We start from the raw sequence: 113538 nt of genomic DNA, 5'->3' as shown, positions 1-113538 counted from the left end.
CTTTCAGAGGTTCTGGATTCCCATTCCCTGCCCAGAAACCCGACTTCTGCTCTTCTGGGTCCTGAGACCTCAGTACCAGCCTCTTAAAGCCAACTACCTAGTTCCTGGACGACTGTGGCGTTCCCAGGGAAGGGGACGTTGGGCGATCTAGTGGGAAGACCTTCCAGCCACGCCTCGAACCTGTGCGAGGACCTCCACGCGAGAGGCACAGAGGCCGGCTTCAGGCCCCGCCTCTGACAACATCTCCCTCACCCAAACACGTTCTATTCGCCTCTAGGTCGGCGGCCCTCCCCTGTTATGCCCAATCACCAGACCCCAAATGGAACGGAAGTGTTCTACGAGAGCCACTCCCAGCAGTCCCTGCCACGAGACGCCGCGCCCCTGTGCCGTCAGCGAACTCCAATTGGGCGCTGTTGTAGCCTCCGCCCTCTGCCCGGCCCCCATAAAACTGTCTCCCGCCTGGCGCTCACAGCCAACAGCTTGGGAAAGGACGCAATCCCAAGGCTCCGCCCTCAGAGCCGCCGCGTCCCTGGTCTCCCGGCAACGCGCGCGGCGCTGTCCAGCGTTCTGAAGCCGCGCTCCCAGCGCCTCTCGAATAGTGGTGGCCTTCTGGCGCCCCCAGGCCTCCCTGCTGAGCAGCGCTCAAACCCCTAAAGCAGATGTCAGTGAATCTCAGCTGCACCCCGCCTCCACACTCCAGTTTACCTCTTGGTGATAGAAAGAGCTTGCTTCACTTCACGCTCTGGTAAGGAACCCCACCCTCCCGTCTGGCTCAGAGGGAAGCCGAAGTCCTCTTTGAGAACCAGAGGCCCTGCAGAGCCTCACGCTCTGACCTTCTCACCCTCATCTTCCCTTCCTTCCCTCACTTCCTCCAGCCACACCGACCTCCCCGCTGCACTGCAAACAATCCAGACACATTCCCACCTCAGGACCTTTGCTCTCACTCTTCCCATTGCCTGAAATGCTCTCTCCGAGAGCTTTTCTTTTCTTTTCTTTTTTAAGATTTTGTTTTTAAGTAATTATACCCAACGTGGGGTTCGAACTCACAATCCAGAGATCAAGAGTCACACGCTCCACCAACTGAGCCAGCCAGGTGCCCCTCTCTCTCTCTCAGATCTTATCATGGCTCCTCCCAGATCTCCTTCAGGTCTTAACTCTCATGTCACCTTCTTGGTGATTCTGGTCCTGACCAGCCTACTTAAAATAGTCACCTCTCAGGGGCACCTGGGTGGTTCAGCTGGTAGAGCATATGACTTTTGATCTTGAAGTCGTGAGTTCGAGCCCACATTGGGTGTAGAGACAACTTAATAATAGTCACTTCCCAAATCTTTCTCTCCTCCCCTGCCCTCTTTATTCCCCAGCACTCATCACCACCTGAGATGTGGTCTGTTTTGGGCGCCTGAGTGGCTCCGTTGGTTAAGCATCTGCTTTCAGCTCGGGTCACGATCCCGGGATCCCAGGATTGAGTCCCACATTGGGCTCCCTGCTCAGCGGGGAGCCTGCTTCTCCCTCTACCCCTCCTGCTGCTCCTGCTGTCTCTCACTCTCTCTCTCTCACATGAATAAATAAAAACTTTTTTTAAAAAGAATGTATCATATATATATATATATATATATATATATGGCAACATATACATTCAAAACACTTAATTTTAAAAAGGAAATACTCAGCAGCTCACCCATGTTGAATGCTGCTACCAAATTAAGTCATCACTAAATGGCTCCAACATCTAAAGACATGTCCAACCTCAGTAAGAATCACAGAAATGCAAACTAAACCCCCATTGAGACACAGTTTCACACACACCTGATTGACAGAATTGAAGAGTTCTGAAAATGGAAGAGGTGGGTTTTTTTTTTAAGATTTTATTTATTTGGGACGCCTGGGTGGCTCAGTTGGTTAAGCAGCTGCCTTCGGCTCAGGTCATGATCCCAGCATCCTGGGATCGAGTCCCACATCGGGCTCCTTGCTCAGCAGGGAGCCTGCTTCTCCCTCTGCCTGCCACTCTGTCTGCTTGTGCTCACTCTCGCTCCTCTCTCTCTCTCTCTCTCTGACAAATAAATAAATAAATAAATCTTTAAAAATTTTTTTTTAAATTAAAAAAAAAAGATTTTATTTATTTATTCATGAGAGACGGGGAGAGAGAGAGAGAGGCAGAGGCAGAGGGAGAAGTAGGCTCCTTGCTGAGCAAGGACCCCGGTGGGGGACTTGATACTAGGACCCTGAGATCATGACTTGAGCAGAAGGCAGCTGCTTAACCAACTGAGCCACTCAGCCTCCCCTGGTAAATGGAAGAGTTGACAAACATTCCTTATTTGTTTGTTTGTTTATTTAAAGTAATCTCGGGGCACCTGGGCGGCTCAGTTGTTAAGCGTCTGTCTTCTGCTCAGGTCATGATCCCAGGGTCCTGGGATTGAGACCTGCTTCGAGCTCCCTGCTCAGCAGGGAGCCTACTTCTCCTCTGCTGCTCCCACTGCTTGTGCGCTCGCTCTCTCTCTGACAAAAAAAAATAGATGAAATATTAAAAAATAAAAATAAAAAATAATCTCTACACTAAGTAGGGCTCAGACTCAGGACCCTGAGATCAAGAGCTGCACGCCAGGGTTCCTGGGTGGCACAGTTAGTTAAGCGTCTGACACAGGAAGTTTTCTTACACCGCAATTGTAGGTGTCGATTGCTGTGATCACCTGGATAAAAGTTAGTACTGCCTAGTGAAGTTGAATATCCATTCAGTCTAGGGACTTGTAAGTCTATTCCTAGGATACTTTCACGGGTGTACAAGGAGATGCATACACAGATGTTCACAGCAGAATTATTTATAATAGCAAAAACAAACGAACAAATAAAAAACACTGAAAAGCTCACAAGTTCATTGACTAGAGAATGAATAAGTACAAGGTGGTATATTTATACTAATACCTGATGGTATGTTGATTTGCAGAAGAAAAGAATGGACCACAAATAAGACACAAATAAATCTTAGACACGTAATCCTAGGTAACATAAAGTAGATCAAGGGACTAGGTGTGGTATAATGATTTTTTTAAAAGATTTTACTTATTTATTTGACAGAGACCACAATCAGGGGGAGCAGCAGGCAGAAAGAGAGGGAGAAGCAGGCTTCCTGCTGTTCCTGCTTTGCTATCAAATTATCAAATAACTATTATGAAACTTACATTTGGAGTAAATCATATTGTTGGGAATGTTGTTGAGGCAATTCCAGGAGAGAATGATCTATGACGAGTGGAAAATGGCAGTTCAAAGACTTCATTTGTAAAAAGTATTGAAGTATTAAAGCTTTGTAGATGATGAAAAAAACCCCATAGTTTATCTAACTGAATCAATCAAAACAACAGCAACAGGAAGAAAAGACATATTTGCTAACATATGCTGAGGAATGTGAGTATAGACAAGAATGAACACTAACCATTATTTAATATTAAGGGGTGAGAACTGTTTTGACATGAATGGGAAAGATAATTCACAGCATATATTACAACCCCATTTTTTTAAAAAGTGGTTATATATCATCTATTTTATTTAAGATTCTTATTTATTTGACAGAGAGAGACACAGCGAGAGAGGGAACACAAGCAGGGGGAGTGGGAGAAGAAGAAGCGGGCTTTCTGCGGCGCAGGGAGCCCGACGTGGGGCTCGATCCCAGGACCCTTGGATCATGACCTGAGCTGAAGGCAGATGCTTAACCACTGGGCCACCCAGGCTCCCCTATTATCTATTTTATTTTAAGATTTTATTTATGTATTTGACAGACAAGTAGGCAGAGAGGCAGGCAGAGAGAGAGAGAGAGGAGGAAGCAGGATCCCCGCTGAGCAGAGAGCCCGATGCGGGGCTTGATCCCAGGACCCTGAGATCATGACCCGAGCTGAAGGCAGAGGCTTTAACCCACTGAGCCACCCAGGTGCCCCACTTATTATCTATTTTAGATATTAATTATTTTTTAAAGTAATTTCTGCACCCAGTGTGAGGCTTGAACCCATGACCCTGAGATGAAGAGTCGTATGCTCTTGCAACTGAGACAGCCAGGTGCCCCATATGTTATCTAGTTTAAAACCTTAAATAAGCTTATTTAATGAAAATTGAATCCTCAGTAAAGCTTATTACACTCCTCTGTTTTCAAATTTTTCATTGTATTTGTTGTATTTTTGTGTGTATGTATACCTACTTTCATTTCTTTAAATAAATTTGTACTGTGAAACAAACTTTACTGTGGAAAAATATATAAAATATAAAATTTATCATTTTACCCTTTTTCATATTTCCTAAGCGATCCCCCCCAGTTTTATTGAGATATAATTGACATATAACATTGTGTTGTTTTTATTTGCTTGGTTATTTGTTTATTTGTTTAAAGTAAAATCTATGTCAATGTGGGGCTCGAATTCACGACCCTGAGATCAAGAGTTGCACACCAGGGCTCCTGGAGAGCACAGTTGGTTTCGCCTCCGGTCCTGCTCAGGACCATGGACTCCTTGAAATTCTCATTCCCTCTCCCTCTGCCCCTCCCGCTCAGGCTCTGCGCCTCTCTTTTCTCTGAAATAAATTTTAAAATCTTAAAAAAAAAAAAAAAGCTTCGTGCCCTACCAACGGAGCCAGCCAAGCACCCCCGTATTAGTTTTAAGTGTACAACATAATGATTTGCTATATGTGTGTATTTCAAATGTATTTAAGAATTGCAATCTCTACACCCAACGAGGGACTTGAACTCACAACTCGGAGATCAAGAGTTGCATGCTCTACTGCCTGCGCCAGCCAGGCACCCCTCAAATGTATTTGATATTTGAATGGGAAACAGAAACATCAAAAAGTATTAAAAGGGAACCATTTCCCCGCATGCTAGCATGAGGATCTTCGCAGACCCCTTCCCCAGTGAAACTGGTGAAAAGTGTTAAAATAAGAACCATTGAACATTTCTGGAAGTGGTGCCAAGGGCATACAGTAAATGACGAAGGAACTATTCAAGAAAATCTATGAGACGGCTCAGTTAGAATAGTGAGTGTTTCTGGTATTTGATATTTTTACCTCCCTTTCTTCTACCAGTTCAGTGAGATGGAAACTCCAGGTCAGACTGGCGCACCCAGGCGAATAAGGTTGGCTCACCCTTAGCCCCCAGATGGGGGATTATCTTCTCAGGATGGGTAACACCTCAGCATTTCTTTTTTTTTTTTTTTTTTTTTTTTTTTTTAAAGATTTTATTTATTTATTTGACAGACAGAGATTACAAGTAGACAGAGAGGCAGGCAGAGAGAGACAGAGGGAAGCAGGCTCCCTGCTGAGCAGGGAGCCCGATATGGGACTCGATCCCAGGACTCTGAGATCATGACCCGAGCTGAAGGCAGCGGCTTAACCCACTGAGCCACCCAGGCGCCCCACCTCAGCATTTCTTGTCCTGCTCTCAACCCCATGTGTTGAGGCTCTTTGAGGCAAGGGCAGCTCTTTAAAGAACAACTGAGCATTTCCAAAATTATGGAAAGGCTCTGATCACCAGATCCAAGAATTTGAAGGAATCTCAAATAGGATAACTTAAATCCACCCCGAGACACATCATATAAAATTGCAAAATGACCCCAAAAAATGACTTAAAAAAAAAAAAAAGGAAAGAAACCGGGGCACCTGGGTGGCTCTGGGTTAAAGCCTCTGCCTTCTGCTCAGGTCATGATCCCGGGGTCCTGGGATCCAGCCCCGCATGGGGCTCTCTGCTCAGCAGGGAGCCTGCTTCCTCCTCTCTCTCTGCCTGCCTCTCTGCCTGCTTGTGATCTCTGTCTCTCTCTCTGTAAAATGAATGAATAAAATCTTAAAAAGAAAGAAAGAAAGAAACCAGAAAGAACAGATCACAAGAAATAGCATTTTGGTTGAGATCCTAGTTCTTGTATTCCCCCCAAGAATTTTATTTTATTTTACTTAAGATTCTATTTATTTATTTGTCAGACAGAGAGAGCGAGCGTGCACAAGCAGAGGGAACCGCAGGCAGAGGAAGGAGGAGGCTCCCCCCTGAGCAGTGACCTTGATGCGGGGCTCCAGACTCAATTCCCGGACTCCGGGATCATGACCCGAGCCGGAGGCATACCCTTAACCCACGGAGCCACCCAGTCGGCCCCTTCCCCAGAATTTTAAACATACCTGTTAATTTGTCGCCGGGGCTAAGAGGCAAGAAGGGGCCCTAAAGCACAGTCTGGGATTAGAGAAACAGAAGGAAGTGGGGTTAGGTCAAGCGGTTGGGTCAAGGAGGCAGCCACCTGTTAGGAAGGGTCAGCTTCTAAGTAGCCATCCAGTGTGACCTCCACCTGTCCCCCTTCATAGTCCAACACCTGGAACCTCCAACCGTCTGCCGCTCCCGGCATCATGACTGCGGATGGAATAGGCACAGGCTTCGCTTATTCGCTAAGCCCCGCCCAGTTCATACCGTTCACCCAGCGATGGCTGGGTCACTTCTGTCACCACCAGGTCTGCCGGGCAGGCGCAGCCAGGCCAGGTCCCGCGCGTGGATGAGCCTGTGTCACACTCATCCCTGCAACCTCTTTTTTTTTTTTTTTAAAGATTTTATTTATTTATTTGACAGACAGAGATCACAAGTAGGCAGAGAGGCTGGCAGAGAGAGAGAGAGAGGAAGAAGCAAGCTCCCCGCTGAGCAGAGAGCCCGACGCAGGGCTCGATGCCAGGACCCTGAGATCATGACCTGAGCCGAAGGCAGAGGCTTAACCCACTGAGCCACCCAGGCGCCCCACCCCTGCAACCTCTTCCCGAACTGCGCCCAGCTGGGAGGCCGAGGTGACTCTTGATCACTTTTGGGGTCCCGAGTTGGAGCCCCATGTTGGCTATAGAGTGTATCTTAAAAATTAAACAACAAAACAAAACAATCCCTTAAATCAGTAGCTACAGATATTTCTTCTGCGAAAACAACATAACTAGGTGGATATACAAGCATGGCCAATAAAATATTCCAGAAAGAGATGATTCCAATCTCGCAGAATTTCTTCCAGCACATAGGTATTTGAACACCAAACTCAGGCAAAGACAGTACAAGACAGGAAAAGTAGGGACCGATATAATTTATAACAGATGGGATGCAGATTTATGCTTTACATAAAATATTAATTAAAATTAATGTCCAAGGCCATAGTATATAGAAAGATATCATGACCAAGGTGGGCTTATACAGGAATGGAAATAAATGTGTTAGTAAATAAAATAAATTTATGTCATTGGGCATTTTAAATTAAATGAGCCAAATAACATGGCTATTTCAGATACTGAAAAAGCATACAATAAATATTTATTTACAACAAAAATCTGTTAATGAACTAGTAAAAAATTTATTTGACAGCAGGGGAGAGAGGGAGAGAGCACAAGCAGGGGGAGTGGCAGGCAGAGGGAGAGGGAGAAGCAGGCTTCCTGCTCAGCAGAGAACCTGATGTGGGGTTTGATCCCAGGACCCTGGAATCAGGGCCCTAGCCGAAAGCAGATGCTTAACCGTCTGAGCCACCCAGGCACCCTCAAGTGTCCTTTCTTTACTTGATATGGTGCATCTTCCAAAAACTTACAGTAGATATCACACATAATGGTGAAATGCTGAAAGCATGTCCTTTAAAATATCTTCAGGTATATTGTATAGGGAGTAAAGAACAGAAGCCACAAGACCAGTGAGCCATTTACTGTAATAATCCAGGTAAAAGATGCTGGTGGCTGGGTCAGAATGAGAACTCAAGGACCACCCATAAATTTCTGGTCTGAGTTCCTGGAAGCATTGAGGTGCTGTTACTGAGAAGAGGAAGATGGAAGAACATAGGCTAGCTTGGGGGGACAATCAGGAGCTTTGTTTTAGACATCTGGAGTTTGAGTGCAGACACACACCCAGTGGAGATGTCAAGGAGGCATCTGTAAAGAGGAGATGGGAGTTCAATGAGACAGGACTACACTGAAAATACAAATTTGAGCACTATCGGTGTATAGAGGTTTTACAAGCACAATAGGAGTTACAAGCAACATGATACAGAGCGATAGGGGTGGAGCGTTATTAAGATTGGGGAAGTCAGGAGCAACTGATAAAATACGAGCTAGCCATGGGAAAATCAGAGAGGAAGAGTATTGCAGGTAAAGGCAATAGCTAGTGCAAAGGCCCTGGGGTGGGCCGCATGGTTGGGCGTTTTCCGGCCTTGGCCTCAGCGAAGACTATCCACCACTCAGAAAAGCTGGCATCATTAGCCCAAGGCATTTTGAAGGTCAGAGTCTTGCTCAGATAACGCGCAATTTAGGCCAGTGAGCCACCGAGCGGAAGGATTCTGGGGCAATGCTGCCCTCTGCTGGCCGGGACAGATATCAGCTCCATTTTCAACAATAATAATTAATATAGTACATAATATTTTGTTAGTATTAGTAGAACACAGTACTCAATAAATCCATGACCCAGCCTCTCTCATCCTTGTGCGGCATGAAGGCTGGCACTAGTAGGTATAATGAAGGTATAAATAAATGAACGTATAAATGTGGCTAGGTTCTGAGTCTCAAGTCTGTTCTATAAATCTGGGATTCTTGCTCTCATTGTATAAACCAACGTCTATGGAGCACGTACTGTGTGCTAGGAGCTGTTCTAAGTTCTTGGGACAAATCAATGGGCAAGACAGACAAAAGCTTGTGCAAGGCAGCTTATTACGATCTCTATACATCCATGCTTCTCAATCTTTACAAAGTTTATTTTTATCGATTTGCTAAAAGATTTTAAGTAATCTCTACACCCAGCGTGGGCCTTGAACCTGAATCCCCCAGGTCAAGAGTGGTATGCTCTACCGACTGAGCCAGCCAGGCGCCCCTTTCACAACGTCTTTAATACCAAAACACTATTATTCGCCCCGTTTTATAGAGGAGAAAATGAACGCTTGGAGAGAGGCTTTGATTGTAGAGCAGAGAAGTGACCAGGGTAGGATTCGAATCCATAGCAATATTTATTTGTCGGACCAGACACAGCCGGTGGGAACTAACTAGCGGCTCCGCGGGGACGAGCATGCTGGCGTCCGTTGCCATGGTTCCCTCACTTGCTTCCAGAGAGACCGCCCGCAGCCCGCCTCACGTGACTTTAATCAACATGGCGCCGCCCAGAGTGTTGCAGTGGCCACGTGGTTCCCTTAGCTAAAATGGCGGCAGCAGTCAGCCCGACGTCCCTGGAGTCGGCCCCGCGGATCATGCGGCTGGTGGCGGAATGCAGCCGATCCAGGGCCCGGGCAGGCGAGCTGCGGCTGCCGCACGGGCCGGTAGCCACTCCCGTGTTCATGCCAGTGGGCACGCAGGCCACTATGAAGGGCATCACGGCCGAGCAGCTGGACGCTCTGGGCTGCCGCATCTGCCTCGGCAACACCTATCATCTGGGTCTGAGACCGGTGGGTGGGTTCTGCCTTGATGGGGAGACGGCAGGTAGTGGGGAGTACGGGCACCTCCGAGGCACGGGCAGGAGGGAGCGGCGGGGACCGTAGGGGGCCAGGCCTGCCCTCCAACATGAGCCCTCAGAGTAGCGCTCCCCCCTAATCTGATCCTTTCTTCTCCTGACCCAGGGCCCCGAGCTGATCCAGAAAGCCCACGGTCTCCACGGCTTCATGAACTGGCCCCACAATCTACTGACGGTGAGGTGGAGTCGGGGCCGGGATCCCAGGGCGCCTGGGATCCCAGGGCGCCACCCCCCTGACAGCCCTGCGGTGGGATTTCCCTCAGGACAGCGGCGGCTTCCAGATGGTGTCTCTGGTGTCCCTTTCCGAGGTGACGGAGGAGGGCGTCCGCTTCCGTTCCCCTTACGATGGCGACGAGACCCTTCTGAGCCCGGAGAAGTCCGTGGAGATCCAGAACGCTTTAGGTGAGCGAATCCTGGGCCACCTGCCCTTGCCTTGCCTCTAGAGGGTGGAGGTGAGGCGGGCCGGGTCCTTAGGGGATGTTCGGTTTTGGGTAAGTCACTCCCCCTGCCTGAGCTTCAGAGGAGCCAACTCAAGTGAGGATAGTTCACAGAAATAATGACGTAATGTTTGTTCATCGCTTAACACAGTGCCTGGCATGTAGGAGCTTTTATCATATCTCTAAAGCTGTTCTTTTAAATGGCAAATTAGCGGGGCAACGATAAATTGAAATAATGAGAGCCGCAAGGGGGCGATGGGGGAAGCCTTCGGTCCTTCCTGTTTCCGTCAATATTCTTCATCCCTTGATAAAGACAATGAACATTTCTCTGTGATATATATTATATATAGTGCACATTATGTAGTTTCTAGCTGTACCTCCTTCCTGTCGTCTTCCTTTTTGAAAAGACCTTATTTATTTATTTATTTATTTATTTATTTGGGACAGAGGAGGGGAGGGCCAGGAGGAGAGGCAGAGCATCCCAAGTGGAGCCCTGCTGAGGGAGGAGGCAGAGGTGGGGTTGGAGGTGGGGCTCTGTCTCACCACTGGGCGCCTATTTATTCATTCATTCATTCATCCATCCATCCATCCATTCATTGTTCATTCATTCATTCATTCATCCATTCATCCATTCATCATTCATTCATTTGTTTGTCCATTTATTCATAAATTTGCTCCTTAAAGAGATGAGTTCCTTTCCCCCGTAGGGTGTCCCAGGGTCTGAATTTTGCTGATCACATCCCCACAGTGCATGTAACAGTCTTCTTCTGCGTTCTGGATTTACTGTAGTTGGTAGTCAGATCTCGAGGTTTGCACAAATCAGGTTCTGGTTTCCTGTAGCGAGAGGGCTTCGCAGTGTGTGTATTTCCATCAGTGAGCGCCTGACCTCTGCTGGGATCTCCCTGGGAGCCATCGTGCTCTTTGCCTGGGACTCTCATGCCATTAGGAGTTCCAAAGTGTTCATGTTCTTTCTTCATCTATCACCCAGGTTATTTCTTTTTTTTCTTTTTAAAAATTTTATTTATTTGACAGAGAGAGAGAGATCACAAGTAGGCAGAGAGGCAGGCAGAGGGGGAGGGGGCGGAAGCAGGCCCCCCACTGAGCAGAGAGCCGGATGCGGGGCTCGATCCCAGGACCCTGAGACCATGACCTGAGCCGAAGGCAGAGGCTTAACCCACCAAGCCACCCAGGCGCCCCAACCAGGTTATTTCTGTAAAGAGAAACGTCCCTCACCTACTCCTGGGAGATGAAGTAGTTCAATTTATATAGGAAAAGTGGGATTCATTCTTTTCCTTATTTACTAGTTCTCATGGATTGATTACTTAGCATCTTCTAGCAGGGATGAATGAATCTTTAGTGTTTTTAGGATCACCATGTAATTGTGGGTTGGTTGGTTTGTTTGCTTATTTGTTTATTTAATCATGGGTTTAGATGTATTTGATGTGTCTCAATGTCTTCAGTTGAATCGATCCATATTGATTCTCAAATTGCCCCATCCCTGGTTTATGTGGTACTCCGTGCTTTTTTCCTGGAATGATGCGTCTTGGCAGTGTCCCCCTGAGCTTTTCTAACATGTGTAAATCCACAGCCCCTCATCTGAAATTCTTTAGGTTAATTCAGAATTGTAGTATTTTAGAAGGATAATGCAACATACATAGTGTCCTGGTAGGTCTGGGCAGTACCCTGTTAAACTTCCCTCTTTCCATTAAAAAAAAGATGGTCAGGTGCCTGGGTGGCTCAGTTGGTTAAGCGTCTGCCTTCAGCTCAAGTCGTGATCCTAGGGTCCTGGATTGAGCCCCTTGTTGGGCTCCTAGCTCAGTGGGGAGCCTGCTTCTCCCTCTGCCTGCCGCTCCCCCTGTTTGTGTTCTCTTTCTCTGCGTTGCATAAATAAAATCTTAAAAAAATTTTTTTTAAATTAAAATACGGCAAAATACATGTAACATGAAATTTACCATTAAATTACCATTAAAAATAAAGCTACCAGGGCGCCTGGGTGGCTCAGTTGGTTAAGAGGCTGCCTTCAGCTCAGGTCAGGATCCCAGGGTCCTGGGATCAAGTCCCTCATTGGGCTCCCTGCTCCGAGGAGATCCTGCTTCTCCCTTTCCCTCTGCCTGCCGTTCTGCCTACTTGTGCTCTCTATCTCTCTGTCAAATAAATAAATAAAATCTTAAAAAAAAAAAAAAAGCTAGCACTATAACCCTTTTTTTTTAAAAGATTTTATTTATTTATTTGACAGACAGAGAGAGATCACAAGTAGGCAGAGAGGCAGGCAGAGAGAGAGGGGGAAGCAGGCTCTCTTCTGAGCAGAGAGCCTGATGTGGGACTCGATCCCAGGACCCTGAGGTCATGACCTGAGCTGAAGGCAGAGGCTTAACCCACTGAGCCACCCAGGTGCCCCACTATAACCTTTTTTAAAATTTATTTCGAAAAATTTACTTATTTTTTTCAGTAGGCTGTATGCCCCATGTGGGGTTTGAACTCATGACCGTGAGACCAAGAGTGGGGAGCTCTATTGACTGAGCCAGCCAGCTGTCCTGACTCTAACCGTGTTTAAGTGTCTGATTTAGTGGCACTAAGCACATTTACGCTGTTGTGCAACCGTTCACCACCATCCTTCTCCGGAACTCTTCATGCTGCGAAGCTGAAACCCCGTTCCCATTAAACACTAACTCTCCATCCCCCTCCTTCAGCCTCTGGCTGCCGCCATCTACTCTAGGGACCTCATATAAATGGAATCGTACAGTATTTGTCATTTTTTGTGTCTGGCTTAGTTCACTGAGCCTAATGGCCACGATGTTGTAGTATATGTCAGATTTTTTTTTCCCTTTTGAGACTGAATAAGTCACCCGCTAAATCGGATTTTATTAAAGATTATGACTGTCTTGGGTTTTGCTGCCAAATTAGACATGCCGTAGGCGTGAGATAAAGTCTTTGGTTTTGAGAAGTTTCTAGATTTTGGAATTGGGGGAAAGGAACATTGTGTTAAGGGTTGGACCCTGACTTACTGAGCCAGACACCTGGTGATGGGCACTTGGGCTCCCGTGGTCCCGTTGCCTGCCACACCGGGGTGGTTTGCTTTGTATGAGCAACATTTTGCTCTCGAAGGTTAATTCTGCTGGAGTGGGATTTCATTCCACGTGCCCGGGCAGGGTTTTGGCTGGCGTGAGGCAAGATCCGATGGGTATTTTCAAAACCTCCCTCTGGTTGTTGTATGAACAGACTGGGGGGCTGTGTGGAAGCCAGCAAGACCCAGGGAGGCACTTCGAAGGTCCAGCTTATCCCCAGCAGGAAGTGAAGGCTTTGCCAGTGATGGTGCTTCTGTCTCACCCCCCAGGCTCGGACATCATCATGCAACTAGATGATGTGGTCAGCAGCACTGTGACGGGGCCACGCGTGGAGGAGGCCATGTACAGGTGTGTGTGTGTCAAGGAGGGGATCCTAGTCCTGTAGCCTTGTCCGCTTCCCCTACGGCTCTTGACTTGGGCCCTCTCACAGGTCCATCCGCTGGCTGGACCGGTGCATTGCAGCCCATCAGCGACCAGACAAGCAAAACCTCTTTGCCATCATCCAGGGTGGGCTAGACGCGGATCTCCGGACCACCTGCCTTGAAGGTAGACCCATGCGCTGGTCCATCCAGCGCTTGTCCATCACTGAGGGCCCCCCATGGGCCTGGCATGTGATGGTGTGCACGGTGGTTATTGAGGGGTGGAAGGAACAGCTGAAGCAAAGGCCCGGGGGCAGAACGGACTAGAATGTTTGCCGAATGATAGTCATTCCAACAGCTCGCGGTTGGGAGGTGTTCACCGGATGCTACGCCATAGGCCGGTCACAGATTGATCCAGAGTTTTCATAACCATCCTATAAGGTGGGAACTCCCAGGTGCCCGAGGTTACACAAGAGGAACCTGAAGCACAGGGCTGTACAGTCACTTACCCCAAGCCACGCAGCTTGGACGTTGCAGAGCTGGGGTTTAGACCCAGTTCTCGGGCTGTAGAACTCACAGCATTAACCGATGCAGGTGCTGGTTCCTCCCCAGGGTCAGGAGTGAGGGGTGGGGCCCAGGGCATTGTGCTGATACGGGAGGCCCTGGGATACCACACTGAAGTACTGGGGAGCCATGGAGGGCTGTTGAGTGGGAGAGTAACAGCGACCAAGAGGCATCATGGAAAATATCCCTGTAGGATAGAAGCAGAAAGCCCATGAAGAGGCTGGAGTATTTGCCCAGGGGAAGAGTGACAGGCCGAGGCCATGGAGACGAAAGGGAGATAGAAATGGGGACTCAAAGGCAATGAAGCGTCATAGGCCAGACTCTGAGTCCTAGAGTTTGTCTGGTCGGATCCAGACCTCTGATCTCTTGCTTCATGGCTGTGCACCCTTGGGTTAGTGGCTTGGCCTCTCTGAGGCTCCCTTTTTCCCTCTGTAAAATGGGCACATGTTCCCAGTGTCATGGGTCGAAGTGAGAGGATAAACAGGAAAGTCTGTCCAAAGTCTTGGGCCTCCGCCTGGCGTCCGTGTGTACCGTTGTGCAGAATGTCCTGGCGGTAATTCCTTTTCTTCTCGAGCTGTGCCCAGCTCCCAGTCCAGTAAGTCTTTTTACCAGAGACCCCCCCAGGCAGAGACACATTTCCCGTCTCAGCTCAGTATGTGTGGACATAGATGAAAGCAGGAACCAAGACTTCAGGAAACATTAGCCTTAACATGTGGAACATTTCCTGGCATTCTCTGTTCGCTCATTTAAAAAAAAAAATACAACAAACCGCGCTGGTCTTGCCGTAGCAGATTCGGTTCGAGGCCACGCTGATGCTGCTTCTCAAAATGCTCCAAGCTCACCTGCACCAGTGCCGTCTGGCTTCTCCCCAGGACTGGATCAGGGTCCGCGGGGAGGGGGAGGGGCTGGGAGGCCACATTTGAACAACTTGCGCCCCCCCGCCATGGATTCGGCTGCTCGTTCCAGCTTCGAAAACTGACCCTTGGACCGGGTCCATTTTGTCGATGCTGTGGCCTCCCATGGTGGAACTAGGCAACTGGGGCCCCAGACACGGCTGGGCTCGGAGGCTGGACCCGGGTTCAAATCCAGCCTCTGGCATATGCGGCCTCGGGCCAGTGTGGAGACCCGAACACCCCAACAACGGTGCAGAGCTGCCTTTCTGGGGCCTAGTGGCCCATTTTTAAAATGCAGAATGCTCGGAAATTTGCACCTAACTCCTTTGGTGGCCAGCCTAGACCTGTGGGGTTATTTACCCTAGTTGGTGGGAGTCTCTACATGTTTTGCCGCCGAAACATTACAGAGTTTGAGGACAGACTATTATTCAGCACATGGGATGTTCTAGGTTCTAGAATCTGGGAAATGCTCAGTTTCCAAACATACCTGGTGTCGTCTTCGGTGTCGGTGAAGGGAGCAGGAGGGGAGGGGGCGTCACACGGGGCAGGCATCCAACAAATGGGAGCTGAGACCACCAGCAGCCTTTAGACGGACAGACAGACAGACAGACAGACACTCCCCCTCTTTGTTCCGGAGGGACTGCATGTCTGGGCAGGGTCTGCCCCGGGGCTGCCGAGGAGGAGGCGTATTTTCTTTTGCCTGGTGGCCCCTCACCTTGCCCTGTACCTCCAGAGATGACCAAGAGGGACGTGCCGGGCTTCGCCATCGGGGGCCTGAGCGGGGGCGAGAGCAAGGGCCAGTTCTGGAGGATGGTGGCACTGAGCACCTCAAGGCTGCCTAAGGACAAGCCGCGCTACCTGATGGGGGTCGGGTATGTGGAGGGAGGGGAAGCGGCCCTACCTGTGGGGAGCGAGCAGGTTCCTGGGCACTCCTGCCGGGGCTGGTGTTGGTGGAAGGACACGGCCCTGCCTGGGAGGGGACCGGAGGAGGACACGGCTTTCCTCTGGGGGCGGTTCGGGGGGAAGGTGGCCCAGTGTCCGGGGAGTCGGGGTGTCTGCAGGGTGGGGGGAGACCTGAGTGTGTGAGCAGGGCATGAGGTTCTCTGCTCCCTCCTGCCACGGCCGACCTCTCAGCTATGCCACCGATCTGGTGGTCTGCGTGGCTCTTGGATGTGACATGTTCGACTGCGTCTTCCCCACGCGGACGGCGGTGAGGCCCTGGGCAGGGGGCAGACGGGGGGTTGGGGGGGCAGGGTGGGGGGGGCCGGTGCGGATGAAGACCTGGTTGACACCCCCCCCCTTTGCCCTCGTCCACCCCTCCCCCAGCGCTTTGGCTCAGCTTTGGTGCCCACCGGGAACCTGCAGCTGAAGAAGAAGCAGTATGAGAAGGACTTCCGGCCCATAGACAACGACTGTGCCTGTCCCACCTGCCAGCAGTAGGGGAAGCTGGGCCCGGGGGGGCTGGGGAAGGGTGTGGACGGCAGCGGGACTCCGAGGGGCTGAGCCCCGGCCTCCTGTCCGCAGGCACAGCCGGGCCTTCCTGCACGCTCTGCTGCACAGCGACAACACGGCCGCCCTGCACCACCTCACCGTCCACAATATTGCCTACCAGGTGCCCGGGTGGGCCAGGCCCTGGGGGCGGGACTGGGGAGGGTCCTGGGGCCCCTTGGCTGATACCTTGGCTGACATGCCCCCCCACCCCCTGCAGCTGCAGCTGATGAGCGCCGTGAGGGCCAGCATCGTGGAGAAGCGCTTCCCTGACTTCGTCCGGGACTTCATGGGCACCATGTATGGGGACCCCACCCTCTGTCCCACCTGGGCCACTGAAGCCCTGGCCTCAGTGGGGATTACTCTGAGTTGATCTGGTTTGGGGGGCGGGAGGGAGGGGGGAGGGGAGGGACTGGGAGGTACAGAAGGATTTTCTTTTTTTAATTATTATTCTAATTTAGAGTGTTATCTGTGCCTTCTTGGGAAGGTGGCCTGTCTTGGTCCTCTTCTTCTGAGTGTCCCTGTGGCCAATGTGTCATTCCCGTGTTGTGTCCAGTTCCACGCCCCCCCCACCCCTGCTCCCCCCATTGATAATAATAATAAGTGACCTTGGCAGCAGCTGTTCTCTGGAAACCACCTGGCGCAGCTCGGCATGTAGGATGTACCCCAGCACGGGAGCTGCGTCCTTTTTCCCGTGGCTCAGACCCCGCCCCCCAGCCAGCCTAAGGGTGGGTACTTGTTCCCAAACTTTCCACAGGTGAGGAAACAGGCAGAGAGGGAAAGTAGCTTGCCCAAGGTCACCACTGAGACGAAGCCCCCTGGCTCCAGAGCTCCTGCTCTGAGCCTTGACTCTTGACGTGTGGCTTAATTTTGCTGTCAGTAAACACAGTGATGGTGATAGTAGGTCTGATCTAGCAGATGCTTACACTGTTCTTTTTTTTTTTTTTTAAAGATTTTATTTATTTATTTGACAGATCACATGTAGGCAGAGAGGCACACAGAGAGGGGGAAGCAGGCTCCCCGCTGAGCAGAGAGCCCAGTGCGGGGCTCGATCCCAGGACTCTTGAAACCATGACCTGAGTAGAAGGGAGAGGCTTAACCCACTGAGCCACCCAGGCACCCCCCTAGTACTGTTCTAAGTAGTTGTCATGTGTGTTTAATTCTTGCAACTTTGTGATGCATTTGTAGCTGCAGTCCCTGTGTTACAGATGAGGAGACAGGTTCAGAGGAATGAAGTGAGCAAAAAGATAGGCACATGATCTAACCTAGATGGGGCCAAATATAGAGCTGGTGCTCTTAGAAGAGAAGATATGGGTTTTTATTTGAAAAAGTAATCCTGTGGACAATGTGTAGGACCCACTATTCTAATAGCATAAAAATGAAACTATTTGATCGGTTTGTGTATTCTCCCAGAGATTTCCAATGTATATATATTTTTCATGAATGTGGATGCCCTTTGTGTGCAGTTCTGTACCTTTTTTTCCTCTGAGTATATTTCAAATTGTTTACACGTCAGAACATGAAGACTTCCTGTCTTACAGCTGTTGCACAGTATTTATTTAACGAGCTCAGCGAAGGGGATGTAGGGTGTTTCCAGGCTTCCGTCACTGCGGTCAAGGCTGCAATGCCAAGCCTTGTCGGTTTACTTTTTGCCCACCTCTTTGGGACCCGGGTTTTAGGTCTTGGAGCAGGCATATACCATTGGCCACTGCCATTCCCTTGTTACTGCCTCATCAGCCCCCTTCCCTATCTCCGTTATATCTGACTCCTTATTGGACTTCTCTCTGGCCAATCTATGCCCAGGGGAATCAGATCACTTTAGAAAATACTTCCACCTATCCCTGGCATTTTTCCCCACGAGGTCAAGATTCCTAGTTCCCAGAACCCCCAACACCGACTGCAAAATAATATCTTTACTTGGGGAGAGGGTCCGTTGAGTTTCATTGGGTACTCGAAAAGGTCACGAAACGCTCAATTTGAAGAGGCAGGGGAACAACGTTGCAGGCGGTAGCGGAATCAAGTCGGGGCGTGAGCGGAAGGTAATCCTAGGAAAGGGCACAGCATTTGCAAAAGCGTGGAGGTGGGACTTTACAGGAATGAAAATGAGAGTCCACGATGCAGCGCTAAACCGCCTCTCCCCAGGAACTACTAACGCCGGACTGCCCTTCAAAGTGCTTTGAAACCCCGCGCGAAGTGCTGGTTTGCAACCCCGGGCCGAGATGCATTCTTGGACTTGTAGTTTTCTCCAGAGGCCGGAAACTCAGAAGCGACTATCACTACCGGGTCCGACCACGAGATGTCGCCCTTCGGCGAGTATGGTGCGCCTTATTCTTTACTCCAGAAGACTCTAACAGACTTACAACAATCACAAGAACGGGAGATTCTTTGATTGACGGAGAAGTTCTCGATCAGAGTCAGGATTCGGAGGTCAAAGCCCGTCCTCTTTGGCTTTGTTGGCTGGAGGAATGGAGTGATATTTATATAAACCAATGGGGAATTCTTAGGGAACTAGGTAGTGTCAAGTGACAAACCAGAGTCGATGAATCGATCCCTAACGTCATTGGCCGGCACTGTTGACTGGCGGGTCTTCCTGCCAATAAGACTTGGGTGTTATTGCCATAGGGTGCCTCCCAAAATGGGCGGAGCCTATTTTCCTATATTTTCCGAAACACCGCCTCCTGGCCTTGACAACTCGCTGCCCTCACGCTATTGGCTCTTGCGCAAAAGCGACAGTTCTGGACTCCAATGGGCCCGCCGGGAGGTCTTTCGGGGGAAGGGTCACTCAACCACAGGCCTATACCTCTCTTTCATTGGCTCGCGTGTACGAGTGGCAGCGCGGCCGGCCAATCGGGAGCGGTGTGAGGGCTTTGGGCGCAGCCCCGGGGCCCGGGCGGGAGGTCGCTCGGGTCGGGTGTCGTCTGAGAACCGGATGAGGCGGCGACTGTGAGGCCGAGCCGGGAGCGGGCGTCGCGCCGAGGCCCGGGCGGGCGGGGAGCAACGGCCGCGGACGCCGCGGGGCCGCGTCGTTAAGGGCCGGGGCAGGCGGGGAGCGCGGGGCGCTCGGTCCGGGGCCACCGGCGCCATGGGCAACCGCGGGATGGAAGAGCTGATCCCCCTGGTCAACAAGCTGCAGGACGCGTTCAGCTCCATCGGCCAGAGCTGCCACTTGGACCTGCCGCAGATCGCCGTGGTGGGCGGCCAGAGCGCGGGCAAGAGCTCGGTGCTCGAGAACTTCGTCGGCCGGTGAGCGAGCGCGGCGGCGACGGCGGGCGGGCGGCGGCCTAGGGCGCGGAGGGCGGACCGGGAATGGCGCGCCCTGCGCAGCCGGCGTAACTGCGGCGCTTGCGTGCCCGCGACGGGGACGGGGACAGGGAGGCGGGCTCTGTGGGACGCCCAGGGCGGAGGGCTTCCTGTAGGGTCTGGGGATCCCGCTCAGGCCCTTGGGGCGTCTCACCGACTGGGGGGCGTCTCACCGACTGGGGGGCGTGGGCCAGGAAGTGCGGTGGACCGTCGCCGACTCTTCTGGTCCCCAGCTTTCGTGGATGAATTCTACCATCTGGTTGCCAGTGGGTCAGGGTTAGGTCCTTCTCTGTCTGTCCGAAACCTGCCAGCTGGATACCTATTGGTTCGACTCCTGTGGTCTGGCTGGCTGTTGATTTATCTGGAGCAGCCCCTGCCGTCTATTTGGCTGTCTCTCTGTCCTGGATAGAACTCCTTGCCACCACCATTTGGCTGTCCATCTGTCCAGTCCCTCAGGGCAGCCCCTGCTGCCTGGCTAGCTGTCTGGGGTGACCTGTGCTGTCTGGCCGCCGGTCCGTGCCCCTCGCAGACTTTAACACTTCGCCGTGTCTCTGTTGGGTTACTCTGGCTGGCCTCTGCAGCCTGACTTGGCTGGCTGGACCCTGGGGGACTCGGTTGTCTGGTTCTCCTAGGCTGACTCCAAAGCTTGGTCCCTGGCAAACGCTGGCTTCTCTCCCGAATGGATCCTTTTGTCTGTCTGTACAGGTGTCTGGCGTTATCTTAGTCTGCCCATCAGTGCCCTGGCAAGCCCTGGCTGTCTGGCCCCACCTCTGCAGCAGCGAGGGGTGGTGGGAGCATGCAGAGGACAAGGGAACTGAAGGATGAAACCTGAATTTCCCTGTCAGTTAGAAGTAGGACCCTGCGGGGCAACCTTTCTGCAGGATTCTTTGCCTGCCCTTGTCACAGTGCTCTGGGGCCCCAGAACACAGGCTAACTCTCAAGAGAAAGCCTGCAAACTGGGGGCCCTTGTTGGAGCCTGATCAGGCTTTTGGGCAGCCCTGGGAAGCCTCTTGACCCATGTGTCCAGTGGACAGACTCCGCTCTGTGGGCTGTTTCCAGGATTCAGGAAGCGGATGAATGAGAGCTGGACATGTGGCCTCCAGGGGTGTTCGGTTCTTTCCTCTCCCTTCCCCCGCTTCTTGCCCTTCTGCCTCCCAGATGGACTGTCACTTCTCCATTCTGGGAAGGACTCGATTTGTGCCTGTGGCTGCTGAATGATAACATCATAGTCATCGTTATTATTACTGTGGTTGTTTTCGGTGTTAAGGGGTGATGTTCCTGTGGCAGGCCCCAGGCTGAGTTCTTTTGTCGGCATCTTGAACCCCACAGTGCGCGAGCTGGAGGTTCTCTTATCCCCAGCTTAGGCACGAGCTGGGAGGCTCAGTAAAGACTCATCCTTGGCCCAAGGGCACCAGGCTAGGGCTCGTTGGAACCCAGCTGGGTGCCTAGCCCCACCCTGCCTTCCCGGAGGCCCGGAGTTTTGCTCTCAGCGGCATGAATTTCCTCCTTTGCTGCTCTGTCTCTGGCGCCTTGCCTGTTGTCCACTGTGGCGGAAAGGTGTGGACTTGGGGTCAGCTGGGCCTGGGCTGAGCCTTGGGCTGGGCTGTGGGCCCCTTTGCATGGTTATCTTCCTCCCTGCCCAGGCTTTCAGTGAGCACACAGCAAAGCTCTGTCCATGTCATTTGCCTTGTGACCTTGCACAGGGGGTTTGGCCTCTTTGAGCCTCAGTTTCCCCTCCTAAAAATGGGGAGATGAGTCCCTCGACAAGACTGTTGCCGTGATGCAGGGATATGGTGTGTTGAAAGTCCTTAACACCCTGTCCGGCGCACAGTAGGTCGACACGGACAGGCTGTTACTCCCCACGCTGGTTCCTCTTATATCAGCAACAAAAACTAATCAGAATGAAAGTGTTTCGAGTTACACACTAGACTGCTTTGAAGCCTGATGAGGCAGACACTGCTATGATCCCACTTTACAGATCAGACAACTGAGGCTCAGCAGAGCACTCGTGCTCAGGGCCATTCAGTGAGGAATTGGGGGCTCTGGGTTGGGGAACCGGGGTCTCTCTCCCCTGCCCACCTCCCCTCTGCCTCTCTGCCCCTCCCCTTTTTCTCTTACGCCCCCTCCCAGGCACCTACAACTGAGTGGGCTCCTGTGGCAACCTGCTCCCAGAAGCCTGCAATGTGACCTTGGTCGTTAAGAGCATTAGTTCAGGGCCTGAGAACCAGACTTGTAAAAAAGCTTCTCGGGTATGGGTTGCTCAAACAGAGCTAACTTCTTTTTATTTCTGGAGCGTGGGTAAGGTTTCTTAGCTACCAAGCCCTGCCTTAGGGGGACGGCGGGCGGGCCTCATTTTGAATGAGAACCTGTTTGCTTCTTTGGGCTGTGGACCCTTAACGGTGGACATCTTGGATGGTTTCGAGGAATAAGCGAGAGAGTATGTCAAGCGCCTGTGCCTGGGGGTCAGCACGGGCGGCTCTGTTTCATTGCACCTCCTGTTGGTTTTCTAAGAATGTGGTCCGAGGGAGAATGGCCCAGTTAGCTCAGCCTGTACCAGTGTTTGTAGAGCCGCAGCAGGGGGCCCAGGCCTGTGCGCTGGTCTTTTGTTTCACCTGCGCAGTGTCTAAAATCTTTTTTGTTTCTAATTAGCTGCCAGTATTTATATTTTGCATCAGAATTCAGATTTTTGCAGTGCTTAGCTGTACATCTTTCGAGTGTAGTGGTGGTGTGCACAGGCTCCGGGCCATAGACCTGACTTCCAGCGTGTTTGGGTGTGTGACTTTGGCCAAGTGGACTCAGGTTCCTTTTCTGCAAAATGGGGTGATAACTAGACCCTCCCCAGGGGGACCGCATGAGTTAATGGGTGTCGAGTGCATTGACCCTATGCCCATGTTGTTATGATCATCGTATTCTGGTCTCCTTAGGCCCAGGTCTTGCTTGGCATCAGGTGCCTGGGTCAGACTAGGAGCGGCGACGTGAGGTGCCACACTCCTCACTACTCCCTACTACTCGCCCAGCCTCATTTTACATTTGCCTGGCCCTGGAAACCTTTGAGGTTAAGACCCTTGGCTTGTCCGCCCTATACTAGCATGTGGCCCCAAGAAGGGGGAAGGATGTGGCTCTCCAGTGACCCTGGTCTTTTAGCCTCAGCAGCCAAATGGAGGGAGGAGCTTGGGAAATTTTTCCTTGGGAGAAGAGGAGGAAGCTGAGGTTGAGGTCCCCAGCTCAGAATTTCCCCAGGGCTGGGCTTGATCCCGTGAGCCTTTCCCCTCTGAACATCAGTATCCCCAGCTCGGGAATGGGGCTGTTAACAGTGTCCCCTCATGGGCCCCTTTCAGGTGACCAGATGGGTGTGTTTCACCTCTTAGGGAGGATAAAGTCATCTGGTGCCTGGCATTGAGGGTGGAGCGAGGACTGAATGCTCCAAAGAGTGTCTAGCACAGGAAAAGTGCTTAAAACACTGTGCAGTTTTCATTTGTTCACTGAAAAATGTTTCCTGAGCACGCGTACTCGTGTGTCCGGCCCTGTTCAGGGGCTGCAGACACAGCCCTGAGCAAGATACCAAAACCCCTGTGCTGGGGGGCAGATAAGAAAGGGGCCAGATAAGGAAGAAACAGGGTGGAAATGGATAACTGTTAAGGACTAGAAGAGTAGGCTCTTGGAGAGGGCAGGGGCAAGTTAGGGTTTTAAATAGGATGGGGTGGCGGGGGGGTCAGTCAGGGAAGGCCTCTTTGAGAAAGTGACATTTGAGCTAAGACTTAAGCAGGTGCGGGAAAAGCCACTGGTGGAGATTTGCTGGGGGAGCATCTCAGGCTGTGGGAACGGCCAGTGCAAAGGCCCTGAGGTGGGCCTGCCTGCAGGCCAGTATAGCAGGACAGTCAGGGCAGATGAGATTAGCAGGTGCTGGGGTGGGGTGGGGTGGGGGCCTGGGAAGGCTCTGAGCCGAGGGAAGGCTGTGGTGGCGCCATTCCAATCCTTCCGGACATGGTTCTGGGAAAGCTGAGGGCTCTTGCCTTTGGTTTTCAGCTTTACCTTGATTTTCTCAGTGAGCAGTACTTGCCAGCTCACAGAGGGGTCCAGTGCCATTTTTCTTTTGACAAGACTCAGCTTGCCCATGGGTCTCTACCATCTCCAGCCCCATTTCCATTTGGTCTTCAGTGATGTGTCCCTCTGGGAGACATGGCTGCACCAGGCTGGTTGGCACACAGTGGGTGCTGGACAGATACCTGTCAGATGACTGTTGGCTGCTCCCGCCCCTGCCAGACTGAGGGACCAGCACGTGCCTTCACGGTCCTAGGTGTTTGAAGCTGCTTGGAAATGACAGCCGTTTCCACTGTTTCTCCTTGCGGTGCAAAACTAAAGTTTCTTTGCCTGTGTGGTCAGTAGTACCGGGGCGAGCCTGAATGGGGAGTGTCCAAAGGCGCCCGTGGGAATGTGGCTGTCCCTGTCACAGGTCCACTGAATAACCTCGCTTCTCCGGGCCTCACTTCACACATCTGGAAAATGGGGTTCAGGATGTTCCCTCTCCCCTGGGAGCGGGCTGAGGCTCAGATGAGCTAATCCTTGTGAAATAGGAGAGCCCTGTGTTTTGCAAAAGCCCCAGATGAGGACTCACCATCAGTTAATTTCTTTTTCCGCAAAGAAAAGGAATTCGTAATTACTTTGTTTGTATAAAACCACCTTATTTTAGCGGAACCATAAATTGAGTACCTCTCATGTGGCGGGCCTCATTCTGGCTTTGGCCCGGCAGGGATCTAACAGGGACCCTCCACTGAGTCAGATCCAGAAATGCTAGCGGGGGCCTCTTACTGGTGCGTTGCTAAGTGGAAATGGTGGCTGGGGTTAGCTACTTGGTGTGAGAGTCATTTATGCTCCCTTAGCCTGTGGTGGTGGGAGATGGGGAGCAAAAATGCCCCACAGTAGCAAATTGGCTAGACAGGGTGTTGGACACCCAGCTATGAAATAGCTACCAGGGAGCGAGAAGATTTAAGGGTCCGGAAGGCTGTGTGAGACCTGTTCGTTTCCCAGACCCAGCGGAGGTGTGCTCTCGTCTCGTTCAAAGCAGTTTTATTTTCAGAGCAAAGAGCCTGGGAAGGTGTATGCCGCCAGAAAGCCACCCCCCCATGTGGGTGGTCTCCCTTTATGATTCTTGGTTTGGTTTTGCTTGTTCGGGTTATGTTTATGGCCGGGAAGACAGATTGCTCCAGAGCTGAGCTCCAGGCGGCCGAGGGCTTTCTCAGACTTACTTGTCCAGGGATACTGGCCCTCACTAGGTACGCGGATTGAAATCCCCTGGCAGTGAGCTGGTCGTTTCCGGCTGAGGGCAGAGGACGAGCCTGTGGACAGTTCTAGATTGAGGGTTTTCAGAGCTCGCGCCGACGGAAGGGAACCACGTGTCTTGCCAGGTGTTTGCATTTGGGTCAGAGCCACATCTGCCAAGCTCTTGCCGGATTCGAGTGGAAATGCCGAAATTACAGGGCCCTCAATTGCAAGAAAAAATGGGAACATCAGCGAACCCTTAATTTACTGGCGTTGCTAACCACATGCTGTAATTAAGCCCTTATTGTGTGAAAGCTTTGGGAAAATGCAAGCCAATAATGAGATATTTATAGGGCATTAGCTCCCATCTGAATAAAAGACAAATTGCCTCGCCTCTGAAGCAAGATGGCCCGGGAGAGAAAAGACTCCGCTTCTGGGTGCGTTTTGGGTTCCTGTTAATATTGGCAGTGAGGTCCCTGATGGGTGCTGGGGATTTTACCTCCCGGAGTCACCCTCAGCTTGAACAGGGAGCCGGGTGACTCCTGGCTTCACAGGCTGCTGGATATTTATGACCCACTAGGAGGTGATGTTTGTCGAGCATCGCTCTGTGTCCTCCCCTGGGGATTTCTGTCTAAAAATTGATAATGTGGTCCCGGCAGCCCTGGGCTGCTGCTCTTAGCATCCTTGCTTTGCAAAGGTGAGGAAACGGAGGCCAGAGAGGGGAACTGACTTGAAGTCACGCAGGGAGGAGTGCAGCAGCTGGACCTTGAACTGGGCCCATCTCCTCCAGAGCCGGGTGCTCAGGGACATTAGGGGTGGGAAGGCGTGGAGTGGACAGTGGACGCCATGGCCCTTCTGTCCGAGGAGGGGGCCGAGGGGACGGTGGAGCAACTTCTGGCTCCCAGCACCCTTTGAGGTTGTTAGCCGCGTGTCCAGCCGCACGCACCGGGTCCGGGAGCACCTCCCCTGCCGGGTGCTGGGAGTCCCACGGGGACCAGGATGGATAGAGATTGGGTGAACGGTTATACGAACAACTTTCTGAACATGAAGTGCGGCGACGATGGTCGGGGGACGGAGAGAGCGGCTGGGTGGGGGCTGCTTCGGACAGGGGCTCGGTGGGTGCAATGCAACGGCCGCTTGAAGGCCTGGGGGCAGAGTGTCCCCTGCAGGGGGAAGGGCGAGAGCCCCGCATCCCGGCCTGCCGGGTTGCTGCTGCGCTCTTGGAGAGGGGGCTGAGATGCAGGCCTGAACCAGCAGGCACAGGAGGGTCAGGAGCGTGCCCGTGGGAGGCCTACTTTCCCTAAACTTTAATTATGCAAGTAGGACACCGAAGGCCAAGTTCTCGTGAGAAGGGAAACTGATGAGGAAGAACACGCTTCAGCCCCGTCCCGTCCTCCCGGCTCCACAGGGAACCCCGTTGTCAGGTTGGGGTGGATCCTGCCAGACCCCTCTTGTGTGTTTTTGTCCAGAAATCCCTGCCGGGACCTGTGGAAAATCTGTAGCCCTGCCAACAGTTGGTTCTTCTTCAATGTGCCTGCTTTCTAGAACTGAGACCACCCCAGTCACATAGTGTGGCAACTTGCTTTCTGGCCACTTAACACGTCCCAGAGGTCTTTCTGCGTTGGAGCATCTGTCACTGCTGCTTGGAGTTTCCTGATGGCCCCAGAGGGCTAAGGAATGGAGGAAGGAGGCCAGCGGGAGTTGCCGTGGCTGTCCCCGTGAGAAGTGGCGGCACCCTTCGTGTGTGTCATCCACGCTGGGGCCTTGGCACCGGGCGCCTTTCTCACTTTGAGGCCGGTCGATGCTCCGTCGCTGTTAACTGGTGAGGAGACTGAGTCAGAGAGGCCTGCCCAGGGATGTTGCAGCTGTGGGTGGCCAGACTTGAACCCAGAGCCTTGACCTTCATGGGAGGCCTCCCCGGGGCCTGCTGGCCTGGACCTGGAGTGGCACCCTCAACCCGTGGCCCAACTTCTGAGGGTCGAGTTTTCACTCTTCCTGCCCTGTGTCCTGCACCGTGGCCTCAGAGATTTCTGGAACAAGGCCAGGTGTCGAATAAACCAACCCCCCCAGGTCCTCGCAGTGCCCACTGACGGGCCCAGTAGCGCACCAGTAGCACACCTCAGGTGCTTGATGGGCCTCCTTCAGTGGGCGTCGGGGGTGGCCCTGGGCTTCCTCCCACACCGAACAGACTTTCCACATCCTCGACGTGCTTGCCGTGTGCCAGGCGCAGAGCACACACACTGTCTGTGTGTCCTTTTGGGACGGCCCCATCTTACAGACGAGGCAGCTGGGGCGGGAGGCATGCCGGTGGGGGTGTCCAAGTCCCCGCACTTGCCCACGGATTCTCTCAGTCAGTATTTGGCCCCGGGGGAGAATGGCGCCCCCCTCGCAAGCGGCAGAGGCTGGGCTTGAGTGGGGGCGTTGCTGTGAGTGAGCCCCCAGAGCTGCTTGTCCTCTCGGGAGGCACAGTGACAAGGGGTGTGGAGGCACGTGGAAGACACAGGTTCTGGTAGGGAGTCTTGGTGGTCAGGGAAGTAGGGAGTGGTGGTCAGGGAATGCTTCCTGGAGGAGGCATAGGTCTTTCCGTTGAGGTGAGGAGAACGGGTGGGAGCTGGCATTCCTATGAATTCATACTGTGCCCATCCTGCCTGGCTGTGGGCCCCAGCTCGTTCATCGGTGCTGTCTTTTCTGTCCTTTTCTCTTTCTTCCTTTTTTTTTTTTTTTTTTGCTTTTTTAAGTTTTTAAATTTTAATTCCAGGTAGTTAACACACAGTGTAATATTGGTTTCAGGTGTTCAGTATCGCGTCCGTCCCAACGCTGGGCGCTCGTCACGACACGTACCCTCCTTCATCCCCCTTCTTCTTGGTCGTGGCCGTGTAGTGGGCAGGGTACCGAGGCACCTTGGATATTTGCCAGCCTGCTGGGGGTGGATGCTGAGGCTCTTCCTGGTCATCTAGTCCCAGGATTTGCACGTGGGCAGGGGCACCTGCGCAGCATGTGGGAGAGGAGCGCGGTGGCCAGCGCGGGGTGTGTGAGCCTCCCCTCCCCTCCCCCTGGCGTGGTGGTCCAGGCGCCATCACGGAGCCGCTTCCCTGGGCTTGGTTTGGGACTCGTCAGCAGGTCCTCCCCCGGCTTCACCCTGCTCTTCCCCTTTAGCTCGGTCTGACCGAGAATAGCCGCCTGCACCCTGGTTCCTTGGGTCCTGCCCTCAGCCCCCACCCCCTCTGGGTGCCTGTGGACCCCTGAGTCGGGGCACGTCCCTCCTCTGGCACAACCTGCCCTGGGTCCTGCCTCCCTCCCAACTTCTGTGCTCCCCCCCCCACCTCCTGCCCTCCCTTCTTCCCAGTCTCCCCCTCCTTCATCCCTCCAGCCACACAGCCTGCTCCTGGAATCCCCCAGGCTCACTCTCACCTGAGGCCTCGTTTGTCCCTCATTTGCATCTCCTCTTTGTCCAGAGTTCTGTGTGACCTGCTTGCCTCTCTCTTCTTGGGTCCCTGCGGAAAGCTCCCCTCTCTTCGAGGCCAGCCCTTACCTACCCTGGCTCACACCCGGCCTGCACTCTTTCAGACCCCCTTCCCTGACGTGTTTTATTCTGAGCTCTTATTAGCACCTGAAATTATTTTCATTGTTTTGTCTCTCTCTCTGTTCCCACCACCTGTGCCCCTCCCCCCTCTCCTGACCCCCAACAGAATGGCAGGTTCTCACGGGCAGGGAATTTTGTCTGTGTGTTCCTTGCTGTCATGCTACGTAGTAGGAACATGCGTATTTGTTGAATGAATGTCCCTAGAAACCAGAATTGGATCATTTTCACTGCACAGACTTTCATTGAGAAAAGGGGGCTGGAGGACGGGGCTGGGACTCCCTGCTGGGGCTCACAGTGGAGAGTGGGGCATGGGCTGCTCCAGGGGGGCCAGAAGCACGCGCATCTTCTTCATGGGCAGGGCTGTGATTTGTCCTGCGGACGCTGAGTAATAACAGTATTGCGCTGAGACCCCAGGGCCACCCAAGCTCGGATGTCTGTCTGGGCTGACTTCCCCAGCCATCAGAGGGGCCCCCACCCTAGGCTGGGGCAATGGAAGCCCCACAAACCTTCCAGTGAGCTGCCCCCTTAACTCTTGCTTTGTACCTGGCTGCCAGGCAGGAGTGGGCACCACTTTGCCTAGCACGTTCACCACGGGCGCCCCGAGCTCTGAAGGCAGGATGCCCGAGTCCCCACTTGGACCAGAGCAGAACTGTGGAAAGAGCCACTGGGGGTCGTCCTCCCATAGGAGCTAGGGGGAGAGGTTGTAAAATACCAGCATGCCTCCCTAGACCAACTTAAAACTCCCGGGGGATTCTAGTCACGAGCCATAGCATGGAATACCCATGCTCTGTAACGGGAGACTTCTTCTGGCTAAACTTGAACCCGCTCAGACCGCAGACCTGCAGGGTATGAACAGGTGTCCAGCAGAGCTGCCCAGCCCCTCCAGTGACACCCCCACGCCCAGATGGAGGAGGAGGAGGCGTCCTGGAGACTCTGCTGCATGATACATTTTCCCAGCGATAAGAGTCTAAACGGACGGGCAGGCTGGCTGACGAGCAGAGCAGGCAGGAACAGTCCCAGCTGGGGTGACAGCCGCCTGCTGGGTGATACACCCTGGCACGGCCAGGCCAACCCCGGAGGATGCCTCTGTGGTGGGCCTGGGACACAGCCCTGCCTGTCTCAGGCCATCGGGCCTCTGTGTTCTCTGCTGATGGGGAGGGTTCCTCCGGATGGCCACAGCCTCCTTGTCCAGGAGGCTCCCAGCTGGCCCGGTAGCCAGGGAGCCAGTGGTTTTGAGGATGATGCCTTCAGACATTGTTCTTTCGCTCCCCAGCGGGGCGACGGAGTGCCAGGATTCTCTAAATCAGGATTGGGGGACTGCGACCAGAGACGGGGAGCCACCCACTCAGCCTGAGGGAGCCTTCCTGTGGTTTGAGTCGGCTCGTCTTGTCTTGCAACACTGAGTTCCCCTCGTCTGGGGGGAAGCCGTTCTGACGGAAGTCCAGCCTCTGGCGTCTGTCCTGCCGACACCTGCCACCGGCGCTGCCCGGCCTCGCTCACCGGGAGGGGGGCCTCTGGGCGCACGGCTGGCCAAGAGGGGAGGCTCCCCCTGGAACACACTCCCAGCACCGGCAGAAAATGACACGTTGGCTTGAGTTTTCAGTTCTTTTCTTTTTTAAGTTTTTTAAGATTTATTTGTTCATTGTCAGGTAAGAGTCATTCCTTTAGGACGCACCGGAGTAAGGCAGAGGTTCCCCCGGCGCTCTGCAGGGAACCACTTCCATCAGCCCGAGGCTCTTGCCGGATCCTTTTTCTGCATCTCTGTGTGTGAACGTTCCCCATTCCCCCCAGTGCCCTTAGAAGCCCATGTTTGAGAGTCCCCGGTCCTGCCAGAATGGGTCTGCCTCCAGCCAAGGTCCCGCTCTTCACCATCTGGAGGAGTTTTTGCCTTTGTTTTGCTTGTAATACATTTTTTATATTGGAACAATTTTAGATTGACCAAATTAAAAAGAACACTTTTTTTTTTAATGATTTTATTTTCTTTTTTTGGGGGGGTAGAGAGAGAGAGAAAGAGAGAACGAGTAGGGAGAGGGGCAGAAGGAGAAGCAGACTGTGCTGAGTGGGGAGCTGACCTGGGGCTCGATCCCAGGACCTTGTGATCATGACCTGAGCCAAAGCTGGATGCTTAGCTGACTGAGCCAGCCAGGCGCCCCGAAAATAAACAAGTTTTTTTTTTTTTTTAAGATTTTATTTATTTATTTGACAGAGAAAGAAGGAACACAACCGGGAGAGTGGGAGAAGGAGAAGCAGGCTTCCCGCCGAGCAGGGAGCCCGATGTGGGGCTCAATCCCAGAACCCTGGGATCACGACCCGAGTCAAAGGCAGGCGCGCAATGACTGAGCCACCCAGGTGCCCCGAAAATAAACCAGTTTTAAGTTTAAAGGAGCAGGGGCGCCTGGGTGGCTCAGTAGGTTGAGCCTCTGCCTTCGGCTCAGGTCATGATCTCGGGGTCCTGAGATCGAGCCCTGCATCGGGCTCTCTGTTTGGCGGGGAGCCTGCTTCCCCCCCCGCCGCCCCCCGCCTGCCTCTCTGTCTACTTGTGATCTGTCTCTGTCAAATAAATAAACAAAATCTTTAAAAAAATAAATAAATAAATAAAAAAGTTTAAAGGAGCAAAGACAGTAGCAAGAGCGCCCACGTAGCCACTGCCCCATGGTACATGGGTGCCTCAAACTGAGAAATGAACCTTGGTAGGTTGTTATCATTAAGGAAAGCCAGACTTACTGCAGATTTCCCCAGCTTTCCCCGCTGTGTCCTTTTTCTGTCCCAGGACCCCATCTGGGATGCCATGCTGCAGGCCAGTCGTCCCTCCTCCGGAGTCTCTGCTTGTCTGTGACCGCACCACCCTCTTTGCTTGCTTTTCATGCCTTTGGCATTGATAGAATGTCCTTCAGTTTGGGTTTTTCTGGTATTTCCATGATGAGATGGGGGCTCCAGGTTTGGGGAGAAGAACACAGAGGTAAGGAGCCCTTCCCTCCACATCCTGTTGGGTCCGTCACCCCTGACAGGCCTTCCCGTGGGTGATGCTGACCTTGATCTCTTGGTCAAGGCGGTGTCTGTCAGCTTCCCCTGTGGTGGTTCACTCTTTCTCTCCTTTTCATACGCCATCCTTTGGAAGCCTCAGAGGTGGTTCTTGATTGCTTAAATCGGTAATATGTTCAGTATGGCACCAAGTTCCAAAGTTGCAGAATGGATGGAGAGGGAGGCCTTGCTCCCGTCCGCCCCTCACAGCTCACCGCCCTGCTCCCCGGGGGCGTGTGCCCGCCCGGGCTCCGGAGCGACAGAAGCAAACACGTGTGTGTTTGTTCTCCCTTCCCCCCTGCACAGCTTTACACCCTGGTCGGAGCGGTGAGCTTGTTACTGGACAGTGTTTCTTGGAGATCTCCCCGCATTGGCACAAAGAGCGCCTGCCGCCCCTCTGGCTTGTTTCCCACCCTCCAGGTATCATTTACATAGAGTCAACACGCCGGTTTTAGCATAAAGTTGTTCTGACAAACAAGCAGGCTTGTGTCGCCACCAGCACGATCAACAGACAGAACACCTGCAGTCCCCCCCAGGAGTCCCCCTGTGCCCTTTTGGGGTCCCCCCCCCACCCTGTGCACCTGGCGCCTGAGGATGGGCTCTCTACCCTATGGTCTTGCCTTTTCCAGAATCTTATGTAAATGAGCCCACGAGGCTTCTGAGTCGGCGGCGTCTCCCTCTGTAGCACACTGGAGAACCATCCGGGCTGAAGGCAATTGCCCTTCGGTCCTTTTTATTGCTGGGGGGTATTTCATGGTGTGACCGGGCCACGGTCTGCTGATCTGTTCACGCGCTGAAGGCCGGTGCATTGTCTCCGGTTCTTGGCGACGGTGAATAATGCTGCTGGAAACACGTGTGCTCCTGGCTCTGTGTGGCTCATGAGTCAGGTACATTTTGAATTAATTTATGTAGGACTTAAGAGATACAGATGGAGGTTAAGATTCTTTTGCATATGAGTGTCCAATTGTGTCAGTACTCACTTCCTTCCTTCCTTCCTTCCTCTTTCTCTCTCTCTCTTTTTCTCTCCCTCCCTCTCTTACTTGTTCTCTTCTGGCTCTGCTGGGCCCTTTACTGTTCCTCAAAGCTGTGAAACAGGGTCCCACCTCAGGGCCTTTGCATATATGCTCTTCCTTTGCCTGGAAAGCCCGTTCCTTGAGATAACCTGATGGATCACTTGTCGCCTCCGCCCGGCCTGTGGTCAGGTCTCCTCCTCCGCAGGCCCTGCCTGGCCCCCCTGCTAGAACGCCTCCGTCTTGTTACCCCATCCTCTTGCCCTGCTTGTTCTTTCTTGGAAGCCCTCGTCACTCCCTGTCATGGTTCTACCCATTTACTTGGTTTATTGTCCATCTCCACCCAGTAGAAGGTCGGTGCCCTGCTGCCGGGGCCTTGCGCGTGGGGGTGCCCCTGCCCTTTGTATGGTGCCCAGTGCATATTAGTTGTTCTAGAACGCCCTCTCCTCCTCGTAAACGAGCCATGCGTCTCAGTCGCTAACAGGTACTCCCTCAGCAAAGGCAGCCGGCCTGCTGCAGGCCCTGCTCCGACCCGGGCTGCCCCTCTGCTGTCGCTGCTTGAAGTCAGGCCGGGTGGGGGAGGCACCCACTGGGCAGGCATGCCACCAGGAGACGGAGGCTGTGACTAAGATCAGGGTCACGGAGGGGATAAGGCCGGAGGAGGGCAGGATGAGGCCAGGCCACAGTCAGAGGCCCGGGCCTTTCTGGGAGGGTTTGTGTGGGTTGGCAGTGGTTTTTATCTTTTTTTTTTTTTTTTCTCTAAGATTTATTTATTTATTTGAAAGAGAGCGAGCGAGCAGCAGGAGGGGCTGTTCCACCAGCTGAGCCGCCTAGGCCCCCGGCAGTGGTTTTCATAGATGATGGACTTGCTCCCTTCTTGGTACATGGGTTGCTCTCCTGCTTTTTGTTTTTTTTTTTTTTTTTAATTAATTATTTATTTATTTGACAGACAGAGATCATAAGTAGGCAGAGAGGCAGGCAGAGGAGGAAGCAGGCTCCCCGCTGAGCAGAGAGCCCGATGGCGGGGCTCGATCCCAGGCCCCTGGGATCGTGACCTGAGCCGAAGGCAGAAGCTTTAACCCACTGAGCTTCCCAGGCGCCCTGCCCCCTGCTTTTTGTCTTAAAATACCATCTCTACTGAACTGAACTATATTTCACATAAAACTCATCCTTTTAAAGTACTGTTGGAGGGGACACCTGGCTGGCTCAGTCTGTAGAGCATGTGACTCTTTTTTTTTTAAAGATTTTATTTATTAACTTGTGAGAGAGAAAGAGAGAGAGAGAGAGAGAGCATGAGAGGGAAGAATGTCAGAGGGAGAAGCAGGCTCCCCTAGGAGCAGAGAGCCCGATGTGGGACGCGATCTCGGGACTCTGGGATCATGACCTGAGCCCAAGGCAGTCGGTTAACCAACTGAGCCACCCAGGCGTCCTTTTTTTTGAAGATTTTGCTTATTTATTTCTCAGAGAGAGTGAGAGAGCGAGTGAGTACAAAGCGGGAGTGGCAGAGGCAGAGGGAGAAGCAGGCTCCCCGCTGAGCAGAGAGCCTGATATGGGGCTCGATCCCAGGACCCCAGGATCATGACCCGAACTGCAAGCAGGTGCTTCACCGACTGAGCCACCCAGGTGTCCTGAGCATGCAGCTCTTGATCTTAGGGTTGTGAGTTTGAGCCCCACGTTGGGTGTAGAGATGACTTAAAAAGTAAGTCTTAAAAAAAAATAATAAAGTGTACCATCAGGTGATTTTTAGCATCTTCATGGAGTTGTGTGGTGATCACCACTGTCTAATTTCAGAACCTTTTCATGTCCCCAAAAGAAACTCTGTCCTCACCAGCAGTCACTCCCCACCCCCCCCACCAACTCCCAACCACTAATTTGCTTTCTATGAATTTGCCTGCTCTGGACGTTTTGTATTGATGGAATCGTTTACAACGTGGTTTTTGTGTCTGGCTCCTTGCACTTTGTACTGTGTGTTCAAGGTTCATCTTTGCTATTGCACGAATCAAAACCCCAGTCCTTTTCATGGCTGAATAGTATTCCACGGTACAGATTATGCCCCCTTGTGTTTACCTGTTCCTCAGTTGACAAACATTTGGGTCATTTCTACTTTTTGGCCATCAAGAATAGCACTGCTGTGAACATTTGTGTATGGGTTTTCATGTGTATATGTGTTCATTTCTTTTGAGTCTCTTTGTAGGATGGAATTGCTGAACCATGTGGTAATCCTTTTTTTTTTTTTTTAAAGATTTTATTTATTTATGTGACAGAGATCACAAGTAGGCAGAGAAGCAGGCAGAGAGGGAAGGAAGCAGGCTCCCCGCTGAGCAGAGAGCCCGATGCGGGCCTCGATCCCAGGACCCCGGGATCATGACCCGAGCTGAAGGCAGAGGCCTTAACCCACTGAACCACCCAGGTGCCCCCCATGTGGTAATCCTTATGGTCAACTTAAACCTTGAGAAATTTCCAGTTTTCCCTGGTGGCTGCCCCATTTTACGGTGGACCAGCACTGTAGGAGGGTTCCAATTTCTCCACATCTTTGTCGACACTTGTTATTATCTGTCTTTTTGAATTTAGCTTTGTAGTGGGTATGAAGTGGTATTTCGCTCTTTTTTTAAATTTTCGTTTCCCAGCGACTGATGAATTTTCGTGTGCTTAATGACCATTTTTCTGTCTTCTTTGTAGACATGTCTATTCAAACCCTTTGTCCTTTTTTAAATGGGTTTTTTTGGCCTATTGTTGGTTTGTAAAAGTTCTTTATATCTTGTATCAAGACCAATCTCCTATGAGCTATGTGATTTGCAAATACCTTCTCCCATTGAGTTGTCTTTTTACTTTCTTTTTTTTTTTTTTAAAGATTTTATTTATTTGACAGAGAGAGAGAGATCACAAGCAGGCAGAGAGGCAGGCAGAGAGAGAGAGAGGAGGAAGCAGGCTCCCCACTGAACAGAAAGCCCGATGTGGGGCTCCATCCCAGGACCCTGAGATCATGACCTGAGCCTAAGGCAGAGGCTTTAACCCACTGAGCCACCCAGGCGCCCCTCTTTTTACTTTCTTGATAGTGTCCTTAGAAGAAGACAAATTTTGGGGCGCCTGGGTGGCTCAGTGGCCTCTGCCTTCAGCTCAGGTCATGATCTCAGGGTCCTGGGATCGAGCCCCACATCGGCTCTCTGCTCAGCAGGGAGCCTGCTTCCCCCTCTCTCTCTGCCCGCCTCTCAGCCTACTTGTGATCTCTCTCTCTAATAAATAAATAAAATCTAAAAAAAAAAAAAAGATGACAAATTTTATTTTGATGAAATCCCATCCCTGTATTGTTCTTTTTTTTTTTTTAAGATTTTATTTATTTATTTGACAGAGATCACAAGTAGACAGAGAAGCAGGCAGAGAGGGAAGGAAGCAGGCTCCCCGCTGAGCAGAGAGCCCGATGCGCGGCTCGATCCCAGGACCCTGGGATCATGACCTGAGCCGGAGGCAGAGGCTTCAACCCACTGAGCCACCCAGGCGCCCTGCCTGTATTGTTCTTTTGTCACTTACGGTTTTGGTGTCGGATCTGAGAAACTGTTGTTAAATCCATGAGGGTCATGATTTAGTCCTGTATTTTCTTTTATAAATTTTTTTCCCCGTATTTTTTGCCACCTGAGTCTAAGACTCCCATGCTTCCTAAACTGGTCATGGAGCAGGTTAGAGTGACACTAGAGCACCTGTCAACCTCAAGAAAAATTCCGTGCAGTGAGATACACTGTAAAACACAACATCCCAGCCCAGTGCCACACCCGATTCAGGTATTAATTTGGCTGTGAGAGACCCAAGGCTTATCTGAAGAAATGGTATCCTTAAGTTTCAGATAATTGAGCAGTCCACCTTTTGGGTACCACGGTGGTCACAGAATCTGTAGATCTTAAAAAAAAAGTCAAAATCCTACTAAAACAACCTAAAATTACATTGGTCCTTATGGGGAATGTTTCAGTTAGACAAAGTCATTTTAAGAAGTGCATTTGAAGGCAAGCGTTGCCAAATTGAATGAACAGAATTGGATGCCTATTTTTTTCTTCATCCCCTGTTCCTCCCCCCGCCCACCTCTGGCAACTACTGATCTGTTCTCTGTATCTGAGTTTGGTGGGTTTTTCTGTTTGTCTGTTTGTTTAAGATTTCACATATAAGACAGATCAGATGGCGATTTTCTTTCTCTGTCTTACTTCATTTAGCATAATGCCCTCAGGATCCATCCCTGTTGTCAAAAATAGCAAGATTTCATTCTTTTTTTAAATATCTTTTTTTTTCTTTGAATTTTTTTTTTAAGATTTTATTTATTTTTTTGACAGCGATCACAAGTAGGCAGAGAGGCAGGCAGAGACACAGGGAAGGGGAAGCAGGCTCCCTGCCGAGCAGGGAGCCCGATGCGGAACTCGATCCCAGGACCCTGGGATCATAACCTGAGCTGAGGCTTTAACCCACTGAGCCATCCAGGCACCCTCATTCTTTTTTTTTTTTTTTTTTTAATGACTGAATAATATTCCAGTGTGTGTACATATACCACAATTCACAATTTCTTTATCCATTCATCTGTTGATGGACACGTAGGTTATTTCCATATCTTAGTTATTGTCAATACTCGTTATATTTTCTTTTAACTGTGTTACAGTTTTCCGACTTATATTGAGGTCTCTGATCCATTCTGAGTCAATTTTTGTATATCTTGTGAGGTCGGAGTTCAACTTCATTCTTTTGCATGTGGCTGTCCGGTAGACCCAGTACTATTCATTGAAAAGATTTATTTATTCACTTATTTATTTTAAAAGATTTTATTTATTTATTTGAGAGGGAGAGAAAGGGAGAAGCAGGCTCCCAGGGAGCCTGATGCAGGGCTCGATCCCAGGACCATGAGATCATGACTTGAGCCATCCAGGTGCCCCTGTTGGAAAGATTTAGATCTATTTGGGGAGTACTGCCATCTTAACAATATTAAATTTTCCAGTCTGTAAACACCGGATGTTTTTTCACTTACTTAGGTTTTTGTGTTTTTTTTGTGGTGTTGTTTTTGGTGGATTCTGTAGCAGTTGCTATAGACACGATCATGTCATCTTTGAATAGTTTGCTTCTTCCTTGGGATGCACTTATTTTTTTTTCCTGTCTTATTGCCTTGGCTAGAACCTGCAGACAATACTGAATAGAAGTGAGAGTGGATATACTTGTCTTGTTCTTGATCTTAGAGGGAAAGCTTTAAGTGCTTTACCATTAGTAGGATGTAAGCAGCAGGTTTTGTGTAAATGCCCTCTATCAGGTTGAGATAAATTCCCTTCTGTTCCTAGTTTGTTGAGTGTTTTTATCGTGGAAGGGTGTTGGATTTTATCAAATGCCTTTTCTGCATCTGTTGAGATCATGATATAGTTTTGTCATTTACTCTTCATATGGTGTGTTGCATTGATTGATCTTTGCATTTTTGGACAGTTCCGGCATTCTTGTGATAAATCTCACTTGGCTCTGGTGCATAATCCTTTTTATATGTTGTTGGATTTGGCTTACCCGTATTTGTTCTGAGGATTTTTTTGGTCTGTATTCATAAGAAATATTAGTCTGTTTTCTTGTCATGTTTTTGTCTAGCTTTGGTCTCAGGATAATGCTGGCCTCACAGGACCAGTTAGGAAGTGTTCCTTCCTCTTTTATTTTTTGGCAGAGGTTGTGAAGGCTCTGTTAAAACTCCTTTTTTTTTTTTTTTTTAAGATTTTATTTATTTATTTATTTGACACAGAGAGGGAAATCACAAGTAGGCAGAGAGGCAGGCAGAGATGGTGGGGGGGAGGGGAAGCAGGCTCCCTGCGGAGCAGAGAGCCCAATGCGGGGCTCGATCCCAGGACCTTGGGATCATGACCTGAGCTCAAGGCAGAGGCTTTAACCCACTGAGCCACCCAGGCGCCCCTTAAATTTTTCTTTTTTTTTTTTTTAATTTTTCTTTTTTTTAAATTTCTAAATGTTAAAGCTTTATTGAGGTATAATTGGTATAGAACAACCTGTATAGTCTGTATGTCTGTCTTTTTTAATTTTTAATTTAATTTTAAGTAACTTATTTAAAAAATTTTAAAGGTTTTATTTATTTCAGAGGAAAAGAGAGAGTGAGAGAGAGCATAAGTGGGGGAGACAGGCTGAGGGAGAGGGAGAAGCAGGCTCCCCGCTGAGCAGGGAGCCCGATGTGGGACTCGAGCCCAGGACCCTGGGATCATGACCTGAGCCAAAGGCAGATGCTTAACCCACTGAGCCACCCAGGTGCCCTATTTTTTATTTTCTTTTTTAAGATTTTATTTTATTTACTTTTGAGATTTATTTACTTGAGAGAGAGTGAGTGAGAGAGGGAGAGAGAGAGAATGCATCGGAGCCAGGGGAGGGGCAGAGAAGCAGACTCCCCACTGAACAGGAAGCCCGATGTAGGACTTGATCCCACCTGGGATCATGACCTGAGCCCAAAGCAGACACTTAACTGCCTGAGCCACCCAGGCGCCCTGAAGATTTTATTTTTAAGTGATATCTACACCCAGTGTGGGGCTGGAGCTCACAACCCCGATTAAGAATCACGTGTTCTCTGATGGGCCTGCCGGGTGCCCATCTTTTTTTTTTTTTTTTTTAAGATTTATTTGTTAGCGAGTGTGGGGGAGAGGCAGAAGGAGAGAGAGGATCTCAAGCAGACTGCCCCACTGAGCAGGGAAACCCAGTGTGGGGCTCCATGTCACAACACATGAGATCATGACCTGAGCTAAAACCAGGAGTCAGACACACCCAACTGACTGAGCCACCCAGCATCCTCCTGTCCTTTTTTTTTTTTTTCCCCTTTTCTTTTTTTCCCTAAATATAGGTACCTTGGGATGCCTAGGTGGCTGACTCAGCAAAGTGTCTGCCTTTGGCCCAGGTCATGGTCCCCGGGTCTTGGGATCAAGTCCCCCATTGGCTCCTTGCTCAGCGGGAGCCAGCGTCTCCCTCTGACTGCCCTGCCTGCTGCTGCCCCTGCTTGTGCTCCCCCCCACTCTCTCTCTGACAAAGAAATAAATAAGATCTTAAGAAAACATACATAGGTGCCTACATCTATAAATTTTCCTGTGCATACTGCTTTTACTGAAGCCTGTAAGTTTTGGCCTATATGTTGTGCTTTCATTTTCATTCATCTCAAAGTATTTTTAATTTCCATTATGTTTCCGTCTTTGACTCACTGGTTGTTCAGGAGTGTGTTGTTATTAATTTCCACGTACTTGTGAATTTCCCCAAATTTCCTTCTGTTACTGATTTCTCATTCCATCCCACGGTGGCCAAAGAACATACTTTGTGTGATTTTTCAGTCCCTTGACATTTATGAGTCTTGTTTTATGGCCTAACCTTCATACCGCCTAGCGTGGAGAATGTTCCATGTGCCCTTGATAAGAATGTGTATTCTGCCGGTGTTGGGTGGAGGGTTCTCTGCAGGCCTGGTAGATCTCATTGGTTTATGCTGGCGTCGATGTGTTCTGTTTCCTCGTTGATCTTTTGCCCCGTGTTCTGTCCATGATTGAGGATGGGGTATTGACATCTCCCGGAGACTACTGTTGACTTGCCTCTGTTTCTCTGGTCTCGTGCTCTCTTTACTTCTGCTTGCTGGTCCTCAGTCCAGCCCAGCCCGACTCAGTCCACTTGTTCTCCCGTGTGAGCTTTTAGTTTCCCCCTCCAGACCGGGCCTTGGGGTGAGGCGACAGGCCTGTGTGTCTGCTGTGCCCAGGGCTGATCCCTGGAAGGGGGTTGCTGTGTCGGAGTGGGAGCTGACTTAGAATCATCGTGCCAGGCCTGCCAGGGAAGACTGTGCCAGGGTCCTTCTTGAGGTGCCAAGGCAGGTCTCCCTAACTGCCATCTCCCTCATCAACCAGTCTGGTGCGATAGGGCCTTAGATGTGCCAGGCACCAGGTTTCATGTGACTTGTCCTTCTAATCCTGCTGACAGCCTGACGGGGAGGGCGGGGCGCCATCCCCATCTTCCAGATGGAGAAACCGAGAACCGGGCAAGGGAAGGCGCTTGTTCAGGTCTCACGGCGAGGCTGTGGCTGAGCTGTCCAGCTGCAGCCTCTGTGCTCTCCACGGTCATGATCTCCCGGCCACTTTGTACCTGCAGGGAGCTGTGACTGGCCGTCCCGTCTTCAGCGTTCAGCTTTGTTTCCGGTGTGGTGACCAGGGTGGTGCCGGCAGGTGGGGACAGGAATGAAGCCAGTTGGGTTGGTGCCTCACTGGTTGGTGTTGGTGGGGAGGGATTGCTGTTAGCTTAGGTGGCTTTGACCTAGGTGACCAAAGCTCTCTAGGTTCAGTTTCTCCATCTGAGAAGTGGGGTTGGTGAGCGCCCCTGTGAAGGCAGAACAGAGACTCTTGTGCACAGAGCTTAGCTCTGTGCTGTGTTGTGTGCAGCCTGGAGATGCTAGCCCCTCTCACATGTGCTTCTGAGCACCTGTCGTGTGCCAGGCGCGGTGCTGGGTGCAGGGGAGCAGGCCGTGAACAAAGCAGACGGTTTAGAATGGGGACCAGTACACAGGAAGGAAGCATGGAGAGCGGACAGAGCCCAGCCTGGCGACGCGCTCAGGGGACCTCTCCCTGCGGGTGCCATCCAGCCACTGTCCGAAGAAAGAGTGGAGGGCTCTGTGGGGGCATCTGGAGGCAAAGGAGCCCAGAAGGAGACTGAAGTCAGATGTCCGCGGGGCCCGGAGGCGGGAGCTGGGGGAGCCAGCAGAGAATGGCAGGGAGGTGATGGGGCACTAGCGTTGGGCCTTGTGGCCTGCGGGAAGGACATTGGTTTTGTTCCAGGTTTGCTGGAAGCCACTGGTGGGTTTTAAGCATGTGGGCAGTGTGATCTGACTTGTGGTTTGCAAAGCTCTCCCTGGCTGCCGGACTGGGAACACACGGGGCAGGGCAAGAGTGGGGCCTGGAGGGTTGGGGAGCCGTCACCCAGGGGACTCAGCCTAAAGGGTTTGGGACCGAGCAGGGGACGGGGATATCTTCGGGGGCGTTGAAGGCAAGGTTTGCTGACAGATCGGCTGTTGGGGGTGAGAAAGGCATGGCCAGAGAAAGGGTGGTAAGGCCATCCTGTCTTGTGTGACACCCTCTGTCAGGAAGACATCTGGGAGAGGCTCTGGGGAGGGGACTGGGGAGGACGCACACCCATTCTCCTACTTGAAGAAGGAGCCTGCAAGGAGGATGGTTCTAGGATGCTGGGAGTGTGGTGGGGCACTGCCTGGCTTTCTTTTCTCTTTACCAGCAGCCTCCCTCTGGCTCAGTTGGGCCCCCCATGTGGTGACATGTGCAGAACTAGGGATCCATGTGTGGCCAGCCAGGCCCTAGAGATGCAGTGGGGACTCACTGACGCCCCAGCACCTGCACTGTCTTCTGTCCCCGCCACACCCCATTTTATAGGCGAGGAGGCTGGGCCCAGGATATGAGTAACCTTGTTACCAAGGTCACACAACTGGCATGCAGCTGGGATGGCTGTGTCACCCAGGCTTTCTGCTGCAGGACAGAGCAGTGAGGATGCTCAGGTGACCCCCAGGAGTGCAGACTCAAGATCTTGGGTCCCCAGCTGCCAGTGTTTTTTCTTTCAACTGTGAAAATGCTTCTTGGCTGATGGGTTGCTTTAGAGCTTCTCAGTACAAATGAAAAGTTAAAAATTAATATATACATATTTTTAAAGATTTTATTTATGAGAGAGAGAGAGAGAGTGCACAAGCAGGGGAAGCAGCAGAGGGAGAAGGAGAAGCAGGCTCCCCACTGAGCAAGGAGCCCGATGTGGGGCTTGATCCTAGAATCCCGGGACCATGACCTGAGCCAAAGGCAGACAAGTACTTACCGGGCCACCCAGGTGCCCCCAGAATTAATGTTTACCTGTTACAAAAGTTGTAAAAAAAAGTTATGGAAGACCGAAATTCAAGTCATGTTGGAAACTTAAAACAAAGTTTTTCCACTTGCCTTCCATACATGACTTCCATCAAGGGCTCAGATGTCCCCTCCAAGTTTGTGGTCCCCACACAGGCAGGAATGTGCACAGGCATTAAAAAAGAAGTTCGGAGGACACAGTCAGTTCTGTGCATCACACTTTGCTTTCGGCACTGTGGCCTGGATTGCGTCTTGGGCCAGCTCCAAGATTGATTTAGCCAGGGCCATGCCGATGGACATCTAGGTGGTTAACAGATTTCACTCTGGAAAGCACTGCCACAGGGAGAGGCCATCCTTTTTTCTTTTAAGATTTTATTTATTTATTTGACAGAGATCACAAGTAGGCAGAGAGGCAGGCGAGGGGTGGGGGAAGGAGGCTCCCCATTGAGCAGAGAGCCCGATGCAGGGCTCAATCCCAGGACCCTGAGACCATGACCTGAACCGAAGGCAGAGGCTTAACCCACTGAGCCACCCAGGCGCCCCGGGAGAGGCCATCCTTGCAGACCCATGGAAGAGATTGAAAACAGGGTGATGTGGGGTGGGGCTGTCAGCAAGGGACAGTTAAGCCTCTCAAAAGAGTTGACATCTGAATTGAGTTCTGAGTGACCAGAGGAAGCCAAGATTGTGGAAAGGCTCAGAGGAGATGGTCATTCCAGGCAGATGATGAGTACGTGCAAAGGTCCTGCAGCAAAAGTAGATTTGGCCTGTCTGCTGTACCTTGACCAGCAGTGTGGTTGAGGGAGTGAGTGAGGGTGGCAGTAAGGGTAGGGAGGTGATAGGGCAATTGCTTGGGGCCTTGGAGGCCATCAGGAGCCCTTTGGAGCCGAGGAGGGTCATGATCAGATTCATATCGTGCCCAGTTTTCCCTTGATTGTATAGGGCAAATGGTTTCTTTTGGGTAACATGGTAAGAACTTTGCAAACCCCTCCAACTACCATCTGAGGCAGGTGACATTATCCCCACTTTACAAATGAGGAAACTGAGGCACAGAAAGGTGACCAGACCTGGGTGTCTGGATGGCTTAGTTGGTTAAGCGACTGCCTTCGGCTCAGGTGGTGATCCTGGAGTCCTGGTATCGAGTCCTGCATGGGGCTCCCTGCTCAGCGGGGAGTCTGCTTCTCCCTCTGATCCTCCCCCCTTTCCTGCTCTCTCTCTCTTTCTCATTCTCTCTCTCTCAAATAAATAAATAAAATCTTAAAAAAAAAAAAAGAAAGGTGGCCAGACCTGCACAGATAGTCCAGAAAAGAATTGGGAGTGCCTGGATTGATTCCAGCTGGGGTCTGAGAGGCCCAGGAGCCATGGCTGCTCATCTCCATGGGCCACTTCTTCTCCTGGCCTGCCCTCCAGATGAGACCTTGGAGCAGGTGACCCTATGGCCGAGAGCCAAGGGTGGGACAGATTCTGGAACCTCAGGATTGCTGAGCAGGGAGGAGGCTGCTGGGGATTTGTGAAGGGGAGGCACCTGGAGTGGGATTGGCAAAGTCAACAGGACTGCCCACCCCCCATCTGAGCCTCAGTCTCATTGGACAGTGGCAGATTTGGTCCCGCATCCCACAGACATTGGTCACCTGCCTCATGCCTGACTCGCTGTTGAGAGCTGAGGAGAGACTGGAGAACATGCCAGGCAGAGGACCAAGCTCCCACGAGGTTGCTCCTCTAATGGGCAGGGGGGGAAGGGACAGACCACCGCTCTATGGACAAGTGAGTAAATTGGAAGGTGCCAGTCATGAGAACAATTGAGAATTAAGCCGATGGCATATAACAGAGCAGGACCTCATAATTGGGGGTGCCGAGCAGTGGGTGCAGAAGAGGTAGTTTAGGTGGGAGTTGCTAGTTGGCCCTGTGGATGTTGCAGGGAGAGAGTTTGAGGCTGAGGGAGTAGCCAGTGCAAAGGCCCTGAGGCAGGAACCTACCTTTTTTGGGGGGACATGGCAGAGAATAGTATAGCGGGAGCTGAGTGAGGGACAGGGCTGGGATGGTGACTGGCAGGTCGTGCAGGGCCTTGTGGGCCTCAGAGAGGACTTGGGGTTTTACGCCGAGGGAGGTGGGAGCCTTGGGAAGCCTCTGAGCAGAGGGGGGCCATGCTCTGACGTGGCATCCACAGGCACCCTGTGGCCACTCTAGGGGTGAGGGTGGGTAGCTGGAGAGTAGCCAGAGAGGCAGCAGCTGTGCTGGTCCAGGCAAGCACGGATGACTTGCGTGATGGCCTTGGATGTGCAGAGAAGGGGGCGGGTTCATGTTTGCTCTGCAGGTGGAGCCAGCAGGGCTCGCTGCGGGGCGGGGTGGGCGGTGACGGCTGGACGGAGCCCTGGGTCTGCAGTCTCATTCAGCCTGCCTGCCCCTTGCTGTGACCCCAAAGATACGCTGGCACCTGCCTGGGGCCACTGAGTATGGGCTGGGCTCTGGGTGACCAGTGGTTACTGTTGGATGGCATCCAGATGGGTGGTAATGAGGCAGGCACTGGGTGGGGACCGTGGGGCATGTGGACTGGATGGTGAGGCTCCAGAGGCCGAGCGGTGAACTCTGCCTCTGTTCTAGCAGAACCACAGCGGAGGCCCTAGGGGGCATGAGGGTGATTGGGGGGGGGGGTGGTGTGCCTCATTGACATCCCACTTGTGTTCCCATCACAGCTCTGCTCCTTCCTCGCTCAGTTGCCTGGGCACGCCCTGAAACTCTGAGCCTTAGTTTGCCTATCTGGCCCTGGTATTATTCTTTTGGTGTTGCTCGAGGGTTTGCTGAGAGGTTGCCAGAGATGGGCTTAGAGCTGGGCTGGGGGACAGCCAGTGCTCCCCATCTGGGCTCTTGTCAGCCTGAGAGAATGAGTTGGGTACAAACAAGTCCCTCGAGCATGGGCCTCCTGCTGAAGGCTCTTCCCGTGGCTGGTGCTGTGCTGAGGTCTCCTGGTCACACTGAGGCTTTGAGTGACCCCCACGAGGATATGGTGATGAGGAAGGGATCCCAGCCTCGGGCACTTGCTGGGGCTCCTGCCATCATGCTGCCCAGGTGAGGGGTGACCTGGGCTCTTGCCAGCTCTGACTCATCCTTTGCTGGCTTATCTGTTTGTTTTTCCTCCCCCGGAAGGCCTCCACCTGCCCACTTGTCAGCCTGGGTTTTAAGCCTCCGTTGTTCCCTCAGGCAGGCAACCCCGCCCATGTGGGGGGCTGGAAGCCAAGGGTTCCTGGTGGGATCTTAGGCTCTGTTCAAACAACAGTAAATAAACAGCTGGGGCTTCTGATCTGCCCCCTGGTGCCACCTCCTGTTGTGCCTTCCCCTCCCTGCTGGGCTTTGAACCCAGGCTGTCTGGCTCCAGAGCCCATATTCCTCCCGGCCACTCACCAAACATTTAATGAGCACCTGCTCTACGCCAGGCACTGTTCTAGGTGCTGGAGATCCAATAGTGACCAGGTCAGGTGAAGTCATGTGCCGTCACAAGAGTGGACTTCTGTTGAAGACCACGTTGTGCGAGTGAGAAGGGGTATATGTTTGGGAAGGAGGGGTACAGCCCACTGCATCTGCCCACGGGTGGGTGCGCAGTACGTGAGGGGAGGGGTTTCTTAGTAGAGGGAGCAGTGCCTGCAGAGGCTGGAAGCCAGAAGTACGGAAATTGCAGGGGTGGGATATGGGGGTGGTGGGATGGGCAGGTAGAGGACCCTGTGAAATGTGGGATGGATCGAGTCACTTCTTCAGGAGGGAGGCTTAGATCCCTGGTCTTTGCTTTAGAACGATAACCGTACATAGCCCAGGAGGAAGCCGGGAGGAGGATCGTGGGACCAGGCCCGGGCCTGGTACAGAAATGATCATGGCTAACACTTACTGAACCCCGACTTTGTGCCAGCGAACAGAATAGACCTGAGATCCTATCCTGGGGAGCTGCATGGCGGGGAGGGGTGGGTAAGCAGACGAGTGGCTTGGAGAGTTAGTGAGAAGGAAAAAAGGTAGGAGGGACTTGGGGAGGGGGTTAGAGCTGTGAGCAAGGGTGGGAAGTGTCCCTACGAAAGTGTCATTTGAGCCTGAGCAGTGGGGAGGGGGTGAGTCATGGGGGTGCCTGTTTGGTACCCAGCTGACCTCGGGTGGGTGGAGTTACTCCCTCTTACTGACCGGGAAACTGAGACCAGAGAGACAGGGAAGCTGGCCCAAGTCACACCGCGTGCAGGGCGGCCTGGGCATACGGCAGCCCTCGTAGCCGACGTGGGTGGGTCAGGGCGGAAGAAGCAGATGACTGAGGCTTGAGAGTTGACTCCAGTTACTGGACAGTGTCCTGGGCAGAGCTACCCGGGGAGGTGGTTTCCTTCCCAAGGGAAGGAAGGCACCAAGAGAGCTCCTGCTGCCATGTGTCAGAAAACCCTCTGGGGCTGGGGCGCCTGGGTGGCTCAGTGGGTTAAAGCCTCTGCCTTCGGCTCAGGTCATGATCCCAGGGTCCTGGGATCGAGCCCCACATCGGGCTCTCTGCTCAGTGGGGCGCCTGCTTCCCTTCCTCTGTCTCTGCCTGCCTCTCTGCCTACTTGTGATCTCTGTCTGTCAAATCAATAAATAAAATCTTAAAAAAAAAGAAAGAAAACCCTCTGGGTGGGCCTCGGGGCACAGCCAGACAGGCCCCTCACCGAGACTCCTGGGAATTTCTGGGGAGCTGCTCTTGTGGGGGGCCTGTCCAGTCTGTGGGTGGGTGTTGCTGCTGTTTCTACTCAGCATTCTGAGAACTTCGGGAAACAGTCGGAGGAATCCTGGGGCTCCTGGGGCTCCTGGCCTGGTGTGCGAGGCCCTGCGCGCCTGCCCAGCCTCATCCTTCAGCCTTCTCCCCGTCGGGCCGCGCCTCGTCTGTCCAGGCTGCACCCTCCAGTCATCCTTCCCACTCCCCACCAAGTCCCAGCCCCAGAAAGCTGCCTCCTCTTCATGTGCCCAGAGCGCTCAGGGCTCTCTCGCGCGGCGTGCTGGTCCTCGTGTTCTGTTGAAGCTCTCATTGTCTGTTGTCTGTAGGGTTACCATTGTGCTCATGGTGCCTGGCCCCCCAGCCACGCCCAGAACAGTCACAGGACAGCGTGTGCCGATACCAGTGGCCGAAGGCTAGGCCCGGGCTGGGGAGATGCCAGCGGCTTTTGAGTCAGATGTGTGGGCCCAGAGGCCGGGTGATCTGGGGTCAGAGGCCAGACCCCATGAATTTCAGTTCACTGTCCCACCACTCCCTGATGCCTAGTGACCTTTTTTTTTTTTTTTTCTTTTTTAAATAAATGCATACACTCAGGAAACCACCAGACAGATCAAGATAGAGGATGTTGTCATCACAGAAAGTTCCTGGTGCCCCTTCTAATCAGTTCTCCAAAGGGAACCAACTGCTCTGATTTCTATCTCCAGAGACAAGTTTTGCCTGTTCAGGTCCACCCTCTGACTCAGCAGGAGAAATGGGGGTGTGTGTCTACGAGAGGCACGTGTGCAAATGTTCACAGCAGCTGTATTTGTAATGCCCCCGAACTGGAAAGACCCCAGATGTCCCGTTAGCGAGAGAGCGGATAAGCAAACTGTGTCCCATCCATGCCACCGAACACGGGTCAGCAGGGAAAAGGATCCTGTGTCACTCACACACACGGCGCAGGAGGGATGCGTTCCCATGTGTTTGTATCGTTCCATCATGGACCCGTTGGGTTGCGTCAAAGAGGCAGAGTGGGAGATTCCTGCAAAAGACGTACACACTGTCACCGCTACTGTCGCTGATTCTGTGTTGGAGGGCCTGCGCTGATGGTTTCCAGGATGCCATGTCTGTGATGTGCAAGGGGTCTCCCGTCCGTGCCTCTCAGGTCTTTGCCTCTGAGCCAGGGAGCCAGGGGGTCGGGGGCCTGGGGCTAGGGCCAAGGCCATGTGTGGTGCTTGAGAGGTTAACAGCCACCAGTAGGCCTGCCCTGTCCTGGGAGAGCCTGGCATCTGCCGTGAAGTGGCTTTGCTCTCCTGGAGACACTGGACTGCCCCCTCTGGCGAGGGTCTTGGTGAAGAGCTGACTTTAAGGCCTGGTGAGCTGGGGGCCTCCTTGGTGTTTCCCCGCCCTGCCGTTCCACAGCCCTGCATGTAGCTTATTTCTTGTTTCCGCTTCTCTGAGGGGCGTTCTCTGACCATCCCAGGGGGGACGCCCCGTACCACTTGGCCTGTGTCCTGCCCAGATAGCAGATGACCTAAACATTTATCCAGGCACACTCCTTGTGTGAAATTCTCCGAATCTAGAACCTTTCTCCATTTTGACATGAAACAACACAAGAATCCTCTGCTTGGCTTTAATGATCTCTGAAAGTCCCCCTTCTACTCCAGTGCCCACCTGGATCCCTGCTCTTTGACTTTCCTTTCTCACTGGTCTAGAGTGCCTTCTGGTCGCCCTACTTGGCGTGCATCCACATTGCTAGTGTAAGCAGGTGTGGGTGGTACCTATTTCTGTAGTGAAATATACAGGATTCATTTTTTATTTCACTGTTTTATCGAGGGATTGTTTCTGTATTAGGAAATCTACCTGTTTCAAATGCAGTGATATTTTTAGTAAATTTACAGTAAATATTAGTAAGTTGACCACCATGATCAAGTTTTGGAACATGTCCAGCATCCCAGAAAGCTCCCTCCTTGTTTCCCACCCCTGGGCAAGCACTGATCTACTTCCTGCCTATATTGATTGGTCTTTTGGGGACGTGAAACATCATATTTTGTCATCAACTACTTTTATTTCATCTTTCTGTCATACATATGGCATCATATCAATGTATAACGTGCACATCGGAAATGTACAGATCTCTTTGAGGTATGGGGGACGTTGTTCAAATATCTGTCCGTGAAAGAGCTCTTTGGGCAGACTGGGGCTGGAGCGCTGCCAGCCAGAGGGACACGGTACCGCTCATCGGCAGCCTTCATTCCGGTCCCTCCTCTGCCCCTTGTGGCTTCGGGACCCTCCAAGGTCAGAGCGTTTCCCAGTGCCGGGCTGGGACTGGTGTCTTTGCCGACGTTGCCCCACTTGCAAGACGGGATTGCCCCACATGTGTGGTCACACTTCCTGCCTTGCAAGCCCGCCGCGTGAGTAACTTCTGTCCTTTTCCCTCCCACAGGGACTTCCTTCCCCGAGGTTCAGGAATCGTCACCCGGCGACCTCTCATTCTGCAGCTCATCTTCTCAAAAACAGGTACAGTGGGACAGCTCGCTGCTGCAGCAGGAAATGAGTGTGGACGCAGCGCCCGGCAGGAGTGAGGGGGCCGATGGCGGCGTCCAGGGTCTTGGGCTGCCATTTGGGCTTGAATTCATGGTCTCCACGTGGGTAGCATAGTTGAAGCACAGTTCGGTGAACACCCACTCCTCATATCCTCCATTGTGACCAGGCCGCTAGTCGCCACGTTTGCTGGCTGCGCTGTGGATAACACATTTTCGCTGAACGCTTTCAAAATCAGTAGCAGACATTGTGACACGTCAACCCAGAGTACTTCAATGAGACTCCCCTTGCACTAAGGACACCTTCCTACAGTCATAGAGCCTCACCCAAGGAAAGTAATCATTTCTGCCTGGTATCTGATGCCCAGGCCATACTCACGTTGCCAGTTGTCCCCCCAGATATCTCCCCTGGCTAGTTTTCCAGCTGCTCTGATCAGTCCCCTCCTACACTCCATTGTCCTGTCTCCTCTTTTCCTTAGAGCAGCATCACCCCTGTGTCTGTTTTGATGACGACATTGGCTTTGGGGAGAGGCCCACCCACTGAATATAGAATGGCCCGTGTAAATTTTTTTTCTGTCTTTGCCTGGGTGGCCCCGTTTATTTCTGTTCTTTCCACACAAGTCTGGCATGAGGTGGGCATGTCTTCCAGCATAAAACCCACTGAGGTCTTCTTGGAAAGCACCTCGGGTCAGAAGCTAGAAGGGGACTGGGGAGCTCTCGGGGGCTCCCTCCAGAGCCCCGAGTGGCCTCTGTGCCTGGAGTATTGGCCTTGGTCCGGTCGGCGTTCAGAGGGCGCCAGGCTCACTGCATGGCCCGGTTAGACACACCCGTGCTGGGAAGGCAGCTGACACACCCCCATTTTAAAGGTAAACTGAAGCTTAACCAGGCCACCTGCCTTTACGCGGGGCACCCGCGCAGGATGGGCGTCACCCAGTCAGATCTCAGCCCCTCCCCTGTGTGGTGCCCCAGTCACGTGCACTCATTTTCATCCTCTGACTCCGCCCAGCCCACCTGCGAGGGGGCGTGGCTCCAGTGAGAGGCCTTAGCCGATTGGCCCACACCTCTTCCTTGTGAGCTCTGCCGTGTCATAGGCCACAGGCGAGTCAGTGGGCTGCTCCCTGTGGATGTAAGTGTCCAATCAGTTCGGCCAAGACTGGCTGTAGCAGAGCCGGGGCTTTCAGATGACAGTGCGTCAGAGAGTCACAGAAGGCTTGGCCCAGTGGGTTTCCGCTTTCCATTCAGCAGGTTGATGGGGGGGGCGGGGCGGGCTGAGCAAATGCATTTTTAATGAGTTCCCAGCTGATGCTGATGGGCGTGCTTCTGGCCCAGGGCCACACAGGGGAAAGCCTCTGCCCTGGTGGGTCGGCCCTGGGAGCTAAGACTGCCTGGGTTCAGATAGTGACTCTGCAGCTTACTGGCCTCATGGCCCCTGGGGAGGGACGGCTGCTCACGATGTGTTTCCTGTCTGGACAGTGAAGATAATAATAGCGCTGACTTTGTTGGTTGCCATGAAGACCACGTTATTCAATACGTCCAACCCGCAGCACGGTGCCTGGCACACTCCAGGTCCTCCCTGTGCGTTGCTGAGGCAGGGGCTGCGGTTTTGTGCTTTCTGCTGGCTTGTACCAGATGGCCTGCTGGGAGAACAGGTCTGCTGGCTTTCTGCACTGGAAGGTGGCAGGCTGTGTTATGGCAGGACGGCTCCCCCATCATCTCCCTGGTGGCCGTCACCAGCTGTGGTCCACTGAGCACTTAGTGCATGCCACAGGCTGCTCCAGGCCCAGGGCACGGCAGTGACAGGGCCAAGGCTGCTGCCACCACCTGCCACCTACCCACCTGGCATTCCCATTGGTGCCAGGGGACAGAAGCGGGAGAGTGGGGTGCGACAGGCAGGCCTGGCCCCCACCAGATTGGAGTGTGTATGGAGAGGGGAGAGTGACTAACTTTATCCTAGAGGGTGGGGCATCCTGGGGCTTCTCCGAAGAAGTGATTTTGGAGCCAAGGCTAACAGGTGTGCTGGGGTGTCAGGGAAGGGGGAGCTCTCCTTCCAGCAGAGAGTAGCAGATGCGAAGAGCACTGAAGGCAGAACTCTGAGGGTGCACATCAGCCTAGTGCTGTCATTTGGGCTTGAATTCATGGTCTCCATGTAGGTAGCATAGTTGAAGCACAGTTTGGTGAACACCCACTCTGCATATCCTCCATTGTGACCAGGCCGCTAGTCGCCACGTTTGCTGGCTACACTGTGGATGACACATTTTCGCTGACCTGGACTAACACTGGGGTCTCCGTTCCCATCATCCCCACTTTGCAGAGGAGGGAACCGGAGCTTCCAGAGATGAAGCCACTTGCCCAAGAGCACACAGGAGGGTCATCGTGAGAGCCCAGCCCTAAACCCACTAGGTGGGGTGCACCCTTAGGCCCATGTGTCACTTGTCCAGGTCCTGTGGCTGCTGGAGGGAGACAACACAGGAGCCTGCCCAGGGCAGGGGACTGGAAGAGGTGGGAGGGGTGCCTGGGGGCAGGTGGGGACAGGGTGGCAGCCGTGGAGATAGAATTGTGGCCACATCCTGTTGGGCTGGTGGTGGAGGTGGGAAGCGAGGCCCGGGTGTCCCATATGGTAGTGGCCCTTTCTGTGCCCCAGCACACGTACTCCTTCTTCCTTCTCTACCTGACTGTGGCATCTCCGGTCTCGTTGCTGCTAGCGGATGCGTGACCATTCCAAGCTGGACCTCTGCTGGATGCCAGGGAGACAGCAGACAGGGGATGCCATGGTCAGGCTGCGAGGCGGCAGGACTGGGGGTGTGGGAGAGTATATTGGCCGTTAGATTGATTTTGGGCCAGGGGCCCAGGGAGAACATTCTGGGCAGGGGCTACAGCATGTGTGAAGCTGTGAAGGGAGGCTGGGGGATGGAGCGTCAGGAGGCAGGTGACATGGCCTGGAAGTCTGGTGAAGGATTAGACATGAGAGCCCAAAGAGCACATGGGTGGGGTAAGACCGGCTCAGCCCACTGGCTGCCCTGTGGAAGGAGGACAGGCAGAGAGGCCAGGGAGAGGGTAGCCTCGAACCAGGCAAGAGGTGATGAGGTCTGGCCCAGGGCAGTGCTGTGAGGGTGAGGGGTAGTCTAGAGTGACCTAGAGGTGGGGGGTCCAGGGTGATGAACAGCAGAGGTGCCCAGCTGGGTGGGAGGCAGGACATCCCACTAATAAGAGGGAGGAGGCTAAGTGTAGTGGGGGACATGGTGATTGGTGGAGGGCCCTCTAGGGGCTACGTGGGGCTACATCGCTTCTAGAGAGTAGACTTTTGTCCAGCTGACTCTGGAGAGCAGGACTCTGGAGCACACACTACCCCTAGTGTCTGGGGCCTGGGGCAAGTGGCTTCCCACTCTCTGCCTCAGCTTCCTCATCTGTAAAATGGGGTGATAGCAGTACCTGCCTTGTGGCCCTGGCTTTGGTGTGGCTGCCGCCTCCTTTGGGGTCAGTCTGGGCATCCCACGATGTGGCTCTGCCAGGGGCCTTTGTCCTCTTGATGCCTGTGACACCCAGTGATGCCTGCCTTCTGGTCCAGACTGCTCTTAGTGAGCTGTTGCTTTTAATCTGCTTAAGACCACATGGGGCACCTGGCTGGCTTAGTAGAGCATGCAGTGCTTGATCTTGGGGTTGTAAGTTTGAGCCCCACACTGAGTGTAGAGATTACTTAAAATCTTTATAAAATACTACCTAAAACCACAGCCACCAGGAAGTTTGATGGTCCATGGGTAAACCCTGCTTCTCCCTAGGCACCACCCCTTGGCCTGGTAAACCCTGGGTGGTGGGGACTGTTCTTATCTGGAATGTGGCCTGCCGAGCCCTTGACCTTGGCTGGTGTTCTCAGGCTCCAGAAAGGGGATGGCAGGGCTTGGCTCCCAGCTTCCTTCTCAAAGCCTTCTGACCCCAACAGGGCCTTGCTGGCCTCTGGGACCTCGCCTCCTCCTGGTCCCTAGCTGCAGCCACCATCTTCCCTCCTTGCTCGTCTTCAAGGTCAGCTCGATCATTCACGCCTCCAGGCCTTTGCCCTCACTGTGCTCCCTCCCTGGAACACCCTGCCCACCTTCCTCGCCCTCCTCTCCTGAGAGCTCCAGCGCCCCCACCTCCCATCCCATCCGTGCTGCCTGAGTTCCTCAGCACCACGTACCTAGTAACCTCCTCCTGTTCTTACATTTTCTTAATGATTTCTTTCCCCCCGAATCCTGATGTGCTTTGTCCACAGCCTTCTCCAGTGCCCAGCACCCTGACCCCCTGTGGGCTGCTGCCGTGCCTCTTCTCTGCCCGTGCAGGGCGGGCGGGATTATCAACAGCTCTTTCTCGGGCACCTTACCCTGGGAGCCTGGCCCTGGCGGGGCCTTTTCTGTAAAGCCGGTAAACTCTGAGGCACTCAGGCCAAGGGCCTTGTGTCCTGATGAGGAAACAGAGCCAGGAGCTGGTGCGAGCCGGGCGGGGGGCTGGCCGGAATGCCGGCTGGGGCTGGGGCTGTCACGTTCTCTGGTGTATGTGGTCTTTTTCCCACGCTACCAAGCAGTTCTCCAGTTCACGGTGGACGTGGACTGCGTGGCCCACAGTCACCTCCATTCCGACACCGCCTGCCCACCTGGAGATGGTGTCAGACACCCCAGGGTAAGAGCTCAGGGCCACTAGACTGTCGCCCTTTGCCCCTGCCGCGGGTCCAGGATGTCCCCTGACCTCCTTACTGCCTGGCTGCAGATCTGAGGTTCCCAGGGCCCCCTCCTCAGGCTCAGTGCATTTGCTGGAGCGGCTCACAGAGCTTAGGGAAACCGTTCACTTCCTAGACGGGTGGTTAACGTAAAAAGGATAGAACTCGGGAGCAGCCAGAGCGAAGAGGGGCATAGGGCAGGGTGTGGGGAAAGGGCGCCCCTCTCCCAGCACCAACTCGTGCTCTCCAGCTGGGAAGCTTTCTGAGCCCCGACCTTTTGGGATTTTTATAAGGCCTCATTACACAGGCATGACTGATTAAATCACTAGCTACTGGCGATTGATTTCAACCTCCAGCCCTCTCTAGGTGGGGGTGGGAAGGGAGGAGCTAAAAGTTCCTCTAATCACATAAATTGGTCCCCCTGGCAAGCAGCTCCCATCCTTAAGTGCTTTCCAGAAGTCTCCTCATTAGCATAAACTGATGTGTGGTTGAAAGGGGCTTATTAGAAATCTTAAGACCCCTTTATTGCTCTTATCACTTAGGGCTTTCCAAGGATTTTAGGAGCTCTTGTGTCAAAAATGGAGGGAAGAAATACAAATATGTATTTCTTACTATAAATCACGATAGGACACCTTCCCAGTGGCGGTGTGTCCTAGAATGGGAGGTCTGCGTGACTTGTCCCGAATCAGAGGGAGCCTGAGAACCAAGCAGGCTTGGGGGTGCCACATGCTTTGCCTCTTCTCTGTTGGCTAAAGCCTCTGCAGAGTTCCTCTTGTTTGGACCCGTTTGATCAGACTCAGGGTCTCCTGAGTCTGTCTGAGTCCCCAGGGCTGTCTTCCCACCGCAGGTGAGCATGCCTGTCATCGCCCAGTTAGGGGAAGCCGGACCCCACCTCCTGCTGCCAGGAGTCAGCTTGGTGTTCCACTCCTCGCTGGACTAAGAACACGGAAGGGATGGGAAATGTCCATGAAGACCCGGGCAGGGCTCTTCCATGCAGAGCCCCGAGATGCCGGCGCCCCTGGGTGGCTCAGGTGGTTTAAGTGTTTGATTGACTCTTGATTTCTGCTCATTGTGATCTCAGGATCGTGGGATCGATCCCCTAGTTGGGCTTCCCGCCGGAGTCCGCTTGGGATTCTTTCTCTCCTTCATCCGCTACCACCCCCCCTCGCGCCCCACCCTTGGGCCCAAGTGCGCGTGCGCGCTCTCTCTCCCTCAAGAAAAGCGCGGGTACCTGGGTGGCTCAGTCATTGAATGTCTGCCTTCTGCTCAGGTCATGATCCCGGGGTCCTGGGGTTGAGCCTCGTATCAGACTCCCTGCTCAGCGGGAAGCCTGCTTCTCCCTTTCCCTCTGCCACTCCCCCTGCTTGTGTTCCCTCTCTCGCCCTTGCTCTCACTCTGTCACATAAATAAATAAATCGTAAAAAAAAAAAAAAAAGAAGAGTCCTGATACCCCAGGGCCTTGTGCATTTCCTGGACTGGAAGCTAAGCTATTTGTAGAATTCCGGCACTGGCAGGGGGGAATTTGATTTTCCTAGCAGCCCCGCAGCTGTGTTCTCTGTTGTCCCATTTCCTTGTAGGGGAACTGAGGCACCGAGCTAGGCATGCCGCCCCTCTCCTTCCTGTCCCCTCCCCACGTGATGTTGTGGGGCATGACTCACCCTTCCCAGGCCAGTCATTCCAGCCCAACTTCAGCTCTGTCTGTCACCGGCTCTGCCTGTAGGGTGGGGAGGGTGCCTTCCATGTCCTATGGGCCTCCTCCAGCTCCTTTGAAACAGGAGGGTGCAAGGACTTCTTGGGAAGCCAGGCCTGAGGGAATTGCGGCCACTATCTTGGGGCTATTTCATTGTGCCCCGGGTTGCCCATTACCCCGAAGGTGGCAGCACGTGCTTGTCATGACTCCCTTCTGAGGACACCTTCCCAAAGGGCCTGGAAGATGCCCAGAGCACAGTGGGGACCTGCTTGGGACTCAGGGTAATGTGGTCTTAGGCTGCGATACCTAATGACTTTGAATTAATAGGTCACTCAGTAATTTTTATTAAGCACCTCCTAGCTACCAGGCGCCCAAGAGGGCAGTGACCAAAACGAGGTCTGTTCTCCTGCTGCTCCGGCCTTAGCAGGGACACCCGGGCACAGGGGTGTGGTGGGGGGAGAGTCTGGGGGAGGGGCCAGGGTGGTGAGGGTGGGCCTCCCCTCCGAGGGCTGTTTAGGGCTGAGACCTGAAGGAGATGAGGGAACAAGTCCTGGAAGGAGGGCAGAATGTCTTTCTAGAAAAAAACTGCGCGTGCATTCTCTGCCCCGCAGTCAGGATGTGCGTGGGAAGTCTGGCGGTGGGAGAGGGTGGCTGGCGCCTCTGGGTCAGCAGCACGAGTGCTGGACAAGGGCCCGGCTTCTTGCTTCATTCCTGCTGTGCTCCAGGCCCCGGGGCTGGGTGTCTTGGAAACTCTAGGGCTGCCCTTCCTTCTGGGGAAGAGACTGGCTCCGAGGGCACGCTGGCATCGGGGGTGGGGCTGGGGCTGTCAGTGCTACCGCTGGGCTCTGGGACCGAGGGTTGAGGGGGGGGTCTGGCCTTGTTTTCTGTGCACCAGCAGGGGACAGTTATGCAGCAGTCAGGCTGGGGACAGCTCCGAGCAGCTCTGCTGCGGGCACCTCCACTTTGGCTGCTGGGAAGGAGTTGAGAGGGAGTCTCCAGGCATCACAGGCTCTGAGCTCAGCGTTCAGGCCTCTGACTTATTCTTTGCGACAGGGGATCATTAAAAAAATCATCAGCATTCCAGGGCATTCCAACTCATACAGGGCTGTGGAGCCCCAGGCAAAGCCCCTCCCATCTATTTCTCAGGTTTCTGTTCTCTTCACAGGGAGACTGGCGCAGAGGCAGACCTGGCCCGCAGGGACTCCCCTCCTTCCCCAGACCCCCTGGGCCCAGAGCATCCTCAGGCAGTGGGGGGAAGTCGCCACCTCAGAGAGAGGATGCAGGCCCGGCCTCTCTGCCCACCGCTGCCCTGGCCTGCCTCCCTCGGCCTGCGGTGGGCTGGGGCTGGACTCGGGCTGGTTAATCTCTCCAGGAGGTCCCCCCCGCCCCCGGCTTCTGCTGTGTGGGTCTCTTTGGAGTGTCTGTGGCACCACCTCCTTTGACACGCTTGGACCAGACCAGGAGCCCAGTTCAGGACTGGGCCTTTAGCGTCAAGATCTTGGGAAGGAAGGGGGGGGGGGAAGAGGGGGAGGAAAAAACAGCAGGTGGCCTTGCCAGACTCAGTCCCTGTCCAGTCTCCCATCTGCTCAGCTTGGTGGCCTTGGTGTTGGGCCCACTTAGAGAAGACAAGGCAGGGACACATTGTCTTTCTGATAGCTGTTCCATCACACGTACAATAATGGAGCAGGTCAGTAGTAACACCCAGAGGGAGCCCAGGGACACAGAGTGATTGCGATCCCTGCCCTGCAGGGTGAACCTAGAAAATAACACAGGAGGAGGAGGTCAGTGTTGTTAGAAGGCGACCAGTGATTGGAGTCACAAGGCAGGGAAGGAAGAGAGACTCAAGAGGTTCGCCATCTTGGGTGGGGGCCAGAGCATGCCTCATGGAGAAGGTGACACTTGAACCTAAAGGAGGTTAGGGAGAGAGCCTGGAGGCAGAAGAGCCAGTGCAAAGGTCCTGGGCAGAAGACCCGAGTGGCTGGCTGGAGGGGAATGAGTTGAAGTCAGAAGCTGGGGAGAAGGAAATGTTGTAGGGCTCTGGGGAGGTGGTGAGTAGGGAGCTATGGAGCGTTCTGAGGAAAGGAGGGCCGAGGTCTGGCTTTAAGAGGGTCAGTGCTGTGGAGAGAAGGCAGGCTTGGTGGGAGCTTTTTTTTTTTTTTTTTTTTTTTTGGTGGGAGCTTTTGAAGATTAGTATCAACCCTGAAATCTAGCATGTGGTTCCAAAGTGACAAGGAGCCCAGTAAAGTGGGGAGCGAGGGATGGGCCTGGCAGGCTCCTGAACCTTCCTCTCAGGCACAGAGGGTGTGCTGCCCCCCACCCCACCCCACCCCCCCGTTCCCAGGGGAGAAGTCGTGGCTTTCTGGCACCGTCTGCACCTCCTGCAGACGAAGGGGTCAGCAGAAGGGGCGATGGCCAGCGCACACTGGACTCCACGGGTCACAGCCGGCAGGTCGTGGTCCCATAAACACCATCCCAGGGTGACGTGGCTCTGATGGGGGGAGGAGACCCAAGGTGTAGGATGAGGGTCAGGCGGCCTGGAGTTTAGAAAGACTCCCTGCGAGAGGCAGGGGGCAGGCAGGCCCTGGGGGAGGAAGGGGTGGGAGCGGGCCTTCTAGGCACCAGGCCTCCGGGGCCCAGTCTACAAGTGGGAGGGCCTGCGTCCTGTGGCTGTGCTCCTGGAAGGGGGATGGTCTCTTGCGGGTGCTGAGCCCAGGGCCCTGAGCCGGATGAGAACTGAGGTATGCTGTGGGGGGTTGGGGGACTGTTCCATTTTTGGAGGCTGCTGCCGGAAGAGCAGCCAAGCGTTTCCTCTTGTCCCTGTGGAGGGCTCAAGCGTGACTGTCCTTGGGAACTGGGTCAGCTGATGGGGGTGGGGTGGGGGTGCCCATGCTGGCGGTGTCCTCGTTGCCCCTGTCCCCAAAGTGGCCAGTGCCCACGGTGGAGGTGGTTCTCCGTGATCTGAGCCCACGGAGCCCCCCCCCCCCCCCCCCCCGTCCCTGAAGCAGAGGTTCAGAGAGGTTAAGAGCCTTGGGGGGGGGGCGGGGCGGAGCTCACAAAGGCCACCTGACCTGAGAGCCACTACCTGGAGACAGATGAGCTGAAGTTGGAATCCCGGCTCCGCCACTGAGCTTGGGCCAAGTCGCTTCCCTTCTGTGGGCCTCAGGTTCCTCCTGCACGGCACAGACGCCTGCTGCCCCAGTGCTTGCCCCTGAGGGCGCACGCACAGGGCTCGGCGGAGCCCGCAGGGGCTGAACCTGGGCTGCAGTTGGTTAGGTCACGGTGATGGGGTGGCAAGCCTCTTGGCATTCCATTCTTGCCGGGCCTCCTCTGTCAGGCTCCATGTCCGTCCCCTCTTGAGGCAGCTGATGGCATGTCTGTGCTGGGATTTGTGTAGCCAGGTCTCCTCCTGGTGGACATCGAGGCGATTTCTCGTTCTTTCCTCTTAGAGAGGATGCAGCCTCTCTGTAGTGGTCTGGTCCTTTGGGCTGTTTGCCAGCATGTCTGACTTCCGTCTTTTTTTTTTTTTTTTTTTAATCATCACCGCAGAGCTGTGGTCTCTGAGCCTACGGGGTCCCCCCTCCCCAACATTGACCACAAAAATGGGAACATACGGGAAAGTTGAAGAATTATACAGCGAGCATCAGTAGGCTCCGTCCCTACATCTGAGGACGAACATGTTCTGTTCTTGCTCTATCCCAGAGCTGAGGGGCCCAGCACTAGTTGTCAGTCACTCGGCTCAGAAGGCATGGAGAGGCCTCCTCTGTCCATTTGAGGCCCTGCCCAGAAGCTGTTCTCCTGAGGGGCTCATGTCTAGGTTGGGGGCCTGCCAACGGCGAGGAGGGGAAGAGAGACAGTGCTACGGGCTTTGGTGGCTCCCTGTTCCCCACACTGTGCAGGTTCTCAGGGAGGAGGGACAGATGGGTCCCAGGGACATGCGTCTGGCATCTTGGCGAGCTGGACAGTGCTGGCAGCCCAGGATCCCACTGGGACGGCGGCCTGCGTCTCCTTTGGCCCACAGCGAGGGAGTTTCCGCCTCACGATTCCGGACTCGGTCTCACGGAGAACACCAAGGAGGCAGCTTCCTCACATGTACCCCACCTGCTGTCCGGTGACACGTGCCCGTATTTCCCCTTCTGTCCTGCTTGTCCGAAAGTGACAACTGCTGGTTACACCCACCTGTTGGTTTTTTTGTTTTGTTTTTCTCATAGTGCGTCCTGACGTGTCGTTTCACAAAATACTTCACGAGAGTATCCGTTCCCTCCCTGGGGACACGGTCTCTGGTGGTTTTTGTTCCTTGAGGAATTCCCTGAGGTCTGGGAGGAGGCTCGGCTGACGGGGCGCGCCTGCAGATCTTTTTCTCTGAGAATGAATCTGTTGCTCCCCAAATTCCTGGAGCCACTGAGACTGACTCTTCGCTTTCTCTGTTTGACAAGGCACCTGTCCCAGAAGGCCATCAGCTCCCTGCCCGCGAGTGAGACTGCTTCTCTTTCTCATTTCGAGCATCTTTCTTCCTTTTTCAGAATATGCTGAATTTTTGCACTGTAAGTCCAAAAAGTTTACAGACTTTGATGAAGTCCGGCAGGAGATCGAAGCGGAGACCGACAGGGTCACGGGGACCAACAAAGGCATCTCCCCAGTGCCCATCAACCTACGGGTCTACTCGCCCCACGGTAGGCAGCACCGGCACAGGCCCTTTGGGTGTTGCGGTGGAGGGGAGCCGACTGTGCCACTTGTGGGTGGGGTCAGCTGTGCTCTCACAAGAAATAGGACCCCTTCCATTCTTTACATGCACACAGCCCTCTCGATCTCGGGCTTCCCATTTTTTGATAGGAACATGGTGCTGAGGTATCAGTCTCAGCTCTCAGGAAACACAGCATGCTGGGACGACTATCAGGCATGGTGGGGCCTGGGGCACTTCACAGCTGTACGCCCCTGTGGAAAGGGGTGGCCGCTGTGTGGCTCCCAGGTCCTGGCGGCCACATAAGGACACCGGCCCAAGGTCTTCCAGGCCTTGCAGAGGAGCCAGAAAGCCAGTCTTCTCTGCAAAATGTTCTGATTTTAAAGCTCCCATCAGTGACCTAGAGCAGCTTGCCACCAAGTACAACTTGTGGCCCCGGGGCATAGATTGCTAACTCAGATGGCATTCGGAGAATATTCCAGCAGACTGGGAACTCCTCAGTGTGAGTTCTTGGCAGTGAGTTTTTAAGTCGACCTATTTCTGAATAAATGATGCCTCTACACGGCACAGAAATTTAAAAATTATGAAACGGTATCGAGCAAATCCTACCCTGGAGCCTTCAATATTACGAACGTATTTTGTATTCTAATGGCTGAGTCAGTAGTTACAAACATGTTTGTGTATTTCATGCATGTGTGTTTCACCACTTTTACTCAGATTGTAGCATAATATAAAATGCCTCTTCTTGGTGGGATTACATCTCAGTGTGTCTCTTATCAGAGTATCATCTTTTTGTTTTTCATGGTAAACACTGGCAAACAGCAGCCTTTGGTCATGGCTGCATTGATGGGCCAAAATTTATTTAGCCACTGAGAGCAATTCCAGGCTGCCAGTGCAGATGTCCCAATTTAGAACTGTATAGCTGCACTAGAGGGAGGCTGCCTGTAGGAGGGGGTCTTGAAGAGGAGCTACTGGATCGAAAGGTGTGATCTGGTTGGAGGGCTGGAGGATTCCTGCGGCCTGATCCCCCAGCACTTATGGAAGCAGTCTGGGTAGCTGTGGGGCCGTGGGCCCTTGCCTGCCTCCCCTCCTCTGTCTCTGATGACCTTTCCCTCTGGTTTCCTCTCAGTGTTGAACCTGACCCTCATCGACCTCCCGGGTATCACCAAGGTGCCCGTGGGAGACCAGCCCCCAGATATCGAGTACCAGATCAAGGACATGATCCTGCAGTTCATCAGCCGGGAAAGCAGCCTCATCCTTGCTGTCACCCCCGCCAACATGGACCTGGCCAACTCGGACGCCCTCAAGCTGGCCAAGGAGGTCGACCCACAAGGTAACCACTGAGCCCCACAGTAGGCGTTCCCCTTCCGAGGGCCTGGGAGCCTGGCAGCTTGCCCAGCATCCTTGATTCTAGGTCAGTCGTGTTGCCTTTGGCCTATGACCCCTAGGAAAAGGCCCTCCTGGGATACAGCCTCTCCTTTGGGGACCAGCAGGGCCGACGGACTGCCCGAGAGGCTGTTGCGTGGCAGCTGGGCATTTCTCCTTGGCTTGGTCCCCTTCTGTCAAAATGGCAACAGTAATCCTAGCCTGTAGAGCTCCTCAGAGGACTGGAGAGGTCCCTTTAATGCTCAGGGGCCAGGCAGAGAAGGTAAAAGGAAGATGAGTTAATGAAGTCCGACGGGGCGATAGGGATCAGTGCGGACTGTGGCGTCTCTGGCTCGGGGCATTCCGGGTCAAACTTTTCCTTGGGCCATTGATTAAGTACATGTCAGTTAAGTACCTGCTATATGCCAGGCTCTGTTTTGGTCTTGGGGACCCTGTAGGGGACAAAGTTGACAAGGGGCCCCTGCCATGGTGAGTTGATGATCCAGGGAGGGAGACAGAAAACCATAAGAAAATAAGCAGGTGGGGCAGTTTCAGCCAGAAGCAAGCACTGGAGGAAAATCTAACCCTTTGAGAGAATGGCTGGGGTAGGAGGAGGTGGGGTCAGAGGTCTCTGAAGATGTGAGGTTTCAGGCAAGACCAGAATGGCGAATGATGAAAAGAGGCAAAATCCAGGGAAATGGCCAGTGATGCGAAATCGGCTGGGCTTGATTTGAGCCTGGGGTGCCCAGGAGATGGCAAGGAGGTCATTGTGACTGGGGCAGAGGAGGCGACGTGGGGGGTGGGACCGTCCCAGGGGCCTTGGTGGCTGCTGTAGGGACCTGGGTGGGTCCTGCATGTGTTGGCGGTTGTGGAGGGGGACACGCACTGAAATACGGTTTGTGAAATGCCCTCTGCCTGATTCCATAGTGGTTTGGAGGGAGTCAGGGACCAGGGAGGAGATGGGGAAAGACCGGCTCTGGCACTTTGGTCCCTGGCTTCCAGTTCCGGTCTGGCCCAAGGACGGCTCAGGGAGGGGTAGGAACTGATGGCCCTTTCGCACTGTGGACTGCGAGCTTTTCAGAGTTGAGGACTATGTTCTGAGTATCTTTGTCCTGCGAAGGGGATGCTGTGTCCCCAGGGTCACCCCAGGCATGGTCTCCTAAGAGAGGCTACCCCTACCCAATGCCCCCCCCCCAGCCTCCCTGTGGGGCCCCCCACCCCATCCAGTCCCATGGGATAGAGCCTTATTGTGACAGAGATGCCACAGAGGCTTGATCGGGTGCTGAGGAAATGGGCGTGGGTTCAGTTACACTTGTGAGCTTGATGTTAGTTCTTCTTCTGTCTCTGGAAGTGTTCGTAGTTATTACCCCCAAAATGTCACTGTTGTAAAACACAGAACCTAAGAAAGTGACCGCTTTCCTTCTCCCAGGAGGTCTCACTTGCCATGCCTCGTAAATAGTCTTGCATAGTTTGTTCTCCCGCGTAAACTCACATTTTAAAAAAATGCAGTGACCTTCCCTTATTTTTCTGAGCTGTGGTTGCGCGTTTCCTTGTTACCAGTGGGATGCGTGTACACAGCACCCACCAAGCTGCCCATTGTCGACTCTTCTTTGTTCTTGAACATGTGGATTGCTTCTGGTCTTTTGTAAATAACACTGTTAGGGTCCGTGATCAAAGGAACGAGACTGATGCAAAGCGAAAGTCAAGCAAAGCTTTATTTCGCGCCAAGCATGGAAAATCGAACCGACTGGTAAGGGCTGTCTCTTACGAAGAGATGACGACGATGACCTCGACAGGGCCGCTCCGGACAAAGCCGCTCTGGACGAGGCTGCTCCCTGACAAGGCCGCTTCCCTGATGAGGCCGCTCCCCAGACGAGGCCACTCTGGACGAGGCCGCTCTCCAGACGAGGCCACTCCGGACGAGGCCGCTCCCTGGACGAGGCTGCTCCCGACGATGAAGAGGCAATGATGACTACGAGGATGACAGCCCCGATGACGCAGACTCTGCTCCCCATGACGCTGCTCCCGGCGAGGCCGCTCCAGACGAGACTGCTCCAGATGAGGCTGCTTCCCCGATGAGGCCGCTCCCCAGACAAGGCCACTCTGGACGAGGCTGCTCTGGCAAGGCCACTCCCCAGAGGGGAGGCTTCTCTGGCAAGGCCACTCCCCCGAAGGGGAGGCTGCTCTGGACGTGGCCGCTCTCCGACGACTCTTCCTGCTGACAGCTCTTACTGCTCCGGCGAGACCCCCTACTAGCCTCACAACCCAGCTTTTATAGAGGCACTTTTAGCCGGGCTATACACAGGTAGCCAATGAGATTGCAATACACAGAGAAAACTGCAGTCATGCTAGATCTGCCACACATAAAAAAAAAAAACGGCTAGGTTACACACGGGCAGCCAATTGAATTTCAATTTACCCTAGTGGATATACGCATGCCCCATTGATTGGATGTCCTCACCTGGCCTGGCCCGCCCTTGTATCCAGGCCTTGCAAGGAAGTTCCTCTGGGAGGGGCAGGGTCAATCTAAGTTCACTACAACAAGGTGGGTCCCTCTGCTCAGGTAAGCCCTTACAAACACTCCAGTGAAATCCAGCATTTCCAATAGAGTCCAGGCCCCCAGACCCCCTCTGCGGTCCCATATCCTCCCTAACTCTGCTTCTCCCCTCCCTACCTGGCACAGGCTTTGTGGGTGTTCACAGCTGTGGCCCCTCTGCCCTCCAGAAAGGTGATGGCAGCTCACAGGCTCGTGGCTGAGTGTGAACAGGCAGGGGTGCCAGGGAGAGCACAACTGTCAGCCCCTCAAAGCCCCCCTTCGCATCCTCTGAGGATCTCCCTGGGCTTCATGTGGTTCACACGTACGCACACACCCACACATCCATGGGCGCCATCGCAGAGGGGATCCGTAGGCCTGCCGGGGGCCACTGATCTGTACGCGAGCAGCTTTGCTTAGAGGGTTTCCCTTGATTCGTGAGTTGACCTGGGGATAGGAGGAATCTGATGAGGTGGTTTCCACAGTGGAATTTTGGCCATTCAGATGCAAGGTAACCCTAGAAACAGTCGCCATGGGTTTGTGTATGATGTTGGGACTCTGCAGCTAACTCAGCGCCGCATGGAGACTGAGTCGGGATTTTGAGTTTCCACGAGGTCTCCCCCTGACACTGTGGCAGCGAGACACTGTCAGCAGGTCACAGGAATGACAATGATGGTGGCCAGTATTTACTGATGGCGCGTCTGTCACAAGCCAGTGTGTCTTCATGGACAGCCCTCTGAGACTGGTGTGGCTGTTGTCTTCACTTGACATGAGGGAAACTGGGGTCCAGGCAGGTGATGTTATGGCTTGTCCCAGGTCCCACACCTGGAAGTGGGAACCACCCCCCGCAAGGCTGCCAGCCCAGGCTCCTCCCTCATGGCATCCTCTGACCTCTGGGCTCTTTCAGGCCTGCGGACCATTGGCGTTATCACAAAGCTCGACCTGATGGACGAAGGCACTGACGCCAGGGACGTCCTGGAGAACAAGCTGCTCCCCTTGAGAAGAGGTGCGCTTGGGTGGGGAGCCGGGGGCGGGGTGCAGTGGCAGGGAGGAGGTTCAGATGATAATATTTTTGTCCTTATCATTACCGAAACCTGGACCAATGCCAGGAAGTGTGCACACATAAACACCCACTGCTGTGGAGTGCCGGGAGTAACTAATGTTTCCTATGCATCTTTTTCTTCTGATTTGTACACATTGACTTCCCAGTTACACAGTTAACACCTGCTCGCTTCAGGGACGTAAACAGGCCTACAGAGAAAGGACACCACAGTCATCCCCAGCGCAGCGTCTCCGACCAGTTTATACTTCGGGGCTCTCCTCCCAAAACGTTCCCCAGGATGCATAATTAATTAATTGATTGGTTCCTTCCTTCCTTCCCTGCTTCTTTCCTTCCTTCTTCCCTCGCTCCCTTCCTTTCTTTGTTTCAATTTATTTATTTATTTGTAAGAGGAGGGGTGGTGGGCAGAGGGAGCAGAGCAGACTCTGCTTTGAGGTTGGAGCCCAACACGCAGCTGGATCGCATGACCCTGAGATGGCGACCTGAGCTGAAGCCAGAGTTGGATGCTTAACTGACGGTACCACTCACGTGCCCCGGGATTCATAATTTCTTTCTTTCTTTCTTTTTTTTTTTTTTTCCCAAGATTTTACTTACTTATTTTAGTGAGAGAGAGAGAAAGTGTGTGAGAAGGAGGGGCAGAGGGAGAGAGAGAGAGAGAGAAAATCCCAAGTAGACTCCCCACTGAGCAGGAGCCCAGTGTGAGGCTCGATCCCATGTCCCTGAGATCATGACCTGAGCCGAAGTCAAGAGGGGGCTGCTTCACACCTGAGCCACCCAGACGCCCCAGGATTCATTTTTATTAACGGTCATGCCTACTTTCTATTGTGAACATTTAAAAAACATTCTTGAGAGTAGAGAAGTACCAGGAGCCCCGTAGACCCAGCTTTAGTGGTTATCAGTACATAGCTAATCTCGAATACCCGAATGTCCTCCCCTTATTTGCTCCCTGGAGGATTGCAAAGCATATCCTTGGCTTCCTATCATTTTACACATAAATGCCTGTTTCTGGCTCAACAGCTCCCTCACCAGCCCCTTTTTTCTCCCACATCATTTTTTTGTGGAAGAAACCAGATTGTGTCCCACACTTGGGATTGGGCCGGTTCAAAAATTGGCAATGAAATCTAGACGGAGAACCTGATGAAGTTCAGGTTTAGGATCAAGTTTAGATCTTCTCACAGGAGTAGCCTAAATATTTTTCTTTTCAAAAAATCAGAAGAGCAGATACTTGTTATCTGTGATATACGAGGCACTGCTCTATGGTCTTCTTTTTTTATGCTTTTTTTAAAGATTTTATTTATTTATTTGACAGAGATCACAAGTAGGCAGAGAGGCAGACAGAGAGAAAGGAGGAAGTAGGCTTCCTGCTGAGCAGGCAGCCCAATGTGGGGCTCGATCCCAGGACCCTGGGATCATGACTTGAGCCGAAGGCAGAGGTTTAAGCCACTGAGCCACCCAGGCGCCCCTGCTCTGCGGTCTTGATGTGTGCGAGCTCATTGAGTCCTACTAAAGAAGATCCAGATGATGTGGTGCCTCTCCTTCTGTCCCCATTTTATGGATGAAGAAACCGAGGCGCAGAGAAGCTGGATCCCAGCTCACAAGACGAGGATGTGACAGAGCTGGTTTGGAATGCCGGCCCTCCAGCCTCCTGCCACTTGGTGACCTACTTTTCCATTTCACTTAGCACAACAGCAGAGTGTTTCCCCGTGACGGGCGAATACTCTCCGAGGTGACTTCCAGAGGTCCCGTGGAATCCCTTGTATGAGGATCTGTTGGCCGTTATTCAATCCCTATTTGTTGGACACTTAGGTTATTACTGTTTGTCACTGTGGCGTGGTGTTGAGTGTCCATCAAGGCTTTAATAAAAAAAAATTTTTTTTAAGAGTTTATTTATTTATTTGACAGAGATCACAAGTAGACAGAGAGGCAGGCAGAGTGAGAGGAGGAATCAGGCTCCACGCTGAGCAGAGAGCCTGATGCAGGGCTCGATCCCAGGACCCCGGGATCATGACAGGAGCCGAAGGCAGAGGCGTTAACCCACTGAGCCACCCAGGCGCCCCAGTTTAAAAAAAATTTTTAAGCCATTTTGTTAATTGGTTCCCTTTCCTGCCCCTTTCCTTCCTTTGGGCGATCTGCTGTCAGCTGTCGGCACCCTCTGCGCGCTGGTGTTGCCAGCACCATTTAGATCTTTTTTTTAGCCCCTAGGGATTCCCTCCTCCGTGTGTGTCATGGGCATGGGGACAACATTCGGACCTTGGTTTCCACCTTCCCCGCTGCCGTGCTGAGACATTGAGTAAGGAGAGGTGGCCGCCAGGGTCAGGATCTAAAGAGTGCATCTGTGTCAGAGGTTTAGGAAGGAAGGGTTGGTGCCAAACAGGGAAGCGGACCCCGCATGTCCCTGTCCCCTCCACCAGCCATCCTAACCCCGTGCTCTTCCCACATGTATTGGGCCTAAATCTTAGTCCTGAAGGATGCTACCTGGGCTCCGCCTCGGTGCTGGGTGGCTGGATGACACAGACCTCCTTGGCTTCCTTCCTCCCCGCCCCACTGTTGTCTGCGTCTGCCCTCCTCTGCCTTCCTGTCTGTTTCCAAGAAAGTCAGTCCTTCCTCTCCCCGATCTGTCTGCTGGCTACTGACTTGTGCCCTCAGGCCTCCCACCCTCAGTGTTCTCCTCCCGTCCTGTGGCTTTTAGAATCTCACCAGCTGCATCCTTCTTCTTGGCTTACAAAAGACTCAGAACTCCTATGCTTTTAGGAACCAGAATCCTGGCCAGACCACTGGCTCTGCTCCCTGCTGTTCCCTCTGCTTACTGTTATGTGGATGGTAGTGAGTTGGGCTTCTCACCGGTCTGGGTTCCCCTCTGGTTCTCGTGCGGCCCCTCTCTGTGACCTCACCTTGGTCACGTCCCCTCATCTGTAAAATGGACATAATGGCAAGGATGGAGAGGATGAAAGGTAACCAGTCTTGCACAAGACTTGTCGGGATACATGGCAGGCAGGTTCCACTCCCCTCTCCCCAAGGGAAACCTCGGGCACCCCCCACTGAGAGCAGGGTATGTCTGTACACGCATCCCTGTGGGCGTTTGGCCGCCTCTCCCCAATCCACCTCTCCAACTTTCATTAGGTTAGCCGGGATGAAAACAGTCACCACATCTGTTTACTGAGCACCTGCTGTGGGTTAGGCTCTTCGCTGAGTTCTTGATGTCCCATGACATCCTGCCCAACACACACACCAGTACTGTTTGGTGCCCTGTGTCCATACTCGGGAACCCAGGACTACTCTGGCTTTTTTTTTTTTTTTTTTTTTTAAGTAGGCTCCATGCCCAGTGCAGAGCCCAACATGGGGCTTGAACCCACGACCCTGAGATCAAGACCCGAGCTGAGATCAAGAGTCAGACACTCAGCCGACTGAGCCACCCAGACACCCCCATTCTGGCTTTTTGAACACATTCCGGTTCTCTACTTTTCCAGGTGCTTCCTGTCCTAAGAGGGCAGATCTTTTCTTCACATTAGCATTTTTATCTTAAATCCTGCTTTCTATGATTAAAGAAATTCCAGAATGGTTCAGAAGGCCTGTCAGTGAAGGAGAAAGGAGCCGTCCTCGCCCGCAAGTCCCATTTCTCTTGTAGTCAGTCACGGCTACCATTTTCTTGTATCTGATTCAGAACATTTTAACCCACATGCAATCATCTCTAAAAAGCTTCCGTCCTGTTGGCTCCGAAGCATTAGCCATCCGTTCCCACCTGCCATCATGTGTGGTTTTGGACTTTTTTCCGTTCTGTTCCATTCATTTCTCTGGACATCCGAGCCCGATATATCCAAACTCGACAAACGTAACAGCTGTGGAACAGGTTTTAATACCTCGCAAGATGAGCTGGTTCGTCTCGCCCTTCTTTTTTGAGGTGGTTTTCTTTCTTGTCTCTAAAGCTCAGTTTGGGGGTTTCGTCTCCTCCAGAGCCTTCCTTTCTTCCCGCCTCACACGGGGTTGGGCGTCACCCCTCCTTCTTCCAGACACTTCTGTTGCTTTTCAGGACCACTCTGTGTGTTCATGTTCTCCGCGTTTCTGAGGAACGGGTCTGGCCGGGGGCCTCGTCTGTGAGTGACCTGTGGGACAGCGCCCGTGTCTGCCTGCACCGGGCCCAGCGCCATGCCCGGTCCACGGTGGGCATCCAGGCCCCTTGGCCCGCCTGGCACTGCCCCTGCCCTGACCTGCTCTCCCCGCAGGCTACATCGGTGTGGTGAACCGCAGCCAAAAGGACATCGAGGGCAAGAAGGACATCCGCGCGGCGCTGGCGGCCGAGAGGAAGTTCTTCCTCTCCCACCCGGCCTACCGGCACATGGCTGACCGCATGGGCACCCCGCACCTGCAGAAGACCCTGAATCAGGTATGACCAGGGTTTCGTGCTGCGGCAGTCTGCCACGCTGCTGGCCTTGGTCTGCGGCAACACGGGTTCCAACCACATTCGATTCGGGGCCTGGCGAGGGGTGGGTGTTCCGTGAGTCACTAACAGCGCTATTCTCACCACCGCTGCTGCTGTTGCTTTTATTTTCACTATAATTAAATATTTGGAATTATCTAATCACCGTACCCAGAAGTTGGCATGTGTGACCCGGGTGACAGCAGCCTGGCCTGCACCAAGGCAGGGTGGCTGGGAGCGCTGGACAGGACCTCAGCGGGAGGACTGTGGGCCTGAGTTCCGCGGGTCCGAAGCCCAGCCCCACCTCTGATGGGGTGGCCCAGCCTGTCCGAGCCCCCGTCCCCCAGGCATCAGCTGGCCCCCTGGGGCTGTGGTGTCCGTGCCCCGTACATGCGCTGCCCCGCTGTAGCGTTGTGTTCCTCCCGCTCTTCCTGTACAGGGAATGGATTCTCAGGGTTCGGAAACAGTGAGCGTGCCGTGAGGTGCCCCCATCTGCCCCGTCCCTCTCACCCACAGGGCCCGCTGTCAACCCTGCCTGCGTTTCTCTCTGTCCATAGACGCCAAAAGGTCTTCTGAGAATCATAGTTCTCCCTTTCTTACCATAAAGGATGACGTAGTTGTGGATGCCTCCCCACCGCCCCCATCCTGCCCCACTTTTGGGTTTTTCTGCTCAGCGTTATCTCCTGGAGCGCTGCCCGGGCCGAGAAGCGCCCTTCCTCGTTCTTTGTCGTGGCTGCGTCGTCGTCTCTGAACACATGGGCTGCAAGCTGTCCGGCCAGCCTCTCTTTGGAGCGTGGCCGAGATGGTTTGTCATCTTCCTGGTGCACGCATGGCCGTTAACGTGACTATCATCGGACCGCTCGCGTGTGGCTCTCTCTGGAGAGGACAGTCCCTGATGGGGGATGGTGCAGGCACGCTGTACCAGGCTAGGCCTGTCCTTCGGGTCGGGCCTGGTTTGTCTATCCAGGGTTGTGAGATGTGCCCTCTGGATAGTTGATGGCAGCTTCCCGGAAGCGGGGAGGGACTCGGAGCCACAGTGAGGGCCGTCCCCGTGGCCAGGCCGCGGGGGCACAGCAGCAATGCCAGAGCGGGACCGTGTCCTCAGGGAAGGCATATTTCTAGTGCAGAGACGCAGACTTGGAGCAAGTCCCCAGGTCAAGGCACAATCAACGGTGAGGGAGCGATGGGGGCCGGGAAGAGCCGGTGCAGAGCAGGAAGGCGGACAGGGCAGCTGAGGGGAGGGACGGGATGTGTCCAGTGGGAGGAAGCGGGTGGCCTGGGTGGAGGGGCAGAGGGAGAGGAAGGGAAGTAAAACTACCCTGCAGGTGGCGGGGGCCTCCTCTGAGGGCTGGCGCACAGGCGGGGCCTGGCTGGCCTCCCGGGGGCCTGGCTGTGCCTCATGGCACTTCCTGGAGCTGTGCCTGCCCCCCCCGCCCCCCCGCTGCTCACACTTCTCCATGAGCCGCTGGGGCTGCTCTCGTGCTCTAGGATGCTGTCGGACACGGGGGCGGGGGGGGGGGCAGTCAGTAGAGCATGTAGCCTCAGTGCACCCCCCCAAAGGCCTGCAGCTCCCACGGAGGGGTCTGGGGCAGCCGCTGGGGCAGGGCCCCGGCCACGGAGGCCCTCAGCAGAGCCGTCAGATTCATAAGCACAGTGTGGTGAGCTGGAGCGTGAGGCTCCCTCACACCTCCTTCCTAGCTTGATGGATGCTAGTACATTCCTGTCTCTTGTAGGACAGCAGGCAGCGAGTGCTTTTCACTTGTAGGGCAATAGCTGCTTTTATGGCTTTTGTTCTGTTCCCTGCCTCTTCCCATCACCTTCTGCTTGCTTCTCTGCCTCCTTGTGATCTCTCTCTCTGTCAAATAAATAAATTAAATATTTTTTTAAAATTTTATTTATTATTTTGACAGAGAGAGATCACAGGGAAGCAGAGAGGCAGGCAGAGAGAGAAGGGGGGGGAAGCAGGCTCCCCGCTGAGCAGAGAGCCCGATATGGGGCTCGATCCCAAGACCCTGAGACCATGACCTGACCTGAAGGCAGAGGCCTTAACCCACTGAGCCACCCAGGCGCCCCAATAAATAAAATCTTTAAAAAAAAAATCCACACGATTCTGAAGCAGATGAGGAGAGGAGAAGGCACAGTGAGAGGCCCCCTTCCCACCCGCCTGCCCCACTCCGGCCTTTCTTCCGCATTTGTTTCCTGTGGAGCTTCCTTCCCTCTGTTCAGGCAACTAAAAATATGTTCTTACTTTCTCCCTCTTTCGCAGAAGGGAGCAAATGCTCTGTATGTTCCTTTCGCCGGGGAGCTGTTTGCATCTTGGTTTATAGGGCCCGGCCCCGCGACTCTCCATCTGCCTGTTGCTCCGTGGCCCACGCGGACCGTCACCCACTAGCCAGTCCTTCAGTGCGTGGGTCGTTCGGTGGCCTCCTGGGCCTCTCACCGGAGCACTTGTGCGAGGCTGCTGTGGGTCGGCTCATGTGTCATGTGTACCCTGCGGCGCGGACGCCCTGGTAGGCTGCCCTACGGAGGCCCCGTGGGCCGTTCCCAGCATCACGCCGCTGTGGGCAGCCCGTGCCACCTCTCCTCGTCCCACACGCTGGCGTGTCTGCAGCCAGATAGTCCCCTTGCTTTCTCCTGAGGCTGGGGGGCGTGCTGCGCTCAGGGGCCATCTCGGCACTGGCCCTCGGCAGGTGCAGCAGGCCAGACCCTCCCCGGCATCCCACCTGTGCTGACCTGTGACCTTTGACCGGTGACCTCTCTCCCTCCCCAGCAACTGACCAACCACATCCGGGAGTCACTGCCAGCCCTGCGGAGCAAGCTGCAGAGCCAGCTGCTGTCCCTGGAGAAGGAGGTGGAGGAATACAAGAACTTCCGGCCCGACGACCCCACGCGCAAAACCAAAGCCTTGCTGCAGTACGTGTGTCCCTCCCAACCTCCCGACCCCGCAGCCTGGCTTGTGGGGGGCCTCCGCCCAGCCACAGGGTCCCAGGTCCAGGCTGGGTGTCCATCCTCATTCGTCCATTTGTCCACTTAGCGTAACGTTTGTGGAAGCACTCGGGTCGCCCCAGTGAACAGGGCAGACAGCCGTCCCTGCCCCAGGTGCTTAGAAAGGGGAGGGCGGAGGGATGGGACAGAAAATAAGTAAATAAGAAAATGTGTAGTGCGTTAAATGGTGAGATATTAACGTGGGGAAGGGGCTAGGGTGCCAGGATGGGCCTGGAGGTGCCGTTTAAACAGAGTGGTCAAGAAGGCCGCCCTGAGACAGTGAAAGTCAGGCAAGATCTGAAGAGGTCGGGGATGGGGGCTCAGCCAGTGCAAAGGCCCTGAGGCAGGACTGTGCCCTGCAGTGTTGGAGGAGGCTGTATGACAGAACAGAATGAGTGAGGGGCAGAGCGGAGGAGGGGAGGGGACAGGGCAGAGCATTCGGGTCTTTGTAGGCCACGGGGAGGAATTAGGCTTTTGCTCTGAGTAAGGTGGGAGCCATGGAGGGATGGCTTGCTTCAGGTATCCTAGGCGCCTTCCAGTGGCTGTGGGGAGGATGGACAGGGGAGACCGGGGTGGGGCCTTGGCCATGTGTCAGCTCTTTCTGCTCTGTCTCCTGGAATTCTCACCCTGACCCTGGGTGGGCACTGGCTGTCCCAGCTCAGAGCTGTGGGGGACTCTCCACAGCCGCGCTGCTGTGAGGAGGGGGAGTACATGTGCCCCACAATCCCAGAATCTCTCTCTCTCAGCTTCTCTTGCCTCTATACTCCCAGTTTCTTTCTTTCTTTCTTTTTTTTTTTTTTAAAGATTTTATTTATGGGACACCTGGGTGGCTCAGTTGGTTAAGCAGCTGCCTTCGGCTCAGGTCATGATCCCAGCGTCCTGGGATCGAGTCCCACATCGGGCTCCTTGCTCCGCAGGGAGTCTGCTTCTCCCTCTGCCACTCTGTCTGCCTGTGCTCACTCTCTCTCTCTCTCTCTCTGACAAATAAATAAATAAAATCTTTTAAAAAAAAAAGATTTTATTTTTTTATTTGACAGATATCACAAGTAGGCAGAGAGGGAGGCAGAGAGAGAGGAAGGGAAGCAGGCTCCCCGCTGAGCAGAGAGCCAGATGTAGGGCTTGATCCCAGGACCCTGGGATCATGACCCAAGCGGAAGGCAGAGGCTTAACCCACTGAGCCACCCAGGCGCCCCTATACTCCCAGTTTCTTGACTGCCAGGAATCCTGGGCGCTGGGCTAGAGTGGGATCCAGAAACTCACTGGCAGTTCATAAGGCAGATGGTGCCACACATGTGGTTCGTCCTCAGGTCACAGCAGAGGGACACCACCTGTGTGTCCCACAGTGATCCACGGTAGCTGTCTAACTAACCCTGCTGTCCTTGTCCCCCCACCCCGCCACTCAGCACTGCATGCTTAGAGGGTTCAAGGGTGAGAATGCTTTTATGCTCAAGCTTAACACCGTTTACTTCTTGTGGGCAGAGTTTCTTGGGGTCTGAGATACCCCATGCCTGCCCTCCCACCGGGTGTTCTGGGAGAACCCCATTCACTGGTGCCAAGCCTGGCCGCCCCAGCATTTTGCGGGCATCGGCGGTGTTTGCCCGTGAGAGCTGGATGTCTCTTCGCTAGCAAGCTGTGTTCCACGCCGCTGGCCCAGTGGGGGCTGGTCCCTCGACGGCAGCAGCTGCCCTTCAGGGCGGCCTGCACGCAGAGCTTGAGGACATCAAGAATTTGGGGGCGGTGGAGATACAGAAATGACTAAGGCAGGCAGTGCAAGAGACTGGGGAAATGACTAGAAATGCTACGGAAAACCAAACGCTAACAAATACTTTAGTTCTTGGCTGCTCGCAGGGTCACAGTACCAGTCAGCAACACTTGGGGACCATTTTAAGGGCTGGGCTGGGTTCCAAGGGTGCACATGTGGTGGTAACATATTTCATCACTTATGTGAGCACTTTTTAAAAAGAAAAAACATTTTAACTTCCCTGAATTCAAAGGTTTGAGGTGAATTACCATAATTGGCTGCGTTGTCTCTTTCTTCTGGGCGTGCAGGCTAGCAGTCCTCCTTAGGATCGGTGATTCTTTGGAGTTGATGAAATCTAGAAGTTCCTTGAATCCTCCCTGTGACCCCATGTGGGGACACTGTTAAGATCAACTCACTATGCAGAGGCTCAGAGGGGCAAAGACACCAGAATTGTGTGGAGGAGCTCGTGTTTCACACACAGTTCTGCCTGGTCAGGGCAGAAGTCGCTGAGCTGTGACCTTACCCCTCACTCTTACCATCTGCAAAGTGGGACTAAGAACCACTACCCCCCAATTCGGTGAATGAATTGCCGTAATGGGCCTGTAGAACGGGCCTGGCGTGTCGTGACTGTGCGCCGTAGGCGGTCCTGTGATTGATTTGTTCTGGTCTCTGCATACATTTTGCTGCTAAGGAAATGAAAGGGAGCGTGTAAGCCACAGCTTGACTCGGAGCATGATTCTGGCAAGTGTCAGATCCTTCCCCTCTGACGTCGGGTTCTCTTTTTCCTGGTAGGATGGTCCAGCAGTTTGGGGTGGATTTTGAAAAGAGGATTGAAGGCTCTGGAGACCAAGTGGACACACTAGAGCTCTCCGGGGGCGCCCGAATCAATCGCATCTTCCACGAGCGGTTTCCCTTTGAGCTGGTGAAGGTAGCGCCGCCGGGTGGGCCCTCCTGACTCCAGTCAGGGCCTCCTCCCAGGCCCTGGGTCTTGAATCCTGCCTCCCGGCGTCCGCCTCCGGTGGGCAGAGGTGGTGCCAGTGGCAGTGTGGCGGGGGGTTGGGGAGGAGGTGTCACCTCCGGGCTTCCGTCCCTGAGCGGGCAGCTCAGAGGTGTCTGGCAGACCCATAGGAAAGTTCCATTTTGGCCCTCTGACAAAAACCAATACACAGTCTTTGCAAAGTACATAGAACATGTAGGTCAATTCTCATGGGAAAGTGTCCTCATCACGGTAAAGGGGAAAACAGGCAGGGTAAGGAGCCAGCACGTATAGGATAGCATATATCCTATGTGTGTCTTTGCACAGACAGATCTGCAAGAGTACTCATAAAGATGTCCATTCTGGGCTTTGAGATTTTTTTTTTTAATTTGCTTGAAGTTTTACACTTCTTACCATGAATGTACATCATTTTTTATAAAAACCAGTAAAATTATTTTTAACAAAGGCCAAAAGCTTAAAGGGATAGAAAAAAACACCCCTAATCCTAATACCCGCAGACAACTCCTGTTAACTTCTCAGTGTTTGCCCTTTCCGGATTATTTCTGTGCAAATGGGTAAGTCCCCGGCCTACACAAAACACAGCACATCTGCTCATCCATACTTGAAAAATAATTTGTGTGTCTCTGTATCCTGCTTTTTTCATATGGTGGCCATCTTTCCAAACCAGTCATTTACATTTTGTGCGTTGTTAACGGCAAGATAGTATCTTATGGATGTCCCATCATACATTGAACCAATCTCCCATTATTAGACATTTAAGTTGTTTTCACATTTTTTAGCAGTTATGAATAGTTCTATGAACATAACTAATTTTTATGAATTCCTCAAGGTAGGTTCCTAGAATGTTTAAAACTGCCTGAAAGTATAGCTATGTGTTTGAGGCCCTTGATTGGTACTGCCAAATAGCCCATAAAAAAGTTCATGTGAATTCATGTTCCCTCAGAGAAAGAGTGAATTCACGTTTCCTCTGAGAGAGAGTGAGAGTGTTCATTTCAAACCATCCTCGCTGAAACTGGGTTTTAATGTTTTTAAAAATTTTGACCGGTGAAATAGTCTGCCATGTGAAAACAGCCACACACAGGACATACGTTTCCCAAATACGCACCCGTTATGGGGGTGCCACAGGTACCTCTTTGCATGTGAGTGATTTGTCTGCTCTCAGATGGAGTTTGACGAGAAGGATTTACGGCGCGAGATCAGCTACGCCATTAAGAACATCCACGGAGTCAGGCAAGTTCTAAGGGGAGAGCTTCCGTGTTCCCTTCACCTCTGTGGCGCCACTGTCCAGCCAGTTGGTCGCCCCTCTCTCCAGGTGCCCTGAGTGTGAGGCCTGGAGAGGGCTCCTGGGTGGTTTTCAGTAGCTTTAAGTCTCTCCCTGTGGGTCTCCAAGGGCACTCGAGGGCGGGTGTGCTGTCTTGTGTGGATCTGTTGTAGGCCACAGGGCTGTTTGTCGCCCTTGGGTTAAATGTAGGTTAAACCGCCCAGTCAGTTGGCGTGAGCCCAGCTGAGAAAGCTCACTGGAGATTTGCCCTGGGGGGTTGCGGGGAGCCAGAGCTGAGTCACGGTTGCAGGAACCCAGCATGCGTCCCCATCATGGGTCCCCCGTGAGGCTCCTAGGTCCCCTCCGTTATCCGACAAAAGTTGTCACCCTGGTTGTCCAGTCTTACATCAGCCCTGGGGTCCTCGGGTCATCCTGTGGGTTTCCAGGCAGTGGATGCAGGCATCTGACCCCCAGACTTGCCGTGACCTTGGCTCATTCTCGGGGACCTGGCCCGTGCCTATGAAATTGCTGACCGTGCTTTGTTTCTCTCTGACTTATCTCCCCCACCCCCGGGTACGGATGGTTTTAGGACCGGGCTCTTCACCCCGGACTTGGCATTCGAGGCCATTGTGAAAAAGCAGGTCGTCAAGCTGAAAGAGCCCTGTCTGAAATGTGTCGACCTGGTTATCCAGGAGCTAATCAATACAGTTAGGCAGTGTACCAGTAAGGTATTGGGCCCTCGGCAGGGTGACTCCTGGCCTTGTGGAAGCGGGGGTATGGGGGTTTGGTATCAGGCTCCCAGTGCCGCTCCAGCCTTTGCCCTGCTGGTGCCCTTTCCCCTCAGGTTGCCTCAGTTTCCAAGAATGTGGCCTTCTCCCTGGGGCTGGGGCGGGGGCGTGTTGGCCTGGGCACGATGTCTGTGGGGTGGGAGGGTGCGCCAGGCCTCCAGTACCGGCCCGACTGGTGGGCAGGGCTCCCTGGGACCCTGATACCAAGCCTAGCATGTGTCTGATGGACGTGGGGGTGTCGTTGGGCTGTCGCTTTGCTGCCTTCTGGGAAGCAGAGAGGGATCCCGCGTCAGCTGTTGAAGGCCAAGCTCCCTGAATCCTGTCCCCCAGCCATCACTCCTTCTTGATGAATGCCTGGCACCCTCGGGCCTTCCTGGAGCCAGCCACCTCTCTGTCCACAAGGCACCAAGAAAGGCCCGAATGCCACCAGCAGAATGAGTGCTCAGGTGCCTGGCCCCGCAAAGCCAGCCCGGCTCCTTGCTGCCTCTGCCAGTACCCCTGGCTCCCTCCAGGAGCGGAGCTGTCCCTCCAGGCAGCACGTCCTCCCAGCCACTAGGTCCCCGGCTCCCGTGTGCTGGTGTTCACAGGCCACCGTCTCCACCCGGCGGGTCGCGCTGGGCTCCCCCGCAGGCCTGGTTCCCAGGGCAGCGCGCTTCGGCCAGACCGCTGAAGTGCTTGCCGGTGGCCGGTTTGTGCTTGCACGTCCGCAGGGGCCCCAGAGCCCGGGGTCGGTCTCCCGAGGCAGGAAAACTGCTTGAGCCTTCTGTCTCGGTCTGGAAAAGCCCACATTTGCTTCTTAAGCTTCTTCGATTAGAAAAGGGAGAGAGAGAGAGAGAAAAACCTAGGTGGGGTGGGGTTTATCACCCTAGAGCCCACTGTCACAGGTGCAAAAATTCGAGGCCACCACGTTCCCTTCGCCGTCTGCACCGTGACACTGACCCCTGGCCCCGCCCCGGCCCCAGCCTCCCCTCCGACCCAGGACTCCTCCTCGATCCGAAGTAGCTTCCGGGGCAAATGCGGGCACAGGCTCCTACCTGCATGTCACTAACCAGCTGACTCTCCTCTCTTCTCTTTCTGTCTCCTATCCCGCGTGTGTGGCCTGCACTGTCCCTGGGTATCTTTCTACCTCGTCCTGCCCTCCGCATGACCCAGGACGGGGCTCTTCACCCCCGACATGGCCTTTGAAGCCATTGTGAAAAAACAGATTGTAAAGCTCAAAGAGCCGAGTTTGAAGTGTGTTGATCTCGTGGTCTCAGAGCTGGCCACGGTCATTAAAAAGTGTGCCGAGAAGGTAACCGAAGGTTTTGTTGTCACCTGCGCATTTGTCCCGCATCTCCTTTCCCCACCCCCCATGTTAGTCTCCACCTGCGCATCTGGGAACTCTGCCTCAGCGGGCACCCCCTTCCATGGGCCACCTGTCGCTTAGCGACATCTCAGCTCTGCCTAGCAGATGAGAGAGGGGGGCATCGCGGCACACGGGTGTTCCACGTTTCCAGTTTGGGCCCTGCAGGGGAGGAGAGGCTTGGGGTGTGGCCAGGGACAGTCACCAAGCAGGCAGTGGGACCAGGGGCAGTGCCTTAGAGAACCTTAGAGGAGGAGGGTGTCTGCCCCGTCACCCAGCGTGAACCGCGATCAGTGCACAGACGTGTGTGTTCGCGTGTCACGGAGCATTTCAGAGACTTTCCACTAGTGATTTTGACCGGCTCCTCGGTTTTCCCTGACACGTGGACTTAACCCGAACCTCAGGAGGTGGGCTTCTCTGTGCGTTTGGTTCAGGTTATGATGGGAGAAGGTTTTCTGTAAGGGGGTCCCTCAGAGGGAGATGGCCCAGATGCTGCCCCCATCATCCTAGAACAGGCGCTGCTCACTCACGAGCTGGCCGAGAGTTCCCGCCCCGTGGGCCTGCTGGCCTTGACACTTGACTCAGTGTCCTTGCTCTCACCCTGTGCTAGGCGGAGGGGGTGGCCGTCACTGTCGGGCAGCAGACACACACCACCCACTTTCTCTTGCCACTTTCCACCTTCATATCCATTCTCGAAAATCATCTCTGCTCGTGCGTGGGCGCCCTGTCATTCTGTCTGGCACACCGTCCCCCCACCGTCCCCTTCTTGTCTCTCAGCCGGAGCAGCTATGAGACAGGAGTGGGGTGGGGACTCGGTAGGCCCACGCCTGGTCACTTCCCTTCCCCCGTGTTCTCTGCGTGGTTCATGTTGTTTCCTGGGCCACAAGGACTCCGCCAATGCCACCACTCTACCCCCCTCCCTTGCCCCCCAGCTCAGCTCCTACCCCCGCTTGCGAGAAGAGACGGAGCGAATCGTCACTACCTACATCCGGGAACGGGAGGGGAGAACCAAGGACCAGGTAATTGACTTTTTTGATTTTTCAGGTAGAATTTGTGCGCATACATCTTTTTTTAGGTGCTTAAATCTTGAGCATACGTTGCCTTGAATAATGACAATCAATGCATAAAGCAAGGTGACCCCCACCTCAGTCAAGGTACAGAACCCTTCTGTGACCCTCAAAGTCCCTGTCCTTACCCCCCCCGCCAAGCCCTGGCAATGACCGGTCTGCTCCCTTATCCAGAACGTCACTCACAGGGACTCCTGGAGTGTGTAACCTCTTGGTTCTGCCCTTCCGCACTTAGCATAGAGCACTCACGATGCTTCCCTACTGTTCCTGGTGTTCGCGAAGGTTCTTGCCGTGGGTCGCTCAGCGGTGTCCCGGCGCGTGTGGACCACAGCCTATTCATCCCTCCGCCCAGCGGAGGATGTGTGGGTGGTTTCTAGGTTTTAACAGTTTCCTTGTGGAGACCGTCCAGGCGCACACAAGGACGGAGAGTGGGCCTGGTCCCCACACGGCTGCGGCCTGGGTCTCACCTGTCACATGCCGAGGGAGCCCACGGCTGTCCTTTCGGCTCCCTAGGGGGCCTACGTCTGGTCTCCATCCCTCCCCCTCAGTCGTCTGCCGTGGCCTCCTGGCAGGTGTTTGTTCAGACCAGCACCGGAACAGGCCTCCGTGTCGTATGAGGTGGTGGTGCCACCTCGTGTTGCCCATCAGTGGAGAACCTGGCTCGTTTGTCCCTCAGAGGGTCCCGCAGTCATCCTGTGCCCCAGCCCATGTGGCTTCTGTACCCTGGAAGTTGTATCAAAAGTTTGAAAGATTCCAGTTCATTTTGTTGTCAAGAACATGGCTGTCCCTTCGCCACGCCACAGTGCCTGGTTGCCCCACCGCCAGCACTTCCGGGCCCCAGCCCGGGGCGCTCAGGCCTTAGAAAACCAGCAGCAGTGGCTCCCGTGCACAGAGCCCCCTAGCATTTTCCAGCAACCCCACAAGGTCCAAGTGCCTGGCATGTTTCATGCTGGAGTGCTCAGAGGTGCAGTGAAATGACAGGAGGGGGCAGGGTGTTGTGTAAAGGCCTGTCCCTTAGCTGACGGGACATCGTGACTGGTTCCTAGGCACCCGTGCGTGCTGCATGTTCGTTTTCATGCCCTCGGCTAGCCAAATTGGCTTTGCTGTTTTAATGCAGCACTTAGAACACGCCAGGCTCTGCTCTGTGCACTTTACATGCTCTGACTTGTTTGACCCTATGCAGTCGGGCCTCTCGTTGCCCCTTTCCACTGTTCAGTAACCTGAGGCCAAGGGTCACACCGCCAGGCAGGGGCCCGAGCGAGACTACAGCCTGGGTGGTCCACCCCAGAGGCCGTGCCTGCAGCCACCACATGGCGGCCTCGCTCCGCTCTGTTGGCCCAGTCTTTCTTTGTTGTGAGGCTCTGAAGGTTCAGAGTACCCATGCCCCCTTACCCCTGCAGGTGTACCCTAAGGTGTGTGTAGGAGGGTATGTGTGTGTGTTCCCAGGTCTCCCGCCTGGGAAGCAGTATGGTTCTGGCTCCCCCTGCTGGTGGGTTTGGGAAGGGCTCCTGCTAACTTCAGATCTGTGCTCCAAGCTAACCCCGCTTTCTTCCAGATTCTTCTTCTGATTGACATCGAGCAGTCCTACATCAACACGAACCACGAGGACTTCATTGGATTTGCTAAGTATGTACTTTTCAGGACCGCGGCTGGTGGGTGGCAGCAGTGCCTGCCTTCAGAGCCAAGCCCTGAGGGAGGCGGTCGAGGTGGCTTCCCTTAGCCAACAAGGGCAAGAGGGTCTTTCTGTCAGGATACTGGGGTGAAGCAAGGAGCCACCTGAGGGTATCTGGAGCCTTTCCTGGGCTAACAGCAGTCCCCGTCCTCATTGCCCTCAACATTGCCTCTTGTGGGGCCGACCTCCAGAAAGGGTAAGGCTGGCAGCACGTGGTGCTTTCCTTTCTGCGTGACTTCTCAGAGCCTTTCATAAGCTGTGCAGTTTTCCCCAGACTCCCCCATCTGCACTTGGCCCTTTCACGCCCAGAGCGTCTCACGGGCTTGGGGCTCCGGCTCTGGGGGCTGCTCTCTGGGAAGAGCTGTCCAGGCTCTCTGTGGCTTCTGTCCACACACTGTAGATTCAAAACCGGAACCTCCCGTGGCACCTGGATAAGGGGCCAGAGCAGGGGTCTCTGATTGTGTCATGATGTAGATGTATGTGCTGGCGGCCTCTGGTACCGCTCACTGACTCCCTCCGCCCCTGGGTCCGCCCTCAGCCTGCTTGGGCATCACGTGGATGGTTCTGGTGGCTCCTGAGGGTCTTCTTGCCTGAGCCTGATGGAGTCACAGAACCGTTAGTAGCCAGCTTCCTGTCATTTGCTTAGCAAGTAACCCTGGTGTGTGTTCTCTGTGCTGGGTTTTGATACAGCAGTGAACGAGCACAGACCCAGGTCCCCGCCCTCAAAGGAAGGGCCCGTGCCAGGGACAGACGTGCACCAAACCAGTCAAGACATAGTGTTGTCACTGCTGGGTCAGGGCTGTGTGAGGCTTGTGCCTCACGGTCTGGAGGGCCGCCCCCTGGCCTGGCCGCGGGGTGGCAGGGAGGCTTTCTTGTGAAGTTCCTAGGAGGGCCCCGTGTTGGGCTAGCAGGCTGGACAGGAGGCTCTTCCGCTCAGGGGGCGTCCCTGAGCTGGACTCAGCACTTCCGGGGTGGGACAGTCACAGTTGCACTCAACACACTTGGTCGCCCAATCTTTGCTGGGCACGTGGTAGGTGAGTGGAAGGAATGAAGGCATGAACGAATGAATGAGGGCATAATGAGAAGCTGCTCTCCATGCTCAGATGAACCAAGGGCCCTGGTTGGGCCGTCCCTGCTATGGGAGGGCCGGGGGGCTCTGACCACGGGGCCCACGCCAGGTGTGCCCTCCTCCGCCTCTTCCCCCAGCAGCCAGGTGTGTGTGAGCTGAAAACGCTGGTCCCCCCACTTGGTTTGCTGCTGTTTTCCTCACCTCGACGTCTCTGATTCTGATACTTCATCCACAGTTCCTTCTCACACTCTCTCCTGTTTTTCCTTTGACCACTCCACTCTTTCCTCTGGATTCCTGGGCCTTCCCACTTCCCCCAGCTGTTATTATACTGAGCAGCTGGTGACCGGGTGGGTATTGCCTGCTGTGTGCCTTTTTCCTGGTGTGTGAACGGGGTCGCCCTGGCTGGGGGCGGGGCCCCAGGGGCGCCAGGCTCCAGGCACAAGCCAGGGCCCAGCCTTGGCAGTGGGGATGTCCCTGGGGGCCCACTGGAGAGCCATGGAGTGCCATCTCAAAGCCGGGCCTGGTGCGGGGCCTTTGGGGCAGGACGGTGAACAAGGCCGACTTGGCCTTTCCCTTTCGGAGCCCGCAGGCTGGACACACGTGTTACCGAGCACGTTGTCACAAGGCAGACAAGAGCTGGAAAGGGGAGTAGGTGAAGGGCTGTAGGAAAGGGGAGCAAGGATGTTGCCTGGGGAGAATGCCGGTGACAGGCGGGGGACCCAAACAGCGTTGGAGACAGGGAAGGAAGGCCAAGAAGCAGGGAGGGTTGGGGAGACCGAAGCAAGGTAGAGGTGAGAGACCAGGCCCCATTGCCAGGAGGGCTCTGCAGGCCGAGGGGAGGACTTGGGACTCCTTCCCCCAACCCCACTCCCTCCCACTCGCCCCCATTCCCAACAGCAAGACGTTCCTGATTGGGCAGAGGCAAGGGGAGAGGAGCAGCTGCACAGGCTGCCCGGGGAAGGTGGGAGCCAGGAAGCCCCCCTCGGAAGCAGCACATCCAGGACCTCACTGGCATCCAGCCGTTACTGTGTGTGGCCTAATCAGTCCCGTCTCCTTCTGACGCTGTTGACTGAACTCCTTCCTGGGCTTGGATGCTCTGGACTGCTTCCTCACTGTCCTCTAAACACAACCACCAGGGCCTGGAGAAAAAGCTCTATAATAAACTCATTGAATGTTAGGAAAATTGGTGGATAAATTCTTCCCCTGTTCTTAATGTTCCAACCTTTACCGATAATAGGACTAGATGCCTACTTCCTTAACTCTCTCGCCCCCTTTCCTTCTCTCTCCCTCTTTCCTTTATCCCAACAGCCAGCTTGAACTTGCAGGTGTAGCCCCAGAGGCAGCCAGTAAAGGAATGAAATAAGGTGGTTTTCCTGGTCATATTCTGAAAGTTCCTAAAGCAATACGACAAGAAAAGAAAATAGGATGTCTAAGTTATAGGACACAGTCAGTTATTTGCAGGTCCCAGTAGAAAATAGGATGAACAAGGGAGCTGAGTAGGTTCCCATGTACAAGATATGTGATCTTCATTTGCTTGGCACGAACTAGCCAGAAAACAGGGAAGCTGAAGAAGAAAAGAGATCAGGGACTGAAGACAAATAAGGGACCTTCTAGAAACATGCATGGTGGGCGGCTGTCCCATGGTCTGATCTCCCGGGCTGGCCGGCTCTGTGGTGAGAGCCACTGAAGACTTGGTGCCGGGGTCAGGGATGGGAAGAGAGAGTGGGGAGAAGCCTCAGGTTTGACCCCCAGACAGCCTGCTGCTCAAGTTACTCTGAAGCTACTATGGCCCCCTCCCAGCCACCCGGGAGTTCAGCTTCTCAGGCCCCCGCCTTGGGGGCTCTGGGACTGTTGAGTCCTGGAAGTAGCTGTTGCTCTTGGGAATGGCTGAGGTCGGGGCCTTGAAGTTTCAGTTTAAATACATTTTCTCCTTGCATGAGCCTGACTCTTTCCCTTGGGCTTCTCTCCGCCTCTGGCCTTAACTGGCCCCTCGCTGCGCCCCCCCACCCCCACCCCGCCCCTACCCGGGGAGAGAACCCTGCCACATCCCTCCTGCACGTCACCACACGAGTCCTCTCTCTGCTTTGTTTTCAGCGCCCAGCAGAGGAACACACAGCTGAACAAGAAGAGAGCCATCCCCAACCAGGTAGCCCACCCCTCTACAGCCCATAGCCCTACTCTCGGGGGCGGATGGGCACTTAGGGACCGCTGAGCCCAGTGATGGTGCCTGGCTTGTGGCATGTCCCACCAGACCCTTTACCCCCACTCCCCAGCCTCTTGAGTCTGTTCAGGCTTTGATGTTTCAGGAAACGTATCTTTGAGCTGACGCTCTGGCACAGGCTGGGGAGGGGGCAAATTTGTATATCCACGAGGCCCCGTCTGACATCCACGGCCACGCTTAGAACTTGACCCTGGAGAGAGGGGCAGCCCAGTCACCAGTGGGTGTCTGCAGCCAAATGGGGTTCCCAGCCCTAGCCCCAGAGACTCGGAATCTGTGGGAGGGCCTGGTTGGGAGGCTGCATTGCGATAAGCCGCTCTGGGGAGCCTGAGGGGGCTTCGAGCCCCATACCTGAAGAAGCCCAGAGCCCCGGGAAGGGTTTCTACCTCGATGTCATGCCCCAGCCAGAGGCCTTGGCCATGAAAAATATGAACAGCTTCATACATGCCGGTAGCAGGTGCCTCTTTTTTTCCTCTAAGAAAACACATCAGTTTTTGCAAAAATTTCTGCCAGTACCCACCCCATTTCTCCATGGTAGGCAGGGTGGGGGTGGGGGCAGGGGTAGGGGCTCTCTGTCCTGCACGGTTATGGAACCCTCTGGAAAAGAAGGATATAACCACTGCATGATTTTTTTTGCGCTTGCCGTAGGTCATACATATATTGTTGCTTTTTTGTTTCGGGAGATGATAATGAATTAAATATTAACACCATGAATATAATTAATAGCATGTAATTTTTTTTCTTTTGCTGTTTTTTCCCCCTGCTCTTCTCTCCTCCCATTTTTGTGCTTTTCCTGCTTTTTCTCTGTCCCCTCATGTCCCTTACGTTTCTCTTCCTCCGCCTGCTCTTCTTTGATTTACCCACAATCCTAACTTTGCATTTTCAAAGGGGGAGATCTTGGTAAGTACCCACTTAGCGTGGTAGCAAATGTTAGAGAACCCAAGAGTGGTGGAGACCCTGCCACCCCGTAACATCCCTTCACCCCAGAATAACAGAACCAACTAAAAATCAAGCTAACCTAAAAACTGCCTGCCATGGCCAGCGCCTGCCGGCCTCCGTGTTGCCCTGGGCATAAGCCGACTCACACAGACACTAACCTGACCACCATCCTTGTGGGAGGCCCACCCCTCCAGCCCATTCCTGACACATTTAGCTAGTTTCCTGTAGGTCAGGGATGGCAAATACTCAGCTAACACCTCCCACGCTTCCCTCCCCTCACCTCCCTGGCCAGGGAAGATTTTGCTTAAGTCCTGCGTTTTTGGAACGTCACTGCCACCACTCCAGTGCAGACATCACCATGCTGAAATTTCCTCCTCCTGCACTCATGGCAGACATTACTAATGGATCCAGCACTCTTTCCTCTGTGCCTCTCCCCTGTGTGTGCCGGGGGACAGGCATAGCTAATCAATCCCGGCATTCTTTCCTGAACATGCCGCCACTCCCCATTTCGTGGCAGATGTGACTAACTGGTCAAAGAATTTTTTTTCCACGTGATTGCTTTGCACGTGACACCCCTCCCACACCCATGAGAGACATGACTGATTGATCAGGAAACTCTCTCCTGGATGCTGCCACTATCCTCCTGTCCCCGTGGCAGATGTGATGATTGATCAGACTGTTCTGGTCCACTTGCTCCCCTTCCCTTGTAGTTTGCCTGCGGCAGACATCACTAGTCACTCCTGGCATGCTTTCCGGCTGGGCCCAGAATTCTCACTTGGAATTCTCACTGAGGTGGCAGTTGCTACCTGTTGATCAGTGTGGCTGCCCACAATGAATGGTATTTGCCATCCCTGTTATAGGGAATACTTCCTCTCCATGTGTGGCCCAGCCCAGGCCAGCTCAGTGGGGGCCAGGTGCTGCTCCCAACTGAGAGGTGAGCTGTTTTCAAGGTGCTTGAAAGCCCAGGCAGCTGGCTTCAACCCCAGCTCTCCACGTCAGAGAGCAAGGCCTGGGCCTCCTCCTCCGGGCTCTTCTCCCACCCCCCGGCCCCTGAGGCGCTGGGCGGCCGGCTGCTGCCCTCTGGCAGGGATCTTCTGGTGAGCCCCGGTGTGGAAGTAGCTGGGCTGATCCTGGGCCAGGGCTGTGCTGCATCTGGGGCTCGGCAGGGTCGGGCGGGGGCAGTGGCAGGAGGAATCGCTGGTCCTTAAGCCTGTAGTTCCCGCTTTTCCTGATGTTGCCCCCGATCCTCTTGGAACTCGGAGCCGTTTCCTCCCTCCACACAGCCCAGGGGCCTGCTTTTCCTCGCACCCCAAGAGCTTTAGTCATTCTTTTCCTGCCAGATTCCACGTCCCCAGCCACAAAGGCAAGCCCTGCCACATCCATCCAGGCTGTGGGCCCCTGGGTCTCCCAGCCATGGTTTCCATCCCTGCCCTGGGTGACTCAGGCGGAGACCCTCACCCAGGAGGAGGCTGACCCACCCTGCCAGCGGGCCCCAGCTTGCTGCTTCCTGCCTGCCGCCCGTGCTCCCCCGGCGGCCCTTCCTCCCATCCCTGGCGTGCCTGCATGCCTGTCGCTGTGCACCCTGGAGCGTGGGAGCCTGCCTGCCTCTTCTGTCCTCCCCCACCCCTCTCCTTCTAAGCCAGGCCCCTGGGGCACAAGTCTGGCTTTTGGACGAGGAGGCTCGACCCGCTCTCCTCTAGACTCCACGCGTGTGTCTGCAGCCCACGGCTTGGGCCTCCCCAGGGTGGGATTTCGTCTCTGACCCCACTTGGCTCCCACACGGACCGCTCTCTGGGCAGCTCGAGGGGAAGGGGACCTTGGAGGCTTCTCCAAGCCCACCCGGTGGCCTCCTGCCTCGAGACTCAGATGTGCCATTCTGGGCACAGCCTGGCAATTCCTTGGCCCCAAGGCCACACAGGCCACAGCACGACCAGGGCCCTGTCCGCCCGCTCTGCCTGGGGCTCGCTGAGGGTGGAGGCGGGTGAGCCAGGGCCGAGGAGCAGGTGGGACACATCTGCCCCCTCAGGAACTGGGCTGGGCCCCGGAGTAGAGAGGCCTCACCGTGTAAAGATTTCTGGGGAGCACTGACCACCTGTGAGCTCCGCCTCCTGCTCCCCTTCTGCTAGTTGTCGGTGACTGAGGTCTAGAAGTGTCTCCTCTGCCTGGCCTGGGCCGGGACTAGGCAGGCCCTGCCTCCCCCTGCAGTGGGGAAGGGAGGAGCCAGTGTGAATGCACAGCCCTGCACCGCTCTGGGGTGGGACGTGGGAGCTGGAGCAGGGACTCCTTCCTGGGTCAGAGGCAGGATGGCCTAGAGCCTGAGTCTGGAGACCATCCTTGCCCCCAGTGTGACCAGGCATCCCCCTTTGCCTGGGCCTGGGGGGTGTTCCCAGGACTCCACAGATTTTTGGCGCTAAACCAGGGTGCCCGGGGAGGATGACCTAACCGAGGGTGAAGGCCTCTGCCCCCTCGCCCGCTGCGCAGCCTGGGTTGGGCAGGTGCTCCCTGGTGGCCGCAGGTCTCTCCAGGTCTCTCTCTTTCATCGTCGCTAGGAAGCCTGGAGAAGGGCTCCCAGGTGGCATCCTGTGCTGTCCTCACCCTGGGCAAGGGCTTCTGGGTAGTGCAGGGGCCCCTGGGCATGCTCAGAGCCTGGTTCCAGCCACAGGAGGCAGGTGGCCCTGTGAAGATCTGACAGGCCTGGGGGCAGGACAGAAGACAGGATGAGGGACCCTCTTGAGACCCACCCATCAGGAACACCTGTAGCGGCATCACTGGTGCTTTTGCCACACCCTACCCTGGGGGGGACTCCACACCAGTCCCTCCCGGCTGTCCTCGGCCGCACCTCTGTTGCTTGGCCTGGTTTGTTGCTGCCTGGGCCCCTGACGGGCCTGCGTGTGCCTCTCTGTGCTTCCCGCTGCCCTGGGGTCCCCAATCCAGGGTAGAGCTGGGTAGCTCCAGCCCACACATGCCTTCATGACTGGGGAACGTAGGACCATGGCCGCCCAGGCTGCCTACGTAGAGCTGTCAGGTGAGTCCTCTGCGTAGGCCTGGGTTGGGCCTCCTACTCAGATGACCGCTGCAGCCAGACAAGACCCATCTGGGGATCCTCCAGCCAGAACCTGCCCCCGGGTTTGAAGCCAGTGTGGGTGCAGGATCCCCTGCAAGTTCCCCAAGCTCAGACCTTTGGCCTCAGCCCCCTGGGTGGAAGCATCCCTTCCTCCTATCCTCTGGGAAGAGCCTGTGGCGGAGGGAGACCCAGGACGGAGACTGGCCACGATCCTCATTCAGAGCAGGTCCCCTTGCCCACCCGGTGTTCCCCCGAGTGAGCTGGGCGGGAGAGCCTGCAGATCGGGCAGCCGAGTTGACGCTGCGCCCCTGCTGGGCAGCCGCAAAAGGAGAGCAAGAGCCACTCCATCTGGGGGCAGTTCCTCCAGCCTTCGCTCACCCAGCAGCTGTCTTCCAGGAGGGTGTGCGGGGGCGGCGGGCCGCATGGCGCCTGGGTCTTGCAGGTGTGGTTCCTCCAATGTCACATCCCATGTGACACACGTACGGGCCCGGGACCTTCCCTCGGCCCCTTCTAGACGGGCATCCCCATGCTTGCCTGCGTGTACTGAACCTAACCCTGTGGGCAGGGGTCTCCCGGGGCCCGGTTCCCTGTCACCCCCAGGCCCGCGGGTGAGTGCGTGCCCCATGTCTGTCTGCCTGGGTGTCCCCTGTTGGTCGCCAGTGGGAAGTGCTTAGGGGCAAGGTGGAGTTGGGTCGCTGGGCTTCAGGCTGGAGGTGTCCCTGCCATGGTCCCTCTTCCATCCTGGGGACAAGGGCAGTGGCCGCTGTGCAGGGGTGGGCCCGGCGGGGCAGCGGGCGTTGTCCTCTGAGCACCCCGTCCCCCGCAGGTGATCCGCAGGGGCTGGCTGACCATCAACAACATCAGCCTGATGAAGGGCGGCTCCAAGGAGTACTGGTTTGTGCTGACAGCCGAGTCTCTGTCCTGGTACAAGGATGAGGAGGTGAGTGGGGTGGGGGAGGGCCGCTCCCTCCCTCCCTCAGGGTCATTCAACAGAGGCTCCCAGGGCTCAGAGAATGGTAATGGCCAGGCGGCTTTTCAAACCCCATGGGTCGGGGGGAGGCAGTGTGTCCCGCCAAATGGCCGCTCCACTCCTCCAGGTGGGAAGGAAGATGGGGGGAAGCCCTCAGCCCGCTAGAAGCGGAGCCCTGCTCCCAGAGTCACAGGGAGGCATCCCTGGCTCTCAGAGGGGGCGGGGCACGAGGTCGGGGACTCCCACTCACACCCCGGCTGCTGGGGGGGGCTGGGCCTCTGACGTCTGCAGCCTGCACCAGCCCAGCCAGGTGCTCAGCCTCTTCAGGCCTCTGTTTCCCCATCTGTGAAGTGGAACAGCACAGGCCCTGGGACGGTTCTAGTGTCTGTGCTTCGAGCGGTCTGCAAGTGCTTGTCCTTATCCAAAGGACACGTGGGGGCCTCTGAGAGCACCGACCCGGGAAGTAGCCCGCAGGCCACCTCCTGCTGCAGCCTGCATGACCCTGTGGGCAAGGGCTGCGAGTCCAGCCGGCAGCCTCGGGCGCCGCGGCTGTCTGGGCCCCCGCACGGGCCCGCCCTCGGTCCTGAGGGGCGCATCGCTTTGCTTCGTTCCTTTAACAATGTGGCCGCAGCTTAGTGGCCCGGGAATGATGCCACCCTGTTGCTGCTCTCTTGAGAGCCGGTTGGCCTCTGAGGGTCACCAGGGAGGGCCACTGTGTTTCTCTCATTTTCCTGAGAGCCTCCAGGCTCTCCCCATTGGCCGGGGCGGTGTTCGGTGTCTGTGACAAGAGGCCGAAAGTGAAGGCACTGACAAAGACAGCGGCCTCTTTCTTTCCCATGTCCTGGTTTCGTGAGGCTGGCGTGGGCCCAAGCTCCACCTTCCCCATCGTCCCCTTAACACGTGGCTCCCCATCATGGTCCCGGAAGCCCCGTGCCCATCACACTGCGGCCTCTAACAACCTGAAGAAGGGGAAGAAAGGCCTGACGAGGAAGGGCCATGCATCGCTCTGCTTACACCCCTGACCGGAATCTAGTCCCGTGGCCACTGTGTGTCCTGTTCACCTGGGAGGACACAGTTCTTGTGCCTTATAACAGGCTTGCCGGCTTGGAGAGCTCATCCTGGCCACATTTTCCTCAGGAAATTCTCGCACTCTGTTTGCCAGGGAGGATTCAAGCCGCAAGTGCTGATTTGCCCCGTGTCACAGAGCGTGGAAGGGTCCTCGTGGCGGGGGGGGGGCGGGGGTAACAGCGCAGGTGCTCCCTGTCCTGAGAGACACCTCAGCCGTGGCCTGGACGGCTCCCTCAGGGCCCAGGCCAGACACAGTTCCTCTGAGGGAGGATGTTTCAGGAGAAATGGTATCATCCCACTGGACACCAGGTCAGAGATTCATTCTGGAACCTTCCAGGAGAGTCTGGAACCCCAAGCCTCCTGAAGGACCCTGTCTGGCCACTGTTTCTAAACTGGGGGAGAGCGTTTGCAGGCTCACAGAGCTTCACGGGGTTGGGATGTAGAGGGAGGGCGAGACCGGGCTCTCCTAAAGGGACACTCGTGGCTGGAGCAGCTTCTCAAAATGGCCGGGCTGAGGGCGGGTGGGAATGACGCTTGTCCATTTTCTCCCTCCTTCCGCCCCCGCAGTCTGAAAGCCAGTCTGGTCTAGGGCATCAGCTGCCAGGCCCGGCCAAGGCTGGTCTCCACCTTGGGCCCGGGCATCTCCACCTGGGGTGGGAGCGCCAGGCTTGGCCACAGCCTTGGGCAGTGGCAGAGGCTCTTTCCTGCCCAAACCCCGTCCTCACAGCTCCCCCCCCGTCCAGTTCTCGGAGCACCTTCCTTCAGGGCGGGAGGGCCTCCCTTGTCTTCCCCTCATGTGGGGACTGAGAGCAGGAGCCCCAGGCCCTCCTGTGGGCCCAGATCAGAGGACGCGCGGGCGGGTAGAGGGTGGAGTGCCCGCCGGCAGGAACGAGAACCAGCAGGCCCGGGAGCGGGGCCCTGTGTGCGCCCCAGACACAAAGCAGGCTCCGATCAGGAGGGGCGGGAGCCAGATCCCCGCAGAGCAGGGACCCTCAGAGTCACACACGTGGCAGCAAACCCCCCCCCCCACCCCGCCCCACGATCAGGCCGCTTTGTCAGACTGCTCAGAGAGGCAAGACGACATATTTCTTTATTTTGGAAAACCACCGAGAGGAAGCAGTCACAGTGTGGGGTCGGAGTAGGGGACCGATTCTGCCAAGAGCCCCCAACCCCTCAACAGGCTCCCTCTGCCTCTCCCTGGTCCCTCTTCTCCCACCCAGGTCCTTCTGGACTCCCCAGTCTTTTGTCCAGGCCTCCACCCCAGTGGGAAGCAGGGACGTGGGCGACGACACTCACCTCCGGGTCTGCCTCGCTGTGGAGGCGGCAGCAAGTTTGGGGGGTGCCGGTCCCGACGCGCCGCTTGCCCGAGCCCAGCCTAACCAATGTGCAGACTACTGTACACATTCAGAGCCCCCTGAACAGGTAGTCTGAACACTGGGTTGGCGGGGCCGGCTGTCCATCCCGCAGGCCTCCGGGGGGGCGAGTAGGGCCACCGCGCCCCGGCCCCTCGGAGCAGGCGAGGAGGCCACTGGCGGCGCCGATCCGCTTCGTCTCCTCTGACGTGGCACGGCCGGGGCCGGCTCGCATCTGGAGAAAGTTGTGGGTTTGCAGGAAATCCTAAGGAGGGGGTTGGGGAGCGGGTGGGCGTGGGCGGGAGGGAGGGTTTGGGTCCGTGGCCTCTGTGTGCCGGGAAGGTCTCCGGGGGTCGGCTGGGGGCGGGGTGCGCACGCCGCGTGTCTCCGGGAGTGCTTGTGCTCCGTGTGTGCGTGTCAGCATCAGGAAGGCCGCCGCTGCCTCTGGGCGGAATCACACTATAAACAGTTCCAGATGTGGCGTCTCGCTCGGGGCCCAGAAGGACTGTGACTCAGTTACTTGGCCTGGTCGGCCGACTGGAAGCTTCCTGTCTCCTGACACAGCACGGCGGGGGCAGCAGAGGCCCTTCCATCTTCCGGGCGGGGAACCCCTGCCCGGGCCCCTGCTAAGCCCCACAAGACTTTTCTCTGGGACGTTGGTGGGGCCCTGGGCCTTGCCTGGAGCCTTTCTCCGCCACCCTCCATCCTTGGACTCCCAGAATGCAGGCTGAACGGGGGTTTCCCACCTCCGTGGCCACCGGGCTCCTCTTCTGCCCCTCACTGTAGCTCGGCCGGAAGGAGCGCTCTTCCCTGCTTCCTCCTCTGCCGGAGCCCAGGGAACGGACTCTGGAGCCATAAGAGGGACAGACAGACACACAGAAGAAAACCCGTGTAGTGCCTCATGCACTCGCCTTAATCCTCATCTCGCACAAGGAGGGCCGGACTGCTGTCCGCCTTTGACAGATGAGGAAACTGAGGCAGAGAGGGGCAGTGGCCTGCCCAAGAGCACATGGCCAGGTTGGGGCAGAGCCCATCTGAGCTCCCAAGGCTGCAGGACCAAGGTCAGGCACCAAGCCCGCTGCGCACTCCTGCCTCTCTTCCTGTCGTCCTGAAACTTGAAGCCAGTCCCTACCTGCTAGGGAGCCCCTGGCCCCCCTTCCCCTCGATCACTGCGGCTGCTCTGGAATTTGGAGGGAGTAGCCATGTTGGGCTTTGTTCTGGGGCCTTCTGGTATCCAGGGACAAAACAGGTGAAAAGAAGTGAACTCCCGGATGAGGGGGAAGGGGTCTCCTCTCCCAAGATACCCAGCGGTAAAAGAGAGGGTGGTGGGCCTGGCTTCTGAAATCCCGGTATGGGCCACTCCCCCTGCTGTGTGGCCCTGGGCAGCCACCTTACTTCTCTGAGCGCAGTGCCTCCCTGGCAGGGATGGGGGAAGGTCATCGAGCGACTGGGTCACGTGGGCCTGGGAACCAGGGGACCCTGTTGCACCCTGATGCCATTCTCTGGTTTCCTGACGCAGAATACCCGTTAATGGGTCCCCCGTGCCGCCCCCTAAGATGACATGCCTACAGGGGCCCCGCCCCATGCTGGGTACAGTAGGTGCTTAGCCACCATCGGTGAGCGAACATTGGCTTCCATGATCCACATCCTCCCCAAGCTGCCCCCCCACCCCCCACAGTCACCAGGACTGAGTGCCGGCCACTCAGCAGGCACTTCCTGAACAGGGCTGCCCTTAGGAAGCGAGTGACACTTCCGTGTCCTTGGAGCTCAGGCGTCATCTCAAGGGGACTCACTTTCCAGCTCCAGGAACATCTGAAGCTGATGAATTTTAAATCCCAGCCCCACGCCTGAATCGTTGCCTGCCCCCACTTGGCCTCAGTCTTCCTCTCTGTATAATGGGACCGTAGTGGTAACTCAGCCATAGGCTTATTGTAAAGATGTCGTAGTTGAGTTAACGGTTTGTTTCTTGGTAGAGGAGGGTTTGGATTCTGGGTCGAATGAGAGCTGGCCAGTGTTGAGTATCCGCGCTGTGTCAGCAGTGAACAAAAGCAGTAGGAGTCCCTGACCTTGAACTGACAGATCAGGCCGGGTGACAGACGACAGACGGTAGCCTAAGTCCATGAGCAAGAGGTTGTGATGGGTCTGGTTACATGAGGGCAGGTACCGAGAGGAGGAAAAGGAATGGGGGGGGGGCAGTGAAGGAAAGTGCAGGGTGGGGACAGAGCAGGCCTCTCCAGCAGAGTCCCCTCTGCCCAGAAACCGGAGGACACACGAGGGAGCAATGTGGACATTGGGAGGAGGCACGTTCCAGCAAAGGCCCTGGCATGCTGTCTGGCCCAGGGTATCCTCAGATGCCCAGTTAAACAGGTCACAGTGACCCCTCCCTTTCCACCCGCAGGAGAAGGAGAAGAAGTACATGCTGCCTTTGGACAACCTGAAAATCCGCGATGTGGAGAAAGGCTTCATGTCCAACAAGCATGTCTTCGCCATCTTCAACACAGAGCAGAGGTGAGGGCCCACCGGGCTATGGTCGCTGGCCTCATTTGGCCATTCAGCAGCATCCACTGAGCGCTTTCTGCATAAGGCTTCTGGCCTGGGATGTCATGTTTTAGAAAGGGAATCAAGTAAGAAGCAGAAAACTGGGTGCTTCTGGGTGTGGTCAGGGAGGATCTCTGGGCAGAGACATGATGAAGTGAGGCGGGAGCCATAGAGGGTTCTGAGCAGGGGAGGGACTGGCCCTGGCTCGGGTGCTCACGGGCGCCTCCTGGTGGCTATGGGGGGAACACAGGACTGGAGCTGGGAGACCAGGGTTGATGGGATAGCACTGGTCCAGGTGGGGCCGAGGACTTAGAGGGGGAGGTGGCCTGTTCTGAGAGTCAGAACTGACCAGACTCCTGGTGGATGGAGGTACGAGAGAGGAAGGCATTTTCTGGGGACCCTGAGCACCACAGGGACCGGGCTGCCCTCTGCTGAGATGCGGAAGGCAGAGTCACCATAGGCTTGGGGACGGTCAGGGAGAGGGGCCTGTGAGACACCACATGGGGGAGTCCAGGAGGTGGATGTGTAGGTTCCAGAGTCTGATGTTCTGGAACGAGCTCCAGGCAGGGTGTGAACTGGGGAGTTGTTATTGCAAGGCGATGGTCAAAGTCATAGGGTGAGACCGCTGGGTGCGTGTAGAGAGAGAAGAGAAGGGCACAGGAGGCCTTGCTGAATCCACCCCCACGGGCATTGCTGGGTGGTGGGGGAGACGTTAGCACAAACAAAGATGCTTTTCTCAGTTGGGGAAGAAGCCCAGCTCTGGCAGGAGGTCTGAGAGTAGGAGGAAGGGCCGAGTGTGGACACACCCTCCCCGCTGCCCCAGGACCACCTTCCTCGTGGCCCACCACTCCCACATTGCCATCGGTTAGAGGCAAAAGCCTCCTGTCATGTTTTGTGTAAGAGTAGCTCAACTGCACTTTGTTTTAGGCTGGCCAAAAGCTCTGGGGCCCACTTTGGCCATCAGCTGGCTACAAAAACCTTTTACCTCTTTGGCTCTCCCCCCTGCACCCCCACCTCCCCTGCTTAAAAAGCCCAAGGGCATGAAGCAGACCCTGGGCTTTGGCTTGGAGGCTCTTCGTTGCTGAGCGCAGGACAGCCGTCCCGCCTCCCCAGCCCCTGGTCCCCTGTGTGAGGGGGTGAAGGTCGTACCTAACGTAGCATTTAGGAGTGAGCTCAGGAAAGCCAGAGTAGTAGTCATGGAAACAAGACAGAGGTTTGGGTTTCCTATGGCTTCACCATCCAGGGCAGGAGGCCAGCTCCACGGGCTTCCAGGCCCAGGTGCTCCTGCTCCTGAGCCCTCCTCCTCCCTTTCCAAGATGGCTGCCCAAGCGCCAGCCATCATGATGATGTTCCAGGCAGTACTAGGGAGGAGGAGAAGGAGCAACGAAGGCGTGCCCCTCACTCCCTAAGACTCCTTCCAGAAGTCGGAGGGCACGGACTCCGGACTTCCCGGACTGCCGGCCAGCCGTAGCTCCATCACGAGGTCGTGACTAACCCCAAACTCAGATCTCACACAAAAGCTTTGGGACGGCTGGGCCATCTTCGTCACACCTGCCTTGGGGGATCTGGCCTACAGAACACCATCCATAAATGCCATCCATACGGTGTCCGTCCGCTTTTCCTCCAGCCTGTGGCTCTGCAGCGGCCTTCTGCTCACAGACCCACATTTGCCCAGGCTCTCCCATGTGGTAGCTGGGAGTCTCCATCCTGTCCTGGGACAGCTCCACAGCCCTCCATTCCCCACAGCCCAGCCCCCAGGAATCCACACACGTTCTAGACCTTCACTGTCCAGTGCAGTAGCCACTGGCCTCATTTAGCCATTTAAGTTTAAATTGACTGAAATAAAATGTAACCTGAACAAATTTCCTCCACCACCCTTGTCCGCGGTGCTCACGAAGAACCCGCCTGTGGCTTGTTGCTACCTCAGCCGACAGCACGGTTGAGAACGATTCTCCCATCGCAGAATGTTCTTGTGCACAGCTTGGCTATAACCTCCCTGAAGACACCTCGATGGGAGCTGCCCAACCAGGGGTGTTGAGGGACACATGCCCGCTTCCGAGAGTATCTTTGGCAGCCTTCGGCGCCAAAGAGAGCATGAACGAGGAGAGAATGAACGAGGAGAGGTGCCCAGGAGAAAGAGAGGCATTGACGACTAAAGGCGCAAAAAAACAAAACCCCCGGACGCTGCTGGGTGCAGATGCTCGCTGAGCACGCGCTCTGCTCTCGGCACGGTCCCGGCTGCCGTGGGCACTGACTTGGCGCTCCGTCAGCCAGACAGGGTGCAGGCGCTGCTACCATCCTGGGGCTCGGGCTGTGCCCAGCTCAGGCGTGGGTCCCTGTCCGTCAGACCCCAGAGCCCTCGCTACAGCTCCTGCACCGGCCAGGCCTGTGGGCAGGGTCAAGAACGTGCCTCTTCCTCTTGGCGCAGGAACGTCTACAAGGACCTTCGGCAGATCGAGCTGGCCTGTGACTCCCAGGAGGATGTGGACAGCTGGAAGGCCTCGTTCCTCCGAGCCGGGGTCTACCCTGAGAAGGACCAGGTGAGGAACTGCCCTGCCCAACTGATGCTCCTCGCTCGGAGCTGACCCCTCCTGGGAGAGGAGGGAGTCTAGCATCTCCCCGGGTGGGTCATTTCCAGGCACGTAGCCTGTACTCTCTTGAGCAAACAAAGAAAGGCGGAGAGGGTTTTGCAGTCAGGGTCCAGAAGGTTCTCCAACTAAAGCCAAGGCTGGGGAGCTACATGGCCTGGGATCCCATCTATTTTATTCCCTCTCCTCCTCCTGTCCTTGAGGTGGGGTGAACATGGCTGCCCTCAGCCCCCAAATTAACATGTTCCGGTCCTCACGTGAACGGGTCTAATCACCTTGGACCACGGTCGCCCCAGGTCCGGGCAGCTCAGGCCAGGGGCAAGCAGGGCCTCACAGCGTCAACCTGGCCATCAGGGGACGTCCCCAGGAAGATGGCGGTGGACAGGACGCGGCAAGCAGTTCTCAGAGAGGGGAGACTCCCCACGCTCGCCTCACCATCTGCCCTTCCCCCCTGCAGGCAGAGAATGAGGATGGAGTCCAGGAGAACACCTTCTCCATGGACCCGCAGCTCGAGCGGCAGGTGGAGACCATTCGCAACCTGGTGGACTCGTACGTGGCCATCATCAACAAGTCCATCCGCGACCTCATGCCAAAGACCATCATGCACCTCATGATCAACAACGTGAGTGCCCGGCCACGGCGGGGGAGGGGAGAGGGCCTGCGGGTGCAGGGGCGGGGGCCGGGGCACCACAGCCAGATCGGCCTGAATGCTGTGTGGTTTGGTTTTTAAAAGATTTTATTTATTTAGGGGCACCTGGGTGGCTCAGTGGGTTAAAGCCTCTGCCTTCGGCTCGGGTCATGATCCCGGGGTCCTGGGATCGAGCCCTGCATCGGGCTCTCTCCTCTGTGGGGAGCCTGCTTCCTCCTCTCCCTGCCTGCCTCTCTGCCTACTTGCGATCTCTGTCTGTCAAATAAATAAATAAATAAATAAAATCTTTAAAAAAAAAAAAAAAGATTTTATTTATTTATTTGAGAGAGAGGGAGGGGAGAGCATGAGTGAGGAGAGGGACAGAGGGGAAAGCAGACTCCCTGCTGGGCAGGGAGCCCGACGTGGGGCTCGGTCCCAGGACCCTGGGCTTGTGACCTGAGCTGAAGGCAGACGCCCAACCGACTGAGCCACCCAGGCGCCCCAACACTGTTTTACTTAAAATACAAAGTTAGAGTGAGTCACTGCTCTTTTAACATCAGAATCCGGATTCTCCGCCTCTCTCGGGAAATTGGGGCCACATGGGGCTCACTCCCATTTTCTTAGGTACTTAAAGCTAACACCACACGTCTACGCTCTCTCTGAATTTTTTCAGCCTTACGATAATCCTAGGAGAGGGACTGCTGTCATTTCCATTTTATAGACAGGACGAGGCCCAGCAAGGTCAAGAAACCTGCCCTGAGTCACTCAGAAGAGTAGGAGGTGGGATTAAAACCCAGACTGAGTAGGTCCCAAACCGTGGCCTCCTGATGGCCTGCAGCCCAGCCTCCCTTCACTCGGGGGCATTACCCGCCTCCGCCAGGGCTCCTGAGCCGCTCAGGGCTTTAGCTTGCTCTTTGGTGAAACGCAGCTCTCCTAATACCTCCGGCTCTAGGTTGCTGGGAGGGTGCGGGGGGGTTTCCAGCTCAGCTGGGCACTCACCAGTCTCCGTAGACTAGGCTCGGTTTCTGTCGCGCCTGTAAAACTCTCGGTGTAACAGGATCTAGAGCAAAAGTCCCAAGTCCCTTCTTCGCCGTGCTCTTCATGATCTGCCTCGGGGTGAGCACTGTCAGGTTTCCTGGGTGTGCTGGTATGTTCTTCACCTATAGGAATTATGATATACTTGCTCCCGCCACTATGAAATTTAAAATGCATACATGGTTTGGCCCCAAAGTTCTACTCGCAGGAATTTCTCCCACAGAGACCTTTACCCATATTCACACTGAGCACATACATACTTGCCTGTTATCTTAGCGTTGTTGCGTAGTGGCTAAAGATTAGAAATATCTATCCCTTTAATAGAATCCATTTACTACATAAAGAAGGGGAGGATCTCTGGGTTGATAGTAAGTCTCGCTCATGAAGTGGAAAACTATGGAACATAACAGAATGTACAGGAGGGCTCCAGAAAACAGGAGGGCAGAAAACCCTCAGGCGAGGTAATTTTTGCAGATGCTGAAAGTTCTTTTGGGAAAAGTCAAATCTATTCTTAAAAAAGACAGTGGTAGGAATCCTCTGTTACGAGTCTGCATTTCAGCCTCAGAGCCACTCCTGCCCTGATGGGGAAGCACACGAATCATCCCCTCTAAAAACAAGAACAAGTTGGCCATCTCCACTTGGGTTTAAAACTTCCTCGAGGGGCGCCAGAGTGGCTCAGTCGGTTGAGCGTCTGACTCTTGATTTCAGCTCAGGTCATGACCTCAGGGTCCTGGGATCGAGTTCCGCGTCGGGCTCTGCCCTCAGTGAGGCGTCTGCTTGGGGATCTCTCTCCCTCTGTTCCCCCCAGAACATTAGATAAAAGATAAAAATCTTCAAACAAGCAAACAAACTTTCTTAGAGTTACTAGCCAATGCAGTTTGATCAGAAAAATCATTTAGAGGTGCGAACCTCTGGAAAAGAATAGGAAAAGTTATTCGTAGTTGGAGAAGCTCCTGGGCACGTGAACATGAACCCAGAAACTCCTGAAAGTAACTGAGAAACTCCTATATCCTGTAGGAGGTGGTAGGAAGGAACAGAGCATAAAATTAACAGAAACTAGTAGTTTTTTAATGAAAACCAGCTGGAAGACAAGAAATGGGAGGAAAGACGACAGTAAAAGAGGCAGGATTTGAGAAGTTTAGTAAGCGTCTTGTGGACCGGGCTGGAAGGACACGTGACAGGGCCCCGGAGAGACGCGGCCGACAGCCGGGTAGAAGGCTCGTCGGCAGTTCCAACATCATCTGTGTCGTACGTAAAGTTAAAGACCAGACAGCCCTCTGGGTGTGGCAGATGCTTAGGACGGGCTCGTCCTGAGGTCAGCTGTGGGGGGACACCCTGACCTCTCTGCCCCTTGCCCCCCAGACAAAGGCCTTCATCCACCACGAGCTGCTGGCCTACCTGTACTCCTCGGCGGACCAGAGCAGCCTCATGGAAGAGTCGGCCGACCAGGCCCAGCGGCGGGACGACATGCTGCGCATGTACCACGCGCTCAAGGAGGCCCTCAACATCATCGGGGACATCAGCACCAGCACCGTGTCCACGCCCGTGCCCCCGCCCGTCGATGACACCTGGCTCCAGAGCGCCGCCAGCCACAGGTCCGAGAGGCCGGGGCGCCTGGAGTCTGCGGAGGCCACTTTCCCTCGAGTTCCCGGCCCTCCCAGTGTGGCCTGCCAGGCCCCAGCCCCGGGGGCGGCTGGGGTGAGGGGACCTGGTCACAGTGGGAGCTGCTGCCCAGCCTGGGCCTGAAGGACAAGGAGAGAGAAGGGTTGGCCGGAAGGCCTGTCTGACTCCTGGTGTTTTCCATCCGTTAAGCCCAAGTAGAAGCCGGAGAGGGCGAGGGGCCAGGGCAGCGGGGGCCCTGGGGTCATGGTCCTGGAGCACAAGAGCGCAGGCAAGAACGGCTGGTTGAGGGGATCTGCACGAGCAGCTGGAGGGCATGACTGGCCTGTCCCCTGCCCCCTCAGCCACCTCTGAGCTGTTGGATGGACATACGCTGGCAGGGGCAGTGCAGAGCCTCAGACCGGGACACCTAACCGGTAACAGGGCAGGTGGCTGGAGCACAGAGGGTCGGTCAGGGGAATCTCCTAGAAGGTGTCAACCCTGCCAAGGCCTCAATGAGCCATGGAGTTACTTAGGGAGAGGGAACAGCAGGCGCTCCAGCCCAGGGGGGAGCCTGTGGGGTGCCCAGGGCAGGGTAGGAGGCACTGGACTTGATTTGGAGTCAAGGCTGGGCTCTGGAAGGATTTCTGCTTAATGCGGGTGGATTAGAGGAAGCAGGAAGCAGACAGGCCCGAACAGGACTGGTGAGACGGAAGTGTCCCTAGGAGTGAGGTCAGAGAGAAGTAGGAGCCCCTGGTGGCCGAGGAGAGGTACTGGCAGGCCCTGGCTCGAGTTTTAGCTGGGGGCACAGCCATTGCTAAGCCCGCGGTGGCGGGGCGGATGGAGGGGCCCGGGACGCCCGTGCGGCCTGCTGCCCAGGAGCAGACATGCCCCTGCGCCCCCTTGGGCTGCGGCCGCTGCCAGCCCGTGCCACACCCTGGCCCTCTTGGGTTCCTACAGCCACCCTGGCAAGGCTGGTGCTCCCCACCCCCTTCTCCGGCTCATACCCTCTCCTTCCTCCACAGCCCCACTCCACAGCGCCGACCCGTGTCCAGCGTGCATCCCCCGGGCCGGCCCCCAGCAGTGAGAGGCCCGACCCCGGGGCCCCCTCTGATTCCCGTGCCAGTGGGGGCAGCAGCCTCCTTCGCCGCGCCCCCCATCCCGTCCAGGCCTGGACCCCAGAGCGTGTTTGCCAACAATGACCCCTTCTCGGCCCCACCTCAGATCCCGTCTCGGCCGGCTCGGATTCCACCCAGCATCCCCCCTGGAGTGCCCAGGTAAGGCTGGACCCGCCCCCACACACACACACTCACTGCCCGCCACTAGAGCCACCAGCCCACGCCCTGAGGCCTCTCCTGGAATCAAGGAGCTCTCCTTGCGCCCTGCGGAAAATAGAGCCTTCATCCCCATTTGGCTGGTGTGGAAACGAAGGCCCAGAGAGCCCAACTTGTTTGCCCAAAGTCACAGAGCAGTGGAGAGTCAGGCTGACTCCCAGGTTCCCAGGCCTGGCCTCTGCCTCAGCAGGTGGCCCACCAGGCAGATTGGGACTCCGCGCCTGGGACCCCTTCTCCTGGTTTCCAGCTTTGTTTCCTTACTGAGGACACACACATGAGCTGTCGCACACCCCCCTTGCCTCACCCTACCCAGCAGGCCAGGCTGTGTTCTCCACAGTTCTCCCGTGAGGAACCCGAGGTGCGGGGTGGGCAGGGACTCACCCAGAGTCACACGCAAGCTCCTTCGTGTCTAGCAGCGTTCAGAGCATCGGGCACCATGGGGGGGAGAAGGGGCCTGGGTCCCCTTCCTCGTCCTACTTATGGCCTCACTGCCATCTCCCCCTCTCCCCTCCCCGTCTGTCTTTATTCTCTTTGCAGTAGAAGACCCCCTGCTGCGCCCAGCCGGCCCACCATTATCCGCCCAGCCGAGCCATCCCTGCTCGACTAGGCCACGGGGGACTAGGCCACGGGGGGGGCGTGTTCTCAGGGGGTCTTCGCACACCCACCCCCACCGTGCGGGAGCTTCGGTGGCCCGGGCCCTTCCGCTGTCCCTGGCCCTGTCATCCACGTGCCAGGACCAGGCTCCCGGTGGGCGGCCCCCTGACTCCTCCTTAACCTTGGCCCCCATCCCCAGCTGGACACAGCACTGAAGAAGGAGCCCTGGAGCCCTGGGGCAGGGGCAGGAGCTGGGCCGTTGCACTTTGGGGGATGGAGCCGCAGGGTAGCAGAGGAGGGAATGCGCTCTGGGCGCCATCTCAAATGAGCATCCAGGGCCCGGGGGGGGCCAGGGGGGACTCACCCGGGCTTCTTTGGCCAGGAAAGCCTGAGCAGAACAGGCCTTTTGGAAACTGGGGCAGCAAGAGTGCCTGTCCCCCCAGCTCTTCCTGGGGCCCAAGGAGCACGTCCGTTTCTCAGCAGCAGGAGCTCCAGGCAGCGAGCCAGGCCCAGCAGGCCCTGCGCTGCCCACCCTGCAAGTTGTAAATATTCCTTCCGTGGCCGTATTAATCACACGGCCGAGCCTCGGCTGCCGGAGGTGCCTTCGCCGGGGCCGGAAGCCTCCGTCCTGCCGGCCTCGCTCTCTCCTCCCTGGGTCCCCTCCTCCTCCTAGGTCCCCGGGGTGGCTCGGGCTCAGGGCTGAGTGAGTGGGGAGGCTCGGAGGGGCTCCTGGCTCCCACCCAGGCCTCCCCGACGGGGTGGGCCTCCGGTGGCCCATCGTAGAGCAGCCCTTGCTCGCTCCTCGCTCAGTTTGACCACTGTAAGTGCCTGCACTCTGTATCCTATTAATAAACTAAAATAAAGGGAAGAAGCTTCTGGTGGCTGCTGTGTGGGCCTTTTGTGTTGGTGTTCAGGCTGAGGATGTGGGCCGCTCACCTTCCCCACGCAGGCCTCTGACAAGGACCACCCCCCCAACTCCGCCACCGTGGGCGTGCTCCCACCTTGCTCCCACCTTGCTGCCGGGGCGAGTTCACTTGTTCCAGAGGCAAGCGTGCTTTAGAGGGAAAATCTCTTGGTTTTCAGAACACGTCAGGCATGGGGACAAACGTCCGCCGCTCCCCAACCACACATACTAACCCAGGGGCCTGGCTGCAGCCCCTGACACAGGCCTGGGGTGGGCAGCAGAATCACGCAGGAGAGAGGGAATCCCAGCCCTCTGCCCGCAACCGCCGTGGTCAGGGCCCCCCTCCCCACCACTGCAGTCCTGAGGACTCCACCCGGGTCCAAGGCCTTCCGGCCCAGCCCAGGTCACAGTTAAACTTTGCTTTCTGATTTTTCTCTTGTGCCCAGGCGACCACCTCCATCGGCTCCCGCCCGGCCTTTCTTCTGAGCTTCGTGGGAGACCCCTCCCGCCTGCCTGGTTTGCCCCCTTGGGGGCAGATCTGTGCCGGCTGGTGCCCCTGAGCCCCAGTCACCAGGCTCTGTGATTTTCTGACCATAATTTATTGACTCCAGTGCCCAGGCGAGACCGCCCTTTGTTCCGTGAAGCTCCTGCGCAAAAGCTTTGCCTAGGCCACCCCTCAGCCCTGCCTGGGGCCTCTGCAGAGAGAGCAGGAGGGGCGGGTGGCCGTGCAGCACCCCCACTCCTGGAGTTCTGGTACAAGACCCCACAGTGAGCCCACCCGGCGCTGGGCTGAGGGGCTGGGCTCCTTCCTCTCAATAAAGTGACTCTCCTGGCAAGAACACTGTAGCTGTGTCTCCTTCCCGGCCCCTGGCATCAGCAGGCCGGCCCCCGCCCAGGAGCTGCCCCCAGCAGCAGCAACAGGCCTCTGGTGGGGCGACAGGGAGAGAGAGGAAGGTGTGGGGGTCCCACAAGCAGCAAGCCCCCTCCCGCGATCTCCTGCCTCAGAAGGCCAGGAGGGAAGGGAAGGGCGAGCTTGCTTCCTGGCCCCCATCCCACACCGAGCTGTGCCAGTGCAGGCTGGGCCTTGGGCTAAGGCACACGCATTACCGGAGGGGACACGGAAAGGGGCCGGAAGATCCAAGGGTCGCGTTCAAATGCTGCAGTGCCGTCCCCTCCATGCATAATTCCCAGGAAAGCAGGTGCAGCCACGGAGCTGTCCCTCCTGGAGGGCCCAGGCCTGTCAGCCAAGCCAACAAGTGTTTCTCGCCTGGCTCCTGGCAGGGAAGAGACACACGAGGGCCACACCTCGGGCCGTGACTGCGTGGCCTCCCCTCCCATAGGAAGCAGTTGGGGGAACGGACCCCAGATCTCACACACACGTGCCCTACTGCCCCTCCTTTCCCTGTTCTTCCTTCTGGGGCTACGTGGGCACAGGGCGCTTGTCCTGGAAGAAGCGTTTGAGCGTGCAGACCTGGAGCACGGCCACCAGCAGCAGCACGGCCACGTTCACCGCGGACCAGAAGTTGACCCGCTCCAGGTTGCCCTCCTGCAGGTTGCGGTCACGTGCCTCAAAGGCCCGCAGGAGCGTCAGCATCTGGATGCTACGCTCCAACCGGGTCTTCATGGTTTCGATGGACTCCTGTGGAACAGAGAGAGGGGCAGGGTCAGGCCTCTGCCCTTTGGAGAGCGGGGACCAAGAAACCTGGGGGGATGGGGTGAGCCTGTGTTTCAGGAGGAGAGAGCTGAGAGGAGACTCCTGTGGTCAGGCTGCCTGAGTCTAAATCCTCTCTCTGTGGTGACTGGCTGTGTGACCTTGAGCAAGTTAATTAGCCTCTCTGGGCCTCCGTTTCCTCCGAATTGCAGTGAGAATTGAATGCCTAAATAAGTATTTTAAAAAAATGGACTTAACTAGTGGTTAACAGCACAGTTGCTAAAGCCAGACTGCCTGAGTTCAAATGCAGCTCTGCCAGTTGCTGTGTGGCTTTAGGAAAGTTATTTAGCCATCCTGTGCCTCAGTTAAAACGGGGCATCAGAAGCACATTTCCTACCTCATATGGAGATTTTGTGAGTTATTTAAGCTCTTAAATTCCTATACCTAGAAATGCACTATTATTTTAACTGTGAGTGGCTACTGTTCTAATTAAGGTGGAGGCACCCGGGGGAGCTGGGTCAGGCAGATGCAGACCCCAGCCAAGGTGGGAGAGTAGGGGAGCACTGTTGCCCCAAGCCAGAGATCTGGGACGAGTGGCCCCGGCTCAGCCTGGGCGCACCTTGATGTCCTCCATCTTGACATCCAGCATCTCCTCAGGCTCCACAGCCTCTGCCCAGCCCTCGACCTCCTCGTCATCCTGCAGGCTGTCAAAGATGAGCTCGAAGAACACCAGCTTCTCAGAAATTGTGCTGAAGGAGTTGTCAAAGCACAGCTTGTAGTCTCCAGCCTCCGTGGGCTCCACCCTGGGAGAAAGACACACAGACGCACATGACCCACAGTGGCCCGCTGGCCGGACTTTGAAAGGCAGGGAAGGTAGTAACCTGAGGCCACCAGGGAGGGGCAGGGCTGAAACTAAACCCAGGCAGACAGTGGGACTTGACTCACGTGTGCACCCCATCTGCCTTGCGGGACTCGCTGACCAGCAGCACGCCCTGAGGGCTCTCGAGTGTGAAATCCACGTCCAATCCAGCACCTCCGATCACCTGGGGGGACAGGTAAGAGGGTGGAGGTCTAGGGGTAGGCCAAGGGCACCTGCCAGGGAAAGCCAGGGCTGGACCAACCCGCACAGACCCATCCAGGACCACCAGGGGCCTACCTGAGCGCGGACACCTACACCTGCAACCTGGTCCTGCCCCACCTGTCCCTCTGACCGCGCCCCTTGCCTTGGCTCAGTCTTCATTGATAGGACAGCTTTGGGTTGGGCTCTTTCATCTGGTCACGCCCCCGTCGTAAGTCCTTGATCGACGTTTACCTGGCCACACCCCAAGTGAGGCGACAGGGCCCTGCTTTCCTTAACCCAACCCCCGAGAAAGCCTCATGTTGACCACGCCCTTTCTAGTAGGGCATCTTGGTCACGCCCACCAACTCCCCAAGTCGGGCCAACTTTTGGCCACGTCCACTCGTGAGGTTCCTGCCCTGTGAGGGGCGCCCTCTTATAACCGATGGCCCCGCCCCCTCCGGCCGCCTCACTCTAACCCCGCCTCCTGCCATTATTCACACCCACTCCGCTCCCACGCCCCGTCTCCACCAGCTCCTGCTCGTTCTTCCTAGCTCCGCCCCCGCGCTCTAACGCACCGGCTCCTCCCCCTCCCTCTTTCATCGCTGTCTCGCTTCAGCCGCTTGGCCACGCCCCCTCGTCCTGGCTCCGTTCGGTCGCATGCTTCCCGACTTGGGACCCTGTACCTGGTACTCGGTCTCGAGGCTTGCGTTGGCCGGCGCAGACTGGTAGAAACACTGCTTCCTCCCCGCAGGCAGCAGGAACGTGAACTCGCCGTCCTGGATCGGCGGGGGCCCTGCCCCCCCAACCCCCACCGGTGGCAGTAGCAGCCAGAGAGCCAAGGCTAGGGCCGCGCTGGCCGCCATCATCCGGGTCACCCTCCGGTCTGCGGAGAGGTCGCGGTTCCTTTAAGAGCTAGCCCTGCCCCCTCCGCTACTCGGTGGAGCTCATTGGCAGTCCCTTCTGCCGGTGGTGTGAAGCGAACGGAGAGAAAAAGTGAAGGGCCCCCTGAGAGCTTAGCTGCCCGGATGAATGCCTGTTGGGCCTTAAAACACTCTAGCTTCTGGGGGCTTCTTTCTGAGCAGCTTCTAGCTCTAGTCTCAACGGATGGTGAGGGAAAATGATAAAAATAAAGTACTATGATGGTGCATGTTTCTCAGGCAAAAGTTAAGACAGCTAAGTAAGAGGCTCCCGGGACCTTTTAAGGCACCTCCCTGCGGTTTTCCCAGAGTACGCTGCGCGGGACGACCATTGAGCCCTCTGCCCCGGGGGGAGTGGACTTTAATTAAATAAGGGCTGGCCTTGGACTTGTACGCGACCGTAGGGCTCACGAATAAGCTGATTCAACTGGGGGCGAGAGGGAGACCCTTTCGTATTGATGTGGGGGTTTCGTGTTCCTTGTCCGTGGCTCCAGGTTCGCCGCCTGACCCTTTACCCCCTTTGCTCCTTAGGGCCATCACTTCGTCGGTTTCCTCGTCTGTATTGGGGTGATGGGACGACCGCCCCATTAGGGCGGCTGTGAGACTCGAGACGAAGGCTTGCCCGTAGCGCTCCGTAGAGTCTGTAGAGGGACATAGCCCAGTCTGCATCCCAAAGGTCCCACACTCGGGGTTGGGGGGCAGCAACTAAACAGAGTAACCGATGTGACCCAGGGTAGGAAAAATGACAGCCAGATGCTTACGAGGCAGGAGAGTGTGGGCCTGGGAGCCACAAAGCCTCAGTCAGGCCACCCACACCCACTCTACCCCTTCGACCCTTGGCTTGGAATCATCCCACCGGGCCTCAGTGTCCTCATCCGTAAGAGGGTATGATGCTAGTCTTACCTCATTGGGCTGTTGTGAAGATTGAGAGAATGCTCGTTCGGCGCTTGGCCCAATATAGGCTCTCAGCGTATATTATCTGCTATTTTCCAGGCTGATCGCCCACCACTAGGCAGCCCACCGTGTAACCTCTGCTCCCTCAGTGTGGCTTAGAATATTTGGAGGCGACCACCCTCTGGGAAGCTGGCAGATAAGCCAAGAAGTCACTAGAGAAATGGACTCTACTTGGTGATTCTGTCTAAACATAAGGGAAAATGTTTAGATGGAAATTTTGAGTCTTTAAAGATAGGCCCTGGAATGGCTGGCGGTTGTTGACAGTTACTCCTCGAATACAGCTGGTGGCTGTCAGCTCTTTACTACTTTTGGAGAACTTGGGGAAGTCACACCACCTTGTTGTGTCAAAGTTTATGTGCAGTCACTGTTAATGTTCCTTTTCATTTCCAAAGTTTTCTGTCATTCAAACTCGCTGCTTGGACATTTTGAAAAAAAAAATTTTTTTTTTAATTTATTTGACAGAGACACAACGAGAGAGGGAACAGAAGCAGAGGGAGAAGCAGGCTTCCTGCTGAGCAGGGAGCCCGATACGGGTCTCGATCCCAGGATCCTGGGATCATGACCTGAGCCGAAGGCAGACGCTTGACAACTGAGCCACCCAGGCGCCCTGAAAATTTATTTTTAATTAAAACAATATGTATATGTATATGTGTGTGTGTATATATATATATATATATATTTTTTAAGTTTATTTTAGAAAGAGCCTGCGAGAGCGAGGTGGGATGGGGGCAGGAGTAAAGGGGGAGGGAGGGGACGGAATCTCCAGCAGGCTCTTTGCTGAGCACAGAGCTGCACCATTTTGTACTCCCACCATTTTGATACCCCATGTATAAGGGCTTCAAGTTCTCCAAATCCTTACTTGTTTTGTTTGTTCTTTTAAAGGTTTTATTTATTTATTTGACAGAGACACAGCAAGAGAGGGAACACAAGCAGGGGGAGTGGGAGAGGGAGAAGTAGGCTTCCCGCTGAGCAGGGAGCCTGATATGGGGCTTGATCCCAGGACCTGGGATCATGACCTGAGCCAAAGGCAGACGCCTGATGATTGAGCCATCAAGGTGCCCCAAGTTCTCCAAATCCTTATCCACATGTGCCATTTTCTATTTATTTCTATTATAGCCATCCTAATGGTTGTGAAATAGTATCTCATTGTGGTTTTGATTTGCATTTCCCTAATGATGTTGAGCATCATTTCGGGTGCTTGTTCGGCATTTGTATTTTTTTGTTTTGGTTTGGTTGGGTTTGGTTTGGTTTGGTTTGGTTTGGTTTTGAGAAATGTCTGTTCAAGTCTTTCGCCCATTTTAAAACTGGGTTGTCTTTTGGTTGTTGAGTTATAATAGTTATTTATATATTCTAGAGAGCAAGCAGAAGAAAGAAAAAAGAAACAAAAATCTTCCCTCAGATTTATCCTGGGGCACTCCCTCAGACCTGTGTCTGTAAAAAGACCTGCTTTTCCAGGTCATTCACAATTTTGCCTTAGCCTTCCCTTCCCGTTTGCACTGGGTCTAGAGATAAGCCTGAGATGAAAGCTCACGGTCTTCTCAGGTCTTTTCTGAGCACTTTTCCTGCCCTGGGCATGTATGTTGTTCGCTAAATCCCCCAGTATATATGGGTGCTTCTAAATGCCTTAATAACCAGAGAAACTCTCACCCCAGCTCTTCCTCCCAGCTTTTGGCATGTCCATTGTTGTGAAAATTAATAAGAGGAAACCTCCTTTAGCATGGAATCAGGAGGTAGAAGGGGGAGCTCTCCCAGCCTACTGCTCGGTGTTAATTGCAGATCCCACAGGAAGAGATGTACCTTGCAAACTGGTACTTTCCTACCTGACTCTACTACCTCAGCAGGGGAAGAAAGATTTTCTCCTGCTGGTTAACAGCCCAGCCAATGAGAGACTGAGACTACTCAACCAATGAAACATCACTACACTTCCAACTCCCAGTTAATCCAATGGATTTCTTGTTCATGACAGCCTTCCGGACTTCCCCTTTTCCTCTATAAAAGAGTTTTCTTCTTTGTTCTCCAGACCTTCCTATGCGTTTGCTGCAGACTAGCTTGTTCTCGGTTACATTTCTTTGCTATTCCTGAATAAACCCATTTTTGCTGGTAAAATCACTGGTTAGTGTTGTCCTCGATTATAATATTTTGCCCCAGGTGGCTGTGGGTTATTCCCTTTGCCTTAGAGTGTTTTCCAGGAATGCGTTCTGAGTTCAACAGACAAGCACCTTGAGTCAGTCCCATAGGAACCTGGCAGACATGTTAGAACAAACACCATACTGCCAACCTCAGCGACCGGGGTACCAGAGCCCCATACTGGGGACACAGGCTGCTGTCTTCAAGACCTCCACCGCGCTGGGAAGGAGATGAGGGAAGGGTGGGGAAAAACACCACAGAGCTTTCCTGCCATGTTCAAGTTTCCTTTTCATCTTGATTCAGTGTTCACTTGGTTGGCACAAACCTTTGCCTGTCTTCCAGAGTTCGGATGAACTTGATTCTGACTGTGTTTGCTCGGTTTGTCGAAGTTTCTGTTTCTTGTTTGCTTTTGTTGAAAACACTATCCCCTGTCCAAGCAGCCAACAAATATTTACTGAGCGTCCGACACTGTGAATAAAATAGACTCTGTGTCCGCATGGAGTTGCCATTCCCGTGGAGGAGGCCAGGCATACCCAAGTGTGGGACTGAGATGATTTCAGGTAGTTGTGGGCACCGCAGAGTAAATGTTGGGCAGTCAGGGGGATGGCTTGGGGGGTTGGGCTTCCCTGAGGAGGAGGCATGGAATCTCAGACTTGAAGCAGAAGGGAGAGGAAGCAAGCAGGGAGAACCACGCTCTGAGGTCAGAAGGCACTCGGAGGGCTCCAGGGGCAGAAAGGAAGAGGAGCGGCAGGAGGGGAGTAGCCCGAGAAGGGACGGGGCAGTTTCACAGGCCACGTCCCGTGGGGACCATCTTCCCTTCGTAGTGTTGGCCTGCAGTCAGCCTGGGCTCCTTACAACCATGCGGAGTTTGCCGACTCGCTTCTCGAGGCCAGGAATCCCCTGAAATTATAACGGAAAGACTCTGAGCGTGCGTGCTAGGCAGTCTTGGTGCGCCCGACCTGAGCCCTTCTCCACCCCTTCCGGCCCTGCTCTGTGCCCCTGGAGACTGATCTCCACACAGCGGGTCAGCTTAGCTTTCTTCTCGTTTCACATCCAGTTGGGTTGGCCCCGGTAGGAGATCCGAGGGCAGGAGGAGAGGTGGGCGTAGGTAAACGTATACTCTGGCTCCCACCCTGTTGGGCTGCGTGTTTCTACCAAAGCCTGCAACTCCAGCTATCCCGAAGTTCCACAAGCTGCTCCTTCCCTAGCAACATCAGGCCCGGGCTGGTAACAGCGTCCTGATCCGGGGAGTCACATCCCTTGCTGATTTCCCTTCAGCCTGCCCATGACTCCTAGTTGTACCTCTCCTAGGCGTTATCTGTACGAAAGGTGACTGGTGACTGACTGATGCAGGTAAGTGTGTCTCTTTTTCTGAATTCAAAATTCCAGGTTAAAGATTCTTGCACCAGGTTAAATGCTCCCAGGATGAAGTCCTCGCATTCACCCGAGGTCTTTCGCACATATTATTACGTCTACCTAGAATGTCCTCCCCTTGTCTCCGTCTCAGGCTTTTGGAGTCAGATAACACCTCCTCCCAGAAGCCCTCCCCGAACCTCCAGAAGAAGCTAGGTTAAGAGCTCCCCTCGGTGACTGCCTCCATTAGAGCAGTACACCAACTAGACTGTCATTGTCTGGCTGTCTGACCCTCTAACTGAACTCTGAGCATCCTGAGGGCAGGAGTTTTTCTTCCTCACAGTGTCCCTGGCACTCAGCACAGTTCGGAGCCCTTCGTGGCACTCAGTAAACGGCTGGTGGAATAAATAAGCCAGGAATCTCTGTTAACTCTGTATCTTACATAGCCAGGATACAGCAACAAAAATAGACGGGATACTTTTTGACTTTCAGGTCAGACAATCAAGAAATAGTTGTGGTTCACTGTGTGCCAACCACTGGGGTAGGCATTGGGAAACTACAGGAGGCACCACAGACCCACCCCTGCACCCTGGAAGGAAGAGAGCTGGATGATTTCGATAGACTCAAACATGTTCTATAAATCACGGTGACCTAATTTAATGGATGTTTACGGACTATTATTTGAAATAACTGCAGAGTGTACTTTCATTTCAAGTGGATCAAGATATGCTGGGCCATTAAAGTATCCCTTGGTCTCAAGGGATGGAAATTATATGGAGTGCATTCCCTGGCCACAAAGGAATTAAATTAAAAAATCACTAACAAAAAAAAATCACTAACATAAGCTATCCAAAAAATCCCAAATATTTGGAAATTGATGCATTTCTAAATAATGTATGAGTCCCAGAAAAAATTCACAAGGGAAATAAGAGAATATTTCTAATTTGGGCACAAGTCAGAATGTGTGAGATGCAGTTAAAGCAGTACTTAGAGGGAAATATATAGCTTTAAATGCTTATATTGGGAGATAAATGTTTAAAATCAATGAGCTAAGCTTCCATCTTGAGAAGCTAAGAAGAGCCAATGAAACATAAGGTAAATAGAAGAAAGAAGAAAGAAAGATAAGACAAAAAACAATGAAATCCAAAACAGAAAATAGAGAAAAATAGCAAAGCTAAAAGCTAGTACTTTGAAAAGATTAAGGAAACTGATTTACCCCTATCAAGACTATTCAAGAAAATAGAAAAAACACGTTACCATTGAAAGAGGGGCATCGCCACAGACCCTACAGACATTAAAAGGATAACAAGGGAATATGAAGAGTTTTTACTGATAAGCTCTACAACTTAGATGAAACAGACAAATTCTTTGAAAATACAAGCAGGCTAATTTCAATAAAAGAAAATTACAGGACACTGTAGTATAATTCAGCAAGGAAATTTTTCTAAGTCCAGAGGGATCTGGAAAGATTTCCCAGAAATGATATTTAGGCTGAAACCTGAAAGAGAAGTGGAATCTTAACAGGTTAATAGAATTGTGTCCCAGGCAGCAGTGACAGCACGTGCAAAGGTCCTGACATTGGAATGAGCCTGCCTCATGTATCCAAATAAAAACGTCCGGCATAATAGCCCTTTATTGTTGTTTAGTGACCACACACTTAACGTCCTTCCCCAGTGTAAACCTCCAGGTGGACCTACCTGACTTGAACAGAAATGTTGAGAGAGACCAAAGCAAACTTACTAGTAAGACAGACCTTAGGAAGTTTCTGGGTTGTAAACA

The 113538-nt window shown here is 54.7% G+C and overlaps 3 protein-coding genes across 11 annotated transcripts; 2 read left to right on the top strand and 1 right to left on the bottom strand.

Moving 5' to 3' along the window:
• The first annotated feature begins 9123 nt into the window (after positions 1 to 9123).
• On the top strand, positions 9124 to 17798 carry QTRT1 (queuine tRNA-ribosyltransferase catalytic subunit 1). Its single transcript, XM_080808878.1, has 10 exons — positions 9124 to 9389; positions 9561 to 9629; positions 9718 to 9856; positions 13226 to 13304; positions 13387 to 13502; positions 15506 to 15644; positions 15907 to 15982; positions 16099 to 16208; positions 16297 to 16384; positions 16481 to 17798. The coding sequence occupies exons 1-10, from the start codon at positions 9147 to 9149 to the stop codon at positions 16631 to 16633; spliced, it is 1212 nt and encodes a 403-aa protein (XP_080665004.1). The 5' UTR covers positions 9124 to 9146; the 3' UTR covers positions 16634 to 17798.
• Positions 17799 to 19200: 1402 nt separating this feature from the next.
• DNM2 (dynamin 2) lies at positions 19201 to 104531 on the top strand. 9 transcript variants are annotated; one of them, XM_080815969.1, is made up of 22 exons: positions 19201 to 19503; positions 49421 to 49494; positions 60415 to 60564; positions 61702 to 61905; positions 65378 to 65476; positions 69751 to 69911; positions 72715 to 72857; positions 75463 to 75598; positions 76830 to 76897; positions 77518 to 77656; positions 79991 to 80077; positions 81681 to 81751; positions 83184 to 83213; positions 84961 to 85012; positions 85973 to 85984; positions 89914 to 90027; positions 94876 to 94985; positions 97444 to 97555; positions 98061 to 98225; positions 100629 to 100861; positions 101891 to 102142; positions 102737 to 103668. In XM_080815969.1, the coding sequence occupies exons 1-22, from the start codon at positions 19343 to 19345 to the stop codon at positions 102804 to 102806; spliced, it is 2643 nt and encodes an 880-aa protein (XP_080672095.1). In that variant the 5' UTR covers positions 19201 to 19342; the 3' UTR covers positions 102807 to 103668. The 9 variants fall into 9 exon arrangements, with proteins under 9 accessions (XP_080672095.1, XP_080672097.1, XP_080672096.1 ...); XM_080815971.1 differs by lacking the exon at positions 83184 to 83213; XM_080815970.1 differs by lacking the exon at positions 85973 to 85984.
• Positions 104285 to 107410, bottom strand: TMED1 (transmembrane p24 trafficking protein 1). Its single transcript, XM_080816056.1, has 4 exons — positions 107092 to 107410; positions 106294 to 106391; positions 105968 to 106151; positions 104285 to 105336 (listed from the first exon to the last, which is right to left on the bottom strand). The coding sequence occupies exons 1-4, from the start codon at positions 107272 to 107274 to the stop codon at positions 105118 to 105120; spliced, it is 684 nt and encodes a 227-aa protein (XP_080672182.1). The 5' UTR covers positions 107275 to 107410; the 3' UTR covers positions 104285 to 105117.
• Between the last annotated feature and the right edge of the window lie 6128 nt (positions 107411 to 113538).

This window comes from Martes martes (genome assembly GCF_963455335.1).
Source record: "Martes martes genome assembly, chromosome: 1".
NCBI lineage: Eukaryota > Metazoa > Chordata > Mammalia > Carnivora > Mustelidae > Martes > Martes martes.
Note: the sequence above shows the minus strand (reverse complement) of the source record. Positions and strands in the feature narration are given on the sequence as shown.

Excerpts from the sequence above, each read along its gene's own strand:
- DNM2 (XM_080815969.1), top strand. The coding sequence starts at position 19,343 with ATGGGCAACCGCGGGATGGAAGAGCTGATCCCCCTGGTCAACAAGCTG. Across the intron at positions 75,599-76,829 it reads TTCCCTTTGAGCTGGTGAAG|ATGGAGTTTGACGAGAAGGA; the intron begins GTAGCGCCGCCG and ends GTCTGCTCTCAG. Across the intron at positions 81,752-83,183 it reads GACTTCATTGGATTTGCTAA|CTGTTATTATACTGAGCAGC; the intron begins GTATGTACTTTT and ends CACTTCCCCCAG.
- QTRT1 (XM_080808878.1), top strand. The coding sequence starts at position 9,147 with ATGGCGGCAGCAGTCAGCCCGACGTCCCTGGAGTCGGCCCCGCGGATC. Across the intron at positions 9,390-9,560 it reads ATCATCTGGGTCTGAGACCG|GGCCCCGAGCTGATCCAGAA; the intron begins GTGGGTGGGTTC and ends CTCCTGACCCAG. Across the intron at positions 9,857-13,225 it reads GGAGATCCAGAACGCTTTAG|GCTCGGACATCATCATGCAA; the intron begins GTGAGCGAATCC and ends CTCACCCCCCAG.
- TMED1 (XM_080816056.1), bottom strand. The coding sequence starts at position 107,274 with ATGATGGCGGCCAGCGCGGCCCTAGCCTTGGCTCTCTGGCTGCTACTG. Across the intron at positions 106,152-106,293 it reads AAGGCAGATGGGGTGCACAC|GGTGGAGCCCACGGAGGCTG; the intron begins GTGAGTCAAGTC and ends TCTTTCTCCCAG. Across the intron at positions 105,337-105,967 it reads TCAAGATGGAGGACATCAAG|GAGTCCATCGAAACCATGAA; the intron begins GTGCGCCCAGGC and ends TCTGTTCCACAG.